This window comes from Glycine max, chromosome 20 (assembly GCF_000004515.6).
Source record: "Glycine max cultivar Williams 82 chromosome 20, Glycine_max_v4.0, whole genome shotgun sequence".
Lineage (NCBI taxonomy): Eukaryota > Viridiplantae > Streptophyta > Magnoliopsida > Fabales > Fabaceae > Glycine > Glycine max.
The window spans coordinates 35477575-35610792 of record NC_038256.2 but is presented as its reverse complement, the minus strand read 5'-3'; the positions used below and the strand labels follow the sequence as shown (position 1 = coordinate 35610792).

General features: G+C 32.1%; 16 protein-coding genes across 32 annotated transcripts; 11 read left to right on the top strand and 5 right to left on the bottom strand.

Moving 5' to 3' along the window:
* Positions 1-1296: 1296 nt before the first annotated feature.
* Positions 1297-2676, top strand: LOC100815402 (uncharacterized). The gene has a single exon (XM_003555850.5). It carries the CDS (start codon positions 1975-1977, stop codon positions 2473-2475), a length of 501 nt encoding a protein of 166 aa, XP_003555898.1. The 5' UTR covers positions 1297-1974; the 3' UTR covers positions 2476-2676.
* An 8901-nt stretch (positions 2677-11577) lies between these two features.
* Positions 11578-15559, top strand: LOC100814162 (ubiquitin receptor RAD23c). The gene is made up of 12 exons (XM_003555847.5): positions 11578-11790; positions 12652-12813; positions 12989-13042; positions 13185-13270; positions 13381-13464; positions 13608-13785; positions 13982-14134; positions 14214-14282; positions 14376-14423; positions 14506-14615; positions 14758-14836; positions 15304-15559. The coding sequence occupies exons 1-12, from the start codon at positions 11725-11727 to the stop codon at positions 15421-15423; spliced, it is 1209 nt and encodes a 402-aa protein (XP_003555895.1). The 5' UTR covers positions 11578-11724; the 3' UTR covers positions 15424-15559.
* A 1170-nt stretch (positions 15560-16729) lies between these two features.
* On the top strand, positions 16730-19570 carry LOC100813626 (glycolipid transfer protein domain-containing protein 1-like). Its single transcript, NM_001253021.2, has 4 exons — positions 16730-16937; positions 18123-18295; positions 18511-18656; positions 19236-19570. Exons 1-4 carry the CDS (start codon positions 16740-16742, stop codon positions 19340-19342), a joined length of 624 nt encoding a protein of 207 aa, NP_001239950.1. The 5' UTR covers positions 16730-16739; the 3' UTR covers positions 19343-19570.
* A 742-nt stretch (positions 19571-20312) lies between these two features.
* LOC100813087 (dihydrolipoyllysine-residue acetyltransferase component 4 of pyruvate dehydrogenase complex, chloroplastic) lies at positions 20313-26963 on the bottom strand. Of its 2 annotated transcripts, XM_003555845.4 has the most exons (6): positions 25973-26963; positions 25684-25875; positions 25402-25489; positions 25229-25299; positions 25034-25117; positions 20313-20725 (listed from the first exon to the last, which is right to left on the bottom strand). In XM_003555845.4, exons 1-6 carry the CDS (start codon positions 26849-26851, stop codon positions 20621-20623), a joined length of 1419 nt encoding a protein of 472 aa, XP_003555893.1. In that variant the 5' UTR covers positions 26852-26963; the 3' UTR covers positions 20313-20620. The 2 variants fall into 2 exon arrangements, with proteins under 2 accessions (XP_003555893.1, XP_006605897.1); XM_006605834.4 differs by having other exon boundaries at positions 25229-25489; positions 25973-26956.
* A 3657-nt stretch (positions 26964-30620) lies between these two features.
* LOC102659685 (uncharacterized) lies at positions 30621-33574 on the top strand. Of its 2 annotated transcripts, none has more exons than XM_006605833.4 (3): positions 30621-30983; positions 31069-31150; positions 32475-33574. In XM_006605833.4, exons 1-3 carry the CDS (start codon positions 30867-30869, stop codon positions 32621-32623), a joined length of 348 nt encoding a protein of 115 aa, XP_006605896.1. In that variant the 5' UTR covers positions 30621-30866; the 3' UTR covers positions 32624-33574. The 2 variants fall into 2 exon arrangements, with proteins under 2 accessions (XP_006605896.1, XP_006605895.1); XM_006605832.4 differs by having other exon boundaries at positions 30630-30983; positions 32472-33569.
* Positions 33575-35080: 1506 nt separating this feature from the next.
* On the bottom strand, positions 35081-44745 carry LOC100776908 (serine/threonine-protein kinase prpf4B). Of its 12 annotated transcripts, none has more exons than XR_005890267.1 (17): positions 44244-44745; positions 42553-43697; positions 42251-42423; positions 41123-41289; positions 40945-41013; positions 40586-40658; positions 39729-39885; positions 39332-39623; positions 39101-39215; positions 38842-39005; positions 38490-38564; positions 38194-38374; positions 37966-38068; positions 36980-37644; positions 36586-36881; positions 36286-36401; positions 35081-35671 (listed from the first exon to the last, which is right to left on the bottom strand). XR_005890267.1 is itself a non-coding variant. In XM_041013230.1 (13 exons), the coding sequence occupies exons 1-13, from the start codon at positions 44592-44594 to the stop codon at positions 38040-38042; spliced, it is 2991 nt and encodes a 996-aa protein (XP_040869164.1). In that variant the 5' UTR covers positions 44595-44745; the 3' UTR covers positions 37867-38039. The 12 variants fall into 12 exon arrangements, 3 of the variants coding, with proteins under 3 accessions (XP_040869164.1, XP_014628142.1, XP_040869165.1); XR_005890269.1 differs by having other exon boundaries at positions 35081-36401; positions 36586-36676; positions 36851-36881; XR_005890268.1 differs by having other exon boundaries at positions 35081-36401; positions 36586-36676; positions 36855-36881.
* An 8155-nt stretch (positions 44746-52900) lies between these two features.
* On the top strand, positions 52901-55158 carry C4H1 (cinnamate 4-hydroxylase). Its single transcript, NM_001371219.1, has 2 exons — positions 52901-53851; positions 54206-55158. Exons 1-2 carry the CDS (start codon positions 52968-52970, stop codon positions 54939-54941), a joined length of 1620 nt encoding a protein of 539 aa, NP_001358148.1. The 5' UTR covers positions 52901-52967; the 3' UTR covers positions 54942-55158.
* A 2666-nt stretch (positions 55159-57824) lies between these two features.
* Positions 57825-60994, top strand: ALMT33 (aluminum-activated malate transporter family protein). Its single transcript, XM_041013229.1, has 6 exons — positions 57825-58399; positions 58738-58878; positions 58977-59246; positions 59441-59577; positions 59653-59799; positions 60251-60994. The coding sequence occupies exons 1-6, from the start codon at positions 58039-58041 to the stop codon at positions 60854-60856; spliced, it is 1662 nt and encodes a 553-aa protein (XP_040869163.1). The 5' UTR covers positions 57825-58038; the 3' UTR covers positions 60857-60994.
* Positions 60995-62848: 1854 nt separating this feature from the next.
* Positions 62849-68476, top strand: LOC100811658 (serine/threonine-protein phosphatase 2A 65 kDa regulatory subunit A beta isoform; the record flags this gene model as incomplete). The annotated part of the gene is made up of 13 exons (XM_003555842.4): positions 62849-62878; positions 63398-63811; positions 64244-64490; positions 64632-64744; positions 65277-65356; positions 65621-65762; positions 65901-65981; positions 66826-66930; positions 67146-67328; positions 67422-67514; positions 67699-67838; positions 67933-67999; positions 68082-68476. Coding segments are annotated over 13 exons (1815 nt in total), but the record flags the coding sequence as incomplete, so codon positions are not given.
* Positions 68477-74443: 5967 nt separating this feature from the next.
* Positions 74444-76902, bottom strand: LOC100775824 (probable carboxylesterase 6). The gene has a single exon (XM_003555181.4). It carries the CDS (start codon positions 76853-76855, stop codon positions 75797-75799), a length of 1059 nt encoding a protein of 352 aa, XP_003555229.2. The 5' UTR covers positions 76856-76902; the 3' UTR covers positions 74444-75796.
* Positions 76903-83974: 7072 nt separating this feature from the next.
* Positions 83975-85471, top strand: LOC102669682 (uncharacterized). Of its 2 annotated transcripts, none has more exons than XM_041013228.1 (2): positions 83975-84552; positions 85337-85471. In XM_041013228.1, the coding sequence occupies exons 1-2, from the start codon at positions 84213-84215 to the stop codon at positions 85447-85449; spliced, it is 453 nt and encodes a 150-aa protein (XP_040869162.1). In that variant the 5' UTR covers positions 83975-84212; the 3' UTR covers positions 85450-85471. The 2 variants fall into 2 exon arrangements, with proteins under 2 accessions (XP_040869162.1, XP_006605891.1); XM_006605828.4 differs by lacking the exon at positions 85337-85471 and adding an exon at positions 84800-85204 and having other exon boundaries at positions 83983-84552.
* On the bottom strand, positions 85150-89502 carry TGA26 (bZIP transcription factor). Its single transcript, XM_006605829.4, has 11 exons — positions 89264-89502; positions 88985-89070; positions 88819-88892; positions 88564-88728; positions 87996-88100; positions 87849-87908; positions 87496-87573; positions 87342-87399; positions 86202-86473; positions 85855-86100; positions 85150-85561 (listed from the first exon to the last, which is right to left on the bottom strand). The coding sequence occupies exons 1-11, from the start codon at positions 89335-89337 to the stop codon at positions 85412-85414; spliced, it is 1368 nt and encodes a 455-aa protein (XP_006605892.1). The 5' UTR covers positions 89338-89502; the 3' UTR covers positions 85150-85411.
* A 4868-nt stretch (positions 89503-94370) lies between these two features.
* Positions 94371-98882, bottom strand: LOC100820196 (CTL-like protein DDB_G0274487). The gene is made up of 7 exons (XM_003555179.5): positions 98587-98882; positions 97900-98345; positions 96866-97049; positions 96528-96752; positions 96312-96428; positions 95362-95595; positions 94371-94901 (listed from the first exon to the last, which is right to left on the bottom strand). Exons 1-7 carry the CDS (start codon positions 98644-98646, stop codon positions 94686-94688), a joined length of 1482 nt encoding a protein of 493 aa, XP_003555227.1. The 5' UTR covers positions 98647-98882; the 3' UTR covers positions 94371-94685.
* Positions 98883-107031: 8149 nt separating this feature from the next.
* On the top strand, positions 107032-111483 carry LOC100527757 (GDT1-like protein 5). 2 transcript variants are annotated; one of them, XM_003555840.5, is made up of 13 exons: positions 107032-107287; positions 107379-107447; positions 107944-108003; positions 108140-108187; positions 108417-108505; positions 108619-108655; positions 108737-108784; positions 109484-109552; positions 109647-109691; positions 109775-109836; positions 110108-110180; positions 110568-110653; positions 111199-111483. In XM_003555840.5, exons 1-12 carry the CDS (start codon positions 107270-107272, stop codon positions 110637-110639), a joined length of 690 nt encoding a protein of 229 aa, XP_003555888.1. In that variant the 5' UTR covers positions 107032-107269; the 3' UTR covers positions 110640-110653; positions 111199-111483. The 2 variants fall into 2 exon arrangements, with proteins under 2 accessions (XP_003555888.1, XP_040869161.1); XM_041013227.1 differs by having other exon boundaries at positions 111043-111483.
* A 2235-nt stretch (positions 111484-113718) lies between these two features.
* On the top strand, positions 113719-117935 carry LOC100810052 (protein SEEDLING PLASTID DEVELOPMENT 1). Its single transcript, XM_003555839.5, has 9 exons — positions 113719-114358; positions 114436-114650; positions 115142-115292; positions 115407-115598; positions 115795-115957; positions 116050-116291; positions 116483-116659; positions 116738-116899; positions 117390-117935. Exons 1-9 carry the CDS (start codon positions 113954-113956, stop codon positions 117684-117686), a joined length of 2004 nt encoding a protein of 667 aa, XP_003555887.1. The 5' UTR covers positions 113719-113953; the 3' UTR covers positions 117687-117935.
* A 4069-nt stretch (positions 117936-122004) lies between these two features.
* On the top strand, positions 122005-127349 carry LOC100809519 (glycine-rich RNA-binding protein RZ1C). Of its 2 annotated transcripts, none has more exons than XM_003555838.4 (4): positions 122005-122129; positions 122226-122361; positions 126083-126576; positions 126858-127349. In XM_003555838.4, the coding sequence occupies exons 2-4, from the start codon at positions 122251-122253 to the stop codon at positions 127090-127092; spliced, it is 840 nt and encodes a 279-aa protein (XP_003555886.1). In that variant the 5' UTR covers positions 122005-122129; positions 122226-122250; the 3' UTR covers positions 127093-127349. The 2 variants fall into 2 exon arrangements, with proteins under 2 accessions (XP_003555886.1, XP_006605889.1); XM_006605826.3 differs by lacking the exon at positions 122005-122129 and adding an exon at positions 123554-125037.
* Positions 127350-133218: the final 5869 nt, after the last annotated feature.

Genomic DNA, 133218 nt, shown 5'->3' with positions numbered 1-133218 from the left:
AAAGTCATAATTAAGTGTTGATAGTTATATAAATTACGTTTCTTAAAAAATAAGTTATATAAATTATTATAAGGACTGTTCAATTTTATAAGCCTTCACATAAAAAAATTGGAAAAAGGAGGTCTTCAGGAAGGAAAATTAAGAAAAAAAATATTGTTTAAATTAGTTAAATTTCCAGTATATTTTGGCAAATATTTTGTTGGTGCGTATTTTTTTAATTTAAACATAAAAGACGAATAATTTAGAATTTGGGGAGGGGGTAAGAGTAATTTATTTCTTAAAAAATATAGGTAATTAATATTTGAGACAAAAAAATATGATGCAAATAAATTTTAAGTGAATAAAGTTAAATCTAGAGGATATAAATTTAAAAAAAAAATACTTAATACAAATAAAAAAATTTAACGTATAAGTAAAATCACGTGTATAATAAAATAATATAATACATGTCCTCACTGTCAAAAATGAAAGCTCAGATATAACTATTGAGTTTTTATAACATTTTTAACTTACGACCATGAGTGTCCTTTATTACAGACACTCTTTTATTTATTTACTTATTTTTAAAGGAGACACTCATGTTTAAGCCACGAACATTTATACAATGATAAGGTTAGCTTTGTAACTTGGAAGCAAGATTGTTATTCACGCATAATACTTTGAACCTAATTCATTTTATAAGGAGAATAAAACACGTATCAGTTAAATTAATTATCCTTTATTTAAGGAGTAATTGAATGTCCTATTGAGATTGTCTTATTTAAGGAATTGAAATACATTGGGTAAATGAGACCCTTAATTAAATAAATAATATTATAACACATATATGATACATAAGAGAAGTTAGAAAATTCATTGCAATGAGTTGTATCTTCTTTTTTTCGAGAAGAATGAGTTATATATTAATAAATGAAATATGTGAACAGTTGTTATCTCTTATTATACCTTTTTATATAATATATAACATTATCTTTGTAGCAATAAAAAAATCAGACTCACATTTAAATAAATTTTGACTATTTTAATTCTATATATCACTCAAAAAATATTAATTTTATTCTTATTATAAAGTTTTAACAATAACATCTTACGAAAAAATATTTCTTTAAATGTCATTAGAAGAATTAAATGACATCATTCAACTATTTTTAATGCATGTGTGAGTTGATTAATTTTTTTAAAAAATTTACTTATATTTAAATTCAAAAGTAATATTAATTTTTAATTAATAATAGTTATTTTTAAAGTAAAGGACATGACAACATTTGAAGCACATGACAAACGTTGAGATGTGAAAAACAAATGTTTAATCCTTATTGGCAAACAGGAATAGTTAAAATGTGGAGAAGATAAGAATATCTGTATACCATTGATTGACGCAGAGATAGTGGGCAGCATTATCGTAAAGGTTTTTAATGCAATATTATTGACGTTGGCAGCACTCAAGCAAACCACCCTTTCCTTTTCTTTCGTTTCAAACATTCTCAGAAGGCCCTTTCCCATCGACCAGTTTGAATTCTCATTCCCAAAATGCCCTCAGACTTAACCCTAATTTTCCCTCCGTTTGATTTTCCTTTTCCTACCAACCAAAACCCGAGCCGAACCGGGCCGAATTGACTCGGCGAGTTGGACGCGGACTCCAACTCCAAATTCAACTCGATTTAATATTTTAAAAAAGGAAAAAGCAGCCAGCAATTTCCTTTCCTTTTGAAAAGAAATGGAGAAACATGAAAACAAAAAGGCAAAACCAAAGTGTGTGTTTGTGATGAGCTAAGAATTGGGTCCCACCTGGCTGCGTGGTCAGCATCATTACACCGTACTCTCTTTCTCTCTCCATTGTCCCCCTTTATATATAAAGCCTCACCAGATCTCTTCGCCACTACAACCCACCGTGTCAACTCTCGTTCAATCACCAGCGATTAAGCGTGTCTCTCCTAATACCAAAACGCTACCGTTTTGCTCTTTTATTTCTCTATGGATTGCAAGAAGCGAGTTCGGGATGACTCGGACGAGTCAGTTCTGGAATCGCCCGAGGCGAAGCGACTCAGGGACGATTTACTCGAGTTCTTCGACGACGCCGACGACGCACCTTCCTCTCAGGACCTTGACTCCGTCATGAAGAGCCTGCAGGAGGAGATTTCCGGCGTGGCCTCAGATTCCGGCGAGTCTCAGGCGCAGATCGGGTACCTTCTGGAGGCCTCCGACGACGAGCTAGGTCTTCCACCCGCCGGAAACTCGTCGGCGCCGGAGGAGAAGAACGTGGAGACCGAGTTGGTCCGAGTCGCGTCTGACTCGTCCGGAATCGGCGAGTTGTGGGAGTTTGAGGAACAGATTCCGAGATACGACTCGTTTGATTTGGGAATGGGATTTGGCTATGAGTGTGATACGACCGAATACGCTGCGTTTGGTGGACTTTTCGATCATTCGGATTTGTATTATGACTCGTGGCGGCACGAGACCTTGCCAACACAATAGAAGATTTAATGAAAACAAAAGGAAAAAAAGGGTTTTAGAGATGTAAATATTTTCTTCTCTCTCAGCTTTTTCTTTTTTCTTTTTTGTTCCCTTCTCTTGATGAAGGGAATTACAGAAGAAAGATTATAAAGCAGGACATAGGATAACAAGATGCAAAGGAAATTGCTTCTTTATATATTTATATTTTAATATTTTATATTATTAAGGGGATGCTTCTGGCTAGAAACAATTTCTGCTGATGGTGCTTGAAAAATTAATCTGGACATAATTTTGGTAATCCTGAAATCTATCTAACAACCAAGGAGATTGTGTGTGTGTGTGTGTGTGTTTTTAATAAAATATTTAGTTTTATAAATAAAAAATAAGTACTGTATTAAAAGAGTTTTTGCACTTTTATTTGCTTGAATGAGGTTATGTAAGACTAAATAAATCTTCCGAGTAAATGAGTCTAGCTCGTTTGGTGAAAGTTTGATGATATTTTCTTTGATTCTTATAAATTAAAAGTAAAATATTTTTCCTTGTAAGTTTTGTAACGGAATTTTATTGTTTGAATTGGTGGTGAGTTTGAACTCAAATGATTTTTTAAAGAATTAAATAATTATTTTTGTGATCAATTCTTTATGATTTTAAGAAGCAGTAGTTAAGTTGCTCTGACATTTTTGTATTCACACGCGTAATTTTGAGTTTTTTTTTATTGATAAAAATCGAAGATAACACAAAATATATACATAAATCATAATTATTTGAGCATGTTTGGTTATATGTTGATGAGGCTAAATATATATTTTTTTAATATTTATTTTACTTTGAATCGTTAGACTTATCTTTAAATTTGTGCGGTAACAATTTTAACGGAAAGTTAAACAAGAAATTTCTGATTTATAGTGGGTGTTAAGCTTTTTAAAATACTACCTTGAGCTTGAACTGTTTATTGCCTTTAAAAAATTATGATAAGTTTAACTTATTATTAATCCAAACACACTAAATTGTTATTAAAATTAATGGACAATAACTTTATCTAACCAAGGGAGAAAAAGTGTATAAACGTTAATCTTTAAATTAAAAAATAAAATTAATCTATGAAATTTTATCTAAGACATTAAATTTAAGTATTTATTATAATATTAATTCGATCAATTTAATGTAATGACAAATTGTGAGATATACTATATTTTGAGTATTTCACATGTTTTTTTTTTTTTTTTGAAGAGGACGTGTTAATAAAAATTAATATTTAGTGTAAAAAAAATTAAAGAACAGATAATGTTAAAACAAAGCTTTTAAACTAAAATCATAAAACAAGAGAATTTTACCGTAAATGTTTAACTAAATAAATCTGTCAAACTATCTCATGTGCTTAATATTGTTTCCACGACTTAAATTGTTAAATAACTGTTTATTAACACCACAATATCAATATTTCACTAAATAAATCTCTCAAACTATCTCATGTTTAATTATATTTCTTATTTTACCTTGGAATTTTCACTAATTGTAATTTAATATTAAATAAAAATAAATATATATAACAGGCTGTAAATAAATTGTATTATTTTTTTATTAATTTATTACAATTTCATTTTGTAGTTATTTTTTTATCTTTATTCACGTTTCCTAAATCCTAATAAATCTCTAAAACCATCTAATATGCTTAATTGTATTTTAAGTTGGAAATTTCACTAACTGTGATTTAATTTTAAAAAACAAAAAATATATAATATACTGTAAAGAAAATTTATTACAATTTAATTTTGTAGTTATTTTTATCTTTTTATTCGCGTTTTTTTTTTTTAATTATACTAACTATTCTTGTATCTACCTACCTTCTCCCATTCTCACCATTACTCTCTCTCTGTTTCCCACCATCTCGCTCCTTAGACTAAAACGACCCTTGAATGCTATCTTCTCCTCTAACCTCCCTTTAGCTTTTAAAACAACTTTTTTCTTTTTTTTCTTCCTTTTAACGGTTAGATTGTGTTGTGTTGGTTCAATTTCTGCTTTATTCTTGCGGATTTTACTCACTTCTTGTTCTATCGTACAATTTGGGCCATTTTTGGTGAGTATGCAACTGTAGCTTCTATTAGCTTTACTGTTGCCTCACACCTTACCTCACCTTAACTCGTATCCCATTCAAGGGCTACTTACTGCAAAAGTGAGTTGAGTTGTACAAAATGACAAATAAATAACAATAGTATTATTGTTCTTCTAAAGTACATATTTTTTTTTTAAAAAAAAAAACAATAGTGAAATTCGTGTTAAAAGTATAATGCGATGATAAATTGATTATTAAAAAATGTAAAATACAATTTTAGTTTTTTAATATGTAAAAAGTGTGATAAATTAATTATTAAATTTTATAAATTAATATTAAATTGATGCTAAAAATATAACTTATTATTAAATTGGTCTTCAAATATTTTAATTTAATTATAAAATAATCTCATAAATTTAATAATAGGACTAATTTATTATATTTTCTCATATTCAAGAAATAAATTTAACTTTTTCATAATCAATATGTCAGTACTCACATTTTTAGTGATAAATTTGACTATTTACTTAAAAAAAAATTCTAATTGGGGCGGGGGAGTGCATGGTATTTAGTTTTCTTTTCTTTTCCATATATTCTTTCTTATGGGAATATGGATGGAGAAAAGAGTAATGGTAGGCACGCACGACAGGTAAACCTAACTCTTTGACTTCGACCCTATACCAAAATAGAAGAAAATGAAATTAGTTTGGGTAATCCAGTTCAGGAAAATGACGGTGCATGAAGACTGCAAAAGAATAAAATAAATAAATAATATGATGTAATAAAGAAAAACAGTAAATAATATTGGATTGTTCGGAATCATCGCATGAAAATATCATTATCGTTAAGTTAAATTACCTTCATTTAGTTCTTAAAAAAATAGTTTAAGGTGTCCATTTTTTTTTTTACACAAGTCACTAGTTCTAAATATTGCAAAATATATCTTCTACTTTCACGCGATACCTTTAATATGTCTTGTTATCTAGCAATCGCCAATGCCAATTTTGAACCCTTAGTATTTAGAAGGAGTATTTTAAAATTGAAGGGAAATTAATATGCATTTTGAATTTTTAAAATTTTTTTGTTTGGATAAACCAATTTAAATTCTTTGAATTTCAAATTTCTTGTTTGGATAAAACAATTTAAATTTCTTTGTTTGAATTAAATAATTTCAATTTCTTATATTTTTTTATTTTATTTTTTCTCCAATTATATTTTATAAATAAATTTAAAACTAAAGCGCAACAAGAAAAACTAAAACAAAAGAATGCATATATAAAGTATCTCCTCTACATTTTATCATCATAGTTTCATTAAAAATATAATAATGAGAATAGTTTGAACATTACTGATTTTTGAATATAACCTAAGACATTAAAATAGTTTGAAAAGCTGAATTAAAAAAAAAAAATCCCTACATAAGCCAAAAGACATTCTCACGATCTATCCTGCACATCAATAAAAGACTATTGTATTAGTAATAGTTAGTGTAAAGTTTTCAAACCTAAAAACATAATTAACCAAAAAAAAATATAGGGGCTTATATTCAAGAAAAGAAATTATAGGACCAAAACTACATTAAATTACTAACTGGTGTAGAGCTTTCATCTTCTAAAGTACAATTAGAATATCGAAATGTATTAAAAATAGAACTTCAACTCTTACTGAAAGGTTTCACGTTGAAAACCACAAGCCCAAAAAATATAAAACTGAAAATGGACTTGCTAGAGGATGAAGATGCATTTAAAGCCACGATGGTTTTAACATACCTATTGGTTAAGAACACTATGGTTCAACTAAAAGCTTAGTTTTTGTTTTGTAGAATCTAATTCCCCACCCCACCCTCTTTCCCTTCTACATTTTCAAATATAGTGATTGGTATTTGTTAGCTACCTCATAAAATAAAGGGTACAAGAAGTAAGGGAAACAAAGTAATCAAAGGTATTATTAATCAGATATTACTTCTATGCTAGGAAAGTATAATGTTGTTGTATGTTCTCCCTAACTACTAGTTAAAGGATTTCAAAATTAACTCAACCTAATCTTTAGGATAACAACATTACATAACAGTGAATCAGGACTCAAAATAAGTTACTATACATTTGAAAAAAAATGTACTTGCTACCAATTCTCGGCATTAATACATAAAACAGCAAACACATGATGGTAGACACGATGAAAGGCATAACAATTAGATAAATCTTATAGAACACTTAAAGTCATGATGATAATAAGAAATATATCCAAGGACTATCATTAACCTATAAAGTATTGTACATGTGTAGAAACATACTTTATATAATAAAGATCTTTGGTTCAGCAAAATCAACAAAGGTGCAAATTGCTTGTTGCAAATTTCCAGTTATGCACCTATTAGTAAATAATATTAAATCTACTAGAAACTCAAAATTTAAATAGCTATTTAGAATGAAATAAACTCTGTAAATGAAGGATTAATATCCACTTGTTTTTCAATTGTAGGATTCATATTTGACTCCCAAAACATAATACAATAATATTTATATAATACTTGGAATATTATTTCAAAAAATTATTAATGTGTAAAGCACTTGAGGATTAACAATACATAGTAAAGGAAAATATATGAATCATAAGATTGAAATTCAATGGACTAAGATGTGATTAAGACGAGAGTAAAACAAAACAATTTTATGAAATAGTAATCACAGTAGAACAACATCAAAATCATGAATCCCTAGAACCAAGTCTCAATAAAGAAAAAATCCTAGCAAATGATAGTGTAAGACAAACCAGGGAAAGAGAAGTTCGAGAACCAGGGACTAGGCCTGTGAGAATGAGTATTGCAGAAAATATATGAACCCTAGATTGGAATTGAATGGAGTAAAATGCAATTAAGGTTAAGATGAGAATCACAGAAAACAATTATCATATAAGAACAATATCAAAACCATGTAACCCTTGAACCAAATCTCAATCAAAGAACCTAAGCAAACAATAGAGCAAGACGAACCAGAGAGAGAAGTTCAAGAGCGAGGGATTGAGTCTGAGAGTAAGGCTCCACGTGCAAGAGCGAGCAAGCGAGTGAGGGATCCTCGTCAAGAGCAAGGCTCCACATCAAGAGCATGAAGGTCTATCTCCATCAAGAGTGAGAATTTCCAAATTTTCTCTCTTGAGATAAAATTTGAAATTCTATTTTTTTCAGCTAACTAAAACTCCTTCTTAAAATCCTAAAATTTTAAATTCCTTTTAGTAAAATATCCAAATAGTTGATTTTAAATAGAAAGGAATTTAATTCCTCGTAAAAAAATACATTACATATTAAATTACCCTATCCAAACACATTATTAATTCTTTTATAACGGTGATTCTAATTCCTGAATTTGAAGGAGAATTTGAGCCTTCGCCATTGTTGCACCCATCATGTGCTTCTCACTATGACTTATTGTATATTTGCATATGCATCCATGTTAGAGTTGTTGAAACTTAGGAGTGTTCATGGTCCATCTCGTCCAACCACCAAATCCAACTCAAAAAATACTTTTGATGAGAGTGAATTTAAGAAAATTAGTCCTAATGTATTTTAGACAAATTCAAGTTATATTTCGGTCATACTTATATGTGTTGAACATCTCAACACAGAAGTTGAGAATGAAATTATTGAGCAGGAAAAAAATTATGAAGGACTACAGTAACTAATTGCGACCCAAGTTTTGCCTGTATGATACGGGCCAAGTATAGCCCATATTAGTTTATATTTAGGGAGCTACTATTAGCACTCTAATAATGCTATTTGAACTACCCATGTGTACGTGTAGCTTTTTTCATTATTTCCAAAATACCTTTCTCATGAAAGCATGATTGTTTTTGTTGTACAAAATATACAATCAAAATGTATTTCCGTTATAATACGGGGGAGGTGTACAAAATTCAAAATGAAAATATATTTCCATTATAGTTAATAACATTTTTTTTGTTACCTTAATGATTAAAAAAAATCATCACACTTGAAATAAGATTTTCTAACTCAAAATTGGGAAAATTTTGTCCCTTCTGATTTTGAGGTACAATTTTAGATGTATAATCTCGTTTGCTTGTATTACGGATTGCTCATTCAATAATACAAACTAATGTTTTGTGAATTACTCAATTTCTAATACATTTGTAATACACACTACTGGATCCGTAATTATATGGGAGTGGTGCGACGTAATGGTGGTTCGGTGTGATGTGGAGGTTCATGGGGTCATAGTGATGCATGTGGTGGTGGTGGGTGATTGGGTGGTGACACGATGGTGGGTTTGGTGTAGTGTGTAGGTGGCATTCAATGGTTGTGACAATGGTGTTGGTTGGAGTTGGGGTGCAATGGTTATGGAGGTTTGGGGAGAGTTGGTCATGGACATTTCCTCGAGAGAGGATGAACAAGAAAGGTGAAAATGGGTAATATTGGGAACTTTTAGGGTACACAAAACAAAAAATGGGATGCATTAAATGATTGTCTTGTTTTGCTGGTTTCGGATAATTGGTTTTATTTTGTTGGCCTAGTCAAAGCCCAAAAGCATTTCAAGAACATTATGAGGATTACAAATTCTTAACTCCCAAAATTTTATTCCATTTCTAAACTTCTGTTCTATCAATAGGAATGAGTTGGTACTCTAATCAATATCATCAGTATTTACAATAACTTTGGTTGAAGGTGTTTTGTCTTTTATAAGTTTTCAAGCACAAGTCTTGTTAACAATGGCTTTAGGAACAGGTTAAAGAATTAAAAAAAGATAATTTATATCGAAAATTATGTGAGAACGCATTTGTTCGTTTCCTAATAAAACATTTTCTTTTTTTCTTTCTTTAATCAATGCCCGTAATAACACTAATTAACATTGGTCTTAAAGAGTATTTTGGTAGAAGGAATACAATATAGAATTTTTGGAAGAAAAAAATCTAAGCTTGGAAATTGTAAAAGTTGATGCTACCACCTCCTCTTGAAAAAAGAAAAGAAAATAGGTCAATAGCATCCAACATATCAACATTTGAATTTGAAATTTCATCCAACGCCAAATAGTAGTAAGAAATAAAGAAGAAAAACTAAAGACATTCTTATCATTATTAGGATTTGAGTCACATGCAATGATGTTAAAATTGCGATTCAACTCGTTTTTACGTTTCAAGAGTCTAACATTGGAAGGATGCCAGAACAGAGTATAATCGTGATTTTTTCGTCAAAAAACGCAAGATCGTCGATCTTTAACGAGGTTGAAAACCCCATTGGCAAGCAGCGCGCCTCTGTTCTTCATGTTTGCAGAAATTAGGGTTTTCATAAAATAATGGCTGAGAGAATTGGGCCAATGTCCCAACATTCTTTTAAGACTTTTTGTACCTTTTATTTAAAAAATAAATAAATTCAGACCTCTATTTTTAGTCAAGTGTTTCTTTTCTTTTTATTTATTTTAAAAATAAGCACAACATGTAATATAAAAAATTAAATAATAATAATAATAAACTAAATAAAACATATCATATAATTACAAATTCTAATTCTATTAACTATATGTTATAAACTTATCATTTATTGTGATAGTGTTTCTTTTATTAACATTTATTTAATATTAAATTTAGATATTATTTTATTTGTCCACGTTGTTTATGTAAATATATAATACATAAAGTATTTTAAGGAGAAAGGTAGAATCTCACAATCCAAGTTATTATCTTTCATCCCTTTTCTCATCTTAGATAAAATCTCAATTTTAACATCAATAGTCATATGCCGATGAAAAATATCTTTAAAATGATGTTGAAAACAATTTTTATATCAAAATGATAATGGTTACTTTGGTGTAGTAGTATTTATGAATTGGATTGTCTTGAACGAAAAATTCATTCAATTCAATCACTTTGTTTTTTTTTTAATTTAATTTATTTTTGAATTGATTTTGTTTTAAATTTTAATCTGATTCAGTCAAATTTAAAGTGGTTAAGATGAGATTGATTTTTGGTTTTAATTATATTTTTATTTTTATGAGAAAATAATAAATAAATGATAAGATATAAAAGAAATGATAAAAAAATAATTTTAAATATCAAATATTTTTTTTATATTTCATTATTATATAAATATATTTAAGTATCTTAACTCAAATAATTAGCATAAAAATGATCTTTAATTAAATATATATTTTTATAAACAGACATAAGTTATTTAATAATTTTACAAATACATAAGAAATTAAAATTTAATAAAAATGAATAATATTATCAAATTATGAATATAAATATATACACATGTGGAAGTTTGGTTTTGATTGAATCAATTTGAAAAATAAATGCAAAATTGAATCCAATCCAATAAAAAATATTTTTTTTCATCGATATCTTCTATTTTCATTTGATTTGATTGGTTCATCAACATTCCTATTTTTATTTAGAAATGGCGGTAGGTCTTAATGTATTTTGAAGCAATTGTTTCTACCGATTTAAGCGACCAAACTACCAATAATATTTTTTGTCATTAACAAATAATTTACCCTATTAATATTTTAACCCCTTATTTGTGAAATTCACTTCTTTATTGTTCTTTTCTGATTCATATTATGTTGTTCATATAGTTGTGTTAATATTTAATTTTGTAATTCAATTTTAAAATTATATAATTTTTAAGAGACAACACAGAAATAATTAAAAAAAAAGATAATAGAAAAGTCAGGTCCCTTATTTGTGAGTACCAGTCATTGTTTAGTCCACCATTTTCTTTTATCTAAGGATTAAAAACTTTTTATCTTAAAAAATAGAAATAGTGATAATCTTTATCTATTATCTGAAAAATAAACAAACACATGATCCAAAAAATTGATAAAAAAGATTTCAACTTTGAAGAGCAGGATAGATAAACACCGGCCGCCATGTCAGACACACAAATCTAGCTAACTCTCCACTTCAATTCCTACCCACGTTAACGTCCCTTCATCTCCACCGTCCACGTGGCCATAAAAATCCCATCGAAGCCGCGCGTCCCATCACTCTCCCAAACGCGCGTGAGACTCATCACTCAACTACTGGCAACATAAAATTAGCATATTTCGGGTATATCTCCTTTTATTTCACACTTCGCCTCACTCTTTCTTTCGTTCCTTTCTTCGCTACGTCGTCGTTAGGGTCTTCTTCGGATCGGTGGAACTTGACCCTGCCGGCGTGAATTCCGACGCTACTCGTGGCGCCGAATTGCTATAGCGGTGACGAATATGAAGGTTTTCGTTAAGACTCTCAAAGGCACTCACTTCGAAATCGAAGTGACGCCGCAAGACACGGTTTGTCCCTCGAAACTTCTTCCGATTGGCTTTCGTTCCAAATTTTCTTATTTTCTTATTTTCTTCATGTAGCGAATTGGATTGTCTCGGAAGTTTCTCCTCCTTCCAAGAGCCCTGAATTTGAGTGTTAATTAGGGTTTGTTTGGTGTTTCGCTTGTTCGAATTGTTATTGAATTTTGATTACAATTTGGATTAAATTTTAAATTTGGATTTTCAAATTGATGACTGATTTGGTGTGGAGCGAATGAATGAACTATATTATTCTCGTCTGAACATTCTCTGGCTAGATAGTTTTTTCTTTTAAATAAATTTAATCTTCCGATTCATTGCTTGTGGGAACTAATGGCAAAGTGTTTGCTGCTGCTCCTCTGGATTATAATTATTAGTGGGAATTCTGTTTTCGGAGGTTTGGGATTCTTGGCATATGATAGTGAATAAGTTCCACATTACACTGTTTGGAGCATTACTTCATAGGAATATCAAACCAGTTTGTGCTATAAGAAGAAATCTGGGCTAGATACTAGTTCTAAATTCTGATTGCTATTCGTATTCATGGGAATTTCAACAATTTAGTTTATCTGAGTTTATGTACTGCTACAGTTGGATCAATAACCATGTTATCACTGGTTTATCAGAATTGGCACTGTCTTGACAACGAAATCTGTACTTTTTGTCTTTTTGAAGGTTGCATGTCTAAGTGCTTTATATGACCCAAATTCGGAGTTTTTATTTCAACAAATGTGTCAATGCTTCATCCTTTAATCATGTGGATTTCGTGATTTGTTTCTGTCATCCTCTGGTTTTCCTGAACTTCAATAATCAGTCTGTTACATTTGTTGTCATTGTGGCTATTCTTTTCAGGTTTCTGAAGTGAAAAAAAATATAGAAACTGTTCAGGGTGCAGATGTCTATCCTGCTGCACAGCAAATGCTAATTCATCAAGGGAAAGTTCTTAGGGATGCTACTACCTTGGAGGAGAATAAAGTAGCCGAAAATACTTTCATTGTAATTATGCTATCAAAGGTAAAATTTTCTTCTCTTTTTTAAAAACTACTACACATTGGCTTTTTAAGTTATCAAAATATATTCCATTATTTTGTTTCATATATTATGTTGTTTAAATTTTATGAACTACTGTTTTGCAATTATATTCATTTATTCTGCACTTAATTAGAATTACGTGCTTAAAATATGTTAGAGTAAGAGCACATCTGGTGAAGGATCTACTACTTCAACTGCATTATCAACCAAGGTGAGAACAGTTTGCCATGTTATGAATATTTTTAATGTTACTATCATTTTGGCTTTTCCCTTTTTTGGGATATGGTAAGACAAAAGCTTAATCCATCTTAAGGGTTATGTAAAGTTATCTAACAATTATGTATTCATTGCAGGCTCCACAGACAAGTACAGTTCCCGCTTCAACCCCTCCAGTGTCAGTAGCGCCTCAAGCTCCTGCTCCTGCTGCAACTGGGGCACTGTGAGTGACATATTCATCACAGGATTTTCTTGATTTGTTTTGTTAAATTTCAGTTCCGTCCATTTTGAAATGTATTGTATGGTATCTAAAGCTTTCTTTCAATTTGACAGGCCTGCATCTGTTACTGCACCTGTATCTTCACCTTCTCCAGCTCCAGCCCCAGCTCCTGCTCCTATATCTTCAGGAACTGCTGTGTAAGTATTTTGTTTCCTGCGATGTTTGGTAAGTGGAGTTTAAAATACCTGTTAATTGTGTATCCTGAAAGATGGAAAAACACTCCAACTTGGTTGATTTTTCCTTTTAAATTTTGTTGTTAAAAGAGACTTTTTTGAACCAGGGAAGGGTCTGATATCTATGGGCAGGCTGCGTCCAATCTGGTTGCTGGAAGCAACTTGGAGGGAACAATTCAGCAAATTCTTGATATGGGTGGAGGGAGCTGGGACAGGGATACTGTTGTCCGTGCTCTTCGAGCTGCCTACAACAACCCTGAGAGAGCTGTTGAATATTTGTATACAGTATGTGGATTTTAGAAGTTAAATTCCTTGCTTAATGATTTTTATCTGCAATATATTTCAGTTTTTTTTTTTTTCAAATCAGTTTGGCGTCATAGTTATTTGGGTGGAGGTTTATGTTTGGATAGTTGGTTTTTTGTCTTATGTGATATTTTGATTCTTTATTTTTCTCAACTTAAATATCTTTCATAAATATTAGGGTATCCCTGAGCAAGCTGAAGCTCCACTTGTAGCCCGGGCGCCTGTAAGTGCTCAACCTACAAATCCTCCTGCTGATGCTCCACAAACAGCACAACCTGCTGCAGTTACCTCAGCTGGACCTAACGCTAATCCTTTAGACCTTTTTCCCCAGGTAGCTATTACATTGTTTATTATTGAAGAGAGAATGAAACCTTTTTTTTGGGTGATACACTTAACTTTGTGTGTAACAGGGTCTCCCTAATGTGGGTTCTGGTGCTGCTGGTGCTGGTTCATTGGACTTTTTACGCAACAGTCAACAAGTAATCATTATCTTTCTCTGCATTTACACCGAATTTCTAACATCATAGATGCGTTTTAAATAGACTTTTCAATTTTGTTCATTTGCATTTCAGTTCCAAGCCTTGCGAGCTATGGTGCAGGCTAATCCACAAATATTGCAGGTTTTCTTCTTTGCCTTAGTTTATCATGGTATCCTATATTATCTTCTTCAGGGTTCCCTGATTTTTGTTCCTGCTACTGCAGCCAATGCTACAAGAGCTTGGCAAGCAAAATCCCCATCTTATGAGATTGATTCGAGACCATCAAGCTGACTTCCTTCGCTTGATAAATGAACCTGCTGAAGGTGGCGAAGGGTAAGGGATCATCTTTTTCTGTTCTTTGCTAATATTTTGTGCATGTGTGTGGGGGGGGAGGTGGGAGGGGGATTTCTTGTTATCCTTTTTACACCTATCAGCCTATGTCCACTGGCTTATTTTTACTGTTAATGTGCCTCAGGAATATATTGGGGCAGATGGCTTCTGGAATGCCACAAGCAGTAACTGTCACCCCTGAGGAGCGCCAAGCAATTGAACGTGTAAGTTTGACTTCTTGGCTAATATATAGCATTAAATGATAGATTTTTTCTTGTAAGTATTTTAGGACTATGAAAACACCGGTTTCATTTAGATGTTTTCTTGCTCAAGCATTAAATGATACATCTACCTAGTGCTTTGCCACTATATGTATCATGGTTCTGTGGTAGGATGTGATACATAATTTACACATATTGACCAGTCTGTCAAGAATAATGATAGTTGTAGTATTAGCATTACACATTTCTAAAGCAGGCATTAAGCTTAATTAGATCAAATTTGGCCCTGCTCCCAATTCCTCAGAAACATCATGCTTATTGTTTTAAAAATGAGTTTATGACTTCTTTAGTGAGTATTTTTGGATAGACCCTTACTGTTTCGGAGGAACACCAGGGGTTAACTTGTTAACTAGCTCCTCTGTAATTTATAATAATTTCTTTGTGTTGCAATGTTTTGTTTTTAACCCCAGCTTGAAGCAATGGGTTTTGATCGTGCAATCGTATTGGAGGTGTACTTCGCTTGCAACAAAAATGAGGAATTGGCTGCCAACTACCTTTTAGATCACATGCATGAGTTCGAGGAACAATAGATCTACTTTTGAATTTGCCAAATTATTTCTTGTCATCTTTTTCTCTCGATGGGTCTTTGTTACACTCTATGTTTAATGAGGTAATGCTTGATAATGTCAAATCTCAAGTGGATAAGGGATGTTTTAGTCTCCTCCATATTATTGCCCTTGTATTTATCATTTCCAGCCCGTCGAGGGTTTCTTAGTATTCATATACATAGTTGTTTGCCTTGCATTACTGGTTTAATGTTCAGGGTTCAGTTCTTCCTTTTGGAAATATATTGACTTTTTGCTGTCAGTTCTATGTAAAATAGTTTTCTGTTTTTAAAAATAGAAGCGCATTAAACTTGTTTTGACAAGACTAGTTTTTAAAAACAGTTTTTGGTAGCAGTAGCTCATTTATAGTTTTAAAAATCATTTATGAAAACATGATATTGTAGAAATGGAACTCAAGTCTTTTTCCACGTGTGTTGTCAATCTTTTGCTTTTGCTACTTAGTCATATTCACTTTGACTAAAATTAATTGAATGTACTAGAGTTTACAATAACTTATGTAACTTGATTAACTAATTAAGTTGGTTTCTATTGGTAATTGAATGTCCAATATGACGTATGGATTCCGAAAATAAGACATGAGCATCATAACTACAGAACGCTGTATTCGCTGTAATTTTCAAATGATAAATAGATATTAAAATATGCACTGTAAGATAGCATGTGATAATCTTAATCTGCACCCACAAATTTAGTGATGCTCCTAACGTATGAAGTAAGATCAGTATTCCAGCTTCAAACGAGGAAAAGGCGCAGGTCCTGTTTTTCGTAGGAAATAAAATTTTGTTTGAGAAATGATCACGTATTTTATATGATTTTTAAATTAAACATACACAATTCAACAATCCTACATTATAATCTACCATTAAGTGACCATAAAAAACTGTTACAGTTTAAGTGTAATTAAATTAATTTTAAAGTTTAATTCTTTTTGTACTTTCTTTTTATCTTTCTCTTTGAAATCCTTTTTGTTTAAAATAATTTCCAGAATCTAAAAATATGTAAAGAGATGGAAATAGAATTTCCCAGAATATAAGCATGGTTAATGGGCTGGGCTATGGGCCCAATTGGAAAGTTAATAGCGTGACAAGGACGTAATGTAAAAGGCGGGAAGGTTGAATCGTTATAGAATTTGGAACCTTAGGCACAGCGCATTTTTAGGGAACGTTCCCACGCAATACAAAAGCCTATTCTATAACTGCCTCCACACGCGTTTTTGCCAATAATATTCTGAAAATTTGATTTTAAAGGAATCGCACGAAAGAAGAAGATTGTGGTGAAGGATGCCCGAGATGGATGAGCGCGTGGTTATACAGCAACCTCTTTCGGCCATAGCAGAGACGTTTGAGGAACTTTCCAAGAGGAACAACGCCAACGAGATTCGCTTGGACACTTTCTGCCAGGCTGCGTCTCTCGTCTCCGTTCTCTTCCGTTCTCTCGGTCTCGCTTTCAAATTCGCTGAATTGGAATACGTCGCCAAGGTTTTTTCTTTCTTTTACCGCAGAATTCTGATTATCTCAGTTTCTATCATTCTAACTTCTAATTTATTTTCTTCAAATTGTGATTAAGTAGATACAAGCATATATCAAATTGTGTTGTTCTTTAAATTTTAATCATTTTTTTTCTTTTTCAAAAATTTACGCTAGCACTTCTTGATTCTCATGATATCTTGTGAGTTTCGAAGAATTTGAAACCACGCGGAATATCATTGCATTTTGTCCTTGTTTTTCTTAATCCGTAACTATAACTTTTTCTTTATCAATGGGGATTGGATTTGCTGGAAAAGAGTTAGTTGTTCACAACGTGGGATTGAAATGTTTAGTAGCTGATTATGCATTAAACAAGATTTACTTGAAAGGAATATACTTATAGGAAACTAAAAGAAAAATCTTTTCATTTTATATTTTAAAATGAATTTCTCACTTTAGAGGAATTGAATTTCCAGATCTCAATTTCTTATGTACAAGTAAATTTTTGTTTTGGTGGTGCAAGTGGAAAATTTAAACAAGAAGTTTGAAATTGGAGGGCTCGTACGGACGGGCAATAAACAATTATGATTACACAGTTATTTCCATTTTCTTTAAAATCTATAATTCCTCCAGTTGCTCCTTGCAATCAAAATCATATTTATCTTTGATTTTTTTTTTTAATTCTTTCCAATTTGAAATTTGTGACATCTTGTTGAAATTGGATTCTGTATAAGCGATTGAATAGTGAGCCTCAGATTAAGTTTGCTACCAAACGTGTTAATGTACACGAAGTAAGTCAGATGTTGTGGTATTACTAAACTTGACTCCATCTTCTACTCAGTTGTTACTAATTGAATTAGTTAACTCGTATATGTATTTAAATTTGGCGTAAGTAGGTTTCATGTTGAATAATGAGTGGTTGTGTATACTTTGATACTGAAGTTAATGCCACCCAATATACAAGGCTTTAGATATATTATCCTTAAAGCTTCTATGCACGGTTTTATGACACTTCATCATGCTGGTTGTTTTATTGATCTTTAGTTTATTCAGAGTTACTTTTCCTTCACCCAATTCCTGTCTAGTATTCAGGGCATTGCTTTACTTCCCAAAAATTTCACTATGTTTTCTGGGCTCTCTATTTTGAATTTCTAACCCTGTTCTAATGGTATGAATATATGATGTTGATATGGTCAGCTACATGGACTATTGGAAGCATCAAAGACATGTTCCACTCTACCGGATATTCTTAACCTTGATGTCGCCAGTGACACAGTGAAAACATCCGGAAGTTTTTCACGTAATCTGCGTAGAGTTCGGCAGGGTCTTGATCTTGTCAGAGCTATATTCGAACAACTTTTGTCAACTGAGTAAGAAACCTTTTTTGTTTATAACAAATCAGATATGATGCAATTTTCCATGTGATATAAATAGCAAAAGAGAACTATTTTCCTGTCTGTTAAGTTTCAGCTGCGTTGGACCTCTGTTCCATAATTCTATCGTTTACTTTCTTATCACATCTGATTAATTTAAGTGCCTTATGGGTAGTGATGACATCTGATTTGTTATTTTTTGACATTTTCAGTGATAGTTCTCTAAAAGAAGTGGCTTCAACCGCTTACGGACAAGTTTGTGCCCCATATCACACATGGGCAGTAAGAACAGCTGTATATGCTGGGATGTATACACTTCCAACGAGAGATCAACTTTTGATGAAGCTCAATGAAACAGGTAACTTACATTGTTTAATTTTGCTCGGTGGAGGGCTTATTAAAGTTTGTAGAATCAAACAAATGATGTGTTTATATAGATATTAAGGATGAAAATAGGCTGGGTCAAACAAAATTTTGCTTAAATAGTTCTGACGTATTAAATTTAAGACCCAAATTTGTTTTGTTACTTGTTTTAGACTTTTTTTTGGACCTTATCTAGTCTTTTTTAAAGTTTGACTTGATTTGTTATATTAAAGTTTTCAAATAAGTATGTTCTATTTCTAAATAGGTTTATCAACTAATAGACCAATAAAGACAAATTATATATAAAACAACTTACCTTTTTCTTTGTATCTTTATTTAATTCTTTTCAATTTTGCCAGACATGTATTTACATCAATTTCGGTGTGATCAAAGAAAATTGTCCGATCTTATTAAACAAATTAATGTATAAATAAATTGCCCGATCTAGATATTCTCATCTTTTCAATTTTTTTAACGAAAGATTTTAACCTTTAGTAAATTGGCCGATCTTATTATTTAGATATGATTTTCTTGCATCAGTCCATCTTACAACATTATCTTAATGTTTTTGCAGAGCAATCAGCTGACAAGAAGATGAGAAGGTACATTGCTGCCTCGCTTCCAATTATAGAATACATTGATAAACTGTACCTTGCTCGAAATATTACGTTGGACTGGTGAATTTATAAAAAGGAAAAAACGAGAAAATCTAAGAAGTTGAATGTCTTTTCTGTTTGTTAGAAGGCAGTACTGTGGTTCCATTGTATATCAGCAACCTTAATACTCATGCTTCGATTTTTGTACTATATATAAGATGTAATTATGTTAGGGAGATGCACAAAACAACCGAATAGGTTTGTACTAAATTTCTAACGAAATGCATGTAAAATTTTCAGTTCCATTGGTTTATAATTTTGTATTCCTGTATATACATGTACATAATTTGTTTTGAATGACAGAAATCGTGATATTTGATTTTCTGAGTATTAGTAATGAAAGGCGGATGCAAGACATTCTATACATTATTAGTATATTACCTAATATCAAATTACAGAATATGTGGGTTTTATTGGCGGGTTGAATTGATATATATTATTGTATTTAAGAATGCTTTTTGCTCATCTATGGTTTGAAACAAAAAGATTTCCCAAAATGCAAATAACAAAAGGTTGACACAAGGCATTCAGTTCATACTGGAACATGATGCCCTACCACGGTTTCCGGAATTGTGCCTTGGACTTTAGGTCGTACTGGTATAATTTTTTCATAAACAAATAAAATGAAGAAGCTAAAAGTAAAACGAATCAAACTTATTCCATAAGTTGAGTATATAATTTGATTTTGATTTTTCTTATTTTCTTTCCAAACAAAACCTTAACCTTGACGACTTATCATTTATGACTTTTGGTGAGTGTGTAATGTAAATTATTGCCAGTACTTAACCTTCTTACACATCATTTCTCTATTTACACTAAGCTCCAAAACCAGAATTTATGGTAATAAAACAATAAATTATAATTGAGTTAGTCAAGTCATGAAACAAAAATTAATGTGCGAAATTCAATGTTACACAACATCTTTCATTTTTATTTATCTTCTAGTGCATGGCCTGATGAGGGAAAAAAAAGAGCTGAGAACCCAATACCAAATCAAGGAGTAAAAAGTAATTTTTTACTGAAAAATCCAACATTTAAAAGTTAAAACCGCTTATTGCTTACATGTAGATTCTCAAAATAATTGCCGTTTAGAACATCCCTCACTGTAAACAATTTTAAAGCTGTTTCTCCCTGTCAAAAAATCTATCATTGGTCCTCAGGATAGCTCCTAAAAGATAAAACAATGAAAGTTGAGGGAAAAAAATCACAAAATGTTCGGCATTGAGTCAAATAGCTTCTAAACAAACATTATCGAGTCGTGATCCAGTGGTGGAGATAATTTTATGTTGGAAGTACAGAATGACTACAATGTCAGGCTTTCTGGGTTTTCAATGATTTTCGAGAATGTCTGGAGGAAAGCGGCCAAGTCAGCCCCATAAATAATTCGATGATCAGCTGTTACATTCACCTGAAAAAGGAAGTTTAGGGTTTAGACCCAATTAATTCGATTAGAGATCTTTTAAAAACAATTCTGATTCCATATATGGTCCTAACTCCTAACTATAACAGACAAAGTTATATCTGAAACGTATATTTGTCCTTTTGTGCTTCCTAAGAGAAGTCAATGACATACATTAATCAAGAGTCCTATGATCATATCCATCTCTCCATCATATGATCATATGCAAGTTGAAGACTAGACAAATGTTCTATATCCTTTTTTCAACAAAGTGATGCATGTGATCATTGGGATGTCGTAAATTTACAAAAAATTTAGGATCGGTTTGTTCTAATTCTAGAATACATATTCCTCTCACTGCACAAATTCTAATTACATTTAAATGGTTCAAAATCAATTCTATCCAACTTCAAAACAAAAAGACACTAAATATGATAGTGCAACCATGCATTTTTTAGAGGTAAAAGGGTAGAAAGTAAAACATTGTTTCTTCCATATTCTCAATGGTGAAAATAACACAAATGTCGAATACTTAGAAACACTTGTAAATCTTGGACAAAAAAAAACAGGTAGGAGTAGGATAAAACTCGTTAACAAACTCACGTTTTGATAGACTCACAACAACTTTCCCATCCTTCCCAGGTAGGAGTAGGATAAAAATTCAACAAAATTTTATGAAAATTATTTGCTGTATTCATCCAGTGATAGGATGAAAAGTAAGGCAGAGAAAATAAAGAAAACATAAACCTTTTCAAATGATGTGCAGGGACAAGATGACAATTTCCTTGAAGGATTTGAACTTCTATTAATACATTGTTTGACCCACTAGGTAAGAGCCTTGTGCAATTGGATGCTGTTTCAAATGGGCTATTTCAAAACAGGGTAAAAAATAGGGCCTGGGTAGGATTGTCCCATCATCCATGGGCCAAAGCCTATATTGCCAGTTCTAGTGGTTATAGATTTATAGGCATGTCCTCTACACGGATATCCATATTTTTAAATTCAGCTGTCTTTGTCTTTCAAATTCTGAAACTGCAACAGTAGTCTTTCAAATTCACTCTGCTTCAATCAATCACATCTAACATGACTTCCATATTATCTTACGGTTAATAATCTAGAAATAATATTTATATATTGTATTATTCTTTTTCTTATTTTTAAATAATAAAATAAACACAGTCTTCTCCAGATTAAGGGGTGGTTTGGTTGGGGTTAAATTGAGAGGGAAGGATGGAAGAGCAAAGAAATGAGCGGATGTTGGGATGTGTGCGTGGTTTGGTTGCACCTAGATGGAAAGCAGAGAAATACTGCCACTGTTCATTTCATCTTTATCTAAGATCAAATTATTTTTTTTTTCTTTTCTTATCTACTAAGTACTAGCTAACTTTAATTTAAAAATTTCTCTTCTATTTCACCTCAACAAAATCTCTTCTCATTATATCTTATATATTTCTATTCTATTTACTCTTTTCCATTCTCTTCTTTTCTCTCCTCACAACCAAACCACACCTAAAAACACAAGAGGTGTTTGGTATTAAAAAAAAAAATTATGTCCAAAAATCATGATTTCCAAGAGTCATGAATCTTGGAAATCATAATACTTAGGGATGCATAAAATCTATTTGGTTAATCATAAATATTCTTGGAAATATTTATACAAGTTTATAGAGAATAAAAATAATGTGATATTTATAATAGTTATTTTAATTATTTATCACATTAAATAATCTAATAAGAATAGCATGATATTCTTACCATAGTAAAAATGTTTTTTAACTCTGAAAAAATTAGATTCTCACCTCTCCCATGCAACAATTTTTGGGAAACCTAGCTAAAAAACATTCTCGGGAAATTTATTTCCTGGGAATTTTATTTTTTAAAGAGAAATTATAGTTGTACAACCAAATATACATCTAAGAGAGAGAGAGAAAGAGAGAAAAGAAATATAAATTTGAATTTAAAATGTAAATCATGATTTCCAAGAGTCATGAATCTTGGAAATCATAATACTTAGGGATGCATAAAATCTATTTGGTTAATCATAAATATTCTTGGAAATATTTATACAAGTTTATAGAGAATAAAAATAATGTGATATTTATAATAGTTATTTTAATTATTTATCACATTAAATAATCTAATAAGAATAGCATGATATTCTTACCATAGTAAAAATGTTTTTTAACTCTGAAAAAATTAGATTCTCACCTCTCCCATGCAACAATTTTTGGGAAACCTAGCTAAAAAACATTCTCGGGAAATTTATTTCCTGGGAATTTTATTTTTTAAAGAGAAATTATAGTTGTACAACCAAATATACATCTAAGAGAGAGAGAGAAAGAGAGAAAAGAAATATAAATTTGAATTTAAAATGTAATAAATGAAAGGGTGGATAAAAGATTATGTTGTATAAAGTATTCTACAAATTGTTATACGTGTATCACTTCTCTTTTTTAAAATAGATACCAAATATAGAAACCAAGATTCCCAAATTAAAATCACCAGAAAATTAAAAACTTTTCCACTACTAAACGTCCCCATAATCGTTTCTTCATGAACACTTCAAGCACAACTACACTGCACCTTTCCTCCCTCACACCGCACAGCTAGTAATGTATATATATTCATTAATTATCTGTTTTATTCTCCAAAAAAGAAAATATTGTTTGTTTTATATTTTAATTAAATGACAATATCATCCATCTTTCCTATGCTCTCTTCCACCTTAACGCCATCGCTGACATTCTATTTTGTCCATTCCCGTTGGCATGGTTCGCCAGGGACATTTATCTCTCAGGAAGCTGGCAGACCTACTTAACAAGACTCTCACCAGATTTTGTGATCTATGTACCAAACTGAGTTCTGGGCAATCATGAATTTTCCTAGAGACCGAGTTTGAGGGGGGAGCTATTAAGAGAACAATACACAGTATTTAGTTTAGTAGCTGGTGTTGTATTGTAGCTAGCCTATCTTCTCTATCTGTTAACCAACTGTTGACAGTTGGCAATCATACAAGTAGGTGCAGCATCTGTTTGGTGGAGAAGAAATTGGGGAAAAGGATAATGGAAATTATTTGGATTGTTTGGTGGAGAAGATTTAGAGGAGAAGTAATTTTAAAATTAGTGGGATCCTTTGCATTATTTCTCACCTATTTGCACTCATCTATCTACCTCTCTCATATTTTCTCTATTTCTTTCTCTTCAACCAAACACCTTTAATTTGTACTTTATTTCCCACCTATTTCCACTTATCCTTTTTATTTCCATCCATCCTATTTCTCTCATCTCTACCAGACAGGGAAGTAGTGCTGAGTCTGCACCTAGTGCTTTCTGTCTCTAACTATTTCTGATTCAGGCCTTTACCTTCTGCTATATATAAAGGATCTCTCTGTAACAATATCGATTGACTGAGAAACAATGATAAATACTAATAACAAAAATAAAATCTAGATTTTGTTATTATAGTAGTTCAAGTTGCACCTTAGCCACAAACGTTCTCTATTTGAGTTCTAGATTTCAAGTTTCTATTTGAGTTCTTTTTCTCTCTGTCTACTTTCTTTTCTAATAGAGGAAGATGGCAAATAAACTATAAACTGGCTATATAGTAGTTCAAGATGCACCTTAGCCACTAGGAATCAATTGAACTATCTAAAAAATTCTTGTCACACCTACCTTGATTTAGAATACAAGACCAAGAGTGGAAAGTCTAGAATCTAGATGATACTTTCTTCAGGAGAGAACTACACATTCCAAGCCAGATAAGAATGAAGTCTTTGAAAGGACAAAAAAATCCATTTTACAGGGTAAAAGTTGCAGCAACCAAAATTTCAAGAAATGGAGACTTCAGAGGATGGACTCATTAGAGGTTTTTCTTGATCATGACAGTAATACAGCAAATAATTTTAAAAATGATAAATAAATAACATTATGGTCAAGATTTGAGACAAACCATTGAATTAATTCTTAAGAAAAATATATTCTTGAAGCATAACACCACACTCTAAAATCAAATCTTATACCCATTGCACTAACTCTTCAGAAAAATATAATCATGCAGCACAGCCCCATGCAGATGCTCAAAGTTTAGGCTATGCCCTGACAAATTAAACTTTCAGAAAAATATCGTTATGCAGTATAACACCATGCAAATGCAATCTAAGGTTTATGCCTAATTGCTACATATGATGACTCTGGTGCTTTGCTAAAAGGATCTATTTCCACAAAAAAGAGTCTGTATTCACCTGAATTCTGTCCATTGTTCTAAAGCATATGTGCACAAACAAATAAAAGTAGTTATAAGCTATGACAAGTAACTCACCAGCATTTTATTCTTCACGCTGAAGAATCCATCTTTATCAGCCAGAACAGTAGGCTTTGATGCGCCAACAGCCATGATAGCACCCTGGAAATAAAGGGCAAAGTTGAACCCCCAGATAAAACGTTCAAATTGCCACACAATGAGCCACAACATCTCTCAAATCAAGACTTCAAAGTCCCAGAAATCATCACTAACCTGGCCTGGTGGAAGTATGGCATCAAACCTGTCAACTCCAAACATACCCAAATTGGAAAGCGTGAAAGTTCCTGTAGCAGGCACAATTAAATTTGGGTCAAAATTAAAACACCCAAGTTCAACGAAATTTTTTTTTGCTAATAACAAACAACAATCACAATTCATAAAGACACCTGAATTATACTCATGAGGTTGCAACTGCTTTGCACGAGCTTTTTCCACTAGCTCCTTCCATTTTTGGGACAATAGATACAAGTCCAACTGTCACAACAAGAAACAAGTACCCAATCAAATAACAAATTAGACAAAAACAACAATCAGGAGAGGTCAGCTACATGGATTGCTCGCAAGATACCATTGGACTCAGATAAAGATAGATCAAATAGTTGGAGTATGGCACAGAAAATTAGACATGAATCACCATAATATTGCTTCAGGATAGTCAAGCCACTGACCTTATCCGCATCCTGAAGAACAGGGGTGATCAAACCACCATTAATTGCCACAGCAACAGCAACATTGATGTTACCGTTATACACGAAATTCTTGCCGTCTTTGCAGGTGGCATTGACAACCGGGTGCTGAACAAGTGCCATTGCAGCAGCCTTAGCCAAAATAGCCGTCATTGTCACACCCTTTGGTTTCACCTAATAAACAAACAGAAAGAACACATCATCAAATAGAGCCTCATGTTATAGTCATCACAAACAAAACAATGCCTCATAGTCATAATCACATTCATACCTTCTCATACAGGGCATCCAACGCATCAGTAGTCACAGGGTACCCCACCCTGAACGTAGGCACAGATAGACTCTCCATCATGTTCTTCGCCACCGCAGATTGCATAGTAGTGAAGGGAACAACACTAGAACCCGGAATCGGAGCCGGTGCAGCAGAACCAGAAGCAGCTTTCGATGGAGGAGCTGGAGTCGCCGGAGCAGGAATCGCCGCCGGAGCCACATTTCTCTTTGACGGCGCGATTCCGGCGGCGGCCTCCACGTCCGCCGGAGTAATCCTACCGAACGGACCGGTCCCGGCGACCGTTGCAATGTCGACCTTGTGCTGCTTTGCGAGCTTCTTAGCCTGAGGCGTGGCCACGATCTTCGCCGGACCTTCTGAAACAGACTTGGCCGGCGGAGGAGGTGGCGGAGGAGTCGCCGGAGAAGGGTCGGAGGGAGAGGCGGGGGCGGGAGAGCCAGAGGGAACGGATTTGGCGGCTTTGGCTTTGGCTTCGGCGACTTCTTCGGGAGAATCGGCGAGCAAACCGATGGGGGCTCCGACGGGGGCAGTTTCGCCGTCGGCGACGACGATGGCAGCGAGGATGCCATCGTAGAAGGTCTCGACGTCCATGTCGGCCTTGTCGGATTCGACGACGACAACGCTGTCGCCCTTGGAGAGCATGTCGCCCTCGGATTTGATCCAGGAGACGATTTTGCCCTCGGTCATGGTGGAGCTGAGTGCGGGCATGAAGATTTCGCGGATCTTAGCTTGCACGGAGAATGAAGAGGCGCGGCGGCGGGGGAATGCGGTGAAGCGGCGACATGGGAGGAGATTGGCGGTGGTGGAGAGAGATGAGGAGAATGAAAGAGCGGGGGAATTGGGGAGAGAAGCCATGCTCATTGATTTGATTTGAGAAGAGAAAGGCGGAGACACCCAAGTCAAGTGGAAATAATGCTTCTTCACTCACTCTCTTCTTCTCGCCCTGATATGGATCAACAGGCCCACTTGCCATTTTATTTAAATCTTGCTAACTTCGTACATATCGACCAAAGAAAAAAACAAGATGTCTTGCTACATATTCAATAGCAAAAAAAACTAGCTACATATTCATTAAACAAGATAATAATACTAATAAATAATTAGTTCAACAAATATTAGACTTATTCATTAAATAAGATTTTGAGTTGGAATTTTATAAAAAAAAATGTAATTTAAAAAGTAAGATATTAAATATTTCACATCGATATTATCGTAATCCAAAAAATATAATACCATGAAGGATAACAATATAATAAATATATAAAAAATTAATATTATCAGTGTATTTTGATTGAGTTTCAAATATTGTCAATTTTGCAATTAAAATTAAAATATTGCTAAATAAATACAATTTTGTGAGATTAAGTAAATTTTAACACGAAATTGATAAAATATTATCAAATAATATTTCACCATATACATCAAACATCTTGATCAATTGACACTATTTATTTCAGTTTAACTAATCTTGTCATACTTAGACAAAATTGCTTGCATGAAAGGATACATGTAGTATAAAAAAGAAAAAAAATAACATTTCACATTATAATTTAATGATAAATAATAGAGGTGGTTAAATACTGTAAGTTTAAGGCTCGTTGGGGAGATTTTTTTTAGTTTTTAATAATTAAAATGAATAAATGTTTAACACAAAATGAATAGATTGTTAAATAAACAAGTTAATATATATATATATATATATATATATATATATATATATATCAACACATTCTTTTTAATTAGTTAAAATTGATTGATTCTCATATTATATTTAATTATTTTTTCTTTTAATATTATAATTTTCAATAAATTTTAACTAATTTAAAAAAATGTATTTTTTTAGATACACGAACGAAAATAAATTTTTATTCTGTATTAATGTATCACGGAATGCAAAGATGAGAATAAAAAAAACAAAATAGACAATTAAGACAAACTCCCCTAGACGAAGAGGAAAAAAAGGATGGGAAGAGAAAAACAAAAAGGAAGACAACACCAATGAGATAGATCAAGTGAAAAAAAGAGGAGAAAAGGGGGTTTGGGCTGTAAAAATGGGAGACAAGAGAAGGGGATGGGAAGGCGTTTATAAAAAGGGAGGAGAGAAGGGCATGTGTTCAAGTCGTTTAAAATAAAAATCGAGAAGTGAAAGGAGGAAAAAAAATGTAAAAATCGTGAGCCCTCTAGTTTAGGCCATTTGGCCCATTTTTTCTTATAAAAGTTTTGTTTATCATATCAAGCAATTAATATCATATCAAACAATTAATGTTTTTACACAAGACTGGAGTAAATTATAAAACTAATAATAAAATTATTCTAAGAAAAAGTTTTCCCATAACAAAGTCGATCTAATATAAAATACTCAATTGAGTGTATTATTTAACATGTCATTCTAAGTCAAAGAGCCCATTATTTATCATTGTCCATCGATTGTCTCTCTTTACTATTCACAAGTCAAATAAAAAAATGTTTCATTGTATCTCTTAGCATTTCTACATAATGATGTACATAATTGGATTATGTTTGATGTAATAAGATTCTTTTAAGAAGGATTGCGGATGGGAACACAAAAACAAATCATCATTTTGCTTTATAAGTTGCTATTAAATTGGAAATTTTGAATATTACATAATTAAATCAACACCAAAATCGTTAGTGGAAGGCCTTCCCTTAAAAAGTCTAAAGTCATTCTCCATAAAAATGGTGTGTTTTGAATTGGCCCAATTAGGTTGAGGTTTTCCTCCACTGAATTGGCCCAGTTCCGCTCCAGGTCACATCTCCCACACCTAATTTCTAAAATATTTCGCCATTCCTGCCTAAAGATCAGAGGCTCCACGGCAATTGAACGTTAGGTGACTATGGAATTCGAATATCAAACTGTGACAGTGTGACTCATCCATGTGCTAATTTTATAAATCCAATGATCACAATATTTATGTTAACTTTATAAATATAAAGATCACAGTATTTATATTAACAGTTTAATTTCGTTGGATCAAAAGTATACTAATAAAAATGGCCTCAAGTATTTGTACTGAAAACCGTTTTAGTCGTAGTGGAATGCTAGCTTTAACGCAGAATAGTTTCTGGTATTCTTGTCATTGAAAATGTTTCAACATAATTTAAAACTTGCTCCAATAATATAATTCCTCAGAAAAATTTCACCACCCATGGAAGGCGATTCTCGTGGAAGAACATAAAGAAAATTAGATAAGTATTTGAAATTCTTTGAGATAACGTCCCACTCGTCAAATAAGCTCTTTTCTTTTAATGCATTCGTCAAATAAGCTAAACTGCCTTTAAAAGAAATGGAATACAAAAGTAGAAAGAATTTTCACTGATTTGTGGTAATGGAATTTTTTTATGATTATGAATTAATGTTTAAAAAATTCTGTTATGGGTTTATTATTAGACAAAATAGGATGAACCTTGAAAGGCATTCGGATGCTTTTTATTCCCTGTAGACCGTAGGTATTCGCAGTTATATACGGTATATGTTATATTCAATATTTGGATATAAATTCTAGTTATATATATTTTTAAAAAAATGTGTACTTTATAGATATTTGTTAGTGAAAAAGATTAAAACACGTATATATATAATACTAGAGAATAACTTTTTTATTAAAGCAAAACGTTTGACCATTTCTGTTCGATACAAATTATAATTGTCCTAAAATGTTTCATGATTTCGCCTTTTCTTTTTGGTTTAAGGATTCCTTTAGGTGACTGTGATGATTGATTGAAATGAGGGTACTAAATTTCATCAGGTTTAATCATGTTTCTGTACCTAAAAGATTAATCAAGTTTAAATAACAATTATAATTAGTGGCAATGTTTTCTCCTCAAAACAATTATATCGTTAGTCCAAATCATCTCAATCGATTGTTCGAGACGCCCAGCATAAAAGCATAAATGTTTAAATACTCAAACAAGATAATACAAGTTCTGTTCATACATAGATCAGTCACTGTTTTTCCTTTGGCGTGTTGAGTTTGATCGTTTAGACTACATGACTTTTGAAAGTAGAATACTAGAACGTCAATCCATGCTAACCCTGAAATGGACCCTGCTGGAACCAATTTGACTTTAGTTATACACGAGGACCTAATGAATCCAATGCTTGTAATCTTTTGGATAATAATAACTATGTTACCATGGTAGGTTAAATAATAAATACTCAACATCTACCCCGTCTTTACTTTTCCACACAGACAAATTATTATATGGTCTAGAATTATCACGTTTTTGATTAATCTCAATGATGTATAATCAAATTTTATTAATCCTTTTTTATAATTATCTACAAAACTGTCACTCTTATTTGAGAAATTATTATATAATATGAGATTATTGTGATTTTAGCTAATTTTAGCATATGAAGGTTGAAAAACTTGCTTTTAAATACTATATAAAGATTGGTGGGAACTATGAATAAGTAGAGATTTTAGCCTATGTAATAATTTCTCATCTTAAAGCCCTTTAATTAGTCTACACTACAGCTTCACTCTTCCTATTGGATTAAGCCAAGGCACAAGTCAACCAAGCGCACCATCAGTGTAGTTGATCCATTCAATTAATTTAGTGCCGGCTTTACTAAGCAAACTTGAAAACAAAATCAACCAAGCACTATATGTGGGGCCAGGTCCAGTGCATAAGTGAAAGAATAATCTCCGTTAACATAGGCATAAAACCTAACCTTTTTCACTTTCCTTCGCTGTTCATGCTTTCTCCATTTTCTGCCCACCAAAAATAAGCATCCCAAGTGGTTGTGATCAACGTAGAAAGTGATTTTCATAGTCATAGATCATTTCTGCAGGATGAGATTGAGCCTGCAAGCTTATTAGACATACATAAGCTCTACTAAGTTAATGTTGTTATGGCTTTTGAAGATGGTTCCAAAAAGGAGCTACAGAAAGTTAGCCTAAAACTCTCAAAGGACTTTCCTCTTACCAGGACTACTCTTGCATCTATGGAGTCTTTGTCCCTGCCAGTGGTACTGTGGACACCTTATTCTACTTTCAGTTTTGAGATTGGCCATGAATTTGTGTATGATGGTTTGGTTCTTGTGCTGGGAACAGGTTCAGCAAGTTGTTCTTTCTGCTGATATGCAATGTGAGAAGTGCCAGAAGAGGGTTGCTGACATTCTTACTAAGATGAATGGTAAGCCTCTATTTTACACCGAGCGTGGATTAGTATGTTGCACATGCATGATTGTGAAATTCAAACATTGTTCATTGATTGGTTTTGGAGCTCTATAGAGATATAAGAGATCAAAGTCTGTTTTGTTGAGGTTAGTATGTTGCAAATGATTGCACATGATTGTAAAATTCAGAATTACACGATCACTAGCTAGCTTCTCCCCTATGAAGAGGTTAGAGAGGAAAAGCGCAGTTGGCCCATACTGTTTTTGTTGCCACTTTTGATTAAGGTAGCTTGTGTTTTGGCTGCAAAACTGGGGAACACTTATTTATAGCTGTACTTTGTACTAAACCACTCTACTTTTGGTCCTTTTCTTTTTGAAACCTCCATACCATCCCCAACACACACTACAATTAGGCATGTTTATATTATTTTTTTGTCTTAATCTTTGGGTTCATAAAAAAAAAATGGGTCTTAACTAATTCAGAGTTTGAGCCAAAAATAAGTTAAATTTAACTAAGAATTATTTTTGTTAATGATTGAATTCGGATAATTTTTGAACATTTTAATCACTTGGTTTACATATTTGAAGTTTCATTAATTTCCTTTTCTATTTATATTCCTATTTAACAATTGATATAGGGATAATTTATTACAAGTAATGATGAGACATATTAAATAAAAATATTTTAATTTAAATACAATAGTACTATTTTACATCCATTAATGTAACCAAAAATAATTTTACGCCCATTAAATGTTACTAGGTCTGCGTGTGTTATGGAATGGAGATCGTAACTTTTTACCCGTCATCTTTTAGGTAGTCTGAACTTACCTTCTTTTGGTGGGCTAATATCTTAACCCTCTTGGCCTCTTCATTACAATAGACACAGAAAAGAACAAAACCGTTCTAAGTTTTATCTTTTAGTCAAGCAGAATTTACCTAAAAATTAAAAAACTTATGTTCGTAAAATTAGCATTTCAAAATAATATCATAAAGAATGTTATTTAAGTATCATCTTTATTCCAGCTTTTTTTTTCTTTTTGGATAATAAAATAAGAGAGGTGCACATTTCGAAACTCTTTTTTTCTTCTCAAATTAAGTGTTAAAAACGGTGTGGAAGTAACATTTTTCTTTTATTATACCTTCACGGTGGTTTGCTTACTTGTATCATCAGAAAATTATAGCTAGTATAGGACCAATTTAACTATGTAGATTTCACCTTTTAAACCGAAACAATCAGTAATGCTTCCTATTTGATGAATTTTGAGATGCAATTTTAATGGTTTTTCGTTACTTTCTCTTACTAGCTCTTGTACCACATGTTACTGATTTTTTCAGCAGAGACCGAGTCAGTGGTGGTGAATGTGTTGGAAAAGAAGGTGGTACTTACTTTTAGATTACCAACTATTGGAAAAGTAATCTCACAGCAAATTACTCCCGTCCCTAAAGTTGCCATTATTAGACGGATATTTCGCTCTTCACGGAGTTAACAATGACTTAGAACGGATCCACATGTGCATAAAGATTCGGTACACTGATTTTGCAATGTACAGCTGAAAGTGTATTTGTATTCATGATTGAATTTGTTTTGTAATTGCCTTCTGAATTAACCATGTTGAGATATGGGCATTCCAAGTGTCAAAGTGATTTTAGGTCTGTTTATTTTAAAGGAAAATAGAATTAATTTTGAGGAATGTGTAATCAAATTAATCTTTTGAGATTTAAGTGCATTAAAATGTGTGTGGTGAGACAAATTGATGCCAAGCAGGCATGGGATTATGTATTTAAATCAAATTTTCTGTCCGCTAGAATTTGAACCACACAATGCACAATCTGGTTTCAAATTTCATTTATAGAAATTGGAAAAGTAACCCACCTTTCCCCTGCTCAACTGAAATTAGAATACTTAATTTTGTGCATTGAGGTTCACTTAAGGCTGCTTATGCTTATAGACTTTGAACTTAAGTGATGCTTCAGTTTTTCAGTGCTGTTTTAGGTTAAGGAATGCAAATCGGGGGCATCAAGAGATTATTGCCTTCCCCGTTTGTAATGATGTTCTCAAGTGAATTAAGCGTTGAGGTAAAGGTAAGGATAGGAAGACTTGTGCGATAAACAACTTCCTTCTCTTAGTTTAGTCCAAGTCGAATCAAATTTTAAAAGGAAGAGAATATTTTTGCACGTGTAAGACGATACACGAGAAAAAATGTCCTTTGCTCCATGAACATTTCAATTCTCAAAAAGTCATCCCCCCACCGATATCCTTCTTCTATGCCTCTTTTGCTTATCCAAAATAAAACCAATCAACGGTTCTGTGACTTTAGTCACTACAAGCTCCATGTCAAAAAAGATCAGTGCTCGTTGCAAACTTATTATATCTATCTTTGATTTCTAGGGGGAAAAAATGAGTCTTTTCCCGAAAGTATTTACTGTGTGAATTATAATTTTTTTTTAATTGACAAGAAAATAATATGTAATAATTTTACAAAAAAGAAAGACATTGCAAGCTTTTCATGAAATACATAATCTAAAAAAATTCCAAATTACCTGATCTATAAATTACAATTGAGTTAATACATGTATTTGTGTTACTAACTTATTGCATGTGTTTTTCTTTAAAAAAAAAAACTTATTGTATGTGTCTATTATTAAAAGATCGAAACCGTACAAATTAAAAGGATAAAATGATAAAATTAATATTAATTTACCCACTCTTTTATTTCTTATAACTTTTACATTCATTTAAAAACTTATCTCATGGAGGCAACAACTGTTTTTTTATGGGGGGGAAATATAAAATATGTACAAGTAAAAAAAAAGTTATAGTGTGGGAACAATTATCTCATACCCCTTAACTTACATCCACACGAGTATTTATATATAATTATCTCCTCAAGCTTGTTGTTTCATCCCGCTGTAGAACCTCACCAACCTTATAATTAAAATATTTGAAATAGCTATAACAATTAACACATACCAAAAAAATTTTAAAAAAAAACTTTTTCATTTTATGTGAGTCGCAAACGCTTGTGATATTAAATTTCCATGTCATTTCAAACATACGTTTAGTATTTTCATAACTAAATTTTTTCTACCAAGTTTAAATTTATAAATATTTGCATGATTTAAATTTATTAAAAAAATTCAAATACTGCCATAAAATAAACATCTTAATACCAATTATCAAAAACATTGTTTTATAAATAAATAATAAACTTAAATACTTTTGGCCTTTGATTTAAAACAACTAAAGGCAAAATTGGAAAGTTGAGCAAAAAATAAGTGAAGAGAGTAGTTCGTCCCTCAAATTTCGATGCATGTTTAAGAGCAGTCAGGTTAACAGTAAGGCTGGTCGAAAAATAGGACGTGCTCAAACCAGCGGAATGCTGATCATAGCCTCCCCAAAAAGCGAACAGAAAAACGGCATAAAAGTGTGAAACACTCGACCGAGTAAAAATGGCTCTACAGCTTCATCGACAAGGCAAACACGATATACACACACTAAAGGTGCGTTTGATTTCCATTTTTCAGAACTGTTTTATTTTTTTAAAACTAAAAAATAGTAAAAAATTCTATGATGGGTGAAATTATTTAGTTTAGATTAAAATGGAAATAGCTGCTGGGTTTCAACAGTGGACTCACGCATACTTGTGTCATTCCATCGGCCGGGGCCTGCTGCCAATGCCTTTTTTTTTTCTTAACGAATGCTAATCCGAAGTACAGCTTCAAAAAGGAAAAAAATACACTAACAACTTAACTCAAACCCAGCAAATATTTTAGCCCATCTGCTGTCATTTAAGTGAAAAGGGAAACATCTTTCAGCTGTTTTTAGTTTTTAAAACACTTCTAGAACAATTTTTAAAACTAATTAGAAAACAGTTTATAACAGAATGAAAAGCAATTCAAACAAGCCCTAAATTTTTACAGCCGAAACTAATTACCCCCACAACTACACCAGATCATATTTTCATTTCCATATCTCGATCTAACATACACACGTACATTTGTATTTGGGTACGCCCTGCCCAGACAATTAGTTTTTGGGAAAGTGGAATAACAGTCAATTATTACTATACAAGCCTTCATAGAGCGGGGAATCAACGTGGGTTTTACAGAGGTGTGAGGATATCAGAGCTACATTCTTTCTGCAACCCAAGCTTGTTCCTCAGAGGAGGAAAGTTAATCTTATTCACCGTCAAGTGTAGGATTCGGCTTACTCTCTTGCCTGAGGACTTTGTAAGCCTTTTCCCGATTATTTAAAAAAAAAATCCTAAATAAAACTTAGCTCAACATTCTAAAAAAAACATGGAAGAGAAATGCTAATAACACATGCAATACCATGTGTAGAGCTGGACCGGCTGGGGCAGAGAATTCTGCGAAGAAAACTGAGGCCTTGGCCTACCATGCAATACCACACTACGCTATGTAATTGCCACTTCATTTCACTATTCTCTATATCTTCAACTCTGTTAGCTGACTCAATAAATATTCACTCCAAAGTACCAGACTTGCAGTATTTCTTACCCATGAAAATTGATACTCTGGGGATCCACATCAATGAAATATAAACATTTCAAATGACTCAATAAAATCGGTATTCTTTTTGGAATACTTTACAAAAATGCTTTACTAAAGGAAAATGCCATTTAAGCTATACAACATTACACGGCAGAAGTGATCGGGATATTAAGTGAATAAGCGTGACATATATCAAGAATCAGGTAGAAACTACCCACATCCAAGGACAATCCCATTTTGAAAGTTTCCATTAAAAGTTGTACAACCAAGGTACATCTACATTAATAGGACAATGTTTGACACGGGTCTTATTTGTTTCTCCAAGATACAAGATTGATCCATAAAATAGGAGATGGTAGTTATTAGGTAGTTGTTTCCAATTATAGAAATCGGAAATTAGTAAAGCTATGGCTATCAAGTAAACCTTTTCCCGCTGGGTGAGGTTGACTATTTATAGATCAGTTGATATCATAATTACCCAATCATAAACTATGGCTAATGATTATTTTATTTAAAATTTTAAAGCTACTTTATTTTTTCTTCATTCTCGAAATTGAAAATATAAAAAGGTAGATTGACATAATGTAAATCCCATGATGCCCAATACACTGAAGGCTACCAAAAGAATTTGGCTCACCTTGTCATCCTCTGCCCGTTATAAACACTGCAATTGAGTTTTGAATCCGGTGGGTTATTTGCTAGTCCCCTGTATTGCTGTATCCCAACCCTAGACTGGGCTAACCATCCCCTCCCCTAAATTCAGAAATAACCAAAACTCACACATTAACGGAAGTGTGATTGAGGGCGTGTATGTGTATTGCGTTACTTCAAGAAATGAATTTTTACCAAAAAATAAAACTCCATTTCATTCTCTAAAATAAATAAAACGGAATCAACATGCTCATCAATGGATGTCAAGAAAAAGTACAAAACTGACCAAACAGCAGCATAGCCAAGAACACCATGTTAAATCAGAAGAAACAACACAGGCACAGAACCCTACACGAAAATGCTGACTTAAACCCCATCTACATTAAACATCAGAAACACACAACGGGAAAGTTTTAGTGCAATTTGAAACTTGATATTCATCAAATTTAGAAACAGAATCAAGAACTTGATGTGAAACTTCTATGAAACTGGATGCCAAGGACCATCAATGCCATCAACATTGACAAAAATGAGAGAGAAATTGGACATACTTACAAAAATTGCATGGCCAAGATGCAGTACCTAAAATGGAAAACGAATCAGATCCATAAAAATTTTTCAATTTTAATCTATACCACAAACTTAACAGAACAATAGTTTCTGAATGGAATTTTGCTCACCGTGAAATGAATTCTCACTTCAAGAACAAAGCCAAACGCATCCAGTAGAATTGCCTCCAGAATGACACACCATCATGAATAAGATGCAGCACAAGTTCACTAGGATATGCATATATGTAAATTTAAGAAAATAAATGTTAACAAAAGAATACAACTCAAGTACAGTTCAAGAAATAAGATATCTACACACACAACTCAAGTTACAAAACTGAAAAGAATAATAAGGAAGAAGCAGAAAAGGCAGTAGTACTTGGGATTCCATCATTTATACTGAAATGATTTAAAGGCAGTAGCAGCTAGGCATATGGCCCAGTGGCAGCTGTATCTGGATGAGGAAGAAGGTTTGATACTAACCATTTCCCCTCCCCCTGACTACCTAGCTAATAAAATAAACAATTAATTTGCTCACATGTACTCAAACGTACATCACCAATAACCATTGATTATCCTCATGACTGAAAAATGACCATTCAGCTCATCTTAATAAACTCCCACTCAAATGTGGCAATTATTCTATTGGCACTGTCAATGAATTTTAATGGGGATCATAATTCATTCCAGCACAGTGAAATTAATCTCCCAATAAACAAGCCAAGGTACCTTCTCCTGGGTTCCTTTTAAGCATCTAAGCATGGAAGGGATGCCTCAAACCAGTGGTATGTCTCCTGAATGAGAAATTAAATTAGAATCTCCAGAATCCAAGGAATATATATGAATTGGTAAAATATGAATTGGCAGCAATAATGAATACCAAGGGCAATAAGAATATATAATCTATGCAAATAATACCAACCAAACACAACAAAAGTTACATAATATTGCAAACAGAAATAGAAAAAGAGTGAATAAAGAATAAACCAGTCTATCAAAAGAATACAAAATTGAACTTCTCATAATAAAATTTTCCAAGAATTTAATTGGAAGAGCAGTGTTTGAAGTACAAATACAGTTCATTAAGGGAAACTGCCATTGGCAAGTTGTCTTACAATAGAAACAGTACATTCCACTGAAAGAACCGCCAGTAAAGTGTACGCCTGTAGCGACATCACCCTTTTTCACTTCAACATGCCAACAACTGTGATGACACTCCTTGGGCCATACACAGAAGATAAATAGTGCCAAATAATTAGAACCTCAATATCAATTGGATCATTATGTACAAATATCAGTGTATATCATTTTGGGATTCAAATTCAGCAACATTGTTCACTTGCCAGTGATGAATGGGTGGTTCAGAGCTTGTGACACTGTCAGCCTCTTGTCTGGATCCAAGACAAAAACTTTTTCCAGAAGATCCTTAAAGTTGGCTAACATTTTTGGATCCTCCCCAGGAGAGCCAGTAATGAGTGTCCCAATATCTTTTGGCTTAATGTTGAGTATCAGTCGCTTTATGGTCTATTAAGGAATTAAGGAATAATATTAGCACCATTACTCAAACTCTTCAAAAAAATCCATTCATTCTAACATTGACAATATAATTCCTTGAAATACAATCTAAAGTCTAGCTTACCCTTTTTGTTACAGGATCCTCCTCAGTAGCAAGAAAATTCAGATCCTGATCAAAATGCTGTTCAGTAAATGCTCCCTGCAAGGAAGATAGTAAATAAGTATATATCATTAACAACACAACAAATGTATTTACACCAAAAATTGAATTGAAGGTACAACCACATAAGAGAATTAATATAGGAATTAAAGTCACAACAGATACATGATTAAAAGAAACAGACTGGACAGTAAGCAAACTTGTATCAAGTATTAAAATTATGCATACTCAACACTCAAACAGTGCCAGACACTAATGATAAAAAATTTAAATGAAACAATATATGTTTAATTTAAATGAAACAATATATGTTTACCTTACGCAGCATCTTCTTTGGAAAAGGGCCCTTCAGTTCCATGTGAAGCCGTAGCATGTCATTGTTTGTAAACCCTGGGAAAAGAACCTTCCCTATATACAACTCATACAAACAACAACCTACAGACCAAATATCCAGTGGATGATCATATGGCAAGCCAAGTACTGCATAGAAACATTCAAAAGCCAAAACAGTTGGCAACCATGAGACATTGAACAAGAAAAAAACAGTTAGGGATTATGAAATCTATGGGACTTACTTATTTCCGGGGCACGATAAAAACGACTCACAAGATATGGTGTAACTTCATTTTTACCAGCAAACATGGCATTACCAAAGTCACAAAGCTTCAAAACATTCTTAGCCTCATTTACCTTGTCAAAAGAGGAAATTGAAGAACTAAATGTTAGAAAATAGATATTTCTTCTTGAAATTAACAAACAAAATTTTGAAAAGAAACAATCTAAACACAACAGTATTTTAGGCATACCAACATATTATCTGGCTTTATATCACAATGAAGAACACCACAGTTCCGGAGATGCTTCAGAGCAATAAAAAGCTGTTTTGCGTATGCTCTCACAGCTGTAAGCCTAAGGCCAATATTGCGACCAAACTTCTTTAAAACCTCACGCAGATTCATATTAAGAGATTCAAAAACTAAACAAAGATGATTCCTGTATCTAAAACTTGAAAGGAAACGAACACAATGACGCTTATCATCTGGATCTGCACCTACTAATTTCTTCAATATGACCAATTCATCCATACCAGCCTTGTACCTATGCCATATTAGACATATATATATGTATATCAGTGAGAAAAATAAACACTACCCAAAAGGAAAAAAGTTTACTGAGGATTCCCAAGAAAGAAACATCACTCACATGGTGTCATTACTACGAATAATTTTTATTGCTACTTCTTCAGGCTCACCATTTCCCATCTTTAGATTCTTTGCCCGAACAACTGTCGAAAAGACACCCCTCCCATGTGCAGCTGTGACTTCATATCGGCTATCAAGTATTTCACCAATACGATAGCCTGCATAACAATATCACAGCATAATATCATGAACAGAAAAACAAATGTATCCAGAGATTTTCCAACAATTGCAACAAAAATCAGATAGCCACCAAAGATTTTCCACATCATAATGTCAGGTTTCGCTAGCAGATTCACAGGAAATGCCTCAGATAACTAAAGATGTGATTGTCAAAATTAATACCTTTTGAGTCTTAAATGTCACCATTTAAGTAAAAACTAAAAAAGTTAGTTAAGGGTATTTAAATTGAGAGGAAAACCAGCATCTATGTTTTAATTGTTTTAATTGGTTTCGCTAGCAGATCCACAGGAAATGCCTCAGATAACTAAAGATGTGATTGTCAAAATTAATACCTTTTGAGTCTTAAATGTCACCATTTAAGTAAAAACTAAAAAAGTTAGTTAAGGGTATTTAAATTGAGGAGAAAACCAGCATCTATGTTTTAATTGTTTTCTGGTCATCCCTTCCAAAACATTAAAAGTAACGTAACAATTTTCATGGAAAATCCATGCTGTCACATTTTAAAGAACAAATACAAAAACAATTTAACAATGGCCACCAAATAAAGAAGTTACATAAACAACTTATAATGTTTCTGACTAAGACATCACCTGAAAGTTAGTCAAGCTCTCAGGCCTCAACTCAACAATCACAAGAAAATGATCAAAGCAGCTAGATACAATCCAATGAGTTACTTACTATAATAACCCTCTGCATCGTCCCAATTGTCATGTAGGCCAACCCTCTCAATCAGCAAACCATCTCCTTTTCCCTGAAAAGAAGGTAGAAAATCTTAATAGTTAATATAAGTCATAAGAATAAATAAATAAATGAACGAAAAATCACCTATTACCCTAAAGGCAAGCTTGACAGAGAGGCTGTGGAAATTGTATCAAAGAATGTATACGATGAAAAAGATGCAGAAACAGATGTATAGAATTCATCCATAATCAGAAACGATAAATAACATACTACATCTTGGATCATAACATACTACTAAGTCAGAAAATATTATAAAATTAAGCAGGCACATAATTAGAATATAACCATATACTTACTGATTTCCGAACTCCCGTTGGCGTCTCACCAAATATATCATCACAAAACTTGTCCTCTGACCTTTCACTCTGCAATTGTAACAAATGAGATTCAAAATTCAATAGATGTAAATATATAAATTCTAGCTTATTCAGTAATTTTTAGTTAAATTTTTTCAAAGAAAAATTAAGGACAAACCTTTGGAGTACCCTCACCCAGGCCTCCAGCAGGAGATATCTTCTTAGAAGCAACATTCACATTTTCAGGAGATTTCCCAACAGCAAATGATGGCTCCACATAATCAGCATCATCAGTCTTACCATCACATGCTTCAGAGATGTCATTAGGAATGTCTGCATCCTTGTCTAATAAGAGTGCATTACAAAGTTACTAAAAGTAGTCCAGGTAGGAAGGTAACAAGGGGGAAATGGTGCAATGATTAACACTTTAACATTATGTCATTTTATCTGATTACTAAAAGATTTCAGAATTCAATATAATAATAAATACATAGAAAAAAGGACCCATCCATCTTCAATGGTATACTTAACAACCCAAACATGTAATATCAAATATTTCACTGCCTCTTGTGCTTCATTTCGGGGAGGGGCGGCAGCGGGGTGCAGAAGGCATAACACGATTCTTAAGCTAAAATATTAATTTAGCTCTCACCTCATCACGAACAGATGCAAAAAAGCATAACAAATTTTACATAATTATATTAATTAATAACTTATAGGATATACATATTTTTATGGGATCAATTGAAATTAAGGGTTAATGGACACTAGATGTCAAACTTTGTACAGTTACTCTTTAATAACTGTTTATAAAAAAAAAAGTAAATTTTATCAATCCAACCATTAGATTTAAAGTTCTCTTAAAGTAAATTAAGTCCACGAAATTTATGTTTTCAAAATTAAATAATCCTCCATCACACTCGCATCTCTTTCTTTTAAAATATGATGATATGCTATTTAAACTATAAGTTGTTAGATTATATGTTTATGAATATATAAATTATCTAAAATTTAATATACATGATTATCAAGTTACCACAGTATTCGAAAGTTAGATTGACAATATCCCATTTCTATATTAAAAAGTAAACTATAAACTATGTATAGTTTTTCAACAAAAATTTAAAAAGGGGGGGGGGGGGGGGGTAGTTTCTTATGTAAGATATCAAGTAATCATTTGAAAATCAAAGTGATGACAAGAAGACTAAAGATAAAGACAATGAATTATAACTTGTAACTATTGATCATTTTAACTAATACTATCAGCCCATATCACAGGTCGATAAAGAAATGGGGAAAATAATACCATTTCCTTCATTTCCAACCACTGCTTCTACTTGCTGATGCTGCTTCTTGTATTTCTCCATTATTGCTTCCCTTCTTCTTCTACTCTCTTCTTTAATCCTGTTGAGATCTTCCTCTTCTTGCTCAGGTAATTGCAATGTATCCTCCTCTAAGTCATCTGGTTCAACCTCACTGCTGCAATCAATATACATAAAAAAAAAATAAGTATGTTATTCAAGAAGGAACTTAAAAGAGATAAAAAAGAAATGGATAGAAGAAAACTCAGATATTTAATAAAGTTATAATATAGTTAATGAAACATACCTTGTTAGTTTGCTTTCATCCACTTCTGCAGTACTTCCCATTGAATTATAAACCTTTACAGGATTATCAGAATTTCTTTTTCTTTCCCAATGGTATTCATTTTCTTCATGCCTTGAATGTTTTCTATATCTATCTCCGTTGTCATTACCATCCTCATGACGCAGATGCCTATCCTTACCATTTGCAGTGTCTCTATCTTTGTGCCCATATCTATCATCTCGCCTTTCCCGATTCTTATCATCCCTTTCATTCTCCGGGTCTCTATCTCTCTTGCCACCTATTGTTCTGTCCCTACTTCTATCTCTTTCCTTTTCCCTTCTCCTATCCCTCTCAAACACTGTATCCCAGCTCCTATCTCTTTCCTTTTCTTGTCTCCTGTCCCCATCCTCCTCCCTTTCCCTGCTCCTATCTTTTTCTGCATCCCTTCTATACCTCTCACGGCTCCTTTCACGTTCCTTTCCCCTTTTGTGTTCCCACTCAATCTCTTTACCCCTGCTAGTTTCCTCTTGTTTCTTTTCTCTGTGCAAGTCTCTATCCACATCTCTATCCCTACTCCTATCTCTATCCCTGGCCTCTCGATTGTGATATCTGGTACTGTATTCCCTTCTATCATCTACCACACTGCCATGACCATGCTCCCTTCCACGTACCCTCACTCTTTCCTCATCATGGTCATAGTCAGAGCGCCTTCTCTTGGAATGAGCATATTCATCTATGATACTACGAGAGCGAGACCTGTCTCTAGTATGACCAATTGATCTTGATCGACTTCTATATCTACCATGAGAAGGAGAACTTCCTGACATTCTATATTTTCCCCCTCCACTTTCAGAGGATGAATTCCTATTGTAATGTGCTTTCCTCACATTAGCCTCCAGTGTTTCATCATCAAAGTCTCCTTTTAGTTTCTCATTACCTTTAAAATGTCCAAGTTCCCCATTGTGCCACTTATCCCCTTTGGAAGATTTAGGATCCAAAAAACCATTGCCCACGCCATCTGTACGAGCTTGAGCATGCTTTCCATCCCGAGTCTCAGAACTTGAACAATTAGGAGAGACATCATCTTCTGCATTGATTGCAGGACTAATAAATTTATCATCCCTAATGTCCTCATTTCTAGTTACTGAAATTTTAGTAAGGTGTCCCTGTCCAGCACAAAGAAGAAATTGAGTGCAAATGCAGAGCAGAAAATCAGAGTGCTTGAGGTAATGCTAAATGAATTACACAGTGCATTTAAATCAGTCCATGAGCAAAAATAAATTTACAAAACTCATAACCAGCTCTTACAAATTAACTGTAAGCCACCAGTCTTCACTGAAACGCCTAGAGAGACTTCTTTTGCAATTCACTCATGTTCGTGTAGTGCAACCAGGTTCTTACATATCTATGAGACACTGACAGGGTACTATACCAAAGCTCTCAAGAATAAATAAAAACTCATTATACCGTCCGAAAACAAAGAATCACAGTGCTCTGTTTGGCCACCAAGAGTAAGTGAGATACACTGAAACACCTAAATTACTGATAAAAAAATCGCAACCAAAACAACACAATTACGAAATAAAAAATTTCTTTCAAATCCATTCCAATGGCCTCTACTTTCTCCGCAACCAAACAGATGTCACGTGTAGCAATCCACAAAATTTAAATTAAATCAAATAAATAAACAAACAAATTCAATCGTAACATACCGAATTTTGATTATCAGATCGAACATCTCGATCTCCCGTCACCTTGATTTCACCGGGTTCAGCATCAGATTCCGTCTCCTTTTTCCCAACCTCGCCGTCGAGAGCCTCATCTTCAAGGATCTCTCCCTCCTCCACATCATCGTCGTCAGGGAGATGCCCGTGCGGAGTTGGAGAAGGAACCGCACCAATTGTTCGATCATCGAATTTAATCTCTTCGTCGCGTTTTTTGCTCCCGTGGCGGTGGCGGTGGCTGTGGTGGCGGTGCTTGTGGCGCTTCGAGGATCTGTCCACGTCCTCCGGAGAGGATGATCGGCGATACTTGCGACGCGAGTCACGGGCATCAGTAGCCATGATCGGATAAGGGGTTTCGACAAGGGTTAGAGTTAGGGTTTGTTTGTTTTGTGCTAATACGAAGCTACAATGGGAGAGGAGCGAACGGTTGTAGCACGCGCGGAGTTTTCGTATTGGATCAGATTCAAGGACTAGCGAATATCGCACGTGCCTTACAAGCGTGCCTTACAAGCCTATACAAAATATAGAAAAATATTAACATTAAATTGCCATTAAAGAGGTTAATGAAAATTTATGGTAATTGATGGGTGTGATTCGCAGAACACTTATTTATATATAGGCTTAATTGAAAAATTTTACTAAATTAGTCTTCTTATTTTTTAATTTATTATTGGAGTTTATTTTTTAAAAAAATTAACTATTTAAATCCCTAAAATCAAAATTAGACATTGACTTTTAAGGTAAAACATTGATCGTCATGTGTCATTATTTAACTGGTCTCTTCTATTCGGAGGAGATGTATCAATGAAAAGATTCAAGATGGTTAATGGTATAAACTCTTTGTGCAAAACAATGGTGGGTTGCTTAAGGCACAATAACTTGGTTTAGCTTCAAGGATGCTATTGTGAGGGGAGTTTATGATGGTTTATGAGTTCCTACCCAACCACCCAACCAATGGGAGCCTAAACAAAATCCTCCATAAGAACTTCCATTTTGCGGTTGTCCTATCATGGAAGTAGAGAGTTAATAGAATTCTAGGGGTTGCTTTTGCTCTTATGACAATGTTGGCTTACTCACCAACTTCTTTGCCACCTCCACCTTACTCGCATTGGAAGTTCTCAAAGCCGAAGCCACCGGCGAGGCCATAGTCGGCTTCACAGCAACGCGTGAAGAAGTCATCGAACTTCGCCAGAACTTCGATAGCGACCTTTGCACAAGCTCGCTCCCCGACGAAGCGCCACTCCTAGCTCCGGTGGCAGATTCCGCATCGGTTTTTCTCCTTCCATCAAAGATCGACGCTTTCTAAGACAATCCTTCAATGTTGTTTTGTCTCAACGCAGAAATCGCACTCGCAAAACCTCTTATTGAACTCGATCTCTTTGTTGTAGTCGTGATCGAATCGGTTTGCGATTCGACCTTCTTCTTCGCAGAAACTGAACCGTCCGTAATTGTTTTTGCAACTCTTCTGGAACATTCTTCTTTGGAGAACTTTGAAGTATTTTTGACACCACGTATTCGTCGGATTTCTCCGATGACACCTATATTGAACCGCGAAAGCTTCTAGAAGTTGAAAACCAAAAGAAGAAAACACTAAGTTAAGGAACTGAACTTAAAACTACCATTGCAAAAATAGTCAGCATTTTCCCTTAATAGTCAACGTCCATTTTTTACTTTGAGGACTCAAATAGCCAATTTGTAAAAAAAGGAGAACTCAGATAATGAATTAAAAAATAAGGGAACCGATTTAGTGAGTTGAGAAAAATAAGGGGACTACTTTTGCAATTAAGCCTTATATATTCTAAATAGACTATAAATGAATGAGAAAATTGCTATTAGACTCTTGATTACAGAACTATAATCAAGTTTATTCATGTTTTTAAATAATCAAAGACAAATTTATTCAACTAATTCCACCAAATTAAAAAGTGATAGACAAATGAATATGAACAAAAATTTTGGTATAAAGTCTCTAACAAGTTGCTTCATCCATTTTTTTAGAGACGTGTATCTGTTATATCTTAATTTTGTCTGGGGACCATTGTTTGTCAGCATGCGACCTTCGTTTGACCACCTCAAAATGTTTAAGACCCATCGTTGTGGAATCCATAAAGTTCTGAGATGTTTCGGGAAGAATCCGGTCAAAAACACGAAAATAAGAGTGTATTTAGCAAAGTGGGGTGTGTGTAAATAAATTGTTACACTCTAATTTCATCTAAGGACCATTGTTGATTGCTTTGGAAGGCTTATCACTCATCGCGGTGGAATCCGTAAAGTTTCGTGAGATTTCGGAAAGAAAACAGTCAGAAACACAAAAATGGGGGTGAACTTATCAAGATAGGGGTGTAAATAACAATTCAAATCTAGGCCCCATTTTGGAAGTTGGGTTGCTTAAGGAGGAAGCAACTGGACGACAAGCTCCTCCACGTTGTTAAAAAATGGTTTCTGGGGCTTCCGTAATGCTTCCGTAAAATTTCCGAAAACCTTGGATAAGCATATTTCACTTAACATTGGTGAAAGGGAAGAGAAAAAAAGATGAAAATCAAATCCGAAACACTTCCATAAGGCTTCCGTAACTTTTCCGTAAAGTATGAAAAGGGGGGTGAACTTAGTAATTGGGGTGCGCTTAGAAATCTTCCTCAAGAAGCCTCTGGGTGGCAAACACCTCTCTTTTTCCCTATAAATAGGGGAGGGGGCTGTTTCAAAAATATTCATGACCCCTGAACTATGCATTTCGGCTATTTTGGGCAAAAAACACGTTTTCGTGAAGAAAAATCGAGTCGAAGTGCTTCCGTAACGCTTCCGTAAGTGATTCTGTGGAAATTCTTCATCGTTCTTCATCGTTCTTTGTTTGTGCTTCGTCGTTCTTCAGTCTTCAACCGGTAAGTTTCCGAAATCGAATCTTTCAATTCATTCTATGCACCCTTAGTAGTCCCTACTTGTTTTATGTACTTTCACTTTAATTTCGCTTACTTTTAGTTTTTTCTTCTTCCGCTTTAACGAGCTTTTAACCGTTTATTTAAGCCATTTTCACACCTAATAAATGATAGAATGAATTTCAAGCTATCATTTGTGTTGTAATATCGTTTAATCACTGTTAAAGCAAAATTTAATCGATCGTTCACGCTGTAACCTCGGTTAAAGCAAAAAAAGCAAAATAATAATAAAATAATCAAAATATCTTGAAAAAATAATAATAAAATAATCAAATTATCTTTGAATAAAATAATTAAAAAAAATCAATCGGACGTTTTTCTTTGGAAGTTTCCTTGAATGAATTGACTAATAACCAAAGTGAAACTAAGGCTAAAATCAACTCACAAATTAACCTTTGTCCGTAAAAGTCACTTAAAACCGTTTTAAGGTCCAACGCCTTAAACGATCCTCTTTGCTTTTATCGGTTAACATGGACTGTTCAAAAGCATAAAATCAACCCATAACTTTACCACTTTTGCAAGAATTACGTAGGTCTGATTTCCTCATCGTAATTGAGGATACGTAGGAGTAAAAGTCCCGCTTTTGTCGACCATCCCAAGAGATCGTTAATGGTCCAACGCCTTAACGTTTCTCTACTTTCAAAAACCAAGAGATCGTTAATGGTCCAACGCCTTAACGTTTCTCTCCTTTCAAAATCAAAAAATCGTTTAATGGTCCAACGCCTTAAATGACCTTTTTTTCGGTTAAAATATATCTTGCGAAAAAAGATAAAAACAACTTAACCAACGTTTAGTTCTCAAAGAACTACATAGGTCTGATTTTCTCATCGCAATTGAGGATACGTAGGAGCGAAGGAAACACCCTTGTCGATCACAAAAAGATAAAAAATACAAAAGGCATAAAAAGACATAAAAACGTAAAAAAGGGAAAATAAAACAAATCGAAGACATGATATTGCACACTTGGTTAAAGGTTGTCGTCCCTTGTGACGGACGCGTGGGGTGCTAATACCTTCCCCGTGCATAAAAACAACTCCCGAACCTTTCACGATTAAAGTTCGTAGACCACACCTTTCCGGTCTTTCCGACGTTTTCCTCAAATAAACTTTGGTGACGACTCTGCGCATTTTCCCATGGAAGACCATCTGTGAGCCTTGCGTCGCCCTCCCGCCGAAGGGTAGGTTGCGACAGTATCTATTCAGAGCTAGCAAAAAATATGAATTAATCATTACATTTAATTAAGAACATCACAATCTTTACTCAAGTAACATTTTCAATACACTTCCAAATCCTCACTAAGTAGCACTATCCATACTATCAAATTATAGATTAACGAAGGAAATTTCATAACAAACTCATTCTCGCAGTTGTCATCCTGTGAGTCTAAAGTCTCAATCCCAAAGTTGGGGGGGGGGGGGGTAGGGTTCCACTACAAATATGCAAGATAAATAAAAATTTGCTTCAAAATTATTAAAATCATAGGTAAAAAAATGAGAGAGAAAGAAGTATAACTTTGATAATTTTAGTATTTCTATTGAAGTTGTTCTCAAAGACGAAGATGCTTGTATTCAAAAGAGAAATGATTGATAAAATTACATCAAGACATTGATAAAAGTATGTAAAATATAAATAAAATATAACTCATAAAAATGAGTTGATAACTGTGAAATCTAAGTATCTAAGAAAGAACGATCAAGCTTTGTTACTCTAAATAAATCTCATGGCAATAAAAGTATAAACTTTGTATCTAAGATGAAGATTAGTAGACCCAATTTTCTTTGACAATAAATGTGATAACTGCGAAATTTGAGTTAATTTGATAGTCAATTTTGGCTTAGAATGATTACAATTTAATTACTTTATTGTTGTTTTTAATGAAATAATAACAAAATTAATATCTTTGCAGTTTTTGATTAGCAGAAGTTAAAAGAAGATTTCAAGTGCTTTAGAGGAAAATTGATGCACAAATTGGAAGAAAAAACCTTGAAGAAAGAGTTGAAGATTGAGACAGTTCGCTTAGCGCGCAAGACAGGCCGAACACGTATCCTCGGTTAGCGGCCAACTCACGCTTAACACGAAGAAGATCGACGAAGAAATTCAAAGGCACGCTTAGTGCGAAAGCCCGCGCTAAGCGCGAGGTCACATGAAAATTAAGCTACCTTAGGCTTATAAAAGGAGTAGGGAGCATAAGAAAAAAAAAACATCCTACACATCGGGACAACACCACCCCAGAGACTCAGAGCTCTCTAATGAATACATTTTAAGCCTGAGCATCTCTAATAAGGAAAATCCTCTATCTATGTCCATTATCCCATTATCCTCCTCTATCCATCCCTCTTCTTCTATCCATATCAGCCCCTAAATTGTAAAGTCTCTCATGACAATGAGAGGTTAAACCCCCTTAGTTAGGGTCTGGTAGGCCTAAAAGCCAAAATATGTGTTGTATGCTTCATATCTATCAATGTAAATATGTGTTTTCTTTCCTATTATCCTTTCTTATTTTAATTTCACGTATCATTCATCCTTACATCATCTTTAGGGGTTAGGCGCTTGAAAGAGGGTAATCATTAGTAGAAATACAAGGAAGGTCTTATATGCATTAATTTTAGGGATTAGTCGCTAGTAAGATGGTAATTTCTAATAGAACTTAAAGAAAATGATATCTTAATAAAATCATTGCTATGGTTGCATTATGTCCATGCATCAAAGCAAACATCTAGAATTAGAACTTTATGCATTTTATCTATTAAGTCTTTGCAAAGACATTTGGGAGATAGATATGTAAGATATGTTTGTCATCGTGAGACATCAAGGGCAAATATTCTAATAGATGTGCGTAGGAAAAATTCATCAAATTGATAAAGATAAATCTAAAATCATACATCTTAGGTAAATAAGGCATGTTAGGTCCGAACATTATTACATTATGCATTCATCTATTTTTTATGAGTATCTTTATCTTTTACTTTTTTTTATCTTTATTATCTTTTGATTTAAATACACTTGTCAACGAATTAATAAAATGTTAGGTACCTTCTTCACCTAAAAGGTGCAAGCCATGTACTATATAGACTATGAAAGTGGAATTAGATTAATATAAAAAAAAATTAAAACTTAAAGATCTACAAACGAAGTAGCACAATCATCAAAGAAACATAAAAAAAACTGAAAATAGTAAGTGAAAATAATTAATTAAAAAAATAAAAAAATCTTTAACTTGTTGAATGAAAACAAATTCACTAATGAAACTATGCTTCTTTGATAACATATGAATAGGGAAATGTTGTCATCAATCGTAACCTCCAGTACAGTTAAATGAGAAAACCTACACCCCAACAACAAATGTAAATCGTAAACCAAAGGAACAAATAAATCAATAAATTAAGTATATAATATACGACACTCTAGCTATTACTATATATGTAAACTACTTGAAAAATATTATTTGAAGAAAAAGATGTAATGATAAAAACCTTAAAAATAAGGAGAGTCTAAACTGTCATTTATTAAGCCTATTAGGCCAGTCTATTTATCTACATAATAATATAATAAAAATAAATATTTATATTACATTAGTAATAATATTATTAATTAAATAAATTTATAAGACCATAATGAGATTATATATAAAGATGAAGCTAACTTCGAATTATCCATCTAGTTATAGGACCTGACTATATAATATGGTTTTAGGTTAGTTTTTCGCTTTCTACATTAGTCTTTTTCATTGTGTGTCTTTTATGACAGTGTTTTACGTTAGGCAAATGCCCACATCATATCCGTTAGCATTTTTTTGTTATTATCTCTTACATCATTTTTCTAGTTTTTTATTCTTTTAAAAACTAAATTTAAATAGCCATGTAACTGCTTTTATAAAAATATCATTGGCCTATTTAATCAGGGTTATTTAAAATTAAGATTTTCATCTATTTAACAATTTTAATAAAGAGTAGATTTTTAAACCGACTAATAGGCCATGCTAGCATCTTAAAAAAGTTAAGCTAGACCTTGAAAAAAGCTAACCATAGATAATAGGCTAGGCTTAAGCCTTACTCTTATAAAAAAGGTTAGGTCTATTTGTTCAATGCCTGACCTATTTTTATTCCTACCCACAGCCATAATGACAATTAACAGTTCTATTGAAGTCCTGTGTTATGCCTCCATGTTGTGTTGGCAACCTCGTGCCTGTCGAGATTTGTGTTGTAACGTCGACCACCTTGCGTTGATCACCCCCATCAATGGTTGAATTTGTTGTCTTGTTGAATTTGCATCTACCTCCATGTTGAATATGTGTGATTGTTGTCGATGGGTTTGGGATGGTGATTGGGTTTGTGGTGTGGAGGTGGTGAATTTGTGTTGATGTTTTTGTTGGAGGATGTTGAGCCAACAAGTGAAATATGATTTGCTGTTGTACACTATAATATAATCATATTTTTATTGTTTTTGCAGGAAGGGTAATTCTTGAATAAAATGAAAATCCACTAACGTGGGTAGTTTAAATAGCACTCCTGCTAGTGTGAATAGTAGCTCCCCCCAAAAGTTATAAGTTTGAGTAGACTGCTAGTTCTCACCTCCCATACCCTACAACATAAGCCCATCCAGTCACGTTATGTCTTGGTCCAGTGAAACTACAGAATAAAAAAAATAAAATGGATGAAAGCAATGCAGTTCTGTGAGGAAACAAGCAGAATTGGCATAGCCACGTGTATGATTTAGCATCCAATAATTTAAAATCCCTTTGGGGCTGTTTTTAGTTTCAAGCTTTAAATTTTTTTAAAACTAAAACAAGTCTCTTGTTTTAATTTATAGTTTTTAGTTTTCTTTGTTTTTAATTTTAAAAATTTGTTACAAATTTTATCTTTCAAGATAATGGATACATTTTGTTAATTGCCCTAATCATCTATTATGAGATTATTTAATCCCGTTTTACTTAGATAAATTAAAAATTCATATAATACTGTTTTATCTTATACCAAAATTAACAGAAAGAAAAATAATTCAATTAAAATTAATATCACACTGCATAAAGAAGAAACCGACTGAAAACGTGAAAAGTTGAACAAAACCATGATCAAGACAAATATATACTCATGTTTAAGCCAAAAGGCTTACGTGTTAAATATTAAAAAAATTGTTGATCTCTCCAAAGTTTGATTTTAGTTCAATTAAAAAGTTTGATTTTAGTTTTTTTTATAAATTATTATCTAATATTAAATGCTCTAATTTTTTTTTTGCTCTAAATAATTCAGACAGCATTTTCTAAAGGAATATAACGTGATTTAAATAATGTTTGGAAGACCAAAAATTGTGCATTTCAAAAAACTCAGCAAAAAAAAAATAATAAATTTTTTTAAAGGGCAAAAACATGCTTTTAAATAAAATAAAGGCTTAGTGTTTATTTTTTGACAATGCATGATTCCATGTTGGCATAACCAATCATTTATATTTTACCCAGCCACAGGTTGCTTGGCTTGACCAAAGTGTACGTGTAACAGACCCACTAGGCCATGTGTGCTTCATAAGCAAGTAAATCCATCTCCTCACCAACTACATACACATTTTGACTAAAAAAAATGGTTTACTATTACTACTCCACCTATCACATTCCCATCCTCCTACCTTGTTTTGAAAAATACTTTTAACTCAGCACATGGATTCATCACAAACCATGGGGCACCTACCTCATACCCGCTAATATATAACCATATTCCCTCTCTAACTCACTCGTCCATTAAATTAAATCCTAGCTACGTTTCCCTCCCCAAGTGCACACAAAAAAATGGGTCTTCAAATCAAGGAACCGCTCCTTTTCACTCTTGTAACAATATCACTTATTTCAATTACAAAACTCTTGCATTCTTATTTTTCTATACCTTTCTCTCCATCCAATCTTTCCATTGCTATTGCCACCCTCATTTTTGTTCTAATCTCATACAAATTTTCCTCATCCTCTATAAAACACTCTTCCACTACTCTGCCCCCAGGTCCTCTATCTGTTCCAATATTTGGTAACTGGCTACAAGTTGGCAATGACCTTAACCACCGTCTTCTAGCATCAATGTCTCAAACCTATGGTCCCGTGTTCCTACTCAAACTAGGTTCCAAAAACTTGGTCGTGGTCTCTGACCCCGAGCTTGCCACCCAAGTGCTCCACGCACAAGGCGTAGAATTTGGCTCTCGCCCACGGAACGTTGTGTTTGATATCTTCACGGGGAATGGCCAAGACATGGTTTTCACCGTCTACGGCGACCACTGGCGCAAAATGCGAAGAATAATGACACTGCCATTCTTCACCAACAAGGTTGTCCACAATTACAGCAACATGTGGGAGGAGGAGATGGACTTGGTGGTGCGTGACCTCAACGTGAATGAGAGGGTGAGGAGCGAAGGGATAGTTATCAGAAGGCGGCTTCAGCTGATGCTGTACAATATCATGTATAGGATGATGTTTGATGCCAAGTTTGAGTCTCAAGAAGACCCTTTGTTCATTCAGGCCACCAGGTTTAACTCCGAGAGAAGCCGTTTGGCGCAGAGTTTTGAATACAATTACGGGGATTTTATACCCTTGCTCCGGCCATTCTTGAGAGGGTACCTCAACAAGTGCAAGGACTTGCAGTCTAGGAGGTTGGCATTTTTCAACACCCACTACGTTGAGAAAAGAAGGTATAGTTTTTCAGTACTAAGTCTATACAACACGAAACACTTGTTCATTTGAATTTTCGTACTTCGGTGCATGACATGTTTCGTATTATTAAGCAATTTTCATAATTTTTTGCATAATATACGAATTATACAAAATAACAAACTAATAATCAATATTTGTTATAAAAAAAATACAAATAATACGAACTACATATAACTTATGTGAAATTTCAATTCTAATCCGAAAACAACATTGTATATTTTCGTGACCTCTGTTATTGATCATATTTATTTTGATTTTTATTCAATTTGATATATGTAGCTCCTTTAAATTCCTTTTATAATGTGAGTACATGTTGGCATGTTGCTCTACAGACAAATAATGGCTGCCAATGGGGAGAAGCACAAGATCAGCTGTGCAATGGATCACATCATAGATGCTCAGATGAAGGGAGAAATCAGCGAAGAGAATGTGATCTACATAGTAGAAAACATCAACGTTGCAGCAATTGAGACAACACTATGGTCCATAGAGTGGGCAGTAGCAGAGTTGGTGAACCATCCAACCGTCCAAAGCAAGATTCGTGATGAGATATCAAAAGTGCTAAAAGGGGAGCCAGTTACAGAATCCAACCTACACGAGCTACCATACTTACAAGCCACGGTGAAAGAGACACTGAGACTTCACACCCCAATTCCTCTTCTGGTGCCCCACATGAACCTGGAAGAAGCAAAGCTAGGAGGGCACACTGTTCCAAAAGAGTCAAAGGTGGTGGTGAATGCTTGGTGGCTTGCCAACAACCCTTCATGGTGGAAGAACCCAGAGGAGTTCAGGCCAGAAAGGTTCTTGGAAGAGGAATGTGCAACAGATGCAGTTGCAGGAGGAAAAGTTGACTTTAGGTTCGTGCCATTTGGTGTGGGAAGGAGGAGTTGCCCTGGGATCATACTTGCATTGCCAATACTGGGGCTTGTGATTGCAAAGTTGGTGAAAAGTTTTCAGATGAGTGCTCCAGCGGGGACAAAGATTGATGTGAGTGAAAAAGGAGGGCAATTCAGCTTGCACATTGCCAACCACTCCACTGTGTTGTTCCATCCAATTAAGACACTATGATCTGTTAGGTCATAACAAAACAAGCACTTAGCTTCTGAAAAAGTCTTGAGAGTTGAGTCTTCCGGTGTTGCTTTCTTAGATGCATTTGTTTATCTTTCTATTTCAATTATATACAGTATACTGCGTGTAATGTTTCTCCATAAGGCAGTTTGAATTCTGTCGTTATCACTTATGATTAATTCAACAGTATAAAACATAGTTTTTCTGTTTTTGCAGTTTTGTAACGAGTCATATATAACTTTTTTGCAGTTTGATGCTTGTTGATACCGATAATAACATACATAGTGCATAAAGGAGAATCATTGTATAATATACGAAAACAAAATGCTTAATCAACAAGAGTGAAAATGAAGATAAAATGAATAGCCATATCATCCCGTGAGATTGTATTTGTTATCTTGTGAAGCATTGGAATGATATTCATTTGGCGCATGGATAGTATAGATTTGCTTGGTGGAATATTGTAAGAACATGCCACACTTGTACCATGCACATAAGTACTTAACATGTCACATAAGAACATGATAATTAACCACACTTCATTAAGCAAGTTTGGGAGTTTACTCTTTTCTTTAAGGTGTATTCAACTTTTTTAAAGATTTAATTTGGTCTGTGAATTTGTTTCAAATTCTACTTTTGCAAATAATTATTTTTAAGTAAATCTATATACTTACATCTAAACAAGTTAGTTAACCTAAATAATATTATATGTTATAGTAAAAAATAAATATAATATAAAAATTCCGGAAAGTCCATGTTGCAAATGATACGTGTGCAGTTGCGGATCAAGAATGAAGAAAAGAACAATAAATTGGACTTATGCAGATAACGTGGCTGCGTTATGGATGCTAAGTAACAAGAGGTTTGAATAAAAAGGTACCAAGGCAAGGGAGTTCGTGAATGCGTAATCCTTTTCAACAACCAACCTATCTGTGCCTCTCTTGTTTCAACCATGAACTTAATTATGTTCTTCCTCCATATCCCTTTATACAAAGTCTCTAAGTTTCTCGTGTCTTCAACAGCCAAAAGGAGAAAAAAGTTTTAATTTCGTGACTTGACTTCATCAAGTTTGTTCATATTTTCACTTTTTCAGTGGATTTTCATTGATTTATTCAAAAGTTTTTGTATCAGTTAGAATTTGTAGTTTTTATAAATAAGTTTCCGAAAAAAATTTATAGAAATGTAGAGAAGAGGAAAAGAAATAAAAAAAGTGCTGTGGGAGAATAGGAGGAAAAGAAAGAAAAGGTGAAAAAACCAAGAATGGAGAAATACTTGAACGAGCGAATAGAAATGGAGTAGGTAATAAAATGAGTTCGACTAGCCGATTTGGACCCGCAAAAACCAAACTTTTATAGGACTTGGAGTTCATTTTATAAACTTGAATTAAATCCGAACCTTTTTTGTCCGTCATATACCGGCTAGTCCTTTTTGTTACCAATAAAAAAATAAGAAAAGAAATAAAAATATTTAAGTAAAGTTATTAAAAAATAACATAAAAAAGAAATAAGAAAAGAAACAATAATAGTTATTTGGAATAAGTCACACGAGGATTGTCTAATCAATTCATTTAATCATGTGATGCGCACGTAACTTACATCGTTATATTAGATAATTTATTTAATCAATTTTAATAAAATATTATTTAATCAATTTTAAATTAATTAATTGTAATTAAATATTATTTAATAAATTTTAAATTTATCTAATAAAATAAAATGATATAATTACAACAAGTATATCTTTTATTAGGATTTAATATTTAATAATTTTTGTAATGTAATTATATTTAATATGATACTAAATATTTTAAAAAATGATAATTAAAAGTATCAATATATACTTGTTCTAATTACCTTAATTATATGATTTGTATGAACTAAAAAATAGATAAAATATTTGAAGTTTTTATATCAAATGCATAATGTTTTTCTCTGTATAAAGAAAATCAAGATAAAAATAAAATAAATATATATTTCAAAATTTTATTAGATTTATTAGATATTAAATCCTGATAAAAGATATACTTATTCTAATGTTGGATATGAGATCAATTTATTAGATATAATTAGATCTTATTATTTTATTAGATATATTTAAATTTTTTTAGACAAAATTTTATTAAATTTAATTAAATGAATTGTTTGAGGTGATAATGTAAGTCACATAGCATTATATGATGTGGTAATGTAGACATGATAACTGTACGCGTTTAGTGGAAATCAACCCGGACTTCCTCAACTTTAATAGGAAAAAATCAAATTGATGGAAGTCAAGATTAAATTTTTCCCTATTGAAGAAGTCGGGTTTGGGGTAAGATTGGATACACTGGTCCCGTTCTCATCCTACTATTATTCTGATATAATAAATATTTTAAATTATTATAACCTTATAATTTTAATGGATTAATGTTTATTTTATGTTTTAATTTTTTTTTATAATTATATATAATTTTTACTTAATCTGTTATTAAATACTTAAAATTTTAACTTTGATAAAATAAAGTGATATGATTATAATTTCTTTAAGTTATATGAGATCAAATAATTTTTATTTAAAATTTCAATTTAACATAGATTCCGTCCAATTAGCAAAAAAATTGTCCTATTTTTTCTATTTTTTATAAATAAAAAAATAAGATAACACAGAAAAAAAGAACCAATTTCCAAACGGAAGATGAGTTTAATTTTTGAATCTTGATAGGGATCAAGGATAGGAATGACAAGAACTTGGGGAGTTGGGAGGTAAGGAGACTAGACTGACCCCGCCTACATAAGTTTCACTTATTTTTAATTAGACAAAAGGAACACAAGTTTGACTTATTTTCATGTCAAACACGACCAACAATATAAAAAAACTGTAGACAATTTTAAAACATCATATATTTTTTCTTTTCCAAAAATAAGAATAACGGAAAACGGTGTCACTTGGCGGGTTCATTTGCTCTTACTTCGCTTCGCCACACCCGAAGGTAACAGTCCCTTCATTCTCTCCTTCAACTCTGTTCCTCTGTTACATTCCATCCAGATTTGCTCTCAGCCTCATCACCATCATCATTCCCTCCTTCTTCGCATTTAATAACCTACAGCAATCGGAGAGAATGGCCGCGAGAGTGGGGTCATTCAGACACAGTTTCTTGGAGAAAAGCAAAGAGAGGCTCCTTTCCAAGAAGGAATACCAAGATTTTGTTGGCTTCAACGGCGACCACGATGCCTCCCCCAAGCGTTCCTTCCTCGACGCGCTCTCTGATCGTGTCGTTAGCTTTCACAACTGGTCCAGAGACTTTGCCTCCAAATTGTACGAGATGGGTCGCTCTGACCGACGCAAAGTCCTCTTCGCCGTCAAAGCTGGCTTATCCTTAGCCATTGTCTCGCTTGTCATATACATTGAGGAGGAACAATTTAGCAAGTACTCTGTCTGGGCAATCCTCACTGTTGTCGTTGTTTTCGAATTCAGCATAGGTATGATTTGATACTGTTCATGATTCTGATTAATTTTTCCACGACATGCAGCCGAATTTATTAACTTTTTCTCGTATATTTAGAAACTCGACTAGATGTCATGTAAAGATTGACTAAGATCACGAACACATGGTGGTCCTAGACCATACAATCAAGAAAATATTGTATAATTAGGCCTAAATTAAAGAACTCGATCACCTAATATGTGATAATTGGTCGGGGCAATTGTATAAATTGTGGGATTATATAATAAATTCTCGAAAACTTTCTTGTTTGTTTTTAATTATGTTGCTTGATGAAAACGTTAACTTTTTGTTTTTTGGTGATGTGGGAGATAGGTGCTACCCTTAACAAAGGTTTCAATCGTGCTTTGGGAACATTTTCTGCTGGAGTTCTTGCTCTGGGTATTGCACAGTTATCCGTGTTGGTTGGTCGAGCTTTTGAAGAGCTTATTATTGTGGTCTCTATTTTTATTGCTGGTTGGTTGGGCATTTTCCTTTAATTTATGGCAACGTTCATGATTGATGATGATGAGGTGTGTGTGTCTATGTGATGACTGTCCTGTTGTGGCGTGCAGGGTTTTGTGCGAGTTATGTGAAGCTGTACCCCGCGATGAAGCAATATGAATACGGTTTTCGTGTATTCTTGCTGACATTTTGTATTGTGTTAGTGTCCGGGAGAACCGGGTTGCAATTTTTCAGCACAGCTTTTTACAGATTGGTTCTAATTGGTATTGGTGCTGGTGTAAGTTTGTCTGTGAATATTTGCATTTATCCCATCTGGTCTGGGGAGGATCTGCACAAATTGGTGGTGAAAAATTTCATTGGAGTTGCCGCATCTTTAGAAGGTCTTGCTCAACTTTCCTCACTATGACTTTTGAAGTAATTTTTATAAAAGCCAACAAATCTATAATTGGATAATAGGATAAAGGTAAATAATGTGAGTGGATTCTAATCAAATTCTGAAGTATATTAGGATCATAGAAACTTGTTCTTGTTGCTGACTTGCTAGATTTGTTGGTTCCTGTGGTACTTTGTTTAGGTTGTGTAAATGGGTACCTACAATGCGTTGAATATGAGAGGATCCCATCCAAAATACTTGTTTATCAAGCCTCTGATGACCCTCTTTACCGTGGTTATAGAACAGCAGTGCAATCGTCAACTCAAGAGGAGACTCTGGTATCCATTTTTCTAAGACTTGCTAAAACGCCAAAACTATGGTGTTCACATTTTACAAGTTTTTTGCTCTTGCAGGTGGACTTTGCATTATGGGAACCACCTCATGGTCCATACAAGATGTTCAATTATCCTTGGAGAAGCTACGTCAAAGTCAGTGGAGCATTGAGGCATTGTGCTTTCATGGTCATGGCAATGCACGGATGCATACTTTCAGAAATACAGGTGAAGGGAACCTTTCCTTCTTTGATTTGTATTTTTGTTATTGTTATATGCTACCTTCTCGCCCTGGGGGGCGTATTGGATTTGCATGTGCATGTATGAACTTTCGCCCCATTACCATTTTTATTAATTATTCTTTCACAAAGGCTGTTTGCTTAATTTATCCTTTCTCCTTTCAATCCTATGCAAGCTCCCAACAACATAAAGATTATCACATTTCATGAAATGATTGATGCTAGTTTAGATTGTTGCATGTCATTAATACATGTCAATTTTTTCTGCTACATAATTACAATTTTGAATGTATTGTAGATTACCTATTATGAGTTTACATGCTTTTTTCAATCAGTCAGAAATCATTCTTGGTATAACATTTAAAATAATTGTTATAAAAGTCAAAAAAATTATGATACATGATGAAATATTTAATCCTAATATGTTGTTTATGTAACAGTCACCTCCGGAAAAGAGGCTGGTTTTCTATGATGAACTTCAGAAGGTTGGTGTTGAAGGAGCTAAAGTATTGCGTACACTTGGAAGCAAAGTGGAAAGGATGGAGAAGCTAAGCACCGGTGACATCCTCTTAGATGTTCATGAGGCAGCTGAGCAATTGCAGATGAAGATTGACAGATTGTCATTCCTCCTAGTGAATTATGAGAGCTGGGAAGCTGCAAGAGAGCATAAGGAAAAAGAACAACCTGAGAATTTGATTGATGTTAAGGACAATGAGAACAAGCCACCAGAGATCACTTCCCTCAATGAAATAGGGGATGATCCAAAACTTAGTGTAAGAATAGAGCCCTCCATGCTAGAATCCAACCTTCCACAGACTGCGAACAAGAGCTTTCTGGGGAAGTCACATCTTTCTTTTTTCGCAGATGGTATAGTAAATGAGCCTGAATCCAAAGTGTATGAAAGTGCGAGCTCCTTGTCTTTGGGAACATTTGCTTCGAATTTAATCGAGTTTGTTGCGAGGCTTCAAAATCTTGTGGATGAATTCCAAGATCTCAGTGAGAAGGCCAAATTTAAAGACCCCCTTGAACAACCTTTGCTCAAGTAGCTAGGAGTTAGTGGCCACTTGGGACAGGCTCTACTCTACAGTCTCCTTGTTTATAAATTGGAGGTTGTGAAAGATGTCAAACAGAAATATTTTGTTTCATTTATTAAAAATAAATTTGAAGCTGAAGATGCATTCTCTATTCTTGGCTTCTATAAATTAAATTCAATGTCCAAAATATCTCATCATCTTTATATACTCTGTATAATTTAAACAACCAACTTTGATTTGTTTAAGTTTTGTAAAGGTGTCTCTTCAATCTGCTAAAGTTCTGCAACATGAGCTTCTATTCACAAAGATTCTACATGAACATGGGGAAAGGTTCTACGGGAAGACAAAATGAAGCCAAGAACATGGGCGGGAATATAAACAAACTCTTGTAATAAGGATCCATCCAACCAAGTGATATATGAATTTTCCCGATCGATATTATATAGAATTTATGTAAGAATGCGAATACTACAAGTATAAAAGAAAATAGGATATAATCAAAATTCAATGATAGCATTTTCTTACATTCTCATGTATTGTTAAGTATGATAAAATAATATATTTTTTAATATATTTTAAAAATCAAAATGATATCTAATTGAATAACTAACTGTTTTTTTTTTCAGTGACAATGCACGGAAATTAAACTTAAGAAAATAACATATTTTTATATTGTTAAAAGATTTGTAACAAAAAGTTAATGTTTTATATAAAAAAATGAATGTTAATTACATTGTTTCTCATTTAATATAAAAAGAAATAACTTTATTTTATACATCAAGTTTAGGCTTTATTATTGTTATTTTGACTAATCTTGGTATAATATAATGTAATAAATTCTAAGAATAAACTTAGAATCAATATTAAAGGATAATTTCACTAACTTAAATATTAAAAATTGTTATAAATTACTAAAACAAAATTAAAATTTTGATTGAGCAACATAAATATATTGTTTAGTTTCAATTTTTATAATGAATATATTCTACTATTAATCTTATACAACATCTTAAAATATTTCAATCAAGTTTAAAATAAAAATCACACAAATTAAAATATCTTAAAATTTAATAAAATATAATAAAAAATAACTTGTTTTAAAAGGATAAAACACAAATTTAATAAGTATTATAAGAAAAAAGTGAATAAAAAAAATTAACAATTAGTATTTTAAAAAATATTATTTGAAGTAATGTCTAAAACTGCTGCAAGATACTAAAAAACTTATTTATAAATCAAACAATATTTTTTTGGTAATTAAAAATAAATAAATAAATAAACTAAAATAGCTTGTGAAACATAACCAATTCAATCATTTTTTTTTTCCTGCACTATTTCACTTGTGAATTGTGATCCAAAACCAATATAATTAACTAAAACCTGTCATTTTTTTTCCTTGCATTATTTCACTTATGGCCCAAAGCAAATATAATTAACATATTTATTTCCCGTTTCATCTTTTGTGATGTATAGTTTTGACACATAAATTACAAAATATAATTAATATTCTATAAAAAATATTATACGATTTATAAATTTATCTTTTGTCTTTCATATTAATTAGATTTTCTCTTATTGAAAACTTCTTTATTGTTTTCTCACTTCACATAAAATAATTAAGAATATAATAAAAAATTAATATTTTGACATTGTAAAATTTAACAATTCTTTTGCTAAACACATCAAACAAAATGGGGGGGAGGAATACTTTTTAAAAATAATTATGACTAGAAAAAGGTAAAAAAAAAAAAGACAAAAACGCGTGAAAGTGCTCAACGCTGCGTTTTAATGTTAAACTTGAAATAGAATGGCATTTCTGTGTGTGACCACATTGCTTCCCTCTATCGTCTTCTCCCTCCTTCTTCAATGGTCTTAGGGTTTCCGGTGTCCATGCGTAGCAGCTCGCACTAATGCGCTTTTGAAACCCGTGTTCATCTGTATCCAACGATTTACTAGAAGGAGGTCGCAATTTCTCCATCTTCACATTTCGCTAGCACGTGAAATCAAAAGTTATCGACACTTTCGCGCGACACGGTAAAGTGTTTTGCTCATTCCTATCGGGATTTGAAACACTAGGTTTTCTTTCTTGATACTTTCCGACTAAATATTTTGATGTCGAATTTTCAATTGTTTGGTTTTATGAGCTCTTGAAATGTTTTAGATGCCGCATACGCGTCTTTTAAGTTGAAACCGTAATTAAACTTAACTGAATCCTATAGCTTTATACGCGCGCGTGCACACTACACATACAATTGAACTTGGAGCTGCTACTTTCCTGTCGTTAAACTCTTGATTTGATTTTATATGCGTTACTTTAACTAGAGCTGGAAAAACGTGAGTCAAGTAATGTGTATGAAATTGGTTAATTAAGATGGAGTTCCAAGTTCAAGGGATTTTATTGTTAATGATTACATTTAATTAATGCTGGTGTGGTGATTTAGTAGTATTTTCTGTTTGGTGTACTAATAATTGTAATTCTATTTTCTCATTATTTTTTGAATTATGGTTATGTTTGTTCTTCTAACGATTTGATTAATATGCTGATTTTGCCAGAAATATTGGGAACCAAGCAAAATATCTATGGCTGACGAACCATTATATCCAATAGCGGTGCTTATAGATGAGTTGAAAAATGATGACATCCAGCTGCGGTTAAACTCAATTCGTAGGCTATCAACAATTGCACGTGCTCTTGGGGAGGAGCGAACCCGTCGAGAATTAATTCCATTTTTAAGTGAAAATAATGATGATGATGACGAAGTACTTCTTGCAATGGCAGAAGAGTTGGGAGTGTTTATTCCTTATGTTGGGGGAGTGGAACATGCTAGTGTGTTGCTGCCACCGCTGGAGACACTTTGCACTGTTGAGGAAACCTGTGTGAGAGATAAAGCTGTGGAGTCACTTTGTAGAATTGGATCTCAAATGAGGGAGAGTGATTTGGTTGAATATTACATCCCATTGGTGAAGGTCAGTTAATGTTTTTTCATCAATATAAATGATTTTATTGTTACTTCATGTGAAATCCATCATGAATGTTACAGAAATTTTTTCCTTTTCACTCATGGTTTTGGGGCTTGCTGTGGTTCTGATTATCATATTAATTTTACTTTATTTCCTGGAATTTGACAATTTTCTATTACTTGAACAGCCTGGTACTTAATTAGAGATAGAGGTTGGTTAATGGATCTGGGTTAACTTGAATGGTGCTTGAAACTTGACTTTGCAATTAGACTGCAATTTATAACATTTTTGTTGTTGCTAAAATGCTAACTTGCTAAGTGATCACATGTGTATTGGCTTGTTTGTCATTTATGGTCTGCTGTATGTATCCTGCTAGTTCCCATTGATTAAGTTGATTGAACATTCTGTCCAATTCATGCTGCGATTTTTTTTGTTCAGAGATTGGCAGCAGGTGAATGGTTTACCGCCCGAGTCTCTGCATGTGGACTATTTCATATTGCATACCCTAGCGCACCAGAAACATCAAAGACAGAGTTGAGATCAATATACAGTCAGTTATGTCAGGATGATATGCCTATGGTTAGAAGGTCGGCTGCATCAAATCTTGGGAAATTTGCTGCAACTGTTGAATATGCTCATTTGAAGGCTGATGTCATGTCAATTTTTGACGATCTTACTCAAGATGGTAATTGAATACATATTTCTTGTTCTTTGTAGATGGAAAGTGTCTGTCATTTGTCTGTTACATATTTACATGTGTGATTGTGTTGTAGAGTCTCCTGAATGTACTTTACTCCTTTAATATGCAATTGTAATCTTGGAACAGATCAAGATTCTGTCAGATTGTTGGCTGTGGAGGGCTGTGCTGCTCTTGGCAAGCTGTTGGAGCCACAAGATTGTGTTGCACATATACTCCCGGTTATTGTTAACTTCTCCCAGGTACATGATAGGAACTGTATATATATATATATATATATATATATATATATATAATGAGAGACAAGCTTCTGATATTTGGAATAGGAAAACAGAACGATAAAACAGTAAAAATGACAAAACATAAGATAGGAAAGAACTCTCCCTCAAGCCAGCAGGCCTGCCCAACCTTTTCTAAAACAATTCCTTATCCTGTTACCCCCAGCCAGGGTTCATAACCAACTCTCCATCCTTCCAAAATGATTACCTGCATCAATCTTCCTCCCAGTGACATCCCTTCTCAACTGAATTGTTCCCCTCTATCTGGATGCCTCCCTCCATAGGCCATCGTTGGGCCTATGGGGTTTTCTTCTTCTTTACACATTAGTTATTGGCCTATCAGTACATTTAAGAGTGAACAAAAATTATAAAATGAAAATAAAATTAAATCTCTATTTAGTCTCCCTGCATTCATATGTCTGTAAAATGTTATATGCACCATACCGAATATTTTTTTTTTAAATTTATTTATGTGATTTAATTTCATCCTGGATAGGATAAGTCTTGGCGTGTGCGTTACATGGTTGCAAATCAATTGTATGAGCTTTGCGAAGCTGTAGGCCCTGAACCTACCAGGTATTATTATTATTATTATTATTATTATTATTATTTTGCTGATTATTGCACATGCTGCATATCTTTCTATCATAGTGCTATGTTATGTGAATATATTGTATTATGACTTATAAACTCAGTTAACTAGCTAGTGTTTTGGACATTCATGATATAATAATAATGCTAAATCATGTGATTTTTGTATTGATTATCTCTTATGATTACCAAGGCCCAACTCTGAAGCCTAAGCAATATATTTATTTTTCTTAACTATTGTTTGTGTAGAACGGAATTGGTACCTGCTTATGTGCGGTTGCTTCGTGATAATGAGGCTGAAGTACGCATAGCAGCTGCTGGAAAAGTGACCAAGTTTTGCCGGATTTTAAATCCAGATCTTGCAATTCAGCATATTCTTCCTTGTGTGAAGGTATACATCTTTGGAAAAGAAATTATAACACATTAATATTACTGATTATATACAGAGGCTTTCCTTGGTTTTGGTTTGTCAATTCAGTAGGATAAATTTATATTTACAGGTTTAAGTTCTTTGAAACAACTTTTGCAGGAATTGTCATCAGATTCTTCACAGCATGTCCGGTCTGCTTTGGCTTCAGTAATAATGGGAATGGCTCCAGTGTTGGGAAAGGTATAAGTGTCAAATATCTGTTTCTGCAGTTATTGTTCTCTAGACAGAAATACACATTATCGGTATCATGAAGGTGAAATCTGTTGTTTGGGGCTTGAGGGCCCTTCTAATGATGCAATATTGTATTTTATGGCATGTTTGAGGAAAAACTCGTGCCATTTGTAAAGATAGCAATTATATTTTTAGGTTAAGTTAACCTATAATCTATTAGTCCCTGAACTATTTAAGAATATTTAAATAGGTCCTTGTACTTTAAAAGTTTGTAATTGGTCCCTGGCTAGGTTTTTGTTAGGGTTCTGTTCAAAGTATAGGGATCTATTTGAGAGATTTCAAGAAATTTAGGAATCGGTAAAGGTTGTGGTTTAATTATTTAGTGGCTCCTTGAATTATTTAAGAATTTTCAAATAGGTACCTGTGCTTCGAACCCTTGTCAGGACCTAATAAAAATGATATATAAGACCTAATTACAAACTTCTGAAGTATAGAGATTTAAAAATTTCCAAATAGCTCAGGAACTAACAGATTAATTTAGCCTCTTTTATATGTTTGACTGCTTTTGCAGTTACCACAGTTACTTTGTGATAACTGACATTTGCCCTTTTCTGGTATGAATACTTATATTGAATTTACTAGATTGTGATACTTCAATCATGCAGCTAATATTGTATCACCAATTTTTAGCCTTTCTCCCCGTCTCTTTAGTTTCCTAGAAATTTGTATCTTTCTTCTGTCTCCATTCTCCAATAAAAGATAATCAACAAAATCTATTTTCTAGGCTATTGTTATAGTAGTAGTTTTATTTGGTGTAAATGTGCATCTCAGTTCTACCTTATCTTCATTGCAGGAAGCAACAATTGAGCAGCTTCTTCCTATTTTCCTTTCCCTTTTGAAGGATGAATTTCCTGACGTACGCCTAAACATTATCAGCAAGCTTGATCAAGTGAATCAGGTTGTTATATTTTCTGTAATTAATTTAATTTTCTGAATGCTTTAGATTTCTTTTGGCAACCTTTGTTCCTTTTCTCTGCTGATATAATTAATTCTAGCATTCAGAACTGATGCTTTTATTTAAGCCTTATGTCTGCATACCACCCTATACTCACAAAACATGTACAAAGCAAAAGAAAACCTTTGAAAGACATTTTAATCAATGTATTCTTGCAGGTTATAGGAATCGATCTGTTATCTCAGTCTTTGTTACCAGCCATTGTTGAGCTTGCTGAGGATAGGCATTGGAGGGTCCGGCTTGCAATTATAGAATATATACCCTTATTGGCAAGTCAATTGGGGGTTAGGTTTTTTGATGACAAACTTGGTGCTCTTTGCATGCAGTGGTTACAGGATAAGGTTTGTGCTCTCCACTTCCTTGCTAGTGTGGGTGCATTTTGGGAACTGCATATTGCACATGACTGTTTTTGTTAACAACCTTAGTTATTGTAGGTTCATTCAATTCGCGAAGCAGCTGCTAACAACTTGAAACGCCTTGCTGAAGAATTTGGACCTGAGTGGGCTATGCAGCACATAATTCCTCAGGTTCATCTATTTGCTTAATTTATTATTAACGAAATGACACACCAACATATGTCAACATTAATTCGTCTGTGTAGGTTTTTGTGCATGTCTAGTGGAAATTGAAATATATGCTTGTTATATGCTATTACTTCTTCTATTCTCCTAAGTGCAACTTCAGAAGTATCTATATGGAATGCTGGAACAGGTTTTGGAGATGAACAACAATCCACACTATTTGTATCGGATGACCATTCTTCGTGCTATCTCTCTGCTTGCTCCTGTGATGGGCCCTGAAATCACTTGTTCAAACTTGTTACCGGTTGTTCTTGCTGCATCTAAAGACAGGTATTTTGTTTTACCTTTTGAAAGCTGGGTACATGCCATCATGTCAATACAGTTTGCTTCAAGTTTCTAATTGCTGCCATTTACTCCCTTCTAGAGTGCCCAACATAAAGTTCAATGTGGCAAAGGTATTAGAGTCCATCTTCCCCATCGTTGATCAGTCGGTAAGTATTATACTTGTGTTTCCATCCTCTGTTCATCTTTGTTTGTCTTAGACTCTAACTGTGAACATCATTTGCCATTCAGGTCGTGGAGAAGACTATTCGTCCATGTCTGGTTGAGCTCAGTGAGGATCCTGATGTTGACGTGCGATTTTTCTCCAACCAAGCACTACAAGCAATTGATCATGTCATGATGTCTTGCTAGGCAGAAATGGTTCCACACGCATTTAGGTTGAAGACGTCAGAAGAGATGCTAATATTTCCAACTACCATAAATAATACTGCATAGTTATGTTTAGTGCTTTTCAGTCATTGACCATTGATGTGATTTAGTTTCCATTATATGCTAATTTCCATATATTATGTGTTTTTTCCTGATTGTATTTTTCGTAGATTTTTTTTTGTTCCTTGGTGTAATATTCTGCTAGGCAATGAATTGCACATTTCAATCATTATCCAAACGCACCATAAGTGCCACAATAGCTCGAGCCTTCTCTAGCATTTTGATTTCAATCAGGGAACTGGCGCGCATTGATAGATTTATGGGATATGGATTATTTTTGTGTTTCATCATTGTCATATACTATTTTAAATGTATGATCGTCGTGTTTATATAACAAGATTGTCATGTGAAAATTAAAATGATTTCAAATTTTTACCAATATTTTTGCACAAACATTTTAAAACAAAAACATCACTGGTAAAAGAGTAGTTGATATCTATACCAAATAGTTTTAATGATTTAAAATTCAACGATTTTATATTTTTAATCTGTTAAATATTATATTAAATATTCTAAGAAACTAGTTAATAATTTATGTAATGTTGAAAACATTAATTGAAACTTGCTAACAACATATCTTTATAGATAATTTCTTTTTCCTAATTAGATCTTTCTAAGTAAAGTTGTGAGATTAGAGTAACTTTAGTGGTAGATTTTGAATTGAGATTTTAGACTATTTTTTAGTGGATCCGACAGGATTAAAAATTTCTTTAAGATTTGTCTTATTTTTTTCATAGATTTTATTTTTGAGATTTTAAATAATTTTTTGTAGGTCTTACATGGATTTTACTTTTAAATATTTTATTTAATTATTTATTAAATTAAATATAATTAATTAAGTAATTAATTTCAATGAAACATTGAAGAAAATAAATTATAAATATTAAGAAATAGAAAAATTAGTATAAATTTAATTTTTATTTATGACTAAATGTTAAAGAAGTGAAAAATACATAAATTAGATAATTAAAAAATTTTGGAAAACATTAATGTCAAAGAAAAATTAAATTTCATTATTGTTGTGATAGTAACATTTGAAATGTCATTTTTTACATAATCATAATCAATATTAACATTATCATTGAACGTACCTCGTTTATCTTCGATAATCATGTTATGTAATATAATGCATGTCATCATTATATCCTTTCTTGTATCTATGCTTCAGGCACGCAATGGATCACGTATAATTATGAATCGAGATTTGAGCACACCTAATGTTCGTTCCACATTCTTTCTTGCTGCTTCTTGACATCTTGTAAATAATTTTCTTCTGAGACCTTATGGCATTAGTATGGTCTTCACGTATGTGGCCCAATCTGGATAAATACCATATGTAAGATAGTACCCATATTATATGGAGTTTCATTAATTGTAAATTGTACTGGAGGAGTTCGACCTTACACAACGTCATCAAACACAGACAATTGGTTTAACACATTAATGTCATTGTTTGAATCTATAACTCTAAAAATGCATGCCAAATCCATAAGTCTTGTGAAGCGACGACTTCAAGTATTATTGTAGGTTTGCGATGATCACCTCTATGATATTGACCTTGCCATGAAATTGGACAATTTTTTAACTCCCAATGTATGCAATCAATAGAACTCAATAGAACCTAACATACCTGGAAACCCTCGTGCATCTCCAATTTGAAGTAGGCAATTAATGTCATTGCTGTTGGGTATTCTTAAGTACTATTGTCCAAATACCTTTTTGACACCCTTTACAAATTTTTGTAAGCATTGAGTTGTAGTGCATTCGCCAATTCTAACGTACTCATACACATAATCAGCAGGTGATCTATATGCAAGTATACGAATAGGTGCAATGCACTTCTGCAATGGCGAGAGACTCATTCTACCAACGACATCATATCTCATTTGGAAATACTCATTGTGATCACTAAGAGCGTTAACAATTCGAATGAACAATTGTCGTCACATCTGAAACCTATGTCGGAATTGAGTCTTGGTGTATATCGAAATTTCTGAGAAGTAGCTATTCATCAATCGTAGATGTCCATCTTCACAATTGCATTTAATGACTCTTCTAGGCCTTATGTGTTGACTGTTGTTGCATCGCATGTAAGTAGCTCATGATTTTTTCATCACTATCGTTGTCAAGTGTTTCATAAACAATTTGTTTACAAACTTTGTCAAAGTCATTATTTCGATCCATTGTATGAATGATTGATTGCACAAACAAGTGAAAGAAGAATATTGTTTGGAGGAGATGTATAACAATGAATGAGAATTGAACAATTAAATAACAAATTGTACAACGACTAGTTTTGTAACGACTAGTCTTATAATGGCTTGTTTTATAACAGCTAGTTTCACAAATTAAAAAAAAATTAAACAAATTAAAATACGATTAAAAAAAGTCAAACATGATTCCTAAAAATACAAATTAAAAGATGATTACAACAAAATAAAACTACCTAACAAATTAATACTAGATTCCTAGTTTATGCTAATTATTTTACAAAAGACTTGATTGTCTTTGAGTTAAGTTTCAGACATTATAGATGTGTCCTTCATAAGAATATTGTAATATTCCTTTTCAAATTCTTTCTCCCTTGTTAACTCGTTGACAAGTGTACCAATTCATTTTAAATAGTAAAAGACTCGGAAGTCTGAGTGTCGAATCCACTTGGACTTTGGTTGTACTTAAGTGATGCAAACCTAATTATTAAACAATTAGAAGAGAGAGAAAAGATAGAGAATTGTAAGTGTGAAAATTGGAGTAAAGGAAAAAGGAAGAGATAACAATAAAAATAAACAATGATTATAATGCGGAAAGATGAAATCAGAATGTGGTAATGTTGGTATCTAACATGCAAAAACTACTTGTAATGTAATGTTAATAATTTTCTCTATATAATGAAATCCTTGTTTCCACCCACATCTACTAAGATACTCTATCTTTGGTTTCCCACACGAAGAACCTAATTTATTTATTCCTTTTTTTCAAATTTCTTTGCAGGGATAAAATAATAAAACACATTAAGATTAGAGATGCAAAAATTGGACAAAACAAATATCAATCTATTTCTAGCAATGAATTTATTTAGATATTCTTCCCTAGTTCTTTAGAAAATAACCATTTTTCAATGATTATCCTCTAAACATTATATGGATGATCAGGCCATAGTCACAAAAAAGCACAAAGAAGAATAATAGAAACAAGATTGCATTAAATAGATAATGAAACTAATTACATTACAAGAGTTTGGTCTGCCAGGCTCCCAACAAAAGGATTTAACCTCTCGTAGCCATGAGAGGCTTTATACTTCAGGGGTTAATATGGATGGAAGAAGGGGCTGAATGACTAGAAGAAAGAAAGAGGGGAATGGCTAAGAAGGAGGGTTTCCCCTAAGGGATAGACTAAGGCTTTAGATTTCTTCACTAGAGAGCTCTGAGACTCGGTATGTCTTTTCCTTTTGCTTCCTACTTAATTTATAGACCTAAGGTAGCTTACTTTTCACGCTAACTTCACTCTTAGTGCGGGTTTTCGCGCTAAGTCTGCCTTTGGCCTTCCTCGTGGGTCTTCTTCGAGCTAAGCTTGGATTGCGCACTAAGCGAGCTGTCCAATTCTTTTAGCTTTTCTTCAAGGCTTTTTTTCTTCTAGTTTTTGTATCAATTTTCCTTTAAAGCACTTGAAATCTTCTTCTTTTAACTTCTGCTAATTAAAAATTGCAAAGATGTTAATTTCTTCATTATTTCATTAAAAACAATAGTAAAGTGAAGAAATTATAATTATTATTAGCCAAAATTGACTATCAAATTAGCTCAGATTTTGCAGTTATCATCCATTAAGACTGCTAGTTTGGTGCTGAGAACATTTTTTTTCTCTCATTGTTTCCTCCACACCAATCAGGTCCATAGGATTGGTGGATGTTCCTACTCCTTTCTCCTTGGCCTTCATTTTGGCTGTCTTTTGCCCCATTAGAACAATTTTCACTAAATTGCTCTAACCATTTCGGTTGATCTTTCAAAAGTCGTCAAGCATGTTCCAAACCAAAATCAGTTCCTTCGTTTTCCTTTCAAATGTCATATGCATTAAGCATGACATCGTTATCCATGCAACCAATTTTCTTCAATGATACCTCTTACTTGTAATGACCCTTAAATTTTTGCACGACCAAATTAATTTTTTGTCATTGTGATTTCAATTGATTAACTGCTCTTTTGCGAAGTTCACCTCGAAGTTTGTTGTAATTTTTCATGACTCTCAACCAAAACGCTTATTTTCCTCGACCAACACTAACAATTGGATCGATTGAGATGCTGAGCCATGACCTAATGAGATGTGTATCTTCTTCAACTGCAAAGGCAACTCAAGGCTTCATTTTTGTCAAAGACCCTTCTATTTCCTCGACAACGATCTCGTTTAGCCCAATTTGGGTAAAAAAATGTGGAAATTGCGAACCAACATCATCATTTGAAACCATCATAGGACTGTTTGATGGGATTGAAGGAAATGTTTGCGAACTTTGAGAATTAACGATAGAAGGGGTTTAAGATAAAATAATTTGGTGGTGGTGGTGGTAAAAAAGGAGGGGGGAAAAGGAGGATGATTTTGTGAATTTTGGGTCAAAGGAGACATGTTGTAATTTTGTAAAAAAATTAGATAACTTTGTCAATCAAATTAATTTGGATCCATTTGAAAAAAAAATTAACTAAGCTTGAATTTGGAAAATAGAGGTTCACAAATGAAAAATGAGAATGACAATTGAGTATACAAATTGTTATTGTTTGAACCATTTTATATTGTACATATTTTTTTTTCTGATTGTTGTACTATGCTAAACACTTCTTTCCGACCGTTCGTGATTCCTTCGTCTATTTTTCAAACGTTACTGTGTACACAGTGACCACTTTCACTGTGCCTCTTCCCCCAACATCCACTTTCTCCTTTCTTCTTCTTTTTCCCCCCAATTTTTTCACCTCACTCTCTCGTGCCTCTTCTTCTTTCTTCCGCCCCTTCACTCCCTCTCCCCCTTCTTCCTTTCACGCCCCCCTCCCCCTCCCCCTTTGTGATCTCTCCCTCCCCCTTCTTCTTTTTTTTGCCCCTCCTCGGCCTCCTCCCCCCTTTGTGGCCTCTTAGGTATGTTGGTTTTTTTTTCGTTCTTCCTTTTCTGTTGGTTTTTTTTTTGTTCTTCCATTTTTTTTCCTTCCATTTTTTTCTTTCCACTAGTTGTAGTTGGTTAGTTTTTATTTTTAAGTAATTTTTTATTTTTTTTTAAACTTGTGCAAAGATCTTTAGGGTTCTTGTACAAGAACTCATTTTCCTCTCTAAAGATCTCTTACTACATTTTTATTATAAGATCCACATAAGATCATATCTTGAATGCAAGATCTTTGTTCAAAATTTGATACTAAAGTTATTCTTAATCCTTTAAGTTGAAAAATTGATATTTAAGAAGAGTGTTTCTGATAATTATAATTCCTAAACTTAAATCATGACACTATAAGCAAAATTCTTTCAAGTTGCAACTCACTTTCAGTCTAATCAACAATTAATGAATTTTCTATTAATGATTTACAATCGACCATTAATTTAACTTTTTTTTTACACAATATAATTTAACTTTTCTGAAGTTAGAAAGTCTTGCAAAAGTGAGTGAAAGTTGTCACACATTCCACGTGAATTCACATGTGGAGAGCTATCTCAATTCTCAAATGTGTCTCGAATTTTGAGAAATCGTTGTTTTCACTGCCTACTTGGAAAGCATTAATCTAAAATGGAAAATGTCCCTCTAAATTGTTAACAAGTTTTAGATTAGGGTGGCAGGGGCAATGGATCTGTCCTATCAAATATGACATGATTTTAAATGTGTGTGTTTTTTTTTACGAATTTAAATTTGTGTTTATATCTTGATAACTAGGTAAGTCTGTTTTTTGTTTTTTATTATCATATCATTGGTAAAGAGGAACTTAAGACTTTATTTAAGACTGAAAAAGGATAAGTTTAATATCACTTAAATTAATAATTTCTTGGTAATTAGGTAAGATTATTATTATTATTATTATTATTATTATTATGGGAGAGAGAAACAATTTAAAAATAATCCATCGTATACGTGAAAAGATTTATTCTCTTGTAGCTGGTGAATAACTCGTAAAATTACTTAATCAGAAACAAATTAAACTGACTGAATGAGGGACTAAAAGCAAATAATTTTTTATAACTTTCAAGAATTAAACATGAAAAAAATAAAGCCTAAAACTTAAATTGCCAAATTTATAAATACCAAAAATAATAATCGATTTTACCAATTAGACGACACTGAAGCTTATTTTACCAGAAATTAAGGGGATGGAATAGAGAGGGAAGAATCCATACTTATAAAAAAAAGTTTCCCCTTATATGATATACAAGAAAATAAGGGAGAGAAGAAAAAAAAAATAGCGAGACTCATTCAATATCCCTTTTCTTTAATTTGGGGAGAAAGCTGATAAGACAAAGTTTAAATTGGTACAATGGTAAAAATATTCTTATTTATTTGAAATATTTATGTCATGTTATATACTTGTTTTTTCTTTCCTTTCACTTTTTACACATTAAATAATATAATATTTTTACAACATTAAGACCTTTTTCCCTAACTTGAAAAATTGTGAGATAGGTTAAAAAAATATTTTTGGAAAGCAATATGTTTTGGAATTTCCCAAATTGGAAATGCATTACTTTTAATTACTAATAAATAAAATATGAGAAATAAACATTCTCAATTTCTTTTTGAAAACTTAAAAACTTCTCTTTAAACAAACCACCGGTACAATCAACACTTGAAGAACTTCTTTATTGACCATTAATTTAAACTTTATTTAAATTATCCTGATATAAATTTCCGTTGCAATTTTTCAGTGACCATAGTTATATATGGATATGGCTATTTTAAAGGGAGGGAAGCCTACGCAAAAATGAGTGTGTATCCACTAAAGATTTAAAGTGAATTAAATTCAGGGCAACTGTAAATACAATCTCATTCATGCATTTAATCAGGCTCTCATACCTTTGAGAATTTTTTAAGTAGTAGTAAGGTATTATTTTTTCTGTGTAATGTGTTTTCGTATTATATTTTAGATAAATTTCTTAAAATTTAAATGTTTTATCTAACTTTTTAACTTCACCATTTATTGTTATTTTAGTATTTAAATATATATTATTAATATTTAACTAAAGTAGTATTACTTGAATCATCACCCTTTTTCTTTTAATTTTAGACTAATATAATTCATAAATTTCACTTTTAAATAGTATTTATTTAAAATTTATTTTAGAAATTAATGTAACAACATTGTACATTTTCAAGAAATAAAATGATAATGTACTCTTTCCTATTATATTAACACCTTCTTCTTCTCATTTCCTTGACGAGTATTGTCCTTTTCCTTGAAGATTTAGCTATTTAAATAACCAGTTTGATTTTCAGCAAGAGTTCATTTTAATTTTATATACTCAGACAGATTCATGAAGCTAGCAAAGAACATTAAAGCAGAGAATCAGAGAGCCATGAAGGACTTAACACGAGCCATCATTTCCTTGGCTCTGCTCTTAGATACCTGAGACTTGCTCAAAATCTGAAACGCATGTCCAACACCTCTGAACACCCCATACTCAACCCTTTTCCCTGCTCTCACCAAAGCATCGCAGAACTCCAAATTCCTATCCTTCAATATGTCCATCTCCGAGATGCACACCAAGGTACGCATGAGCTTCAACTCCTCCAACTTCACCTTCACCAAAGGGTTGCACCATGGATGGTCACGGTTCGCACCACACGGTAACGCCAAGCGCCAATAAGTATCAGAAGCTGCCAAGTTCAAAGCAGAACCGGGTGATTGAGCCATGCATTTCTCAGAACCTGTTCTCACTTCCCCTCCAAAAAAGGGTTGTATCAAAATAAGACCCTTCAAATTCAAGGGTCTTAAAGCAGCGCCATCACATGCACATAGCCTCGTGGCAACGTTGTAGGCTATGTTAGCACCAGCACTGTCCCCACCTAAGAAAACACTTGAGAAGTTGCACTTTGAAGTCCACCATTCACTACCACCCTTGTTGTGTTGTTGATGTAGCATTTGTTGTTTCACCCACATGATGGCCTTTAAGCCATCATCATAGGGTGCTGGAAGAGGGTTCTCTGGGGCCAATCGATAGTTCACTGACATAATCACACACTCCACTTTGGCTGATAGCCTTGCGAGGAAATCATGGTAGCAACTCCACGCTGCTGATCCAACACAAAATCCTCCTCCGTGAAAATAAACGAGAAAAGGCATTTTTTTGTGTTGGGAAATTGGAACATAAAAACGTGCCCATGTGTTTGTGGCACTGTCAATGGCCATGTCTCTTGATGTCACATTTAGTTCTGGACTCATTTTACTACTAGCAGTGACACATGGAACAACTTGTGGTCGTTCCACGTATCCATGTTTGTGTACTCTAATAAGCCCTTGTATTTCCTCAACTACAGAACCATGGGGTGGATAGTCTTTGGGAACATTGTATTGTGGGCTAAGGTTTATGTTTGAGGTGAGAGTACCCATTATTTTTCTTGTCATGTAAGTAAGAAGAGGTTGAAACAATTAAGAACTGAATCTATTTGCGGTGGCTGGTTTTGCAGCCCTGTGGTTTGCTTATATACACAGGAAGCAGTGAGTGGAAAAAGTCAAAAAGCATTGTAAAGCAGATGAATCAATCTTTTCGTTCCACGTTGGAAGTTGCCGAATTAGACACGTCTCCACGTGAATTCACATGTGAAGGGTCATCACAATTATCAAATGCGCGCATATATATATATATATATATATATAAAGGTTGATGCAGTAATGAACGAAAAAAAGGAGAGAATTTAAATTCTTCCACTAATAAAAAAAATTAATAATATTAATAATTAATATTTATTGTTAAAAAAATACATGCAACGTCAAATTTTGATAACTCATGGCTTTCACTGCCTAATTGGGAAGCATCAACCTAAAAGGGACAGCGTCGTTCTGAATTAAGAATTATTTACAAGTTTTAGAAAGGTGGCTGGTGCATGTCAGAGGTTGCAAAGAGAGACCAATCCAATTGATAAAATAGGGCCTCACTTTAAATTTATTTTTAACTTGAATTAAACGTGACTACTTTTTTATTTAATCTGATTATAATTTGATATTTCGATTTGAGCTTAACTCAGAATTTTCTTTTAATTTTTTTCAAAAAAAAAAAAATCAAACTTTCTTTAGATTTGAATTTTATTTTAAAGATTCAAATTATATCCAGATTTTTACTAACTTATAACCCTTATAACTCATAATCCGCATTGTATCCAATAATCCATTTTGATAGCTCTAATGCATATATATTGCTGTTAAATTACCCAATGAGCAACTAATTGAACAGAATGAGAATGCGTACATTGGATGAGTCATGGTTAGTGATTACGCGTCTGTCGCTAGACACTGATGTTTGACCTGAATAATAGACAAATTGACCTTTTTTTTATTTGTAAGAAGATATAAAGTTCATTCTGACAATACTTGAGGTATGTTCATGTAACTATGCTTACGTCATCTATCATTTTATTTTATCTTACTTAAATTCTCATGTTCACTATTGGAGAAGCAAACTAATGTGGTATAACAATTTCGTATTTAACTTTAACAACTCTTACTATTTATCTTTGCCCAAGGAAAATAACAAACCATTATTCTTTGACATTCTATTTCTTTACATTCCATTAGTGTGGTTGTAAGAGGAGATTAGAAAGAAAAAATCTCTAGTTGCTTCTAAACATACGCATCGTAAAGATGAGTACAAAAAAAGAAGACGAAAAAAATGTCGAAATCCAACTATTGATGCTTCTGTTGAGGAATTACACATACAACCATGTTGGGCAAACAGAAAAAGGAGGGGAAAACATGTAGCATGACATTGTTGACATTTTAAAACAACTAAGTGTAGTGGGGTGCAAACATTAGGGGCTAACTTTAGGTTGCCTCCCATTAGCATCATTTCATTTTCAGGTACACTGTTTGGAGACATTACATTTACACACTTGAGAGGTTGAATTAAAGCATTCTAGATATTTCTCTTAGAGAGTGATATATATTTGATGATAGTTAATTTGTGGTCATTATGGGTCACAAAGCATCCAAGTATGGAGGGTCACCGGTTTTCAGGATGTCCATTGAACATGCTACTCAGTGAACCCCAGTAACTCTGGAACTTTAATAAATAAAGCAACCTCAATTGGAGCTCTGAAAGTCAGAACTTATTGCTTGTCTTTTTCATTTTATCTTCAGAAAAAGCAAGCCTCTTGATTGTGCATGAATGGTGCTTGTCTTTTGAGTTACATGCAAGCATCTTCTTTGGCTTTTTGTTTTATTTTTTAAGAACGGAATATTACCATTTTAGAGTTGAAATTGAAGGATCATATATTTTTTTTTCCTAATGCGGAACAAGTTGTCGAGGACTTGGATAATGGCCAAAAATGCAAAGCAAAAAAAAATTGAAATTGAACACCCAATTTTGAAGGACTATAACAAACGAGGAAGACGTAAGCGTCATGGCATATATATACTTCATAATGTGCTTTGTCGAGAATTTAAATATTGGTATTCGTATATTTTTTCTTGCTTATGATTTATTTAATAGTTTAAAAATAATAAACAATGAAATTATTCACAAGAATTATTAGTATCTTGATTTTGTGCTTGGCGAATGGCAGGAAGTCAACACTTCTCCACATGTTGCAACTTGCAAATAACATAACTCCCCGTGTTTCTCTACAACTACAATTATCTTTCTCATGGCATCTTTAAAAAACAGAATGTGAACGAAAAATTGTTGGAAGAAATATTTTCGGTGAATTGGAAGAAAATTTGCTTCCAATTTAAGTTGGAACATGTTGGGAAACTAATAGGTCACCGATCAAATTATATAAGTAAATTTATCACTTCATCTCACACTTTACTCCAACATAATACAAAATTTCATTCTAAAGAGAACTACAAATACTCTCTTTCTTCTTCACCTTATGCTCTATGCCGCAAACTAATCTAAATACAACTTCATATTAGCAATTATAGTTTGAATCTACGAAAATAGATTCAACTCAATCATTAAATCAGAACTCATGTACTCAATTTATCTAAATTAGTATTCTTAATTCTTTAGGTAATATCTAACATAACTAAGTAATGAGAACGGAGATCTCTAAAGAACTTATAGGTTCAATGTTCTATTCCTAGATACACCCAAGTTCATAATAAACATCTCAGTTTTAAGCTACGCTCAATTTTCTTATTGTCGCACAAATCAAAGAGATCTAATAAACGTATCATGCAACTTGTTATTGCTGGCCTTTCTGATCTTGACTATTCTCATTCTGGAGGGATTGGAAAATAGATAAGACAGATACAAGGTAAAAAGTGGTACGCTTCTTTTGTCTAAAAAAGTTGTGCTTGTTTAAGTTCTTTTTACGAACAGTTGTAGATCACGGAATATGGAATGATTTATGAAAGTTACTGGGCCTAAGAGCAATGTCCCATATGTTCTTCTTTAGTCAGAGTTATTAACTATTTTTATTTTAGTATTTATTTTTAGTAAGAATTTTTTTAAGGTTTTTAAGCATTTCTTTTCTTGATTCTGACAAATTTATGAGAATTTAAACTTTCTCAACCTCATAATTTAGAATTCAAAAAACTAATGTAAAGTATTAACTTTCACCAACAAGGTTAGGTTAAAAAGAATAAGTTAGTCTTCCGTGCAACGTGTTGTAATTACTATGAGTAAAAAAAGTATTTTCTATAGTATTAACTTCCTTGCCGTTCGGAGGAACATCCATTTCTTTAATCTATTATTTAGTATTTGACGATAAATTAATTACTACTCTTAAACAGCAGGTTATAAAAATCCCAAGTTACTCTTTGACTCTGCTTAGAATGAAAAATTTATTCCAATAACACAATCAAATATTTAGTATTAAAAAATAACGATTTTTAATTCGTGTTTCATCAAATATTTAGTCTTACATCAGTTATGCCTTATAAAGAAGTATATGCTTGATTGAACTTATTTTGAAAAAAAAAATATTATTTACTTTTTATAAATTGAAGAATAAGAATATCAAAGTTATATTTTAGTTTAATTTATTTCACTCCATTCTCTGCTATTTCACTGTACTCCGCTTACATTAAAATATTAAATACCCAAAACGAAGCCTTCGACTAAAAGGTTATTGCATCCTCTCCTCTCACGTTACATCTTACACCCCTATTGCATGTATTTCGAAAATTTTATTATGAAATGCAAATTTTTATTTTGGAATAGATTTTTTTAGAATATAATGAGAAGTGAAAGATGCAATAATGGAAGTATAGGAAACAAATGTCTGGCTAGAATTGTTGGATTGTGAAAGAGAATCTCTCTTGCTTTAGTTTTTTTTCTGGGGTGTTGATGGTATCCAAAGCCCAACAAAAATTACTTTGAAATGGCCCACAAAGGAAATTGCCAAGCAGACCATGTCCTTAGATTATCATTACTAAAAATCATTTCAAATTTCAATACAGATAATTTGATCATGTTTGCTGATTTTAAATACCATCCTTTCAGGAAAAAATATTATTGATAATGGAAATCTGAGAGCTATAGTAATAACTGATATATAAAAATAATTAATAATTTATGAATTGATTCATTATTTTATATAGAAAAGGGTTCAATATAAAGAAGAGATTAATAAACCATCCTGCATTATGTTCATAATTGAGATGATAGATTTTTCATGAACCATAAAATGGGAACCTGTTTTTGTAATACCACTTATGGAGCATTTGATTAAAGATAAAAAATTTCCTTATCTAATAAGCATGATGTCTGAGAATCTTGAATCTTAATAATTATGATTCTTAAAAATGATTAAAATATGTATAATCAGTTATACAAAAATCTCATGAATGTTTACACATTGTCTAATGATTAAGATCTTTAGTCAGTAACTAATTACAGATTTTACATTGTCTAATGAGACAACTAAAACAGTACATATAAGTAAGCACAATATTTCATGAGTTAAATTTTGAAATTGAGATAGATTCAAATCAAATTTTAATATGATATTAGAATTCATTCTAGCTAACAATTGTTGTTAGGCATTATCAGTCCATTATTTAGTTATACAAGCTTCATGTATATAATTGTTAAAGATTTCACATTAACAAGTGATTTGATAAAAAAAAAAAATACAAGTAGAGAGACAACTCTTATCTCATAAATTAGGTTTTAGTTAGATGCAAATCCAAATTATAAGAATTAAATTTCAGAATTATTAATTTTGTGTGCATTTTAACTTTTATTTCTTATATAAATTATATTATTTTTCTTATCAAAATTATTTATATTTTATTATTACTAGTTCAGTCTAAATAAATTGTATAGATAATATGTAAAAAAGGGTAGACAGATAATAATATTTATAAATGACTTATAATAACATTTTGAACGTAAATTAGAATAAATTTAAAAAACAAATTAAATTAAATTATATATTTAGATAATTTTTGTTGTAAAAATATTTTTTTCATGAACTTGTATGCTGTCAATACTACAAAATTGTATAATAAAAAAGATGTTTTCCCAATGAAATATATTACAAAAAATTATGTGAGTTTACGTTGATAATTCCATAGAAGTGGTTCTCATTTGATTCCCGGATTTATAAATGATGAGAACACCAATGTGTCGTTTGACTACGCACATCATTTCATAACTATACAATTTAGTTTATTTAAAAATTAGAGTGCTATAATAATTTTTTTTTTGAATAAGTATAAGATAAAAATAATAAAATCACAATTGCATTCTGTGCACTTATCAAATACTAACGATTTTTTTATTTTACTCCATAATAAAATATCCTAATAAGAAAATGACTTATTTATCTCATATCCTATTAATCTATTTTATAGAACGTAACTCTAAATTATTTCAGTCTAATCCGCTCACCCTTTACACACCGAAAACGAAGCCTAAGTGGAATTGCTGGACTGTGAAAGAGAATCTCTTTGCTTCTGTTTCTCGTGTATTAACACATTTTATTATTTGTTTTAATACACTCCAAAGTGTATTAGGGATTCCGTAATGCACATGGGATGAACCCAAATAAAAAATAACGTGTGTTAAAAAATTACCTGTTTCTTTCATATTTTAGGTATTGATGGGTATCCAAAGCCCAACAAAAATGACTCTGAGATGAACTACTGAGGAAATTGTCCACCAGAATCTTCTGCCAACAGCTGTCTGTGGCCTATGCTATCTCAATTATATAATATAGATCTTCACCTTTTTATTATCCAATGTTTTTAGGATAATATGAAATATTTACTAATAAATAAAAAACTATTCAAAATTATGATAAAGATGTATTTATATCCCCCTCCTGACACACAAAAAAAGAAAAGAGCTCACAAGTCACAAGAATTCAATAGATCAATTAATATATGATTTTCTATACTCAACATCACTTTAAAATATAGAACTCGCAATATCAATGAGGCCGGTGGATTTTTTACGGTACAAGCTGTTTATAACTGATCATTTGCTAATAATAGTAAATATTAAAGGTTTTTGAGATTAATAATTATATAAAATCAATAGTATTTTGAAATACATGATTTTATGATGGTTAAGGGTTACATAAAATATTTTTCTACGAGGAAGGAGATTTTTTTTGGACCAGGAGGAGATCTTGATTCACTATAGTGGATATTAACCCTTTATAATTATTACTCCCATTAAGTAATAATTATCTTTAGAATTTTTTTTATTTAATCTAATTATAATTTGATTTCTAATTATTAATTAATTATTTATTAGTTTCTGTATATATCAAATGTCTTTCACATATCTCACCCAAATCTTAATTAAAATTAGTGGCTTGAAGTAATTTTTTTCTTTTAAACCTGACTTCAAGTAACTAATCTTTTATTTTATCACATGTATGTTTTATTAGAGATAATCATATTATTTGAGTCCTGTAGGATTGCATGAACCACAATAAAGATTTTTCTCCAAAAATTTAACACATACCTAAAACTCAAACTCAAAATCTTTAGTTAAGTTAGAACAATCTCATACTAGTTGAGATAATCAACATCTTTAGCCACAAAATTTTGTTTAGAATCCATGACATTTATTGTGGCCCCGTTCGTGTTAAGAATCTATTCATCATAATATACATATACAGGCTCCTAGTTTGAATAAAGTATCATGGGTAATTCATCAAAGAGCATGCGAAAAATGGAACAAAACTTTTGTTTCTTTTTTAATAGCCTGATCAGAGTTTCAGCAATCCAAATATCAGCATATAAGATTGACCTTTTTAACGTTAGTTATAAGAAGTGAACCAACACCAATAAGATACTCTTAATTAACGTCTTCCAATACTTGAAACACAAACAAGTCGAGGTTATGAAAACAACAACGAATAAATTGATATTTAAAATTTTTTAATGGTAAGGTAACCCAAACCATAAGCATGCTCTGATGTTGATGTTTGGTGATGAATAATGATCATTAATGTCACTAGAAAGTAACCGCCAAATGTTCACGTGTTCTGGTTCACTTGATTTGGCTTATAGATTTAATGATTGCATCATAAAATTTAAAGTATCGGACATTTGCTAACGTACGAAATGGACATATTCTTCCAACTTGGACACTATCGGAGATGAGATTTACAAACACACTCCTACTTTCACAACACTGACCTCAAAGTAATCTCTTTTCTCTCTTATCTCTCATTCATCCATATATACATAAACCTGAACACCCTTTTATTTTCACGTCCCAAATCATAATTTCCTTACAGCAACACAAGCCTACAATTCAAGTTAATTTCATTAGCAAGCTTGTTTAATCCTAAATTTTGTTATGGAGATGAATTCAGATCCTAGTGTTATTATGTCTGAGGCAGAATATGAAGAAGATACTTTCTATGCTGATATTAGGAGGCAGATTTTGCTATTGACATCTGAAGACAACGAAGATTTACTAGAAACAAGAAGTTTCAGCCCCATTAATGTCACTAATGGTGGTTCAAACGGGTCAGTTTACAGCTTTAACTGTGCATCTCCACCTGCAAGCAATTTTTGTTTGTGGGAAAGACACAGTTCTGGTTCACCACCCCTTTGGCTAGTGAACTTGTGGAAGAATGGTAAAGGTACTGGGGTGTTCATTCCACAAGTGGCATGCAAGAAAAACCAAAGACCAGGTAGAGTTTTGTTATCCCTTGATTAGATAAACTTTTCGATGAGCACTTCAAAAGATAATAAGAAAGAAAAATAAATTAAATTTTGCCCCCCTAAGCTCTATAAAGTAATTTATGCATATTAATAGCATCTTAATTCATTTTTTGTATTTTCGTCTTGAAAATTTATGCAACCATTGACTTACACATGACGAAACTGCCTGAAAAAATTGAATATTTTACTAGTGTTTTACTTTTTTATTCTTGGCAGGAAGAATAAACAATAGCAGGAAAAAAATCTATAAGCCAGTGGTAAATAAGGATTGAAGAGTAAGGAAATTTGTATTTAGTGGAAATTGAATATTGTCGCTTGCTCATAATAAATATTGCATAGGTTACAACGATGATGATTCGTTAGAGGAGAAATTGCAGAGGATAAAAAGGGAGAAAAGTCCGTACAGAGTTTGCCTTTTCATTCTATGATGATTTTAGTTCAACTTTATTGATATGTATATACAGATTGTACCGTCATTATAGGGGAGAACAGAGATATTTGTGATACTAGCTTAATGTAATTTTCATTTCCTTTCTTATCCACATATGGTAAAAGGATATCCCAAATTTAAACACCAAAACTATGATGATTTTATATATAAAAAAAACGTGATGCTATCTAGTAGTAAGTGGAAAGGTGACAATGATTTGCATTTACGCCTACGTGATTCTATTTCTACGCATAACATTGGCACAACATCCGTTTGAACATGCCAATAATATACAAATTTCTCAGAAGTTAAAACTTGTACAGATCAAGATGCAGTAAGTAGCAACTTCCCGAGAAGATTATATCATGGTAAACAAGTATTGTTCCTCAGTGTGGCACCTAGTACTCTCTTGGACACGCTAACCATAATGAATTAAGAGCTCTAAGCCGTGTAACGTAATCATTTATCACAAGGAGAGCACGAGCAGCTTGGCACGTGGTCAAAATTCGACGCATCTGTTGCAGAGTTTGTTGCCTCAATAGGTCAGCCTAAGAAAGACAACACATACTCTTGAGAATACAATGCATATAAACTTTTGAAGGTTTTTGGTAGTAGTAAGAATTAGCAATGATTTAAGGGCCTAGTGTTTACTTTTTTTTATAAAATGTTCTCTCTATACATTTCATGTTAATCGTTTTAATTGTTTCTAAATATAAATCTATGGAATAAGAAAATATTTAAAATAATGTGCTATTTTATAAGTGAAAACTGAAAATATAAATGAAGAGTGTCACAATCAAGTACTAAAATATTAGAATCAGTGACCAGGATTAGTTATTACCTGATGAAGGAAATTCTCTAGTGTGGCAAGCTTGCCCAATGCAATTGCCATTTGGCCCATGTACTCAGCAACATTTTCAGAACCAGAGGGCCCTAGAGAGGAGGACGAAAGTGTCTCTGAAAGAGACTGCTGCAATGCTTCCATGCCTTGTGATAATGCATCCTCTGCCTGCTGGGAAGACTGCTGCAGATTGTAAATGCCCATCAACTGCTGTTCGGTTAACGGCTCAAGCTGGTTTCTAACTATCTGAGTTTCAAAAGTTGTGCCCAAAATATTCATCAACCCTCATACGGAACATATACTCTACCGTATAAAAGCAAATGTGAGTAACTGAAATGGTCAATCACCTTGAGAAGTTCAGATGAACGAAATCCACCGAGCCATATGAAGCATCTTTCTGCTGGTGTCTTCCACATCCCAGAAAGTATGTGAAATACATCAACCTTTGCCCCTATGCTCTTCAACCTAAATAATTCATCATAATGTGCCATGGCTCCATCTACAAGAAGGTGCAGTTCATTCTCACCCATTTGAGAATTTATAGCTGATCTTATATCAATGATCAACCGTTGATGCTCATCAACCCAACGGGCATAGTCCATGTCAAATGCTAAAGCACCTGAATGATATAAAAATAATAATCACAAATGACATATTCACATTCCCTCCCTATTATAAAAATAATTAAATCTAAACACGCTAAAGCATATTCAGCATGATACTTAAGCCTCAAGAATTTAAGCAAAATGTTTTTTTTTATATATCACTTTTGGCATGGGAAGATAACTCCAATTTCCTACCCCGATACCCTCATTAGCACCAAAAATTACACACACATGCATATCAATTTTGTCCAGTCCTCTAGGGCATCAATAAGATCTTCCACAAGTTGAAAATGCACAAGTGAACATCCCTAGAAATGTAAGAAAGGTAAAATGATTTTGGATTTAAGAAATGTAAAATGATTTAAATTTAAATCCTCCACATCATTCTTCAATATGACCAAACTCACAAATGTGAATAAAAATCATGTGTATATTTAAGTTGTCGAGACTTTGTGGGCAGAGATGTTCATATGTGAATAATCATCTATACAGCATACCCCATATCCAACAACTTCAGTATCTAATGCAAAGAAGCCAAAATCCCGTTGTTACATTGTACGTATCTATGAAATAAAGATAACATTAATATGCATTCCCTTTGTCTTCAAAATACAGATATCATAACAAAACTAGATAGCCCCATGATTGATGCCATCACAAAGTTTCAGGTTTCCATTGCACCAAATTCATGTGAATTTCTATTTAATTTTAAAATACAATCTTCCAATGATTAGATATGGATTATGTAAGTCTTCATCCATTTTATCGGAATTCTAAAAAAGTGCATGAACTTGAACGGTACCATAGTTTCTATTAGAAAACACTCAATAAAACCATCATGTTTCTGCCACTATGAATGAAACAATCATCTTTTTTAATTACCATTTGCAACACTAGAATGACCGCGATCCCCCGGGATTCCAGTTGCAATAAATGCACCCTGTAGAAAGTATCAACCCAAAATAATAGTTAGCAGAATAGTAACAAAATTAAATTGATTGCAAATTATATACAGGAAACCTTTAACTTCTTACACCTGCTGACGTGCCCGTTGAAGTTCTTGCTCTAATTGCGCAAGCCTAACTCGACTGTTCTCCAATTGTTGCACATATGCCTATTTAAAAATCAAACCATATAAATCATTCGAATATGTTTCATTAACATAATGCCAAAGACTTACGTGAGAAATGAACATGTTATTTCACTATGAGTGATTGTGACATACATAAGGAGAAACAAAAATCAACTAGTAACAGTGAAACTAACTAACATGATGAAACATGAGAGTCAAAACTACCTCAACTAAAAGCAAATTGGGATAAACTTCCTAATAAGCTTTTGGATAAGAAGATAATTGGAATCAAACTTCTCCCATGAGCAACTAGTTACCTTTTTCCTCAACCGACTCTTCTTCGCAGCCTCCCGATTCTGAGCTAGCCTACGAACAGTCTAAAAGAAAGCATCCACAAAAAGTTAGCTATCAACAACAAAACAAGAACTAATAAGCACAAGGTTTTGATGCAAGTAGCTAACAACCTTCTGGTCTTCAGCTTTAACCTTAGTCTTACTTTGATCATGAGAGTCCACAACTACAAGTGCCCCGTCCCCAACTCCATGGCACCAAGACACAGTTGAGAAACACTGTCAAAAAAACATGATTTTTTTTCTCAACATCACTATCCAATACCCAGAAATTTATAATGGGCTAAAATGCTTGTTCCCTAGTTTTATTTTTTTACCTCCTATTTTTTTTTTCTTATGCTTCAAAGGTTTTACTTTAGTTTTAAAGTTTTCTTGTTAGATCAAACTACTCCCCTTCAATAAGTTTTTGAACTAAGGATGTTTATTTCAACCTTCATCACAAACATTCATCTGATGTTGTGGAGTCTGTGACACGTATCATGAACTTGACCAAAATAGTATGTTAAACAGGTTAAAAGAGCACGGCTTGTTCTAATGAAATTGAAGATACTTATTAAATTTGGGGAGCCAAAGTAAAATAAAAAAACAAAACGAGTAACCAAAAAAGTGTAGTTTAGCCTTTGTAATAAAAAAACTTTCCAACTCATAATAATAGTAAGCCAAGAATTCTATAGAGACCCACTTGATTTTTATCATCGGTGTCTATATCAGTGCAAGTATCTTCAGTGGGGTGGCTATCATCTGCCCAGTTCTCAACATGCTGGTTCCCCGTGGCCATGGACACAGTTGTTCCTCTCTGAAACATAGGTCCCTGCTCGGTCGAACCAAATTCTGCACACCCAAGGTTCTACGCCAAAATAGATAAGGCATAAGGCAAGGCACGCGTGCACAAAACTTATATACCTAAAAAGGAAAAAGAGAGAGAGAGGACTAATACCGTGTTGAATGTCCCACACTGTAAGTTGCTTGCAACAACAGCCACATTGCTCGACTTTCCACCAAACACAGAACCTGCAGCAAAGGAAATAGTTTAAAAATTGAAATTGTTACACACGAAGGAACCATTATATATTAGTAAAGACAGAGAGAAAGAGAGTATTAACTTGAGCTTAAATCAACGGCATCGTGTTGTCGAAAAGAATGCTGAAGATCCGAGAAACGCGATGGATTTCGGCTGGTGTCATTTCCCCTGTTTGACACCCCAGAGAAAAACAGGGAAACTCTGTTTTAAACAAGAATTTTTTTTTTCTTCTAATAATGAAAAATTCATTCACATGCATTTGTTGTTGCATGTGAGTCCTTCTTCCAGCTTTCATTACTCATTTCACAAAAAGGGGGAAATAAAAATGGTAAGTTGTCAAAGGTAGTAGTTTATAATTTACCGGTGAAAGAAGGGAGAATGGCAATAGAGTGGTGAAATTGATTCTGATTCGGTTGTTGTGTTGAAGCTTTGCATCTTTCCTAAGCTAACTACTGATTAGGAAAGTAGCATCAATCATCATCATGGTAGTGAGGATGAGGTGTTTTCATGTTAAACAAGTGGAAGCAGAACAGAATATGGAAACGCAGTTTGAAGCAACAAGTGTTGGATGAATGAAGCTTTAAGAAGACCGTAGTGTAGAGTTGCATCACTAGTACGGCTTCATATATATATATATATATATATATATATATATATATATATATATATATATATATATAGGTTTGTTTTTTAAAGCTTTTTAAATAATAAATAATTACTTATTTTAAAAATTAAGTTAACTAAAATATGCTAGCGGTCGTTCACTTCACTTTCGCCCCTTGTTATTCACTTTACATTCCTTTCTCGTTGTTTTCCGAGGAATCTTCCGATTCAGATGTAAATTTATTTTGAATTATTTGTTTTTAAAGAGTTAATTTAAGAGAAAATTTGCAATTGATGGACAGGATGGTCAAATTAGTCTCTAAAATAAATTAAATGGCAAAATAGTTTCTAAAATTATAAAATATTAATTACTTAATTAATTTAATAAGTAAGGGATATTTATTTCACAAAATTTTATCACATTTTCGAAAATATGAAAATAGAAATATAACATTTTCATGTTTATTATAAGTTTTAAAAAAAATATTAGTATTATTTATTTATTTATGGAAATGTTATAATTTTATTTTTTTATTATATTTTTCAACATTTCTATTCGCATAGAGAAGAGTAAAAAAGTGATATTCTCATAATAATATGAGAATTTATTATTTAATATACATGAAACTTTTTATTTATTTTTATTTAAAATTTAAAAATTATTTCAAAGGATATTAAAATATAATCAAATATATTTTTTTAAATAAATACTCATAGTCATTCTCATGTTTTATTATTGGAAATAACATTCTTAAGAATGTAAGAAGATTTAGTAAATCAAACGCACTTAATATTGTAACGATAAACATATCAGTTCCTAAAATTAAAATTTAATCCTCCGACAATTTTTACAATTTTCTAAATGTTAATTGAGCTTAAGAGATAAAACACGCAAAATTTTGAACATAGACAGTAGAAGTTTGGATAAATAACTAGCAATAAGATAAAATTCAGAGTATTCAATAAGTTTAGGCTCAAAATGTGCGGAAAAAGTTGTACAAAAATTCCAATTAAGTCTTTTGAATTTTAAGAATATTCTAATTAATTATTATAATTTTAAAGATTAAATTGATTGATAACTTAAGTAATTACTCCGGTCCTATGGGTGCCTATTAGGTACTTCTATTCCCTTTTTAATCGTTAGTTTTTTTAAGAAAAAAATGTTTCAATTTATCTATTATTTATAAAGTTTAAGATTATATTAATTATTTTTTTGTCAATTATATCTTTTATTTTATTTTAATCTTTCATTAATGTATACATATATTTATATAATATGAAGTAAAGAAGTTTATTTGATTTTTTAATTTCTACGTAATAAACTTTAAAAAGCAGTTAAAAAGAAACGGAAGTAGTAATGTAGTATCTTTGATGCATCTCCCAAGACAGAAAAAACTGTTTCACCATCTCTCTTGAGACAAAATATATTACATTTTCACATCATTGATCCTCTGCTCTGCATGCTTCGCTCCCTCCAGTCTCCTGGAATAGGATACCACACAACTGTGAGCTCAGCTCTAGCTACTCTCAGGTCTGACCTCTATAATCTGCAAATGAATAATCATTCTTTTTAAGTAAATAAATAAATGTCTTATATACTTTTTTTCTCTGATCTTGAGTATTTTATTGTGTTTTAATTTTTCGCTACTTTAAAGTATCGATGAACATAAAGTTATATACTTTTTTTTTAAAATAAAAAAAAACTATAAACGATTTTAATGTCTCTATGCGAATAATGAGAAAATAAGTCTTAAAATAACTATAATAACTTAACTGTAGCCTTATCATTTTATTGTGGAAATTCTTTTTTTTTTTTTAAAAAAGAGTTTATATTCGTAAAATGATAGTAGAGTATTTATTTCAGCATCACATACTCTTCAGATATTTAATATGCATGTCACATAAAGGGAGGGTAGAGCTATCGGAAGGAGTTCATGCTGAGATCGATGGGATGGTGATGAGATTGAGGCCAAGTAAAACCAAAAATAAAAGCTTCAATTTTCTACTCAGTATTATTCTTTCCCTTTTTACTATATAATATAAAGTAAATTAAGCTACAATTTTTGGTTATTTTCGTTATTTTAATTTATCTCAAAATATTTTTATTTTAAAAAAACATATATATGTATATATAAGTACTCAAGAAACAACAATTTAATATTATCTATTTTTTAACATGTTATTGGTATATATTATTCATAAATATATTAATAAATAATTTCTGTTAAAAAATATAACTGATAATTTTTAATAAAAAAAATTAATTACATTTTTTCATCTAGGATCTTACAATAAAGAATGAATTTAATTTTACTCGAATATAATATTTATACTTTAAAATTACTTGTCAATAGTATCTTTTAAAATTAAAAATATTAATTATTTTAAACAACATTTTCATATAATATTTGAATGTGTTGCGGCCTTCTAGGTACACCAACGGGAGCAGCTATGAGCTAGGTAAGGTAAATTAAAGTAAAATCTTTGCTTGAAAGGAACCTCTACCTCTTTGCTTTGGCATTGCAGTGATAGTGTGTCAGTCTGTAGAAGAAGTAGTATGTCTATATTTTACGCTAACGCAGTAACGTTGGTGTGGTGAAGCCCAAGTCTGGAACTCAGAGCGTAAAGCTAAAATTGGAAAACGTATTCATGCATTTTTACACTTGATGACGCATCACCTCAAACTCTTTTCTTCTGCTCTTTGTGTCAGACTTTCTTTATTTGCACACTTTTTTATGTAAATTATTTAATAAACCTCAAGTCATGCGATGATACATCAATCATGCGTGGTGCATGGTGCATGGTGCATGGGGAATAGGGTGAATATGAATGGAATGGAAGGAGGTGCAGGAGCGCACGGTAATTTATATTCAATTTCAACATGTTGCTACTATCATCATTAATCAGTTATGATCTTCTCAAACACCAGCAGGACAACAATATGAATCGAGATGCCGGAATTAAAAGATATCAAAACCATGAAAATTGTATCAAGATGCTAAGCAGCATTAACAACACGAAAATTATGGTCATGGTATCAAAACCAACCAGTCTTCCATTACTTACACGCAACAACTCTATTCTTTCAACTTAGCCCCGGTCCACTTCATAGCCATTCACCGTGCAATTGCCTCCGTATAGTGTATGATATTTCTATTTTAAAAGGAAAGAAGTAAAGAGTAGAAGTAGATGCTGCACTAACTTGTAGCTACCATCAGAATTGAACCTGCTTCAGATCTTGTGAATGAGGAAATTATGGAGTGAATTAAGAAGATTAGAAATAAAGTCATCTAACTTTTAATAAAATATTAAATTAAAAATAAAAATATAAAATTTGTTATTAGGTCTTCATATTTGAATTGCAAAAATAAGAAATTTAAACTTGATTAACTTATGTGATTATATAATTTACATGACGTTACATGATTGTATGATATAAAATACACACCAATGTAACTTAACTTAAGGTGACACCAATGACTATAGGCTGTGTTTGGGAACCAATGTAACTAGCGTTCTTTCAAAAGTAATAAAGGAATTACTTCTGTTTTTGGTGTCTCGGAATGCACAAACAACCATTTAGCCGCATTGAAATTCGTACGGTTAAAATTTTAACGGAAAAACAAATATGCACTATATTTATTTGTTCTCTGAAAGTTGTGTTACAGTTTAGTTTACGAACGTTCAAAGATTAGTAAGAATTACTTCAAGACAATGGCTGTTAGATGTCACATATACAACGTTAAATGTCATGTAAGCGTTAGCCGTCTTCATGTTATCACACATAATTTATATATAATTATTTTTATCTCTTATTATATATATATATATATATATATATATATATATATTATAATTTTTAAAATAAACAAATTTCTTAGTTTTTTTTTTTCAAAAATTGTAAGACATAATTGTGAGACTGATGCTAAAGTAGTACAATCAATCTTATCAACAATTCAAACATAAACACAGTTTGCAGCTGTTGCGTGCAGGGCCAACTGTGAGATATCAGAGCTCTGAATATGATAAACGTGCGCCTAGAAAATTGTTTTCTTGTTATTGGTTATCAAAAATCAAACTAGAATTGTTGTTTGTGAAATAAATAGTCACCTGCTTCAGTTTTTGGGCTAGTTGTAAAATTTTACCTGAAAAACAATTCGTTTTGTCCATTACTTTTTCACCTCTAAACTTCAGAAGTTCTTTAATTGACTCCTCTACGATATCATAACCCCTTAAAATTTAAGATCAAATAAAAACTCAAAATGACAAAACAGATTAATAAAAAGATCATATGGAAGAGAAATGACACGGACTATATTAAATCTTTAAAATGATGGACTGAATTAAGAACTCATCGTATTTAAATCAATGAAAAAATAATTGCATGACCATAATCGTAAGCACTTCCACGTATGAATAGGTATAAAAATATTTTACAACTGATAATAATCGTAAGCACTTTATAGTTTGATTGATTTTTATTTTTTTTCTCTCTCTCCAACAGCAGCTGCAAGTAATCTGCATCCGTTGAATTCACAAGCATAACTAGTCCAACCAATAACATTATATGGACTCAGGTTAGCATGGGCTGCAAATCAAACGAACCAATTCGCAAATCGTGGCCCATATATCCACATCTAATTATTACACAATGTTGTACTAACAATTAATTTAACAAATATAACAATATTAAGAATTATATAAAATGCAGAATTCATCACTTAAGATGACAATGCATTGCGGTTTCAAAAGATATATATACGTAAAAAATCTTAATTATGAAATTGGAATTTTCAAACCAATATCAATAACATTCACCCAAAAACTATGCAGCAAAAAAACACTCACCCAAAAAAACATCTCAATACTGTAACTTTGTTCTCTATTTTTTGCCAAAAAACTTAAAGAAACTGTACATTTTGTAGTTTACACATCAATTCACAAACTTTAACACGTCTAGACAATCACAGCGAACTGTTACACCTCTCTTTTCCATTTCGGATATAAAAATATCAGAGGCAACCTTGGATGTTTCACATCCAACATTGCTGCTGATAGCTAGCCATACTATACCACCAGAGACTTTCTCCTATTCCTATTAATTTAACTGGAAATATGAAAAGAAAATATTTGCATGTAATGGACAAACAAACTGCTATAGTTCCAAACAATATGATCCCTCAAATAGACGTGTTTTGTCGTACAATGTCATCGAGTCGATTGTGGGTTAAAACTTCCCTTGCTCGAGCACTCCTATATTGAAGTCTCTGATGAAGTGTCTCAGACATCTGGTTGAAAAATTCAGCATCCCATCTCTGAATCAATAACGGGTCTTCAGCATAGCAGATATATATGGATGTAACAGCACTTTCCACCACAACCATTGCCAATCCAACCTGAATAGTTACATATTAGAAGTCAAATGAACACAAAAAAAATCACACATTCAACAATATACAGCTTTGACTGACTTTTCATAGTCAACACACGACAGGAGAGTAATATACAAGGCATGCCATAATTAATTCAGCTTCGTCATACATAGCTATGAAAAAAAAATGAACATGTTAAACGTTGCACAGTTTGAATACTTTTCATGGTCAACATGTAACGGGGAAACGATAAGTATGGCATGCCACCATTAAAAAGTTTTTTAATTTATGGAAAAGCCCACAGGACTGAAACAATTATACTGATACAATCCAATCAGTCACAAGTGGTTTATGCACAATAACTCAATATTCCTCACCATTTTTAGAGAATAAAATGTTAACAAGCAGCATATAGTCCAAGTCCCAATCAACATGGTTGTGGATCCACTCAACATGATTATTTTAAAGAAGATTGTTAACTTACCAGTACCATCCCCATCAACATGGTTGTGGATCCAATCATAATAACTCTGTCACTCCATTTAACCCATGCCCAAACACCAGAGCAAGTTCCAGTTATCAGCCCACCAAAAACAGTGCCCATTAGAAGAACAGCACCAGAACAATCATAGGCCACAAGTGCCTCAACCCCAGTTGACTGGAATAACTCCCATGCATCTCTAGCAGAACGGTTAAAGCTTTTACCATAAACAGCAATCTGTAAGGGACATAAACATGAAGCATGCCAGAGTAAGTTTTCCAAGAACTCATGCATTCAATAAACTGAAACCCAAGTTGTCACTATGCTACATTTCAATCATCATAGAAAAACAGACTACTGTTTTTAACAATCCACGGTTCATAACAAATCCTATGTTGGAATATGCCCCACACTGATCTTTTTACACCATTTGAAGAAATTTTTTATCTTTGTGTTCTCTTGCAATGCCAAGTGGTGCCAGAGAGTAAATGTTATCCATATCTTTCTAAATTTTTATTTATCGGAATTCTAGTAATAATTATTCTACTTATCCATTTTTTACTTTTATACAAGATACTAATGCTTGAAAGAATTTCACCATCGATATTTAACCACTTCATATCCTTAACTTTGCAAAAACAATAAGAAATATGATTTTGGATGATATTAAACTGATTAAACTAAGACAACTCTGGCAATGGCATTTCCTAAGGAAGCACCGGAAGCCAACATTTGATCCCCCTATTAGTCTCAACAAAAGCACCTCACTTCAGGGGAACAGTCGAACAGGTAGCTGAAACCAAAGAAGATTCAGCAATGAACCTCATTCCCGGTATTTTTCCACACTCCTTTATGATTACCAGCAAATAAACTAAATGTAAAACCTGTCATAATAGAAGATGCAATTTCTATCATATAAAGGACTAGTTAATGACATGGACACAGAAGTGTACCTGAACATATGCATACTTGTTAAAAAAACGAACAAGAGTCTCCACAAGATGGAAAAGGAAATCAACCAAGCAAAGTAAACACTCATTATTGCCAATCTTTGACCGAAATCCACGTATCTGAAAGACAAATCAAAATTTTAATAGAAGAAAAAATGAAAATAAAAGCCTCCATAAATGAAGGAAATGAACTTCAAATTGGCCATAATGATTGGTTACCTCCCACCGTAGTGTCCTAATAGCTGCAGTAAATAATGAACCATAACAAATGCTGCCAAAAGATGTTGTTAAAGCATACTGTAGAGATTTCATTAAGGAGTTAGCTGGAATAGAAGTTCCATCTCTACCACCATGAAAAAGTACAAGAAACACCATCCCAGACACTACAACATGCACAGTATTACATAGTACTGCACCTGTCCAAAATAAGCTCATAGAGAGAACCTGCAATCGTGAATTGCAATATCAGTGTAATCAGATGAGGAAGATTTAGTAAACTGATGCCAAAAACAGTCCAAACTAGAACACAGGATGAAGAGCAAAACTTGCCAGCTCACCACAAGAAGCCACCAGCGTCCACCATCGCCCATGCTTGAAGCCACAACACCCGCTGCTCCAAATGACCATAAGGCCATCCATAAAAGCACGACAAACATAAATGCATATGCCACTCTCATAACCTCAGGAATATTCCAAACCATCTTCACAGCATTTTGCAGAACCAACATCGTAAATGGAAGTCTGGAGAATAAAAGAAGCCACAAGAGACCATCTTATGGACTCAATCAATTATACAAAAAGCTGAAAAGAAGCAGCAGAAAAACTTAACCACAAATTAGAAACTGGCAACGTTAATCTTTGAAGACATGCAAAGAAAAATTATTTAAAAACAGAATATAACAAGTTAACAACTGCTTATTTGCATTTCCAGGGAAGGGAGACTGTTGAAAACATAGGGATTGGATTTGGATGGCAAAAAAAAAGAGAAAATATATTCACACTAGGACATTGGGTAACAGTGATATTGTCCTACAAAATATGTCAATCAACCACCACTTTCACTGTATACAGCAAAGAAGAAAACTAAATCGGGATGCATTGTTGACTTTTAGTCTTAGATAAACCAACATACTAAGAATAACTTACTATTCCCATACCATTTGCTTATACGGAAAAAAAAAACCACCTTTTTTTCCAGTTCTAAAACAACAGTGAATTGATACCCCAAAAACAAAACAATGGCCAATTATTCTTTAATCATACCATACTAACATCCAAAGTCAATGTCTGCCTTTTGACCCACAACGTTTCTTGATACACAAAGCCTACAAGGAGCATTTCCGGTCATTTACCGAGACTAATTTCCTTTGAGAGATCTGAAGGCACTAAAAGGTGGGTTACCTCCTCCCAACCAGGTTTTCTTCATACACAAGTCAAAATTCAAACCCCTAACCACTTGTTTAAGAGATCCGAGCCCATTACAACTCAAACTGGTTTGAAACCCACAATTTGAGTAACAAGAAAACAATTTAAATCCAAACCAACATAAAACATGTAAAAAAAAAAAAAGACGACAAATTGAGGCCAATACCTGTCTATGACTGATATGACATACAGAAACTGAATAGAAGCTCCAATAGCAAAAGTAACCCCCCAGAAAATCTGGCCAGCCCAGAAACACAAAACACTAATGACAGCAAGGTAAGTGGTGAGTATGTGAACAGTAACCTTCATCATCTGAGTAGCCTGAAAACCCAACAACAACAACCAACTCCATCCAAGAACAGTCCCAACCCCACCAGCAGCAGCATACAGTGGCCAGTAAGTCTCGGTCAACCCGGATTCATTCTCAGAAAACCGGGACGTGTACTTGTCAATGTTAAGCCTATTCTCTCTCTCAAACCTATTCAGACCAAGAACCCCCATAAGGAACCCCAGCCCAATCAAATGGATTAAGAATATTCCTAACCAGAACACGTCGTGCCACCGCCGCGACTGCTCCGCCGCCACGCCTTCTCCGCCGCTCCGAGCAGCACTCTACCACAACAAAACAACCCAAATTAGAAACTCCAAAGAGTAATATATATAATTTTTGGCATTAAGTACATAAAAGGCAGTTAGTTATAAAGATGACGGAAAATTATAGTCTCCAGCGAAATGAGTGTAACTGGGTGTACCCAGATAAAGAAAATAGTCCTAACATTGAACTTTTGAGGCAGATAGAGAAAAGGAGCGAAAATGACTGATTTGAGAGAAAGGGAGGGAGTTGGGGTAGTACCTGATCAGCGGTGGCTATGGAAACGAACTCGGAGGAGGAGGAAGAGGGAGAATCCATCATTGGGAGCAATGGAGAAAAAACATTATGCTATGTACGTAGAAATAAATCATGAATTTGGCAAACGTAAGAATTGAGGCGAAACCTTCGAGGGTACAAGGTCAATGGTTGGCTGGACTGGGATTTGTTTTATTTTCTAGGGTTGTGAATACTGGTAGTAATATTTTAGTGTTTCTTTTTTCTACTACGATGTATTTTTTTATGACAAATTTGGATAGAATTATTCTAAAAGGTAACGATATTTAATGTTGAAACTTTAAATCATCCATTGAAATAGAACAATCTTGTAACAGTTCATAAGTATTCAGTGTAATTCAGCTTCAAAAATGTACTCAATGTTATTATAAATAAAAAAAATGTATTCAGTGAAATAAAACAATAAAGTTTAAAAAAATAATGTCTGATTGTAAACAAAACATAATTGTCTAACAAATGAATATGAAACTGAAAATTAACGTCTAATAAACGTTAACGACCGGTAACTGTTACCTAAACAATCTTTTTGGGTGAGCTTTTAGACCAGTTAAAGTGGAGTTGGCACGCGGTGTATGTGATTGTAATGTTCCTTTCTTCATAACTCTGATGTGATGGGTTGGCTATTGGTTGGTTGGTTCCATATAACGTTAAATGTTTTAATTTTCACTTTGGGGTTCATATCTCCTTCCTAGAGGCGGGAAAAGATGTTGGTTCGTCTTATCCCAAAAAAATGGATCAGTTTATTTTATCGTGCATTTTATATATGAGTTGAAATTGATAGTTTGTTTAGTTTTTTAGGGTTGATAGATTTATTCATCAAAATTAAGAAAAAATAATAAATATATTTTAATTAATTTTTTTTATAAATATTAAATAATAAATGCTTATTAAAAATTGAATGTATTTGTTAAATTTAAATGATTTATTTAGACTAAAAATAAATTAAGGTTAAATTACTCATTTGATATCTATAGTTTTACAATTTAGTTCCTATAATTTGAAAGTAATTTTTTTAGTCTTTATAGTTTATATTTTAATTCTTTTTCAATCCTTATAGTTTAAAAGTGGTTTTTTTAATCCTTATTGTTTATATTTTAAGTTTGTCTCTTTTAGTTTTTATAGTTTAAAAGTGATCTTTTTAATTCTTATAATTTATATTTTAATTACATTTTAGTTCTTACTACAAATATATATAAAAATATCTAGTTATAAATTATGAGGTATTTTTTTATTATTACAAATTATATTGTAATAAATTAGTTACGAATTACTGTCTAATATTTGTGAAGTTAACTGCAATTAATAATATTACTCATGTTTTGATGGTAAGGACTAAAAAGAAATTAAAATATAAAATATAAGGACTAAAAATATCATTTTCAAACTATAGAGACTATAAGAGAATTAAAATGCAATTATATAGACTAAAAAACCACTTTTAAATTACGGAGAGTATAAGAGAATTAAAATATAAACTAGAGAGACTAAAAGAGGATTAAACTCTAAATTATAGAGACTAAAAAATCACTTTCAAATTATAAGGATTAAAAAGATACTAATGATAAAACTATAAGAACTAAATGACTAATTAAACCATAAATTAATTAAAAATTAATAAAATATGTACAGAATATCAAAATAAAATATTACATTTTATTTAATAAAAAAATATGTTAGTAAATGGACCCATTTCACTTTTCTCTTAACCTATTTTTTTGCAAACTAAAATGGGACAGAATTTTGTTACAAACCAAGATAAGACAGAATTTTGTTGCAAACCAAAATAAGATTGAAAATCTTAATCTGACTCAAAAAAAGACCAAAATTTATTGAAAAAAGTAATTATTTTATTAGACAAAACTACTTATTTATTGAAAAAAGTAATTATTTTATTAGACAAAACTACCTATGTTAGTAAACTTATTTATTGAAAAAAGTAATTATTTTATTAGACAAAACTACTTATGCTTAAAAAATATTTTATTTATTTATTTTAATAAGCAAATTCTATCTACTTATTCAAAATGCAATTTTAAAATCCAATCTGCTTATTTTGAGAATCAATATTTTACTTATTTCGAAAAGTAAATCTTATATGTTCAAAGAATTTTTTTTTAAAAAACCTTTTATTTTAAATTACTTATTTTAATTTTAAACAAATAATAAGAAAAAATATATTTTAAGAAAAAATATAGGGTTGATAGATTTATTCATCAAAATTAAGAAAAAATAATAAATATATTTTAATTAATTTTATTTTTTATAAATATTAAATAATAAATGCTTATTAAAAATTGAATGTATTTGTTAAATTTAAATAATGATTTATTTAGACTAAAAATAAATTAAGGTTAAATTACGATCCTTATAATTTTACGATTTAGTCCTTATAATTTGAAAGTGATTTTTTTAGTCTCTATCGTTTATATTTTAATTATCTTTCAATCCTTATAGTTTAAAAGTGGTTTTTTAATCCTATCATTTATATTTTAAGTCTCTCTTTTAGTTTCTATAGTTTGAAAGTGATCTTTTTAATTTCTATAATTTATATTTTAATTACCATTTAATTCTTACTACAAAGATATATAAAAATATCTAGTTACAAATTATGAGCTACTTTTTTATGATTACAAATTATATTGTGATAAATTAGTTATGAACTACTACCTAATATTTTTATAGTTAATTATAATTGATAATATTACTCATATTTTATTTATATTTTGATGATAAGGACTAAAAAGAAATTAAAATATAAAATATAGGAACTAAATATATCATTTTTAAATTATAAGAACTAAAAGAGAATTAAAATTAATTTTATAAAGATTAAAAAACCACTTTTAAATTACGAAGACCACAAGAGAATTAAAATATAAACTAGAGAGACTAAAAGAGAATTAAACTCTAAACTATAGAGATTTAAAAATCATTTTTAAACTATAAGGACTAAAAAGATACAAATGGTAAAATTATAAGAATTAAATGAGTAATTAAACCACAAATTAATTAAAAATTAATAAAATATGTACAAAATATCAAAATAAAATATTACATTTGATTTAATAAAAAAATATGTTAGTAAATTGACCCATTTCACTTTTCTCTTAACCTATTTTTTTGCAAACCAAAATGGGACAAAATTTTGTTGCAAACCAAAATAAGATTGAAAATCTTAATCTGACTCAAAAAAGGACCAAAATTTATTGGTATGACAAGTCAAACCCATTTTGTCATCCATATCCCTCCCTAACAAGGGCTAGTTGATTTAATATGAGTTTGTCTAAACTTATTTTTTGAAAAGAAAAACCTTTTTTTAATAAATAAATATCTTTATGTTTGTTTAAATGGTTTGTATTTAAGAATGTTTTTTTTTATAAATAAATTCCATTTTCTTCTTTAAAAAAATATTTTTAAAAGTTCTTATTTTAAGTTTAAACAATCTCATCCTTAAACTTATTTATTGAAAAAAGTATTTTTTAAAAATATTTTTTTATTTATTTTAATAAGCAAATTCTATCTACTTATTCAAAATGCAATTTTAAAATCCAATCTGCTTATTTTGAGAATCAATATTTTACTTATTTTGATAAGTAAATCTTATATGTTCAAAAGAAAAGTTTTTTTAAAAAACCTTTTATTTTAAATTACTTATTTTAATTTTAAACAAATCGACTCTATATAAGAGAACGCTTAATTTTTTTAAAACTGAAGCAAATATAAATTTTCAGTTGTACCTTAAGTTAATTTATTTTAAGATAAAGAAAGTGTGTCTTAAAAATAAAATATGGTTGTAATTTTTTATTTTTCCAATTAATAATTATAATTAGAATTTTTTATCTAGAAAAATAGTTTGGAAAAGTCAAACCTATTACTTTCCTAGTTTTATTTCTTACCATGTACTTACTAGTAGTTTTTGTCTGCTATGATTGTCAGCATAAAAAAGAAAAGGTCAAGAGAAGACTCGTCGCCCTTCTAAGTTTAGAAAATATCGTTAACTTCAACATAACAATTATAATAAAATTATACATCATTTATTAGTAAATTACCTGAAGTCAAGTTAACAGGCAATGGAGTAACTAGACCAATCTCATGCTAGATCTGGTCCTTCTACTGATTATTTTAAACAAAATTTGAATTCTCGTATACTTGTTGATGAAGAAAATATATAAGGAAAACGAAAAAGGATAAAAAGTTGACGAGCTTTTTCTTTTCAAAGATTTGTACTTTAGAAATGTTTTTTTTTGTGTGTGTGAAAAATAGAAGGCTTGCGATTCTGATGTTAAATAATTTAACTTCGAAACACAAAACCAAGATTAAATGATAGAGTTTATGATATATATTACAAAGAAACAGATATATTACAAAGACTTAAGGAGATAATCCTTGGTGTCAAAATAATTTAATTCTTTAAATAATCACAATGAATCTCCGTGTACATAAAGAAATAATTCAGCACACGAGGTTAACGTCGATGAGCATCCTTACATTTACAAGTTAAAACAGACCTGATTTCTAGCCATCCTTTCATTTAGAGACTCTGAATGTGTTTGGATTTATGTTTGAAAGCTTCTAAACGTCATTTTGTGCATTTCGAAGCATCAAAGGTAGAAGTAACTTTTATGTTACTTTTGAAAGATTGTCAACTACATTCAACATAATTGGTTCCCAAACACACATTTAGCAAGTTAGTCAGGACTTCCAATATTTGTTCAGTTGGTTTTGAATCTGGCACGGTCATTTGATTCAAAATTTTAACTATTGGAATTTGTTATTTGTTTCGTTCGTCGGAGAGTATTTGATGGGATTTATGGTGGCTTTATCATGCGTCTTATAGTGTTCAAGGGTAGGCAGGGGAAATAGGTCAGATAAATGGATATGGTTTTATGACTTAACTTACATCAGGTCTAGGTTAGTTTGGGGTTTTTCATAAAAGATGTCCAATCAAAACTTTTAGTAAAACTTAGTTAGTTAAACAAACCAAATTTTAGGCCATTCAAAAAGTCTAACAAGTTATCCTGTTTCAAAAATTACAAATAAATATTTATTATTAGTATTATTATTATATTAAATTTATTATAATACATTCAAATTTTAGATTTATTTATCTTTTTATCATGTTGATATATAAAGAGTCAAGTTGAAGCTAATAATTAAGATTATTGAAAATAAATGTCTTATTTTAAAATTTATTTTTAAATAAACTATCATGAATACTATATTAAACCTTAAGATATGTACTTATATTATAAATAAGTTATATTTGATTCTTAGAAAATCTTATATATATATATATATATAGTTTTTACATTATCACAAATTAAGTTTTTAAATAAGTTTATAAATCAAGTCATACTTTTATCTAAATCAGGTTTAGATCTAAAAAAAAACCTGTCAGATAAATGAGAAATCATAAGGAATTGTTTCAATGCAAAATGTAAAATTTATAAGGAGTTGCTTCAATTGGACGTAACCAACTGCATTAGTTCAAACTAAACATGCACCTAATAATAATCTTGGACAACTATTTACTCATGACATTTGATTTTTATACTTCACACAAATTCTTGAGTAAATTATTCTTTTGTTTTTATTTTCACTTTGTTTGAGAGTAATACTTGGATTAATCTTTCTATCTTCACCTACTAGATCATTTATCCAAACTCTGACCTTTATGGAGTTGGATTAAATTTTTATAAAAGCCAGGGAAAGGGCACAAGTTGTCGTATATGACTGTATAGTTGCTTCAAGTTTTTGCCTTAAGAATGTCCAATTACATCATCTACTGGGCCTCCTTTTGTGATGCTCCATATCGTGACGCGATTTAAACACTGCTTTTTTCAAATCTAATATTTTATTAGAGCTATATAAGTGGTTCAAAAGTACTCGTTGCATTTAAATTTGATGAAAATTTAAAAAATCGAAGAAGCTACCAAAATGGTTTTTGTGATTCAACTTGATAGCATTTTTATTTTTTTTGCGTGATCAGTAACCTGATAGCTTGAAAACTACGTCTCCTCACCCCTCCACCCATGAGGAATCAATCAAAGGTGATTTTCGGGGTGAATATTATCCAATACTTTTTTAGTACCATTGCTAAATGTAATCAGACACTTTATTAATTTATTTGGAATTAAAAGCAACGTCCCAAATATGAACATGATGTAACAATAGTTTATGATAAATCGAAAAAATTACTGGCTGAATCACGAACAATGTCGTTTTCTTTAAGACGTTTCGTGACACTGCAAAAAATTGTGCAAGCAGACAATCAACCAGGACATCCTCAGGATAAAACAGTTCAGATCACTATATAAGATTCCCACTGCACTTAGGGAACCTTTTCTAGAATTACACCCTCTTCTATAACTTGAAAAGTCACTCTAAAAGGCAACCGAGAAATGTGACTTAAAAAGTCACTCTTAAAACCAACTGAAAAATATGACTTACAAAGTCACTCTTAAAGGCAATAAAAAAATATGACTTACAAAGTCACTCTTAAAGGCAACCGAAAAATATGACTTATCGAAATTTTAGAGCGACAGAAAGAAAGAGGAAGAAGTTTGCCGGAAATGCATCGGCTGAAATATGGGAGGGAGAAATAAAAGTTGAGGAAATACTTCTCAACTGGGACAAGGAAAAAAAGAAGAAATGAGCTCTTTATATATAAAGAGTGAAACACTATTCAAGTGTTTATCTTGAACGATGTGAGACTGAAGCTTTTTTTTTTTCTTTTTTTTCCTTTCTTTTTTTTTTCAAACTTTCATATGTTCTAACAGAACATGAAAGACAACATAAAATACATTTTTCTCCTATTTTTTAATAAGTTTATTTGATACATTGTTAGTATAAAATCGTTTACATAATTATCAAATTAAGAAATATCTTAAACATATTTTTAAAATAGTTAGTGTAAAAATTAATAATATTATAATGTTGGATGATTGTATAATCTGTTTACAATATTAATACATTTTAATTGTAATTAAAATGAGAATATTTGGATAATTAATAAAAGAAATAAAAAAGATTTGTATATAGGAAGATATTGGTGTAACATTAATTGAAGGAAAAGTGGCAAAATTTTGGTTAAAGTGTTTTGGATACATAAAAAATGATATTAAAATACTAATAAAAAAAATAAACTGCATTGTTTTCAGTTTTGTAAAAAGGAACATAAACTAAGAAACATTAGTAAAAAAGATGGATCTTATAATAAATAGTAGTTTTCAATATTTTATTTATAACCAAGCTAAATAATATTATGTATATTATATACTTTCATTTAATGGAATAAGACATTTATGTTTTGTATGATTTAGGAAATAAAATGGAAAGAAATAAAAGAAGAGTGAGATGAATTTTTAAATTGTTTGGTAGAAGAAAAAAATGAAAAGAAGGAAAGTTACAATACATAAAATGATATAAATAACCCTAAGAGAAATAAAAAAAAAAGTATGTAAAACACAGTTTTTTTAAGCTAAAAAAGTGCATATTTGACTTCAAAAAAATATTGTTTTTTTATACTGTTTCTCTTTCTTAAGGGTGTTTATGCTGTTTTATATACTTTCTTAGTATTTTTCTTTAAAAAAAGAGTTATAATTTACTTTCCTTATACTTTTGGAGAGAAAGAGAAAAAAAGAATATTTATATAAATCCCACCATTATTTTTCTATTCTTTTACTTTATCAAACAAATTAAGTAAGGAAAGAGATTAAAATTTCCGTATTTTTTACCCTTCTCGAATCACTTTATTCCCTCTTACTACATAGACCACTATTGTTTTTAGGAATAAAAAGTAAAAACCACCAAGAAAAAGGTCGTTGTGATTTTTCTCCGATAAAATATAAAATATTTTAATCTAATAATTGTGTCCTCTCCGTCCACACTAAAGTTAAAATGGTTCGTTGAAAGCACGTGTCACTGAAAAAAAAAACTTTATTGTATGCATATTTATAAGCATTTAAAAATTTATTTATTTATTTTTATATGATTATTGTTCACCAAAATTTCAACTTGTTTAAATGAACTAATCATCAAAATCGTGTTTAGATAAACTTTCTTAAAAAATGTTGTAATATTAATTTATATATCTCTGTAATAAAAATAATCCTTTTTTTGAAAAATTATTTTTAAGTAGAAAAGTTAAAAGGTATAGGTAAAAGAAGTTAAAATAGAAATGTTTTTATTACTGACGAAAAATTATGTTTATCATAATTTTACACGTTTTCTTATCATTTATACAATAAATATTTTCCTCTCATTTGTTAATTAATAACTTAAAAACACTTATTATCGAGACACAAAACACCCATGGAAACTAAAATTAAATGCAATGGCTAAAATAAGCAAAAATAGACATGAAAGACAAGCATCTTTATGATGCTTATTTTTAATAATGATTTTTATCCAGATTCTGAGGGAGGGAATTGAATCCCATGCTCTGCACAATATAATTTTTTAAAAGCAAAAATAACCACGCGCTCACACGCGCACCTTCCACTCTGAGAAGCGAGTATTTCTCCCTCTTCAATGTTCTCCCTCCTCCGATGACTTTCACCATACAACCAACGAAGAACACACTCTCACATATTATTAGCTTTTAGCTCTCTCTCTCTCTCTCTCAGTCCTTCTTCTTCGCCCAGCCAACATGAGCTCAATCGTTCAGGTGTGGAACCTTTCGTCCTCATTAAAGATTTACTTTCTTGATTTTGGATTTGCTTTTCAATCCCCCCTTTTTTGTATTGATGTTTTATTAGGGTTTCACCAAGTCGCTGGCCATGACCATTCTCTCTGAGATCGGCGACAAAACTTTTTTTGCAGCTGCGGTTAGTTTCTACTCTTTTTTCTAATTCGTTTGTAGATCTTGTAATTGGTTGCACCAGATTAACGGGTCGGTTTCTGTGGGCCAGCGTGTCTGGATTTTTAGACTGAGATATAACCTTGTTTGTTATCATTTTTTTTTTTTAAAAATATAGTTATGTTGTGTCTTTCACTCTATTGGTTCAAATCTTACTAAGGTACTGCATAAACATTTTAACTTATCTTATTTTAATGATTTATTTTTATTGTAAATCTGAGAATATGTATTCCTGTTTATTGAATTTACAGTAAAACTTTTTTAATTGCTCTACTTATAGCAAACATATGTCGGAGGCCATGTTTGGTGGAATGAGTGAGTTTCAAGATATGTTTAGTGTTATTGATTTATTTCCTCTTTGCATAGTTCCTGACAAAGAAGACAGGGTGGCCTTGGTATTTGTTTTTGTAGTCTAGAGAGTAGAATTAGAACTCTGCCTGACTGTTTGATATCATGATTTCTAGATACTGGCTATGCGACACCCAAGACGCCTAGTCTTATCAGGTTGCTTATCGGCTTTGATTGTAAGCATCTTTTCATCTTTCTCCTTTTTAATACTATGCTAATCTTTGTTTTTGAAGGTTTCATAATTTGCTTATTTGTATGATTTAGTTTTTCCTATTCTTCCTCCTTTTGAGCTTCATAATCCCCTTTATCTAGGTGATGACCATTCTCTCTGTTCTTGTTGGCTGGGCTGCTCCAAATCTGGTGAGCATTCTTTGTTGCTGGTCTCGCCTCACAGTTCTCCTCCTTATTTGTTTATTCTTATAGATACTTGGGTTGCTATCCTTCCATCAAATAACATGCTGTATGCATTGAGATTAGATATTTGGCATGTATGCATTAGAGAGGTGTTATCTATCTCTTGTTTAGCTCTATATTACTCTTTCTTTTTCCTTGATTTCTGCCTTTAGTAAACTTCATATAAATTCTGCAGATCTCTCGTACATGGACTCATCACATTACAACATTTTTATTCTTGGGATTTGGACTTTGGTCCTTAAAAGACGCTATATTTGAAGAAGGGTGATTATTATTTCTCATTCACATCATTTTGCTAATCCTTTTAAAATGAAAATAAGTTTGCAACTGAATTGAGAGTTTTGGACTCATGCTTAATAATTTCCTTCGATGGACAGGGATGCGGAAGAATTGGCTGAAGTTGAAGCTAAATTGGTTGGTTTGTCACTACTATTTGATTTCTTATTGTATGTCATTTTTTTTTTCTTGTTGACAGCACCCTTGTATTGTTATTAGGATAAAGATTGGAAGGCTAGCAATGGAGCTACAAAAAATAGCAATAAGGTAAAATAATATCTGTTTGATAAAATTTGTGTTGTCTTCTTTCTGTCTGTCCGCATAGTCACACTCTTCTGATTTTGAGCATGCATGAAAAAATTAAGTAAGGCTTTAAGGCCATGCATGATCATATCACATATAATGAACCCATTTGGGTAAACAACAGAGTTAAGCATTTATGCAACAGGATCTTATTGATGAGAGCTTATTCATAAATTGTGAAGCTTACAGAAATAAGCTAAAGAGAGCTTTTTTTCTTGAAACTGACTAAAATAAGCTAAACAGAGCTTATAGGAGGTTACAAGCCATTCCACAAACCCTCATAAGCTTCTCCAAACACCTTCTACATGTTTTTTTTAATAGAACACATTTTGTTTACTTCTTATGATTGCCAAGTGGTTAAGAGATCCTTGGAAAATTCTTACTACTACTACAACAGAAACCAAGAGAGAGATTCTTAATAACTAGATTGCAAATAAATTGCTTTATAAATATTTAGTATTTGGATAAGGCACTTAATATCTTGTAGGCAAAGCTGCAATAGCAAAATTTACAATTGGATGACTCCCAATTTCAGAGCTGGATGAGAATTATGCAACTTATTTCCAGTCTCTAGTTGATTATGATATTATACTAAAACAGAATCCAAGGATGCTTTATTTTTGTTGTTCTAATACTGTATATATCATGTGTCTCATTTCCCAGGATGATGATGCCACAAAAAAGCATAAACGGTCATTTTTATCTCAGTTTTTTTCTCCTATCTTTTTACAGGTAATAAATTATTAATAGTAGTATCTCTATACAGAATGTAGTTGAACACTGAACTGGGTTAAATTTGATCCCCTTTATCATCTCTATTCTACAGGCATTTTCTATCACCTTTTTTGGTGAATGGGGTGACAAGAGCCAGGTGAGGATACTGCATAACTGCATAAGCTCTTTTATTGGAGACTGCTTCATCACTTCATTAAGCACAACTTTTTTCTGTTTCAGTTGGCTACCATAGGTTTGGCTGCAGATGAGAACCCATTTGGTGTGGTTCTTGGAGGGATTCTGTAAGTTTTGACTTTTAATTATTCTCTTTATTCTGGACTCAGCCTATTTCCGTAGGGCATTGCCTATTTTTCCTTTGGTTGCCCGTGATGGCATACGGCATATGTTATTTCAATAATTTGTTGCTGTAATTCTGCATACATGTGTTATATGTATATGCCTTGCACATGCATTGTGTTTGTCTGGATGCATAAATATGTATTTAGGATGTCACAATCCTAAGGTCCTGCAATTTTGTAAGAGAGGAATGTAATTCTTAATTACTTTTCACAGGGGACAAGCATTGTGCACTGCTGCTGCTGTTGTTGGAGGAAAGAGTTTAGCTTCTCAGATATCTGAAAAAATTGTAACAATTTCTACTCCTTTTTATTATCACTACCTGTTGTCCATCTCCCCACCCCCTCGTCTTTTTTGTTAACTCATTTAAAATTTTAAATTCAATATTCTGTATCTTAAAAAGTTCTCATGCATCAAGTTTAAATAATTCAAAATTAGTTTCAGACTACCAAAAAAAATATGGGAGTAATGAAATCAGAGTATATAAGAATTAATGGAAAAGGTAATGGAATAATGAAGAGGATGCTATATGTGAACAAAAATACAACATTATAGCCATGAGTCCTTAGAACACTTTTTGATGTAGTGTGCAATTCTGATTTACCACCATATTACTGGTATATAGCATTAAGCTGAGCGTGTATGCCATCTAAATGTTGTTCTCAATACTTTGCAGGTTGCACTCTCAGGTGGAATTCTTTTCATTGTTTTTGGAATTCAGTCATTCCTCTCTCCAGTTGAATCATGAAGGCTGTGCTTTTGGTTAGTGATTATTCTTCTGCGTTTTTTTACAAGACATGTTTAGCAAATATGTTTGTTATTATGGTTGGAGTTGGTTGCTAAAAAAGCTCAGCTTCATGCCTAATCCTCCCTGGGTCATAGATTTCATTATTTCGACCCTTTTGTAGTTCAAAATAAATTTACCATTGTAGAATGATAGCCAAATTCAATATAAATAGTCAACATGAGTGGATTGTTCTGTTTAGATAAACATCTGTCTTCACTTAATCTCTCATTATATTCATCCCTTCATCAAATAAATCCATGTGTAAATTGTGCTTGAGAAATGTAATGGACCAGTTTGGGGAAAAAACTCTTTAGTTTCCAAGGTTGTTTTATTGATGTTCCTGGGAAACTGTCTAATGTCATAGCAATGAGAATGCATGCATCTTGGAGGAAGTAATAAAACCAGACGTTTGGGTAGAGGAGAGTTAAACCATGCTTGCTTCAGTTGCTTGTATTGCATATGATGTTGACACTGTTGAATCAATGCCCTTGGGGTGATCCTTTTGTCCTTGCTTGTGTAGAGGGGATGAAAAACTTTTCCATCATTGGAGCAGTAGTTCAAAGTGAAACTGGTAGGTCACAACTCATTGTGCACCCAATTTGGGTGCACTTAAGTTATGTACAATAATCTCTCTATGCAAAGTGGGTAGAACCCACCCAAGTACTGTAACTTGACTGGTTATCACTCGTTATTTTTGTCTCTCACAAGGTTGATCTTTAGTTGTTTCCCCCTAAAGTGTCAAGTACCATTGTAGAAGTCTTGCTCAACACATAATTTCAACTATAACAAACTTAAAAATATTCTAGTTAACTGCTCCACCCCAAAATTAAAATTCTTTCTGTTCAACGTTGATGAAGTTAGTGACGGTGACCTGCTATATAAAAAAATGTTTATATAATTGGAATGTCCTAAGACACCACAATCCCAAATAATTCGTTTTCATTACAAGTGAGATTATTACTCCGGTTGTCATGCTAGCTAATTTCTTATTAGAGAATCAAGCTTTGGAAGGTGTGTTTCTCCATGGGAGTAAGATTGGACATTTTTCATGTATAAAGAAAGAAAAAAATTTCCGAATTGCTCAATTTGTCAATGAGTCGACAATTGGTTAGGTCTTCCATAATATTGATGAAGTAAAAATTAATTAAAAATTAACTATAATAGGGTAATAATTAATGGCAAAAAGCATTTATAAAATAAATAGAACTTTGTATGAGACTTAGGTATGTACTATTATTGTTTAATTATTTATTGTGAGCTTTTTATCTTGTAGAATAAGTAATATGATTTTATATTAATTTAAAATTTATTTAACTTAATTTTCTTATAATTTTATGTTGGTTTATTATCTAATATAATATTAAGCAAATATTTTATAATGATTGGCTGGATCGTAGCTGAGCTGTGAATACTTTCACTAGTGCAACCTTTAGTGTAGTTTTGATCAAGATTTTTTTTCCCAATTATATTTTTTCCATAAGGTTTGAATTTGAGATCTTATTTAAAGAAATGAAGTCCGATATCACTTGATAAATGCAGTTTAGAATATTGGTATCAAATTATAACTTAGAAAAAAAGGTTAATATTGTGATACAAGCTAATATGCATAAAAAATTATAAATAATAAAATAAAAATCCAATTTTTAACTAATTATCATAACTTAACACGCTATTTTTTTTTTTAATGCAATTCTCTGCAGAGGTCAAATTTAGTTTTTTCGGATGTATGCAGGACGCTTAACTCCAATCATTTTCGTGAAAAGTAAGAATCTCATTCAAAGAGGTTTGAATGTCTTAATGGACAAATGGAAGTACTCCAAGTTAATATGCAAAGTAGGGTAAATTGGGATGAAGAAAACGTATCACGGCCTTATAAATTGGTTGTAAACGATATTAACCAGATCGTGACGTATTTTTTTAATTTAAGGCTTGTTTCATTCAAGTTCGTTTTGAAAAAAAAATTATTATTTTTTGAAAGAGTTTCTGAAAATAAAAATATTTTTCAAAATTTAAAACTGACAATGTTTGGGCTTGGGAATAAACCACCTTTGGATTAATTTTGTTCGGTGCAACCTCACATAATATTTGAAATTTATAATTCTTTAATTAAGTTAGGCATACATTTAAATAATTTTTTTTTAGCTTGAGATAAGACTAGTATTATTTTGATATGGCTCATTTAGAAAGATAGTTATCAGACATCCTTGGTGTTAGTATTTGCATTTTTAAAATTTTAAGAAGTCGTTAGAGCTGAATTGTTGATGAGAGTCTTAAATAATTGGTGTAAGATTGCGTATCTAAATTTTATAATTACATATTCTTATTCAAAACTTGAGTTGACTTAGTTACAATCCAATCGCCAATTAAAGTTAACATCTAGTTGAGATTAACCCAAAAAAAAATTAAGTTAACTTAAACACGAGATTAAATGAGATTGATTGCAGGAAACTTAGATTCCTATAACAACGGATTTAAGTTAGTGACTGCAGGATCGTACGATCCAATGGTTTGCATATTTTTGATTTAATATTCTATTCTGTTAACCTTTTAAAGTATGAAATATAAGGCTTTTTAGGGTTGAGATTTTGTTTCTTGACCGCAGGGAATCCAATTCCTTAAGCAGCCCTACCTAATCATAAACAGCCATCCACCACGAAGTTATTGATTTTTTTTAGATTTTGTACGTTATCAAAACACTATTGATCTTTCGGAAGTGAATTCTTTTTTGGTATTAATACTATTTTCAATTCCCACGAATAACAAAAAAAAAAACTCCATTTTGAGGAATTACACATATATGCTAGAAATTTTCAAGAAAAGAAGTGCATTAAATGAATAGTATAAGAATTGAACAAAACTAAAAAAAAAAGGTTTAATTCTCGAAATGATTTACTTAATAATAATGTTAGAGTTGAATGAATGTGATTATTATTAAGGAAAGCGAAAAAAAGAAAAGTCTGTTGGAACTAGATTTGTTCGAAGGTGCGTGAAGGCAAATACAAAGTATATTGTGTAATGTGTGGTGAGCAGCCTCTGACAAAACCAAACCGTTAACGTCTCTAAACTCAACACAAGACTTGCAAGTGTTTGTGTCCTCTCCCTCCTAAAGTGCTAATAATAATGTAAAATAAAAATCCCACACAATAGAAGAAAGAAGATACCACAGAATCTTCTAATCTTCCCTCTTCTCTCTCCTTCTATTTATCCTTCCCTCCATAACAGTAACAACCACCACCACCTCTGCAACACAACACACATAACACGTAACAAAGAGAATGAGAGCGCTAAATTCGCACGTGCTCCTCGTAGATCTTCACTCCCACCATCACGTGCCCACCTCAACCCTCTCCTACCTCAGAAACTCCCGCTTCATATCATCCCTCCGTCGACGCTCCCCAAGAACCGGAATCCGATGTACGGCGTCGCCGGAGATTCGCCGCCCCTCCGATCGCTTCTACGGCTCCTCGCCGTCGACGTCGCGCCCGGAGGACCTCAACCTCTTCCTGGAACTGCTCCCTCTGAAGATGCGAAGGGAACTCTATCGCCACCGCGAAATCGGAGGCCTCATAGAGATTGTCATGGATTTGGGAAGAAAACCTCTCGCCAGGTTCCCTTCCGGTGATTGGGTCATCTCTGAACAACCCATAGCGCAAGAGGATTTACGCCATGCCATTTCCAAGGTAATGAATTGTTGTTGTGTTAGTTACTTAATTTAGCTGTGATGACTGATGTGTGATGATTGGTTGATTTGTTTTAGGTTGGTGAGTTTTCTGATGACAACAGGTCAGGTATTGATAGGTCTTTGCATCGGATAAGCGCGATTCGGAATCGGAAAATGCAAATCATTGGGCTTACTTGTCGGGTGGGTCGAGCTGTGGGTGGCAGTGCTGAAATTATACGTGATTTGGTTGAGGATGGAGGTTCTATCTTGGTCATTGGACCTCCTGGAGTTGGCAAAACAACCTTAATCAGGTTAACATTTTCACTCTCTCAATTCATTATCAACTTAAAATTAGTTGATTATATTATTAGCCTACTTCAATTAGATTGTCAATGCATTCACAGTATACAAGTTCATTTACCTTGTTAATACATTAGGCGCTCAAAATAAGTTGATTATATTATTAGCATACTTTAATTAATTAGAATGTCAATGCATTCTCAGTATACAAGTTCATTTACCTTGTTAATACATTAGGTGGTCAAAATGAGTTGATTATTATTAGTCTGTTTTTTAGACCGTTGTCGAATAATTGTTTGCTATGTGTGATTTGTTTATGGGTTTTTATAATAATTAACTCGATGTTATACTTAGATGATTTCTGATTGATTAACGGTGTAAAGCTTTTTCATTGACATTGCATGAAAATCAAATCCAATTTTATCTGGACATCTTTAGCCATTTTTTTTAGGTGCCTTTTACTTGATTGGCTTGTCTGAAGAAAAAGCTTTTTCTTGTGCAGAGAGATTGCTAGGATGCTGGCTGATGAGTTCAGGAAGCGTGTTGTAATAGTGGATACATCTAATGAAATTGGAGGTGATGGAGATGTTCCTCATGCAGGAATAGGCAGGGCCAGGAGGATGCAAGTTCCAAATGTGAATATGCAGCATAATGTTAGTACAAATCTCAGTCATTTTTGTGTTTGTTGATTACTTCTTATACGAAGGTTTTTCTTTTTAATAATTTGCAATCTTCTGCGACACACCGTTTATGTGTATTTTATGCAGGTTATGATTGAAGCAGTTGAAAATCACATGCCTGAAACCATTATTATTGATGAAATTGGAACGGAGCTTGAGGCATTGGCAGCCAGTACTATTGCTCAAAGAGGAGTTCAATTGGTTGGAACGGCACATGGAATGACCATTGAAAACATAATAAAAAATCCTTATCTTCAGATTCTTGTTGGTGGCATAGAGGTGCAAAGTTGCACTTTTCATTTTCCTTACACTTTTATGATTTATAACCAATAATGATTAATTAAATGCACTCCTCCGTTCTGCCCGCCCTCTTCTTTCACAAAGTGAAATCGATCTTAAATTTTTGAACCACATACAAATGGAATGTGTAGTGTTTTCCCACATTTGTAATATTATTGATCATTTATTTGAATAGAGCGTAACCCTTGGGGATGAGGAGGCCAGGAAAAGAAAAGTGCAGAAGACAATTCTCGAAAGGAAAGGACCCCCTACATTTTCATGTGCGGTTGAAATGATATCTAAAACTGAATGCCGTGTTCATCATAGATTAGATGCAACTGTGGATGCCATTTTGGCAGGTATTCCTCACCTTCTATGATGAAGTATTTCAATTAATATCTAATTGATATAGTATTTACACAGTTGTTTAAATTGATCTCCTTCATTACAGGAAAACCTCCATTATTTGAAATCCGTCAATGGGATGATTCTGACAACGAGTTGCCAAAATATGCTCCATTGCCCGAAGAAAATCTTGGAGAAACTTCTGACTTAACTAACAATAATATCACGAGTTCTGACAATGAACCTAGTGAGGATGATAAAGATCACCCACGTACTTGGTCCACGAAATGGAGTACCAGTGGACCTGTGATGACGAGGAGTTCACCAATGCAAGTTTATACTTACAAGGTAAATTGTTTGAGGTTGCATGTGATGGTTAGAGTCTTGAGTGATTGGAAACTTTATCATGATTCCAAAGCCTTAATAATTGTATCATTTTCCAATTGCATATATTTCATACTCGAAAGAATAAATTGCCCAAAATATTTTTTGAGGCTCTTCTTTTTAATGGGCATTATTTTCTTGTTGAATGAGTTTAGATTCTTGAAGCTGATCTGCTACAAGTGGCCAAGGTAATGGGGCTTGAAGATGTAATAGATGTGACTGATGACATTGGAACTGCTGAAGCAATTCTAGCATCCAGTTCTGAGATACGACAAAACCCATGGATCCGTGGTGTGGCAAAGTTCCATCACGTACCTGTATTTGTTATCAAGGTGCCCTCTTGCTGCATCTTTAGCTATTCTTCTATGTAAATCTCCTTATGTCTTATAACAAACTTTTGTTTCTTTCAGTCCAATACCATGGCACAAATGGTCAAGGCAGTGCGCATGATCCTTGGGCTAGAATCCTTTGGCCCTACACCAAAGAAGCCATTAAATGAATGCTTGGATATTGAAATTGAGGACGATGAACCAAAACGAAAACCATCTTTGGAAGAGATTGATGCCTTGGAGGTACACACCCTTTACATTTATTTAATTAGTATTTTGATTTCTCCTCTTCAAGTTTTATTTTCTGCTGTGGAATTAAAACATATGTTGTCTACTAGTAGTCTAGCAATTGATTTCTGCGCTTAGCTGTTGTTGCCATTTGAAAGATGGTGCACTTGGCAATTGGTTTAATGTCTGGCTTTCTGAATTGGAGGACATTTCCCATATACACTGCACTCATTCATATAAGACAAAACCGAGAGTATTATATCCACTATCTAGAAAAATAACATATGCATTGTAAAAAAAAAAAATGTACTGTCATTCAATCATAAACTATTATGGATGATAAGTTTGTTAATTTTTATAATAATTATTTTAAAAGAATACCATAAATAATTTCTAGTTATCTGACCACGTAAAATTATACACTAATAATACATGTCTATTAAACTCTTATGTCCAAACCTCTTAAGCATTGACATTATTTTAATTTCTTTTACTTTTCTGGCAGGAGGTCCGGCTTGCAATAGAGTACATTGTGATTCCTGGTGGAGAAGCTGTGGAACTTCTTCCTAGACGTTCTGAAATTATTGCCCGGCAGCTTGAACTCGTTCAAAGTTATCAGTTGGCTGCTGAAAAGTCAGGTACCGATCAGAATCCCAGGTTGCAAATTCTTCCATTGAGGCTAAATACAAAAAAAGCCTCTAAATCTACTGTTGCCCGCAAGAAAACAAGTCCTACCTCAATGTCTACTGGTGACAGCGGCAATGGCACCAGTGTTACCAGGCTTCCTATTTTGCCTGAATAATTCAATTCTTTCCCCAATTCTAACGATTCACTTCACTGGTTTGTACATGTATGATGTATGTAACATGTACAGTCATACAAGTGGTGTAAATAATTTATTCATAGCCTAAGAGCTTGTATCTCAATTGGGGTGTGACATTTATGACGGAAGTTTGATCCTCCGCCAAGCTACCCCTTCTTGTACCAAGGTATATATATTGAAAAAATCAATCTACATAAAATGTAATATATCATTATTTTACTCCTCCAATGTAGTTCAATTTATAATGGTACACATATGTATTAGTTCGTTAACTTGTGTAGCTAGAGTGTCAAGCATGCACTTAAGCATTCAAAATATAGAAACACTAAAGATATATATATTTTAAAGTTGAGATATACTTTTGAAAGTTAGTTAAAAATTAAAAAAGTTATCTTATTGAATGAAATTATTTATTAAAATAGCTAAAAAATCTATAAAAAAATTCACTCCATTCTTGTTCGGACAAAAGAACCCATCACTATCTTGGTTGTACATAAATGTATATAAAATTTTAGTTAAAATAGAAAAAAAATCTAATAAATGTTTAAGGACAAAAAATAATAAATACAAAAACTATAAATTAGAAGTTAACATTTTAAAAAAAATTACTTAAACTACTTAAAAACTTGTTTACTAAATAATTAAACAAGTTTTTTAGCTAGTAAAAAAAGTTATAAATTAATTAAAATGTATTTTTAAACACAATCTAAATATACAGATATGTTCCAAGTTAATCGGTTTAAAAGTTGAGATATACTTTTGCTTTCTGTTTTGCCATGATTTCTGTTAAGTTCGTTGAAGTTAGACTACCAAAAGAACTCTAAGGCCAGCTTACTAATTTAGTAGTTCTTTTGCTGATTAGTGCCATTAGGTTAGTTAACATTTATGGAGTTAAATATATTTTTAATTCATAATAAATATTTAATTTTTTATTTATTTTTTAATAAAATTTTGTTTTATATTGAATTTTTAATAAAATAATAATTTTGTTTTTATCTTGATATTTTTTTTAATATTTGATAAATTAATAAATTTTATAATTATTTTCTGATAAATTAATCTTGAAATTTTTTTATAAAAAAACAAATGCAAAATTTATTAATTTCTCATACACTAAAAAAGTGTTAAGGACAAAAATAAATTGTTGTTTTTTAGATAATAACAAATGAAATCACATAAATATGTTTAAGAAATTTTTTAGATGATAATAATTTGATATTTTAATTACACAAAAGCAGTTTTCTCATTCTTTTAGGCCAAAATGCATAGATTAAAAAAGTAGTGGGACCAAGTCCCTTTTTTTTATGGTTGGTTCCTTCTTAACATGAAAGAAATTGAATTTTGTTAATAAAAAAAAGTGATTGAGAAAAGAGATTTCGTTTAAAGGGACTAAATAAGTTTTCTAGTAAAAATTAATCAATGAAAAATTGATAAATATTTAATATCAATAACATAGTAAAAAAATGGGGAAAGGATTTGTTTTTGTATTTTTTTCCGGTTTGTTGATTTCCTTCTTTGCTCTTTTGAGTAAGAAAAATAATCACAAATTCACGGAATGTTATCACAAATTGCTTCAGTTCTCGAAAATTCCAGACAATCCTACATTTTATAGAATTATCTTCTCTACTGTGACTTAATAATTATTTTGCACATATTCATACAATTTACAGATTAATTTAGTACTTGCTTTACCTTAAGGAATTTTTTTGTTCAAGACATCTGCAGTAAACTAAAATTATACTTTTCAATACCAATTTTGTTAAAAAAAAAATAAACAGACATGCATGTTTATAAATTAGGTTGTATTTGTTTTAAGGTTGTAAAATTATTTTGTGAAAGTTGAAGCAGGTGTTAATAATAATAGCCTAGCCTAGTCTTTGTTTTTTTTAAATATATCTTTAAAACAATCTCATAATAATTGATTACGTGTTTGATTGATGGTCATATTTTCAAACATGTTTAGTATCTTGCAATCATGTGGGAAGAATATTTTTTTTTTGCTACATACAGTACTTGTTATTCTTTTTTTTTTTTTTACAAAGCAGTGCTTATTATTCATCCTCATCTCACTTTCATTAGCGAATATCTATAAGGTAGCGGATATTCGAATCATATCATATTTACATCATATAATATTTTTTTTATCAATTTAAAGTTTTTATGAAATAAAATAATATTAGAATTGATATATCAAATTTATTTATCTATTATGTAATAATTAATCAGATAAAATTTATTACATATATATATTATTAATTGTGCACTTGTTTAGTGAAAAAAATCATTAAGAATAATGAAAAATATATTTTTATCTCATCTTAAAATGTTAGAAATCATAATATATAGTATGGAATACTTAATAAATGAAATAGTAAATAAATGGATTCTTACAGAATAGATATTTTGATATCCATATCCACCGAATGAATATTCATATTTTATCCTATTGGGTACAAATCATCAGTATGGATTTTTACAATTTACAAACGTGTGTATTCACAATCTTTACTCTTTCTTCTTATTATTTGGATTCTAAAAATATTTTCAAAAGAGTGAATAGACAATTTAGTCCCTGAGATTGTACCCATTTTGCATATTAGTCCCTAACTTAATATTAAATTCAAAATAATCCTTATTTTTACAAAAGTGATGCAAAATAGTCATTCCGTTAAATTTTGAAGTAACGTCGTTAATGAGGTCAATTTTAGTGTCACGTGGGCGTGCCTCTTAAAAGATGTTACGTCATTTGATGATAACAAAATGAGTAAATAGACAATTTAGTCCCTGACTTTGTACCCTTATTGCATATTAGTCCCTAACTTAATAAAAATTCAAAATAGTCCCTATCTTTTATATAAGTATTGCAAAATAGTCCTTTCGTTAAATTTTAAAGTAATGTTGTTAGTGAGGTCAATTTTAGTGCCACATCATTTGATGATGATAGAATGAGTGGCTTCTTCAAATTTGATGGTTCTGAACCAATTGAGGCATATATACGAAAAAGAACCCACACACACTTGCACAAATAAAAAGAACCAAAAATCCACAGCAACAACCTTATCTTTGTAGTCGTCAACACCAATGGGCGAGGTCTGCATAACCATTCTCTTTTCTTTTTTTTTTTCTTCAATTATCATCAATATATCATTCTGGGTTCTGATTTTTTTTTTGTGTTTTGAATAGGAAGAGAAAAAATCAGAGAAAAACAAAGTGGAGGAGAAAAAAGCAAATGAAGAAGAAAAGAAAGAAGAAGAGAAAAAACCAGAGGAATCAAAAGATGACAAGGAATCCAAGGAGGAATCTGCGCCGCCAGAAATCGTGCTAGATACAACCTTTGCAATGCATGGATACTTTAAGCACTATTTCTGGCATCTTTTAAGTTAGGTACTATTTTGCAACACTTATGCAAAAGATAGGGACTATTTTGAATTTTTCATTAAGTTAGGGACTAATATGCAGCAGAGGTACAAAGTCAGGGACTAAATTGCCTATTTACTTGTTTTGTTATCAAATGACGTGACATCTTTTAGGAGACACGTCCACGTGTTATGCCACGTCATCCTTTAGTGCCACGTTGGATAGTCCACGTGACACTAAAATTGACCTTACTAACGGCGTTACTTTAAAATTTAACGGAAGGACTATTTTGCAACACTCTTGCAAAGATATGAACTATTTTGAATTTAATATTAAGTTAGGGACTAATATACAAAATGGGTAAAATCTCAGGACTAAATTGTCTATTCACTCATTCTCAAAATGTAAAATTATTTAAATATTATATAACCTTTTCTTTTATCATTTGTATTTTAAAAAATATTCTTACAAATATACAATTTTAATGTGTTTATATTCCCGTCCAGTTATATTACATTGACTTAAATATATTTTTATTATTGATCAATATTTGATTTTAATGATTCTTTCTAAAAAAATTATTACATATTGAATCTTTAATAAAATAATTTTTTTATTTTTTATTTTTAATATTTTATTTTAATCTATGATAAATTATTGAATCTTTAATAAAATAATTTTTTTATTTTTTATTTTTTATTTTTTATTTTAATCTATGATAAATTAATAAATTTTATGTTTGTTTTCCAATAAATAACTGAATTTTATTTTAATCCCATCTAATAATAAATGAAAAAAAATATCAAGTATAAATATAAATGTTTTTAAATTTACCCAAAATTTAAAAATATGTATTAAAGACAAAAAAATAAAATTATTATTTTATTAAAAATTTAATGTTAAACAAAATTTTATTAAAAAACAACACTTAGAAACAAACACGACCTTAACACCCAAGATAAAAGAGTTTCATTTTTGGGTTTCGTACGTGAGCGTTATCGTGGAGTTCAACTTCGAGGGTTTCCTTCACAACTCTGTAATTTCTAATTCCACAGTTACTCTTGTGTAAGTATCTCAAAATTCAAGTTGCAGAAGATTTCCTCGCCCTGCTTTCGTTTAATTGATTTCTAAACCGTCGGCATTTCAAATTGTGTGTTTCAGGTTTTAGCGAGATTCGGAGTGAGTGATGGCTGGGAAGGAAGAGAATCGAATATTTGTTGGAGGTTTATCTTGGGAAGTTACGGAGCGTCAACTCGAGCATGCCTTTGCTCGTTACGGCAAAATTCTCGAATGCCAGGTACCCCTTTCTCTTCCAATTGCAAACAGAAAATGTTCCACTTTCTAATATCAAATTATTCAATTCGTATGAAAAGGGGATCTTGTTTCTTCTGTTTTTCGTGATGCTAGATATGCAATTTCTCGAATTAAAAGTGGAAGGGAGATTATTTTTTTTATTTTTGTGTCTGACGTTTAAATTGAATCCAACTGCATATTAAAAAAAATGATAATTTTGCATGATACTATTTTGATCGTGTACCGTGCCGTTGTGGTCTTTAGTTAAGGATTGGGGCGATTGTAAGGCCTGGTTTTGGCTGAGTCTACTGCTTTGGGAATTTTTTAAAAAAAATTTATCATGTGTTTTCTGGATGAAGTTTTTATGATAGGGTTATGTACTAATCTTTTTTTGTATTTCTGGAATGCTGGTTGTGAATCTTGTGATCTTTGTGATGCTGTAGATGGAATTTTTAAAAGATGTTTTACCAGAATAATTTCTTCATGGCTGAAGCTCATTTTCAATTTTCTGATAAAATGATAGCTTGTGGTAACTTTAGAGCTCGAGCTGGAGATCATTGTGGTTTAGATATGTGGAATTTGGTGCAAGGAAGGTAGTTAAGCTAATATCAGTCTTACCTGTATGCTATTTGGCAGAGAGATTTCTTGTCTTTGCTGTCCTTATGATTCATTAGTAAAATCATTGTAATTTGGAATGGGTATTAGCTGTATGATTGGGCTGACAAGTGACAAGTGGAGAGAGTTAATACCATAAAATGATTTTCGGAGTATTTTTTTAAAACCTGTTTTGCATGGCTCACAGATCTATGCCTTGATTGCATGATTAATGAACTGAGAAGTACATGACACTTGTTTGATTGAGTTACACAATTCTTTTGGGTAAAGAAATTTTTTTCCTGTCCAAATCCAAAGTCAAAACAAAAGAAACCATGCATTGTCTGTACATTGACTTCCCTCCTATTCTAGTAGTAAATCTATTACATGATGGTAATGGTTACCAGTGGCATATATAAGAAACTTATTATGCTGGACATTCCTTCTTTTGCTTCTGGCTCTAATCAATTATTGTCCAATATAATTGTAGGAAATTAGAAAAAGGGCATTAAAGACTGCTCTCTCACATTATGCCTTTTCAATTTTTGTTGTCCCTTGATATTTTGATATGTTACGAAAACTGCTTATACCCGTTTCTTTAGTTGTAGAAGCATGGGCAACAGACGTGCCATCTTATGAACTGACAATGCATTTGGTAAGGTGGCATTTCTTGTGGTCCTGAAATTTGGAAAGATTCAGATACTTCATACGTAATGCAGTTCCCAAGGAAGAAAGTAATGTACTCTCTGTTTTTAATGGAAATGAGAATTCCCCACTAACTAATATTGTTCCCTTCAAAGTATAGATAGAACCATTTCAATGGGCTGTGATTGTGTGATGCTCAGTAAACCAGTTAAAGTGATTTGTTATGTGAGTTCAAGAAGTCTTGCATATTTGCATCAGTTGAGCAACCCAATCTTGCTGCACCTTTGGCAGTTTTCAATAGTTTCTCATAGCAATGTAAAGCTCAGGTGTTTGGATATTGTTTTGTGTCTGGTTGATGTCATCGCTCTTCTAACATATTCTTGTAAATACCCAAACTGCGTATGACTCTACACCATCAAGTTCCGCATCATTATGGGTCCTGTGAGTACTTACGTGCTGCAGAGCTCTAAATTTTCAATCTGAAGCATTGGGATCATAAACAATTGCTGTTCAGTTAGTGGGTTCCTCTCTTCTTGATAAGATACTGTGTCACACCAGTTGATCTGCCTATTATAGCTAACAGTGTTGAGGGTTGAATGAATGCCTCTGATTTAGTTGTTACTTTCTTCTACCTTGGAATAAAGTTCATTGGTTGGAGATGTTTTCTTTGGTTTTGAATGGTCGTGCTTTTGTCAGTGTGCTCTTAGATAGAGAATCCACAGCTGCATAAGAATGATTTTCTGCTAAAATGCTGGTGTTGTTGGATAAGTCAGTAAAGAGGCGGCAGAATTACCTAGTGTGATAGGCTTATAATTGCAGTGTAGTCAATGTTATGCATTCATCTCCCATGTTGCTCAGTATTGTTGCCACATAAGATTGATTTTTTTTTTTTGCATCTGATGAGGTGAATGAATCACAGAAGGTAGCTGAATTGCTCAAGAAATGAAAGCATGATCTCCATAATGGAATGCTGTGAATGCCTGTCTTGCATTTTGTCTTTCAGAATTATGGAAAATTATTTGCTGGCAGAGTTTTTGTTTTGAAGATATATACAATGTGAAACTCATCATAAAATTGGGGTTACAACAAAATGATCTGGTGACTGTTGAAGTGAAAGCACTACAGTTGGATTTTCATGATTATACCATTCATTCGTGGCTACATATCATTGTAATGTTAGTTCTTCTGGGTCAGAAAATAATAGTTCCTAACATGAGAGTGTTTTTTCAAATAAGTCAGATGCTAAGAGTATGTTTGAGGGATTAGATTGTTAAAGGTCATTCATGAAGTCATGAACCAGTATGGAACATGCTGAAATTCTAGCTCAGAATGTTGAAGTAATTATGTAGGAGATGTTTGTTGTCAAATATGGGCTTGGAATTCCTCTGAATGGCTTAGCTATATGAAAACCATTCTGGTGCTTTATCATTGTAACACCGAAGTAAGTTGTCTGATTATAAGTTTTGCTTTTTAATTAAATGCTATTTGCATCTAGTTAATAAAATATAAAAACATAACATGCAACACATAACTTTGTCCAGTCATATGTTTCCATTTATGTATGCATAATACTTTGTCTGAAACTGAGTGCCCATTTCAATTTTTTTTTTAATTCTGTTCTTGTAAGAATCATTCTATTGACCATCAGCAATTTGGAGTAATGATTATGCAGCAATTGTGTGATTTCTTTCTTATGTTTTTATCTATTTAAGTTTGGGTGGTGGGTAGTTTGGTTGATGGTTTAAGCCTTGTTGAATTGAGAATCACCCCTGGAAACATCTGAGATTATTTTCAGAGATGGGGGTCTGGGCAGAAACTCACAATATTAAGAACATATATCAGGCAACACTAATCAATGATGCTCTTCAGTGCTTATTAGAAAGTAGAAATTGTTAGATCAACATTGTGGTCAACTAGGCTCCAGCTTTTGTGATTGAAATTTTATAAATTGATACTTTTGTGACTGTTAACAAGAAATCATTAGCTACAGCAGTTTCTTTTAGGCCCCCAATTTGCCTAAGCAATTTGTAAAGAGGGCCTTTTTCTTTTTTTGGCTTTGTGTGGGTGGAGAGTTCACCACATGATGGTCAATGTGCACTTCTTATTCTTTTTGCGACATATGAGAACAATTTTGACCTACCTTTTACTTGTCTTATTTTTATCCTCTATCTTGTTTTTATGATGTGGTTCTATTTTACTGGTTTTCTGATTAACTTTATCAGGGAGTAGCTTCATATATGCTGCAGTTTCTTCTACTAACTACAGTAACTTGGTGGTTCCCATTTATTTGTGCTGACTTATGGCTAGTAGACATGTTCTGTGTGTTCTCTATTAATGAGTCTTACAATAATGGCTATACAGTGGTTATTTGCATCAAAAGAAGCATTGATATTGTTCATCCTCATAAATACAATAAAAAAATTGTTACATCAGTTGTGTGAATTGCTATTACTTAGCTTGTGGTTCTCAAGTGGTCCTTCCTGTAGATCATGATGGAAAGGGATACAGGCCGTCCACGTGGATTTGGTTTTATCACATTTGCAGACCGTAGGGGAATGGAGGATGCTATCAAGGAAATGCATGGACGGGAAATTGGTGATCGTATCATCTCAGTCAACAAGGCACAGCCCAAGATGGGGGGTGATGATGTAGACCAAGGTTACAGAGGTGGCTACTCATCAGGTGGTAGGGGAAGCTATGGTGCTGGAGATAGGGTAGGACAGGATGACTGCTTCAAATGTGGGCGTCCAGGGCACTGGGCCCGAGATTGTCCTTTGGCAGGAGGTGGTCGTGGTCGGGGTGGTAGCTCATTTCCTTCACGTCCTAGGTTTGGAGCTGCTGGTGGAAATGGGGATCGTCTAGGTGGTGAACGTGATCGATACGTTGATGATCGGTATGAGGGAGGACGTTATGGAGATAGGGATCGTTTTGACAACCGTGACTACAAATATGGCAGCCGTGATCGCTATGCTAGTGACAGGTATACATATGTCTGTGGTTGTTATTAAATTACTACTCAGGTGGTGCTTTTGCCATTTTTCTTAAAAAAACATTTTTTCTTACTTCATTTAATTGATAATATGGCAAATACAAAGACTCTGATTGCATAAAGATTTTATCTGATCACTTAATCTGATTTGTGCCTTTGAGTAGTATATGCTGTTTCTTCATTAATAAAATGGAGCAGTACCTCTATTGGATATTCCATGTGTTCTATGTATTTGTCATTGTCACCATATTTATTAACTGAGAACTGTGTAGGTATCCAACCAGTGGAGATCGATTCGCAAGTGATCGATATGGCGGTGGCTCAGATTACCCGCAAAATGGTTATGGCAAGGAAAGAGGGTATGACCGGTATGGTGGTCCACGAGGAGGTGCTGATAGGTATGGAAGTGGAATGGGAGGTCGTGATGAAGGAAGGAGTTATAGGGGTAGACCTGGTCCATATGATCGCCCAAGCAGGGGTTCTCGTCCGTCACTTGATCGCTACTGAATTCTAACGTTGATGTTTTTAACGGGAAATCCAAATGCAGAAGCCACATTAGAGACCTAGTTCTTGTTCTTGCTCTTGTTACGTTGGACATCCAGTTTGGGACAACTGTTGCTGCTAGATTGTAGTTTCATAGATTATGGATTTCGTAGTTTGTTTCCCTATTTATAGATCGTGCCAATCCCTGTTGATTTTCCCCCTCCTTTGCCTGACGCTTTGACTAACTTCCCTAATGCAAGTAAGCATGATTTACCGCTGCATTCCAAAATTTGTGGTGTTACAGTTGCGCTATCTCTGCACAAACTTTTTTCTTTGTCAGGTATAAATGTTCGCCTAGGAAGAGTACACCGGTGCAAGTGACATGTGTTAATTGAATTACGTAGATACGTAGAATTGGTATAACTCATCATTATTTTCTGTCTTAATTTTTGATTCAACACTTTTTGGTAAATAACCTTTCATTTTCAGTATTTGGTTGAAAAATATATTTAAGAGCATTCGAAGTAGGTTAAAAATTTATTCTTTGGCCACCTAAAATTTCATTCAAACCTCTAGTGCTGCTTATCTACTTTACTAATATACCATCTTTAAAAAGAATTTATAGCATGTGAGGTTAAAATCTGAAAGAATTAAAATTTAATAAAATTAGCCTTTTGGTTCAAATAAATATCAAATTTAGAAGATATTATTAATGGGTGTAACTTCGGGTATGATCGGACTTAATTCCACCCTAAGGTGACACGTTACTTTTAAGTAAAGGCCAAAAAGAAAAGTTTGTCGATCTAACTCCTTTACGTAAAGTAGAACTGAATATAGAAATTAATTAAAAAGAAATAAGTCGTATTTGACTTCTTTTTATAACGATGATAAAAGAAACGATAAAAATTGAAAGAAAAAAAAAACGAACGCGTTTGTGTTAAATAAGGGGGAAAATATAATGGTTTACTTTTAGCAATTGAAAGCACTGATTATTGGAATAATTGGAAATCATATTTGTGAGCGCATGATTGCTCCGTGCCACATTTTGCTTCACAGCAAATCTATCTTCCTTTTTGTTGGGATAGAGTAACATGTTCTCATTTAACTTTTACTGCTCCAGAAATGTTATATTTTAAATTAGTTTTTGAAAAGGTTAAGATCTTACTTTCAATTGCTAAAGCATACAATTTCGAAAATTAGTTTTAAAAAATTCAAGCACGCGTGTGAATAGAAAAAAGTGGTGGAAATAAAATCACTGCTCAATTAGTCACGGAATGGATTGGGATCATACTATGGCTTGACTTCTCCCTCTCATTTGGATATTCTGAGATGCAAGTTGACTCTAAGCCCCAAAGCATGCGCAGACTAATTAGTGACGTAGGCCCTCAAATAAAAGATTTGAATTTCATTACTTAAACAATAATTAGCCTTTCATGAGTTCATCTATAAGTGTACCCCGTAAGTCTCATCGGTCCGATTTTGCCACCAAATTTCCCTCGATCGGAGCACCCTTTATTCCATGCATTATACTTAGCCGTTAAGCGACTCTAGTCACTCGCGATATGTGTGTCCGAGGAGTTCGAGACAAACGGATAGAATCATACATACACCCTTCTCAGAATATAGGATTGATCGGTTGTTGATAGATGTAAGAAGACGGATTACACTTTACATTTATACTAGACTAAATTTCCTCCCAAGACACGATTTAATTATTATAACAATAACATTTAGAGTTCGTTTAGATAGAGAATTTTAACTGAGGAAAGTAATTTATCAGAGAATTTGAATTTATGTAATTTATAATTCATTATTTGGATGTTTTTTTTATGAAGAATTTAAAATTTTGGAATTTTAAAACAAAATTTTAAATAATTAAAAATTTGGAATTTTAATTTCCTTCTAAAAAGTGAGAAATTGAAATTTTCTTCTTACAGTCTTCTTCAAGAAACTAAGCTCCTAAAATATCGATAGGATGTGAGCATAGAGGAATAACTAGTACACCAATCATATTTTTTCTTTTTTTCATTCATTTTTTTCATCCTCATAATTTTAATTTTTTTTTATCCAAACACTTGAAAATAAAAAAATTTCAAATTGAAATATTCGAAATTCTTAAAATTTAAAAATTCTCAAAATTTTAAATTTCTCCATCCAAACACATTCTTAATTTTTGTGTCAAGAAAAGTTATTCAGTTCATAAAAATCAAACTCACATCCTACAAATACCCCCACAAATATGTAAATTCAAATCTCATTAATGATATGGGAATTTTGTTAATAGGTGATTAATAAATATATCCTTAAGCGTTGATTTAACCCTAAAACATATTTTAATCCAAATGAATTCTTAAAATTCAACCCACCTTGACGAATAAAAAAAAACCTAATATTTTACACGCAAATTTAAATTTGTCCACCTCTTGTGTATTAGTGTGTGTCTCTGTATAATGACTTATTGTATCGTATTCCTTTCATCTAGAGCTATAATGATTAATTCCTATTTTAAATGCTGATTTGAATGAGCTCATCATATTACTTATAGATAAAGAATAAAATGCAAGGATACATCGTGATAAATAAGCTCTTAGTAAAACTTTTGGTATGTAACGCTACTTAAATAGAAAAACCAATTCCATTATTTGTCGGTTTGTCTACACATGCCAATTTTGTCCTGTCTTCTGAAAATAATTCATGCATTAAATATGCCACAAACTACTAATTCGGTCCATGTTTGCGTGGGAACGTATCCACGATGCATTGTTTGACCAGCCACTGGGCTGTCTTTGTTGAATGCACATAACCATATATATATATTTGAGACTTGACTCATGATGTGGAATGTAAGCAAATTAAAGTCCCTATTTTGTATTTATTTTGTAATTATCTTTTTATAGTATATTTATAGAAAAGTTGTATACCAAAAATTTTCAAAAGAAAACAGTTTTAATTTTTTTAAAAGAAAAAAATAATTTTAAAAAATAGTTATATCATAATTTAAAAAAAAAAAAAATCCAATTTTAGCATTTAACTGGTATAAACTTCAACATAGCTTTGGAAGTTAAGATGCAGAATGATAATTATTGATTGAGATAAAAAGGTAAAACATTAACAAATTCATAATATATTTCTTTTAATTTTAATTTTTATTTTTTTAATTAATAGTTATTATTCTCCAACTTAAGGATGTTCACAGATACAGATAACTCACAAATCTGATCTGATCCAAAGAGACCCAACCTGTAATATATAATTAAATTTATTATATAAAAAATAATTAAATATAAAATACTATATTTTTAATATAATTTATTAAATTAAACTATCGATGATTTTTTTTTTCGTTTTTTAGCTTCTGTTTTTATTCTTATCATGATTTTGTTTATATTTTTGCATGTCAATGCAATATTTTATTTTTCTAAAATTAAAATTATATTAATATCGAAACATTTATTCCATTAATCAAAATTAACATGATTTGATCTCTTTAAAAAACATTTAGTCATTATGGATTTATTTAGGTAAAAATAAATTGTTGTTATAAAAATTTTAAATTTTACAAAATAAAAATAGCAAAAGTTAAATAAGTACACGCGAAGTTCTTGGACTGTCTGTGATCCCTCTCAATTGCGAAAGTACGTTAATAGAACTTCAAATTATAATAGTTTTAAAAATCTAAATACTTTTTATAAGCTACGCTACCTTTCTATTTTACGTGCTGATTCGTTTAGATACTTTTCAAACATGGATCGGAAAGGATATTCTTCGCCGTGTCATAAATATTATCGAACAATTAGTTTACAAATTATATTGCATATAACATTCAAGTTTCAACTTAGGTGGACCCACCATTCAAAATTTCCCACATTTGGATTTTCTCATTGACATCACACTCATATCATGTTCAAATGTGCTATAACTTTTTCGGGGATTTTGATTTGAATTTAATTGTTTATTTAATTCTTGTTGCACAAATTTTTATACATGCTATTTTAATCTTTAGTTCCTTTATATAGTATTTTTAATCTCATAGAAACTTAAAATAATTAAAAAATAATATATACATATATATATATATGGACTAAAGGAAAATATTTTTAATATTGGAACTTAAAAATAAAGTTTGTATAACTATATAAATCAAATAAATAATTAATTTTTATAGCTTAGGCAACCCAAAAGGCAACACGGGAAGCGTAAGTGTATATGTGGATTGGACGATCAAACTTTAGAAGTCCAGATTTTTGAAAATTATAATTTCTAAAATCTAACTTTTTTTTTCTTTGAAACAATTTCCAGAAAGAGAAAATAAAGTAGATTTGTATGCCGGTTAGTGCCATTGACCAATAATATCCTAATTTCCTAGTCAAGAATGATAATCAAACTGCTGACACGTGTACAACTTATAAAATAACTTTATATGCTTTCAAGAAAATCAGATAATTCATTCAAAAAAAGAAAAAAGAAAACCATATAATAATTAAACTTATCAAATTTACACAAATAAAAAAATCATTAATTATAAAAGATATATGTGAAAAAATAATTAATATTATATTAAAAAAATTAAAATAATCATTATTTTAAGATTTATTTTTTTCTTCTCTTATACGATAATTATTATAAAATGAAATAAATAATTTTTAATTTTTAATTTTTCACATTGACAAACAAACAAGTAACAATTTAGAATGTAGATGGGAGGAAAAGTCAGGATAACTTTCTCTCATTTTCGAATATTAGACTAAATATTGTTGGAAATCAATGCTATGATATCAGTGTTGGTTCATCAATATTTCCCCAAATAAAATTATCAACTTTTACAAAGGATAACACAACAAAAATTACTTCATTGAAAAAATAATAACACACAAGAATTTAGCGTGATTTGACATCTCTTGTCTACATCCACGGAACCATTTAAAAATATTTATTATCACAAAAATGATTATTAGATTGTAAGTCACCTCCAAATAATATATCATTATACAAATCCGAGTACCACACTCAATGGTTATAAAAAATGATAACACTTTTACACAAAAACATTTTTCTCTCAACAAAGTGAGAGTGACATTGTTTCTCTAGAAACAATTTTTTTCACACATTCTTTTCATGTGTTGTGTTTCTCTAGAAATTCTCTTCTTTATTTATATTTATAATGAAGATTGCTACCAACTATAATAAATAAATTTTTTTGGAAGTTGAAACAAAAATAATTTCTAATGCATCCATTTAACTAAGGTTCATTTAGTAAAATGTAATTTTTCACTTTGTATTTAAGTTCCCTAAACTTTAATGATAAAAATTCAATTCTCAGTATACATATATTTTATCTTTTGTCTTGAAACTCTATAAATATCACAGTTTAGATTTTTTTCAATTGTTTAAAATATATTTATTAATTTAATAATTAACTTAACTTTTATAGTTTTTATATTTTAAAATCATAAAAAAATACTATTGAACATGTAGAAAATATTTTATTGTCCATACTAGTCCTACTTGATTAAAGTAAAATCACCTTCAACGAAAAATACCGAATAAATGTATAAAAACATCGTCAAAAATTTTGTGGCAGTTCTTAAATTGCAAAATTGTTTTTTTACAATCTAAACAATATTTAAGACTATTGATTAAAATAAAATAGATTTATACTAGTTAATTTATAGAGCTAGTAATATTTTTAAAATTTTAAATTATAAAAAATAAATTAAAAGTATTTTTTAAAACAAGTGACAAAATTTAGACCATCAAATTAATCCGATGGTCTAAAAATATTAAATTCACTGTGACTTTGCAGCCCAAAGTCATTGCCTCTCCCAACAACTTAACTATCTATCCTCAGAGAAAATATACTCAACCTCAACCATTTGAGAAGTTGTTGAACTGAAATCTCGATTTTTGGATATTCTGATAAAAAATCTCCATCTGTATATGGACATTTTCTTTACTGCATCTATATATGGACATAGTTTTTTCCAATGGGATGTTTTCAATACACATAGGCAAATACCATTATATTGGTATTTAGCTGTGTTATTTTCATGCATTAACGCAGGGGTATATATCTTTGTTGAAATATTATCTTCTATATATGGGGTATATATCTTGCTAGAAGCAATTGAATTTGAAAAGCATTATATTGCC

Coding starts and splice junctions, on each gene's coding strand:
- LOC100810052 (XM_003555839.5), top strand. CDS start 113,954: ATGAGAGCGCTAAATTCGCACGTGCTCCTCGTAGATCTTCACTCCCAC. Junction 114,359..114,435: donor TACGCCATGCCATTTCCAAG/GTAATGAATTGT, acceptor GATTTGTTTTAG/GTTGGTGAGTTTTCTGATGA. Junction 115,958..116,049: donor TGTGGATGCCATTTTGGCAG/GTATTCCTCACC, acceptor CCTTCATTACAG/GAAAACCTCCATTATTTGAA.
- TGA26 (XM_006605829.4), bottom strand. CDS start 89,337: ATGCAAAGCTTCAACACAACAACCGAATCAGAATCAATTTCACCACTC. Junction 88,729..88,818: donor AGTGTGGGACATTCAACACG/GTATTAGTCCTC, acceptor ATTTTGGCGTAG/AACCTTGGGTGTGCAGAATT. Junction 86,474..87,341: donor TCATTCTAGTGTTGCAAATG/GTAATTAAAAAA, acceptor TATATCATTCAG/GTGCTTTAGCATTTGACATG.
- LOC102669682 (XM_041013228.1), top strand. CDS start 84,213: ATGGAGATGAATTCAGATCCTAGTGTTATTATGTCTGAGGCAGAATAT. Junction 84,553..85,336: donor CAAGAAAAACCAAAGACCAG/GTAGAGTTTTGT, acceptor AAACTTGTACAG/ATCAAGATGCAGTAAGTAGC.
- LOC102659685 (XM_006605832.4), top strand. CDS start 30,867: ATGGCTTTTGAAGATGGTTCCAAAAAGGAGCTACAGAAAGTTAGCCTA. Junction 30,984..31,068: donor AGTCTTTGTCCCTGCCAGTG/GTACTGTGGACA, acceptor TGCTGGGAACAG/GTTCAGCAAGTTGTTCTTTC. Junction 31,151..32,471: donor CATTCTTACTAAGATGAATG/GTAAGCCTCTAT, acceptor TGATTTTTTCAG/CAGAGACCGAGTCAGTGGTG.
- LOC100776908 (XM_041013230.1), bottom strand. CDS start 44,594: ATGGCTACTGATGCCCGTGACTCGCGTCGCAAGTATCGCCGATCATCC. Junction 42,424..42,552: donor GATGAAAGCAAACTAACAAG/GTATGTTTCATT, acceptor TATTGATTGCAG/CAGTGAGGTTGAACCAGATG. Junction 38,069..38,193: donor GAACCACCCATTCATCACTG/GCAAGTGAACAA, acceptor GTATGGCCCAAG/GAGTGTCATCACAGTTGTTG.
- LOC100527757 (XM_003555840.5), top strand. Junction 108,506..108,618: donor GACGCTATATTTGAAGAAGG/GTGATTATTATT, acceptor TTCGATGGACAG/GGATGCGGAAGAATTGGCTG. Junction 109,553..109,646: donor TTTCTCCTATCTTTTTACAG/GTAATAAATTAT, acceptor TCTATTCTACAG/GCATTTTCTATCACCTTTTT.
- LOC100809519 (XM_003555838.4), top strand. CDS start 122,251: ATGGCTGGGAAGGAAGAGAATCGAATATTTGTTGGAGGTTTATCTTGG. Junction 122,362..126,082: donor GCAAAATTCTCGAATGCCAG/GTACCCCTTTCT, acceptor TCCTTCCTGTAG/ATCATGATGGAAAGGGATAC. Junction 126,577..126,857: donor GATCGCTATGCTAGTGACAG/GTATACATATGT, acceptor AGAACTGTGTAG/GTATCCAACCAGTGGAGATC.
- LOC100814162 (XM_003555847.5), top strand. CDS start 11,725: ATGAAGGTTTTCGTTAAGACTCTCAAAGGCACTCACTTCGAAATCGAA. Junction 13,786..13,981: donor CTGTTGAATATTTGTATACA/GTATGTGGATTT, acceptor CATAAATATTAG/GGTATCCCTGAGCAAGCTGA. Junction 14,837..15,303: donor AGCGCCAAGCAATTGAACGT/GTAAGTTTGACT, acceptor TTTTAACCCCAG/CTTGAAGCAATGGGTTTTGA.
- LOC100775824 (XM_003555181.4), bottom strand. CDS start 76,855: ATGACAAGAAAAATAATGGGTACTCTCACCTCAAACATAAACCTTAGC.
- LOC100813626 (NM_001253021.2), top strand. CDS start 16,740: ATGCCCGAGATGGATGAGCGCGTGGTTATACAGCAACCTCTTTCGGCC. Junction 16,938..18,122: donor AATTGGAATACGTCGCCAAG/GTTTTTTCTTTC, acceptor TGATATGGTCAG/CTACATGGACTATTGGAAGC. Junction 18,296..18,510: donor GAACAACTTTTGTCAACTGA/GTAAGAAACCTT, acceptor TGACATTTTCAG/TGATAGTTCTCTAAAAGAAG.
- LOC100813087 (XM_006605834.4), bottom strand. CDS start 26,851: ATGAGCATGGCTTCTCTCCCCAATTCCCCCGCTCTTTCATTCTCCTCA. Junction 25,876..25,972: donor TGGATGCCCTGTATGAGAAG/GTATGAATGTGA, acceptor TTTGTTTATTAG/GTGAAACCAAAGGGTGTGAC. Junction 25,118..25,228: donor CCATACTTCCACCAGGCCAG/GTTAGTGATGAT, acceptor CTTTATTTCCAG/GGTGCTATCATGGCTGTTGG.
- ALMT33 (XM_041013229.1), top strand. CDS start 58,039: ATGGCCGCGAGAGTGGGGTCATTCAGACACAGTTTCTTGGAGAAAAGC. Junction 58,400..58,737: donor TGTTTTCGAATTCAGCATAG/GTATGATTTGAT, acceptor TGTGGGAGATAG/GTGCTACCCTTAACAAAGGT. Junction 59,800..60,250: donor GCATACTTTCAGAAATACAG/GTGAAGGGAACC, acceptor TTTATGTAACAG/TCACCTCCGGAAAAGAGGCT.
- LOC100815402 (XM_003555850.5), top strand. CDS start 1,975: ATGGATTGCAAGAAGCGAGTTCGGGATGACTCGGACGAGTCAGTTCTG.
- LOC100820196 (XM_003555179.5), bottom strand. CDS start 98,646: ATGATGGATTCTCCCTCTTCCTCCTCCTCCGAGTTCGTTTCCATAGCC. Junction 98,346..98,586: donor CCATAGCCACCGCTGATCAG/GTACTACCCCAA, acceptor TTGTTGTGGTAG/AGTGCTGCTCGGAGCGGCGG. Junction 96,753..96,865: donor GACGCTGGTGGCTTCTTGTG/GTGAGCTGGCAA, acceptor TCACGATTGCAG/GTTCTCTCTATGAGCTTATT.
- C4H1 (NM_001371219.1), top strand. CDS start 52,968: ATGGGTCTTCAAATCAAGGAACCGCTCCTTTTCACTCTTGTAACAATA. Junction 53,852..54,205: donor CACTACGTTGAGAAAAGAAG/GTATAGTTTTTC, acceptor GTTGCTCTACAG/ACAAATAATGGCTGCCAATG.